We start from the raw sequence: 144179 nt of genomic DNA, 5'->3' as shown, positions 1-144179 counted from the left end.
ACTTAACTGGCTCTCCAAGGTCAGCCTGGTTAGTATTTAGATGAGAGACCCCCAAGGAAGTCCAGGGCTGATACACAGAGGAAGGCAATGGCAACCCACCTCTGTCCATTTCTTGCCTTGAAAACTGAACATCATCACGAGTTGTCTGCAACCCAACACCACTTTCCACCTATCAGCATCTCTGCTCTGCAGGAAGGACTCGATTCCACAGCCTCCTCTTCCGGAAACATTTTTCTTCTGTAATAGCAAATTTAAAACAGCACTCAGGCTTTACATGTTCCGTGACCTTATTGACCTGCAGGAAGAACAACCCTTTGACAAGGTTTAGGTGGAGTGCGGTTTAATCAGTTCAGCTATACAAAGGCCCCCGGTCCATCTGGGAGGGAAGCTGGGTTCAGCATGAACAACACTACCATTAGAATAAAACAAGCGTTCTCTGGCTCTCGCTCTCGCTGTCTCCTGCCTGCCTCTTTCCATATAAATATTGTCTGCCTTTTGAAGATTGTTGACCCTGGAGAGTGAGCTTTACTTGGGAGGCTTTACTCAAAGACGGTATTTTAAAAGGGGTATCAATCAATCTTCATATAATAGAAAGAGGAAGGAAACTCAAGGTAAGTTTATTTATTTATTTAGGGGAGTATCCTGGGTTTTAACTATTGCATTTGTTATGAATTCGTTTGGGGGAGGGATTTAATTTTCCATTATAACAACCCCTTGGTCCAGGGCCTTAATTTCTCAAATGAAATGTTCTGGATTTCAAGCCAGGATCCTACATCAAAATATTTGATTGGTCCATGTTTCTGCAACTGTCTTGAATGCTGATTTATCTCTCTTTGTGGAGGTCGTATTGCTAGTTTTCTTGCTTGCTTTGTTACTGCTGATTTCCTGACATTAGTTTTATGAAATTTCTTCTTTATTTTCCTAGTCCCAGAACTTGGGTGTCTGGAGAGGCACCCTATAAATGTCCAAAAACAAATTAAAATTAAATGCCTTTGTTCCACTTTACCATGGAATAATTTAGCGCTTCTGTTATCACGAATGTTTAAGGAACAAATAATTCCAGGCTATTAGAAACTATTAAGTATTGGAAGTCAACAATGTTAATAATCCGTTTTGGATATAAGAGGTGCATTTTCTCTCGGCTTTTGCTTAGCGTCGTAGTAACAGTCCTTTTTCATAGGCAGTCAGACTGATGCCTAGAAGATATTTGTTTTTAGCGATTCTCAACAGAAGCCGCTAGAAGCATCCCAGCTGCTTATGTGGAGACAGTGGAAAGGGCCATTAAGTCCCAGCCAACATGGTGCCCCCCTGGGGTTTTCAAGGCAAAAGGCAAATAGAGGCAGTCTGCCTGTAAAGTACTGGGGTCGGCGCAGTAAGAGACCAGAGTCGGAGAGTGATTTCAGCAAGCTTTACTTCAGGAACACCAACACAAACTGAACTCTATTCAAACCTCCTGCTCCTTTATACAATTCTTGCCCCCTTCTGATTGGACCTTAACTATGTACATGGATTGGCTATTTACAGAGGCCTAAGGGCCTATCAGGGTACAGTATGAGCCTAGATGTTGATTGGCTACTTATGTTTCAATCCTTCCCCTGATTGGGCATGCTTAGGCCTTCTCTGGAACCCTGGTGTGGAGTACAAGCTTGGCTTGTTCAGCTTCCCTCCAAAAGTAACAGTTCCCTCCAAAAGTAACAGTTCTCCATTTGAACCTAGGACACAACACTGCCGTTGCCTGCCTCTGTGTAGCGACGGTAGACTTCTTGTTGGTCTCCTTTACAGGTATGAACAATAGACAACCTTGCTTCCTTTCCAAGATCAGGCTAGCTAGGCCATCCTGGTTATGGCAAGAGACAAATGGAGGTGGTGTGAAGTTGCCTTATACTGAATCAGACCCTCGGTCCATCAAAGTCAGTATTGTCTTCTCAGACTGGCAGCGGCTCTCCAGGGTCTCAAGCTGAGGTTTTTCACATCTATTTGTCTGGACCCTTTTTTGGAGATGCCAGGGATTGAACCAGGGACCTTCTGCTTCCCATGCAGACGCTCTACCACTGAGCCACCGTCCCTCATTCTCTGCCTCTGCATATCAGCCCTGGACCACACACTGTGGACCATACACTGAACGTGAGTCAGCAGTGTGATGCAGTAGCAAATGCAATTTTGGGCTGTATCAACAGAAGTAAAGTGTCCAGATCACGTGATGTGACGGTATCGCTTTACTCAGCTCTGGTTAGACCTCACATGGAGTCTTGTGTTCAGTTTTGGGCACCACAATGTAAGAAGAATATAGACAAGCTGGAACATGTCCAGAGGAGGGCAATGAAGATGGTGAGGGGTCTGGAGACCAGGTCCTACAAGGAATGGTTGAAGGCAGGGCCGCGCAAGGGAGAAGGTGAACTAGGCAACCGCCTAGGGTGCCAGCTCGCAGCAGGGGTGGTGGCAGGTGCCCCCTCCCTGTCCCTGCTCGTGCTGCCCCTGAGCCTTTCTTGGTGTTGGAGGAGATCCCATGATCCCTTGCAGCTGAGAAAGAACAGTGCATCCCCTGCCCAGCATGCTCTGAACTTGGAGCACCATGGGCAGGGGACATGCTGAGTGTTCTTTCTTGGGTTTAAGGGATCGGAGGAGCAACCCCAATGCCTCAAACCCAAGAAAAAACGGGGCTTCCCCTGCCCAGCGTGCTCCGAACTCGGGGTGCACTGGGCAAGGGACTCACCTAATGTTCTTTCTCGGCTTTAAGGGATGCGAGGAGCTCTCCCGATCCGTCAAAGCCGAGAAAGAACCAGGCTTCCCCTGCCCAGTGTGTTCTGAACGTGGATTGCACTGGGCAGGGGACTCGCTGAGTGCCCGGTGCAATGGCATCACTTCTGGGTGAAGTCATCACGCTGTTTTTTTTTGGGGGGGGGATGCATCAGGGTTCTGCCTCAGGCACCAAAATGCCACGCGCCGGGGCTGGTTGAAGGAGCTGGGCATGTTTAGTCTGGAGGGGAGATGACTGAGAGGTGATACAATCATCATCTTCAAGTACTTGAAGGGCTGTCATCTGGAGGATGGTGCAAAGCTGTTTTCTGTCAGTCAGACCAGAACCAGCAGGTTGAAATTAAATCAAAAGAGTTTCCGGCTCAACGTCAGGAAGAACTTCCTAACAGTTGGAGTGGTTCCACAGTGGAACAGGCTTCCTCAGGAGGTGGTGGGCTCTCCTTCTCTGGAGGTTTTCAAACAGAGGCCGGATGGCCATCTGAAAGCAGTGCTGATTCTGTGAACTTAGGCAGATCATGAGGCACAGGGCAGGAAGGGTTGCATCTGTGTTTAGCTCTTGTGGCCCCTTCTTACACACCTAGGGAAATGCTGAATGCCACTTTGGGGTTACGCAGCAATTTTTCTCCAGGCCAGTTTAGCCAGGGATTCTGGGGATTTCTTCTCTTTTTTTGCCATCTTCTGCGATTGGAGCAGGGCCACTGGGTGTGTGTGTAGGGGTGAATGTCCTGCATTGTGCAGGGGGTTGGACTAGATAGCCCTGGAGTTTCCTTCCAACTCTATGATTCTATGAGTTCCTTGATGGTCTCTCATCCAAGTACTAACCAGGGCTAATCCATCTTGGCTTCTCTTACAAGATTAGGCAGGCCTAGGACATCCGGGTCAGAGCATCGGTGGAGGCTGGAGGAAAAACTGGGCAGCTTTGAATTTAGCTGGCATAAGAAACTAAAGTTACAGATAACAGAAGATCACAGAATCACGGAGTTGGAAGGGGCCATATAAACCAAGCTCCTGTTCTATGCAGAATCAGCCTTGAGCATCCCTGACAAGCGTTTGTCCAGCTGTTGCTTGAAGACAGCCAGTGAAGGGGAGTCCATCACCTCCCTAGGGAGCTGATCCCACTGCTGAACTACTCAAAGATCCCCCACCCAATATCCAGCCAGTACCTTTCTGCCCATAATTGAACCCAATTATTGTGAGTCCTCTCCTCTGCTGTCAAGAGGAACAGCTGCCTCCCTCCCTCAAAGTGAACTCAAGAACCAAGAGCAGCTAAAGAGATGAGAAATTAGGGTGCATCATCCTTCATTTTGGGGTGATGCAAAAAAGAATGGCAGAGAAGGCCTAAGAGGATCTAGTGGTTCCTTCTGATGGACCACAGAAAGTCCAACGTTTGGAGCTGTCTGAAAGAGGATTTCCATGGGCAGTATGTGTGCCTTGGGAGGAACTGATGCTCTGCCTTTCAGAGTCCTTGAATCTCCATGTTCGATTTGTAAATAAATAGATGGCTTAAGACTCTGCTATATTCTCATCATAAGAGCCCCGTGGAGCAGAGTGGTAAAGCTGCAGTAATGCAGTCCAAGCTCTTTGCTCACGACCTGAGTTCGATCCCAGCGGAAGCTGGGTTCAGGTAGCCGGCTCAAGGTTGACTCAGCCTTCCATCCTTCCGAGGTCGGTCAAATGGGTACCCAGCTTGCTGAGGGGAAAGTGTAGATGACTGGGGAAGGCAATGGCAAACCACCCCGTAAAAAGCCTGCCATGAAAAAAGTCTGCCACAATACAAGAACTCGTGGGCGTTCGATGAAATTGCTGAGCAGACAGGTTAAAATGGATAAAAAGAAGTACTTCTTCACCCAAAGGGTGATTAACATGTGGAATTCACTGCCACAGGAGGTGGTGGCGGCCACAAGCATGGCCACCTTCAAAAGGGGGTTAGATAAAAATGTGGAGCAGAGGTCCATCAGTGGCTATTAGCCACAGTGTGTATATGTGTGTGTGTGTGTGTGTGTGTGTGTGTATGTATATATATATATATATATATATATATATATATATATATATATATATATATATATATTGGCCACTGTGTGACCCAGAGTGTTGGACTGGATGGGCCATTGGCCTGATCTAACATGGCTTCTCTTATATTCTTATGAAAATGTCGTGATGTGACGTCACCCTAGAGTTGGAAACGACCAGTGCTTGCACGGGGGACTACTACCTTTACCTTTATATTCTCATCACAGGGATAGTGAAGGTGGCCCTTGGAACTTCCTACCTCTCAGGAGGAGGGGGAGGAAGGTGGGGCAATATTTATGACCCATGACTGAAATTTACATCTGATAACAATTGCCCTGATCTGGCTAGCCTGGTCTCATATCTCAGAAGCTAAGCTGGGTCAGCCCTGGTTAGTACTTGTATGAAAGACCACCAAGGAAGTCCAGGGTTGTTATGCAGAGGCCTCTCTTCATCTCTTGCCTTGAAAACCCTACAAGGTCACCATAAGTCAGCTGCAACTAGAAGAAGAAGAAGAAGAAGAAGAAGATATTGGATTTATATCCCGCCCTCCGAAGAATCTCAGAACAGCCTGCAATCTCCTTTCCCTTCCTCCCCCACAACAGACGCCCTGTGAGGTGGGTGGGGCTGGAGAGGGCTCTCACAGCAGCTACCCTTTCAAGGACAGAGTCTCAGAGCGGCCACAATCTCCTTTACCTTCCTCCCCCACAACAGACGCCCTGTGAGGTGGGTGGGGCTGGAGAGGGCTCTCACGGCAGCTGCTCTTTCAAGGACAGTGTCTCAGAGCGGCTCACAATCTCCTTTCCCTTCCTCCCCCACAACAGACACCCTGTGAGGTGGGTGGGGCTGGAGAGGCTCTCACAGCAGCTGCCCTTTCAAGGACAGAGTCTCAGAGCAGCTCACAATCTCCTTTACCTTCCTCCCCCACAACAGACACCCTGTGAGGTGGGTGGGGCTGAGAGGGCTCTCACAGCAGCTGCCCTTTCAAGGACAACCTCTGCCAGAGCTATGGCTGACCCAAGGCCATTCCAGCAGGCGCAAATGGAGGAGTGGGGAATCAAACCCGGTTCTCCCAGATAAGAGTCCGCACACTTAACCACTACACCAAACTGACTCTCCCAAACTTGATGGCATTTTCCACCAACAACAATTGCCAACTGCAACAAAAAAAATAAGCTTTTGTGTACTTCTAGCTCTCCGGGGAGAAGCAACTGGCAAATTCTTGCTTGCTGGTTTACAGAGCAGACACCTCCGTGAATTATGGATCCATTCTTTTTGTTCCTTGCCTGTCATGTCAGCCCCATTCCAGCACATTCTGGAATATATTGCCTCATTTTAAGTCAGCGCCAACATGAAGAGAGAAGTGAAATTATTCCACATGCTCATCAATTTAGCTTTTAAAATTTTATTTCTGGATTGCTGTTTATCTCACATCGAGCTGGCCAGCTACAGAAGCAGAAGGGGTGGCTCCCTGAACTTTGTATTTGTGCAAAAATATATCTAGCTCAGCACAGTGGAGAAACCGTGGCTCAGTGGAAGAGCCTCTGTTTCGAATGCTGAAGGTCTCAGGTTCAATCCCCGACATCTCCAATTAAAAGGATCAGGTCATATGTGATTCGAAAGACTTCCGCCTGAGACCCGGGAGAGCTGCTGCCAGTCTGAATAGACTGTCCTAATCTTGATGGCCCAAGGATCTGGTTCAGTATGAAGCAGAGCTTCTTGTGTGTCTGTTAAGACTGGCTGCAACACATCACATTCATTCATGCATAGAAGTTGGAGCTGAAGTTATACTAGACCAGGCGTGGCCAAACTGTGGCTCGGGAGTCACATGTGGCTCTTTCATGAACATTGTGTGGCTCTTGGAGCCCTCACTGCCCCCATCGGCTGGCTTGGAAGAAGGCATTTGTCTCTTTAAATCACTCCTCCAAGTCAAGCCAGCTAGTGGCTTGGAGAATGCATTTAAAGTTAAAGTTGCTTTCTTTCCCTCATTTATTTGCTTGCCTTCCTTCCTTCCTTCCTTCCTTCCTTCCTTCCTTCCTTCCTTCCTTCCTTCCTCCCTCCCCCTTCCTTCCTTCCTGCCTTCCTTCTTTCCTTCCTTCCTTTCTTCCTTCCTGCCTTCTTTCTTGCCTTCCTTCCTGCCTTCTTGCCTTCCTTCCTGCTTGCCTTCCTTCCTGCCTTCCTGCCTTCTTTCTTGCCTTCCTTCCTTCCTGCCTGCCTGCCTTCCTGCCTTCTTTCTTGCCTTCCTTCCTTCCTGCCTGCCTTCCTTCCTTCCTTCCTGTTTGGGATTGTGTCAGTAATTTGATTTGAGGGTGTACAGTGCGGAAAGTACTATAGAATTGTCTGCAACACAGTCAACTACTATTCCCTGAGGCATGGCATAAATTCACTACCTGGAGGAACTCTAGCATCTTTTTCCATCTCCGTGAATTTCCATTACCTGAGAAGGAATTAATATTAATGCAAGCTACTGACAGCCAGACAGAGAAGTCCATTAAGCCCCAGCATCTAAGCACCTGAAATGACTACATCTCAGTGTAAATGGAAACCATTTTTTTTCCTTCCAAGAGATGAATAATGTACTCCCAGTTGTAGAAGTTCAGTCCTCACTGTCAGCAAAGAAGGAGGCATTGGTAGGATTGCTTAGATGCTGTGATTGGACCCAAAGGGTGATTGCAGATGGGTGTTTGAAGCTGCCCTGGGGATGGGAGGCAGGCAGACCAAAAAAGCGCATCCACACATGCACATCTCTCTCCCATCCCACCCTCGAGTCGCCCCCGGTTTGCCAGGAGCCAGCTCAAAAAGGCACTGCTTTGAGAGTGGTGCCTTTTTGCTGGGGTGCCTCTGAGGCACCTCTCCAGCCATCTGGAAGGCTGGGAAGCGCCTGGAGAGCACCCAGGGAGCTGCGGATGTATTCCAGATGCTCCTTGGGTACCCATGGCCTGCCCCTGGAAATAAAGCATCTGGAAGCTCCAGGACACTCTATTTCCAGCCAGCTCTCTTTGGGGATGCTTCAAGCCACCCTGAACCGTCTGTCTGTTGTTGGCCAAAATGTTCAAGTTTTCCTTATTTATCAAACAGTTGATCCAGCAACAGACTCTAATCTGGAGAACTGAGTTTGATTTCCCACCCCTCCTCCACAGGAAGTCTACTGGGTGACCTTGGGCCAGTCCCGGTTCTCTCGGGAGTCTCTCATCCCCACTTACCTCTATTGTCTATTGTACGAAAAAAAGGGAAGGCAACTACAAGCTACTCTGAGACTCCTTTGGGTAGAAAAAAGTGGAGTATACAAACCTACTCTTCTTCTTCTTTACTAATATTCTTTCCCAAAGGAACCCAGGAAGATTGCATATTAAAATTTAATCTACAAAGGTAGCTTGAAACGTAGCCGTTCAGTTTTCTTCACTTTAATCTCATAACCTGCAAGTGGGGGGTGGGTTTAAGTTTTTCTAAAATTGAGTTTCTTGGGTCTATAGCATCATTTCAGATTCAAAGGAGCCAAATTTAGTTTCTGATTAATTCTTGATATATACAAACACTCTCGTATTGCAGTGACTAAATAAAAAGTAAAACAAAAAGGTGGACATTAGAAGAGAAGCCTTGATAGGTTCCTCATGTATTATTTATACCTGGTCTTTATCCTCAATGAAGACACGGAGCAGCTTTCTTTCACTCCTTTCCCCCTCGTCTATTTTAGCCTTACAACCAGGAACTCATTTGCATATTAGACCACACCCCTTGACACCAAGCCAGCCAGAACTGTGTTCCTGTGCATTCCTGCCAAAAAAAAAAAAAAGCCCTGCTTACAACATAGCTGAGGCCAAGAGAGAGCAACCAACTCAAGTCAACCAGTGAGCTCCCAAAGAAATGTGAGGATTAGAACCTGTGGTCTCCCAGATCCTGGGAAGAGCCCATTGCTCAAGGGCAGAGCCTCTGCTTGACATGCAGAAGGTCCCAGGTTAAAAGGACTAGAGCTTAGATTATGTGAAAGACCTCTGCCTGAGACCGTGGAGAACCACTGCCTGCCTGAATGGACAATATTGATCTTGATGGACCAGTGGTCTGATTTGGGCAGGTTTGTGTGTTCGTGTGTATCCATCCTAGCCCAGCACTCAACCCACAATGCCACAATGATACTGATTCCTCACTAGCAGTTGCTCTGCCTCCGGATTTCTGCTTTTTGCAGCCCAAGCAATCAGTCCCCCCCCCCCCCAGTTGCTGCATGCGTGCATTTTGACCCACCACTCCCTCCAGTTTCCCCCGAGGCTTCTTGATCTTGTTATTTTGGAGTTGTAGAATATTGGAGGGAACCATAGGTCAAAATGCACCTGTGCAACAACTGGTGGGGAAATCGATCACTTGAGCCGTGGAAAGCAGAAGCTCAAGGGTGGAGCAACTGTTAGGGAGGAATAGATACGGCTCTGCACAACATTAGCTGAGAGGACTATTAGAACCTAAGCTTATGATAGTTATTAACAAAACCCACCATTTGAAGCGTGAAGCAGGAGCACTGTGGCGCAGAGTTGTAAAGCTGCAGTACTGCAGTCTGAATTATGCTCACAATCTGAGTTCGATCCCGGCGGAAGCAGGTAGCCGGCTCAAGGTTGACTCAGCCTTCCGTTCTTCTGAAGTCGGTAAAATGAGCACCCAGTTTGCTGGGGGGAAAGTGTAGATGACTGGAGAAGGCAATGGCAAGCCACCCTGTTAAAAAGCTGCCATGGAAATGTTGTGATGCAACATCACCCCAGAGTCGAAAAGACTGTACAGGGGACTATCTTAATCTTTTACCATTTGAAGTGTCCTTCTTTCTTAGTCTTGTCTACAACTTCCCTTAAGCCAGGCCATTCCATATGGTTCAGAAATCACAAAATGTGTCAAGCGTCTCTTCGGTCCACAACGTCTTTCCTTGCCCTTTGTGAGATTTTAGTTTAGTTTAGTTTAGTTATGATTTATATCCCGCCCTTCCCACCAAGGTGGCTCAGGGTGGCTCACAACACATAAGATCTAACATTAAAATATTAAATTAAGCATTTTACAGAGTTAAAATTAAGCATTTTACACAGTTAAAAATATTAAAACATAGCAGAAATCTAATAGAACTACGCTCAATTTCCTATGCCGGTTAGTTATAGGCCAGCCGGAAGAGGGTTGTCTTACAGGCCCTGCGGAACTGAGCAAGGTCCCGCAGGGCCCTCACCTCTTCCGGCAGCTGGTTCCACCAGGAAGGGGCCATTACAGAGAAAGCCCTATCCCTAGTAGATTTCAGGCGGGCTTCCTTTGGCCCGGGGACAACGAGAAGATTTTGGGTTCCCGATCTCAGTACTCTCTGGGGAACATGTGGGGAAAGACGGTCCCTCAGGTAGGCAGGTCCTAGGCCATATAGGGCTTTAAAGATTGTTGGATTATACACCTTTCCAGTGCTTTTTTTGTAGCAGGAACTCCTTTGCATATTAGGCCACACACCCCTGATGTAGCCAATCCTCCAAGAACTTACGGGGTTCTTCGTACTGGGCCTACTGGAAGCTCCAGGAGGATTGGCTACATCAGGAGGTGCGTGGCCTAATATGCAAAGGAGTTCCTGCTACAAAAAAAGCCCTGCATCTTTCAGATTGGCAGGAAACCACCGAAAAGACATTTTTGGTCACTGCCTGGATCCCCACTGTTTGTCTGGAAAAATGTCTGCATCACAGTCGATGAATTATCCATGCTTTCCACAGAAACATCACTCATTGCCTGCATCACAGTAATGGACTGTTCGGAGACTGTCTCCTGCCATGATGGTGTGATTTACACACACACAGAGCACTGGACTTATGATATGAATAAGCAATCTCCAATGGGAAGAGCCAAGAACAGGCAGCGGCCGCTCTGTCACTGTGAGATCAAGCGCCAAAATCAACACCTCTGTTAAGCCAGGGACTTATGAAAGCAACTCTTTCAAAGCTCTCCGACAGAGAGCTTCGTCCCTATCTCCGCATACAGTGTGTGTCAGAACAGATGTTTGTTCTGCAATATTAAGTTATTCTCAGCCAGACATCTTTTAGATTTCTGGGAGGAGTCGCTTGGGAATTTTCTTGGGTCATCAGACAATCCTGATGTTGGGCTCTTTTAATTGAAAACGGGTTTGTTGGAATATAAGATCTCGTTCTCAGCCTCGGGAGTACGCGGAGAACAATCTCTGCTTCAATTTTTTTCTGCCCGGTACAAACTTAACCTTTGATTTATTTATTTTTTTATGTACCATTTTTTTTTTTGTTTCCTCACCATGACCCTTCCTACGGAGATGCAGTTTATTCCAGATTATTTCCACATCAATAATATCAGAACTATATCTCTATGCATACCATGAAGTTGGTTGTATGTATAAACACCGCATAAACTGTGAATTAAAAGCATGTTATGTTGAAATAGTGAAATATATGCCATAATAACAGATAAAATGTGATGGCCCAAGACTACATATGTTTTGAAATAAATCAACCAAATGATGATATGTTTAACAGCAACTAACAAGATAGTACGTATTTGTTGATTCTGGCATGATGTGAATTCTGGTAGTGTGGTATAACGAGTGACCCTTCACAACTTTGAAGATGGTTGTGCATTTGTGCATAGATATTCTGCCAGGTATCTGGTTGAGGACAGAAATGGCGTCTATCTGGCTGGTGCTCTGACCCCTTCCCCCCTGCAAGGCAGTAGTATAATTGGAAGTCTGACCACCATCTGATTAAATTGATACTGAAATTTTATTGTAATTTTAATGGTTTAACTAGTACGATATAGTTGTTTTTATCTATTGGGCTACACCACCCTGAGCCCTGTTTACAGAGGACTGGGCAACAGAAGAATTTAATGTAATAAATAAATAACAGGTATATTTATAATCTCTTATATCTTACTGGAATACCAGTGTGTAGACATAAGGATACTTCCATCTGAACAGAACTGTAATATAAAAGTTTGCTAACTCTTTCTGCCATAATAAATTAGGCAGGGCTTTCTTGGTGCTGGCCCCAAAAGTATGAGACTTACCTTCACAGGGATATTCATCTATCCCTTTATGTTACTGTTTTCCACAGAAGGGTGAAGAATCCTTTGTTTTTTTCTAGCACCCATAATAATAGAATCATAAAATCACAATTGGAAGGATCCATACATGCCATCTAGTCCAACCTCGCACTCAGCTCCCTAGGGAGGTGGTGAGCTCCCCCTCACTGACAGTCTTTAACCAGCAGCTGGACAAACACTTGTCAAGGCAGTATTGTATCTCCCTCCTTTCTGCCCTATGTTCTTAATATATATATATATTTTTGGGGGGGGGGCGGTTATACCCCATCATTCTTCCCAATGGGGACCAAGGTGACTCAGTTAATTCTGTCCTCCATTTCACCCTCGCCAGGGGTGGAATTCTAGCAGGAGCTCCTTTGCATATTAGGCCACACATCCCTGATGTAGCCAATCCTCCAAGAGTTTACAAGGCTCTTTTTTGTAAACTCTTGGAGGATTGGCTACATCAGGGGGGCGTGGCCTAATATACAAAGGAACTCCTGCTAGAATTCCACCCCTGGCCCTCACATAGACTTGCCAATCCCCAGGTCCCAGCGGGGGTTCTCCCGCTTTCCCTGGCTTCTTCTCTCTCCCAGTCAGCTGGCCGGGGGGGGGGGGGGAAGTCTTGCCCCCATGTGCCTTTCCATCTCTGGAGGCTTCAGACTCCACTTGGAAAGGCTTCTTCTTGGGATGGTGTGTCTATGTCTTTAAGGCTGAATGGGGCCGGAAGTGGGAGCAGGGAGAACAACATGGCTGCTACCCCCCTCTCTTTTCAGCTTCATATCTGCAGCCCGTCTGCTCTCTTTTCCAAAGCTGGAAAAGGAGAAGCATTCAATATATATGAGTGACAAGAAGTGTTTTTTGTATCATATCATGGAGGCCAATATGTTTCCTATGCAGACAGCCGGAGCCATTGAGAATAGAGAAGAAGTTTTCTCACTGCAAAACCTGGATTCTCATCTCTCCCTTCCTCACCCCCTTCTGTGCATGAATCTAATTTGGATTTCTGCGAGGCATTATGAGTCCTATCACAGGGAAGCTCTCTGCCTGTCTGATAGATCACTGTGGTTCATTTAAAGCACATCTGAAACCTTTCCATTCTCCTGGCAATGTGTTGACTTGGAAGAAACTTAGAGGAGCCAGACAAAGAGTGAGTGGTCATCTCGAAAGCATGTCAGCAGCTGGATCTCAAGAATGGTATCAGCTCCACGTCCCCCTGTCTTATATCAATTGACTGTAACCCACACATTGCCTCCTAAAGCCTAGAGTAAGGGGTGGCCAAACTGTGGCTCTTTCACTCATATTGTGTGGCTCTTGAAGCCTCCATCGCCCCACCAGCTGGCTTGGAGAAGGCATCTGTCTCTTGAAATCACTTCTTAAAGCCAAGCCAGCTGATAGCTTGGAGAATGCATTTAAAGTTGCTTTCTTTCCCCCTCTCCTCCCCATCTATCTATCTATCTATCTATCTATCTATCTATCTATCTATCTATCTATCTATCTATCATCTATCTATCTATCTATCTATCTATCTATCTATCTATCTATCATCTATCTATCATCCATCCATCCATCCATCCATCTATCCATCTATCTATCTATCCATCCATCATCCATCCATCCACCTATCCATCCATCCACCCATCCATCCACCCACCCACCCACCCATCCATCCATCCATCCATCCATCCATCCATCCATCCATCCACCCACCCACCCACCCACCCACCCATTCATCCATCCATCCATCCATCCATCCATCCATCCATCCATCCACCCACCCACCCATCCATCCATCCATCCATCATCTATCTATCTATCTATCTATCTATCTATCTATCTATCTATCTATCTATCTTCCATCCATCCACCTATCCATCCACCTATCCACCCACCTATCCATCCATCCATCTATCCATCCATCCATCCATCCACCCACCCATCCATCATCTATCTATCTATCTATCTATCTATCTATCTATCTATCTATCTATCTGTCTGTCTGTCTGTCTGTCTGTCTGTCTGTCTGTCTGTCTGTCTGTCTGCCTGTCATCTTCCTTCCTTCCTTCCTTCCTTCCTTCCTTCCTTCCTTCCTTCCTTCCTTCCTTCCTTCCTTCCTTCCTTCCTTCCTTCCTTCCTTCCTTCCTTCCTTCCTTCCTTCCTGTCTTGTGGCTCTCAAACATCTGACATTTATTCTGTGTGGCTCTTATGCAGGGCTATGGCCAGGATTTCATGTTTGGTGGGGCCCATAGTAGGATTTGTTGTTTGGGGAGGCCGGGGGGCCACCAGGTTTGGCAGCCCAGGGCTCTCGACACTGTCAGCTGCCTTGCGTTCCACAAGCTAACCCCCCTTCGCCTGGGCAGTCACAGCAGCTCTGCTCCCCCCACCCCTTTCTTATGTGCCCCTCTCTCAGAGAGACAGAGATCTCTTGACTCTCCTCCCCCCCCCCCCGCCCCAGTGCTCTGCAAGGTGTGTTAGGGAAGGGGAGAGGAAAAAGCGAAAAGACCATCAGCAATGCTACTCCTTGTTCAGAGTGGCGGTGAGCAAAGAGGACAGATCTGGGGCTGTCCAATGGAGGGGCCATATAGTTGGAGGGGAGGGGGTTGAGAGGATGGGCCTGGCCCCTCCCAGGCCGCACTGCAGCTACGGGCCTGCTCTTATGTTAAGGAAGTTTGACCATCCCTGGTCTAGACTGTCCCATTATGGAAGGACAGTGAACAGAATTTGCAGTATTGTGAAAACAGCCTTATAAACAAGACCACAAACCGTTTAAAATGGCCTTGGTGCATGGTTTTATAGCAGCCCTAGTAGCCCAGACTAGCATAATCTCATCAGAGCTTGCAAGTTACTCAGAGTCACAACTTGGATAGGAGACCACCAAGGAAGGGAGGACCTGCTATGCCGAGGAAGAAGAAGATATGGATTTATATCCTGCCCTATACTCTGAATCTCAGAGCGGTCACAATCTCCTCTACCTTCCCCCCACCCCACAACAAACACCCTGTGAGGTAGGTGGGGCTGAGAGTGCTTTTACAGCAGCTGCCCTTTCAAGGACAGCTTCTATGAAAGTTATGGCTGACCCAAGGCCATCTCAGCAGGTGCAAGTGGAGGAGTGGGGAATCAAACCCGGTTCTCCCAGATAAGAGTCCCTGCACCTAACCACTACACCAAACTGGCTCTCTGCAAACTGATTTGCAATGGCAAACCTCCTCCGCTCGTCTCTGGACTTGAGAGCCCCATAGGGTGGAACTACATGGAGTCACTGTGAGTCAAAGGTAACTCAAGAACAGCTCTCGTGCGTTGTTTTTTAATAATGGACACAGAAACACAAGATGGTGGCATTCATTGATGGGACTCTGTCTCTTCTCTTCCATGTCTGAGGCTTGGGGGTTTGAATTCTGTCTCCATGCCGCATGGATAGTAAGAAGACTAAATGACAACTTTCATACTTCCTTATTCACGCATACTTTTTTGTAGAAAAAGCCCAGCAGGAACTCATTTGCATATTAGGCCATACCCCCTGATGGCGCCATTGTTCACACAGGGCTCTTTTTGTAGTAAAAACCTAGCAGGAACTCATTTGCGTATCCAGCCACACACCCCAACACCAAGCCAACAGGAATTGTGTTCCTGTGCGTTCCTTCTAAAAAAAAAAACCCTGCCCCTAAGTGGACGATTGTACCCCAGAAAGCCAATCACCACACACAATTTGAAATCACCTGTCAGTTGTGGGAACAAAAGTCTCCATTGGTTACCTCTAAGGAAGAGGAGTGGACAAAAAGAAAAAAAAAATCCATGTTCACTTGAATCGCATTTTTTACAACAGTTCCCTTCGGACTCCCAAATAAAACTTAAAGTTGTGGGGCTGTGGGGCGAGGGGGGCAGCAGGAAGAGTCAGGACTTGCCTTTCTTGGAGAAACAACTAAATTCTTGTTCAGTTTATACTTGTTCCGGGGAAGGGGGTGGGTCATGTAAAGCCAGTGATTATTATTCTGAAGTGGTGTGGGGGTAGAAAGCAGCTAACTCATGGTGACCCCCTCAAGGGGTTTTCAAAGCAAGAGACAAACAGTGGTGGTTTGGCATTGCCATAGCGACCCTGGACTTCCTTGGGAGCCATCCAAGGATTGCCCAGGGAGGGCCAACCCTGTTCAGCTTCCAGTTGGGCTCAGTCTGGCCCGGGCCATCCAGCTCAGGGCTGTTCTGAACTAGGGACATGCTAATAGTCTTGACTGAAGGCAAGGTGATGGAAGACGAGAATGGGGATTTGAGCTGCAAGGACTCTTCAGGGACTGGGCCAGGATCTGAGGAGAGCTAAGGAGTCTTGCCGCCCCCCCCGCCCCCCAGTGTCACACTCTGGGGACTCCAGGTTGTAAGGTCATCAAGTCCAATTCAAGAAATATCTGGGGACTTTGGCGGTGGAATCAGGAGACACTGGGGGTGGAACTAGGAGCAAGGTTATGAGAAGCATCATTGAACTCCAAACAAGCAGACCCCAGCTTCTCTGCTTGTAGGATCAGGTAGCAGATGATATAAAAGACCTCAACCTGAGATGCTGGTAAGTCACTGCCAGAGTAGACAAATTGACGGACGGAGAGAGTCTGACTTAGCATAAAGCAGAGGGCTTTTTTTTGTAGCAGGACCTCCTTTGCATATTAGGCCACACTCCCCTGATGTAGCCAATCCTCTAAGAGCTTCCAGTATGCCCTGTAATAAGAGCCCTGTAAGCTCTTGGAGGATTGGCTACATAAGAGGGGAGTGGCCTAATATGCAAAGGATTCCGGCTACAAAATAAAAGCCCAGCATAGCAGGAACTGTCACACCGCTGCTATGCTCCATCCTATCTGTAAGCCATTGCTTGAGGAAAAATTAACTTGGGGGGGGAGGATAAATCTGTTTTAACAGGAAGAATTTAACATCTACGCAGAGAATGGTGCAGCTATCAAGAGGCAGGGTTGTTTCTTGCAACGGTGACGGTCAACATGGAAATATTCTTCAGCAATGAACTTTTGAGGTTGGATCTGATGGTTCAGGTATCCTGATCTCATGAGATCTCAGAAGCTAACCAGGGCTGCCCTTGATTACTTCTCAGATGAGAGACCTCCAGGGAAGTCCAGGGCTGCCACGCAGGGGAAGGCAATGGCAAACCACCTCTGTCCATTTCTTGTCTTGAAAACCCACTGGGGGTCTCCATAAGTTGGCTGTGACTTCATGGCTCTTTTCACCACCACCGCATATCCTCTTCTCACAAGCAACCTCACCAGCATCTCATCAGGGTTGAGGGGAGGGACGGTGGCTCAGTGGTAGAGCATCTGCTTGGTAAGCAGAATGTCCCAGGCTCAATCCCTGGCATCTCCAAAAAAGGGTCCAGGCAAGTAGGAGTGAAAAGCCTCAGCTTGAGACCCTGGAGAGCCGCTGCAAGTCTGAGTAGACAAGACTGACTTTGATGGACCAAGGGTCTGATTCAGTATAAGGCAGCTTCATATGTCCATCAGGCCTTCTGTGAACATCAAAAAGATGGGTCCATTTAGGAAGGCCTTTGAAATTAAAATTGACAGCACAATCCAAAGCGGGGTAAATTATACCCAGGGCTTTTTTTTTTTTAGCAGGAACCTACAGGAATGCAGTTCCAGCTGGCTTGGCACCAGGGGGTGTGGCCTAATATGCAAATGAGTTCCTGCTGAGCTTTTTCTACCCCCAAAAAAACCCTAGTTACACCCTTGTAAACTGACTGATGTCATTGCACTGAAACGACATTCTGGGTTCCCTTTGCCTCAGCAATTGCTCCTCAGCAATTTCTGCTTGATGAAAGCAGTGAGAAGCTGAGAGTGACACGAAGGTCACTCCATAAGGGAGTTCAGGTGCTCTTCATGTAAAAAAAGGGCCCTTAGAGGCGTGAGGATGGGACCTTCCACGGTGCCCACATGTCTGCCCCATTGCTTGCCATGACTGAAACATAAGCAACTGGATCAAAGGCATCTTGTGTGCTCCACCACATTAAAAGAAATGAACAGCCCAAGGAAAGATGATGGCCAATTTATCCATCGCTTATAGATGAGTTTTTTAAAAAAGCAATAGCTATTAATAACACATCATCTCAGCAACGTAAATACAACCCCCTAAATAAAATCATTGATGTCTCTCAGCTGCAAGGCACAGAGTTATGTTTACCTGGGGCGGTCCTTGTGTTCTCCAACCGATCTAAAGGCAGCTCTGGGGCCAAGCTAGGAAAAGAAATGGGAGCGTACCCCCACATCAAATGGATCTCTCCACGCTTCTCATCTGTGCTGCATTTCCTCATGCTTGGTGTGTGTGTTGGTGGGGTGCTCCTCTGCACCCTCCATGACTCTTGGCTGATCCTGAGTGCTGATTCTCAGTGCCCCAGAACTGCTGGGAGGAGCTCTCAGCCCCACCCACCTCACAGGGTGTCTGTTGTGGGGGGTGGAGAAGGTAAAGGAGATTGCAACCACTCTGAGATTCAGAGTACAGGGCAGGATATAAATCCAATATCATCCTCGTCTTCTGACTCTGTAAGCGCTCTGAGTCTCTGATTCAGAGAGAAGGGCGGGGTATAAATCTGTAATTCTTCTTCTTCTTCATTGTTAAGTGTACGGACTCTTATATGAGTTTGATTCCCCACTCCTCCACTTGCAGCTGCTGGAATGGCCTTGGGTCAGTCATAGTTTCGTAGGAGTTGTCTTTGAAAGGGCAGCTTCTGGGAGAGCCCTCTCAGCCCCACCCACCTCACAGGGTGTCCGTTGTGTGGGGGGGGGGAGGTAAAGGAGACTGTGACCACTCTGAGATTCAGTGTATAGGGCGGGATATAAATTCAATATCTTCTTCTTCCACTTTCCTTTTGCAAAGCCCTCTTTGAGAGCAGTCCTAACAGTTCAGAGCAGCTTGACCTCATCAGAGCTTGGAAGCTAAGCAGGGTAGACCAGAGTCAATACTTGGATGGGAAAGCAGGGCTGCTTTAGTGTAGTGCTTAAGTGCGCAGACTGTTATCTGGGAGAACCAGGTTTGATTCCCAACTCCTCCATTTGCCCCTGCTGGAATGGACTTGGGTCAGCTGTAGCTCTCACAGAAAGGGCAGCTTCCGTGAGAGCTCTCTCAGCCCCACCTACCTCACAGGGTGTCTGTTGTGTGTGTGTGTGTGGGGGGGGAAGGTAAAGAAGATTGTGACCGTTCTGAGATTCAGAGTATAGGGGGGGGGGGATCCAATATCTTCTTCGCAGAAGAAAGCAGTGGAGAAAAGCCTCTTGCTGTCCCTTTGCCATGAAAACTCCACGAGGTAGAACGTCATACGGCCACCATGAGTCAGCTGTGACATGACCCAATGCTTTAGCTTTATCTTCAGGTTGATGACAAGCCTAATTTTTTTTTTTAAAGGAGGGATTCTTGTCACAGGTACAATTTGTCACAAGTACATCCCAGATACAATTTGAATGACAGGTACATGTATCAACAAATGTAGCCTGGGTGCTGACCTTTCCCCTCCTGTTTTGCTTCAGGTGGGCTGTCCTCATATTAAAAGTGGCACATCAATATCTGCCCGTTGATCATCACCTCATTATTAATAATTTTAACTTTTACAAGATTGCTCTGGGGATTGCTGGGAGACTCCATTGGGGACATCACAGGCACCAGCCAATCAGTGCTCCTCTTTGCTGACTTCTGTCAAAAACTGGAAGCACCTTTTTTTTTGCTCATGAGACCTGCGGAAGTTGCATCCACCATCATCCATTGCCTTTTCTTCTGCAACTCAATTCCACGTTGTGACAAGAGGGCCCGATGCACAGCACCTGCGCAAGACGTCTGTCCCCACTGGAACAGACCCAGATGTGGGACCTTTTACTACAAGCTCCTTTAGCATCTGTTGTGGTCCCTCAGTGCATTCATCCACACTGATCTATACATCCATGACAAACCATGTTCAAGTGACCTATTTTTTTCCCCCTGTCAAGCTGGAAGAAAACTCTGCAAGCCCCACCAAGAGCTCAGGGATGGTCTACTGCCTCTAAAGCAGTTCATAGGAGAGACTCCCCATCCCTTTTTGCCTGCTGTGGGACTCCCCATCCCAGGTCTTTTTGTCTGCTGTGTAGTAGTACATGAACTGGAAAACACCACATAGAACTGTAACATTTGAGTTATTTGAACAGATGTTCCAATTCTCCAGACCTACTGGGGTCACCCTTGTGGAAAGACTGATTAAAAATGGAAAATTACCCAAAAGAGAAAGAGTCCACTGCTGGTATAGGGAGTCCATCTTCTCCCCCCCAAAAATCCTTTATTCAATTCTTTATTCTGTCTTTTTTAAGCATTCCTTGGGAATGCTACCCGCCAAAACAGCAGAGAGGAAAGCATTTATCCTAGCTAAAAGAAAAGGCCTTTAATATTTGGGGACTGACAATTGATAAAATAAAAGCAGGCCTCAGATTCAGCGCAAGCTCACAGGAGCACAGCTCCTGAACCTTTCTGATGGTTCCCCCTCTTCTTTCCCACCTACCTTGTCCATTGAATAGTAGGTGCAGCTGCATAACAATCCCTGCATTAGGAGAGCGAGCAGCCAGCCAGCCACCAGGGTCTTTGCCACGCCCCCAGCAGCCCTCATTAACTCCTGGAGAAGCCCATGCCACCCTTTCTGCACTTCTTATGGAATTTTGGATGGTGGGTGGCTTGCTGGCCTCACTCAAGCCAGCCCAAGCAGGCCTCTCTCGCCCAGGGCCCTCCTTTCTAGCATCAGTTTGTTTTTGGCTGGGGGGATATGCTAATGAGTTATGCTAATGAGCTTCACCACCTCTTTTTCTACAAAATGACCCCCCGATTATAAAAGAGGGCAGGATACCAGCAAACACCGTAGAGAATACTCTACAAGCCCCACCAAGAGCCAAGGGATGGTCTACTGCGGGGGGGTCAAGCTCATTTATGAGGGCCGGATCTGACATAAATGAGACCTTGTTGGGCCAAGCCATGTCAGGTTGGGCTGGGCCATGTTGAGCAGGGCCATGTGTGTACCTATTTATGATTAGGTAGCAGAGATATAAACTTTATAAAAGACACAGAAAACCACAGTTTTTTAAAAAAAAACCCTTAGAACATTAGCACTGGTTAGTCTTAAGGGTGCTTTCTTTGTATTTCTCCCATGGGATCCAGGGAACTGGACAAAGGAAGCTCTGGCTCTTTCCTTCCTTCCCCAGGGGACCAAGAGGGAAAGGAGCCTCAGCCAATAGAAAAAACAGAGGCTTTGCTCTGTAGCTCCTGTGCAGTTAAGCAAGCCTGGGAAAGCAAGCTGTTATGCAGACGGAAGCAAGAAAGAGGGAGAAGGAAGCAGATGACAGTCAGTTGTCCAGGGGCCTGATAGGAGCCCTCCGGGGGGCTGATTCAGCCCTCGGGCCACATGTTTGACACCCCTATTCTACTGCCTCTATTCCTGTGTGAGGATAGGCTAGCAGGAAGCTGCCTATCACATTCATTAGAAGGTTTCGTTTTCTGAAGATCTTAGTAGTTTTCTTTGTCTTTTACAATCAAAAAATGCTCTCAAGTTGCATCTCTGAAACCCTTCCTTTATTTTTTGCTCATCTGTTCCTAAGTATTTCTATGCTGCTCTGTGCTTTGAAAGATCTGTGCATACCTCCTGGAACAGCCTTGGCTTAAAAATGATAGCAATGGCGGAGGGGGAAAGAATTCCACTGCAGCCTTGAATTCTAACCAAGTAACTTCTAAGGTTCTTGGAAATGTTGTTCTGACACTGTAGTTTCTTTGTTGTGGCCTTTGTATACACTTGTACAAAAGAAAGATGAAAGAAAGAGAGAGTGGTTGATACAGCTTGAAAGAAATTGGGGTGGGGGGGGTGGGGAGGGAGGATTAGATGGCAAAGGCAAGCAGGTCAGATTGCAGACAATGTAAGCCAAAGTGGATCAAAGGATGCAAAGCGAAAGGCTAGATCAAAGTCTTACCAAGCCATATCAGAGAATAAAGAGTCTGATAATTGCACACAGCAAGAAAAGTGGTGGGAGAAGAAACGTGAGAATGCTATGACCTCATGGCTCAGAGTTCCTCTTTGCACATGTCATTGGCTGCCTTACATCCATGCGCCACCCACATATGGCAAGCCTGAGTTATGAAATTCCCTCCCCCTTTGATGCAAGATAAAAAAAAATGGCTAAATTAAAACCTGGATCTCTGGGCCGTGGCCCAGAATATTGTCGAAAGGATGCTAAGGCACACCCTCTGCAAACATGCCAGTGGGTGCATAATGAATACTTATGGAGGAAGCCTTCCCCTGATGCTGCAGTGTACAGCACTCCATTCAGTGAGCGCACAGGAGCTGTTGGGCCTGGTGACTTTTATCTGCCTGCCTGTCTGTCTATCTGTCTGCCTATTTACCTACCTACTTGTCTGTCTATTTATCTATCTAGAACATTTTTATGCTTCCTCTCCAGGAACCTGCCCAAGATAGCTTGCAAAATAAACCGTAGTTATCAGTTTATGACTGCTGAATTCATGTGACTGTATTTATCATCCGAACGGCGTGCATTCCGTGTAAACAGTGCCAATGGTGTGTTGTGCACAAGCAAAGATGTGATTTCAGGTTTCCCCGAGTGATGAAACACATAAGACGTCAGCGAGCAGGTTGCAAAGGTTTCACTGTGAAGGCTGGAGGCTTTGCGAAAAGCACAGCACATTATACAAGCGCTTTGGGATGAAGAAGAGGGGTTTGGTGGAGGTTGGGGGCAGTGTTCCCTCTAAGCTGAGTTAATGTGAGCTTTTTGTTGTTGTTCAGTCGCACAGTCGAGTCCGACTCTTTGCAACCCCATGGACAAAGTCACGCCAAGCCCTCCTGTCTTCCACCATCCTCCGAAGTCTGCTCAAATTCGTGTTTGTTACATCAGTAACGCTGTCCAGCCATCTCATCTTTTGCCGTCCCCTTCTTCTTTTGCCTTCTGTGAGCTAGCTCACCATTCTTTAACCTCCAGCTCACACATTTTTGTCTCGGCTCAGGAAAAATGGCCCTCGAGCAAACGAATTTGTGCAGTAGCTCACAACTTTAATGTCAATAGCTCACAACTGTAATGCCAGTAGCTCACAAAGTAGAATTTTTGCTCACAAGACTTCACAGCTAGGAGGGAACATTGGTTGGGGGTATTCCTGTTGTTTGTTTTAAAAGCGTGATTGTTGCAGCAGGATTTGAATACAATTTCTGGTTTGGTTTTAATAGCAGTTAACTGCAGGTGACAGTTCGGCTGTGATCACACACACTAAATAATGCATTTTCAATCCACTTTCAATGCATTTTACAACTGGATTTTGCAAGTTCACGCAGTAAAATCCAGTTGTAAAGTGCACTGAAAGTGGATTGAAAGTGCATTATTTGTGTGTGTGTGATCACAGCATTTGGGTATTTTAAAAAACACAAGGATTGTTTGGCTTGGATTCTCTGTTTTGGCATTGGCGCTGTTGGATTTGCAACGGTGTCCTTTCCTTAAATTGGATTAACTGGTTAGACATTTGTTGTATAGGGATCTGTGGTTCTGCTGGGGTTCTCTGGTTTGGCACTGGTTCTGTTGGGCTTGTTGATTCTCAGTACATTTGGAGGATTTTGGCCAGTGGTTGCTGTTCTGTGTTTGGCTATTGTCTTCCTTGATTTTTTTTTTCCCCTACAGGAAACAATGAGAACAAGTAGGATGTCTGGGGCATCTTGTCCAGAGGTTTGTTGCATTGGACCCCTTGATCTAATCCACTTGAACCTATTCATACTAATGTCCTATATTTTATTTTCACATTTATTTTTTAAATATCTTACGTTTGGTGTAGTAGTTAAGTGTGCGGACTCTTATCTGGGAGAACCGGGTTTGATTCCCCACTCCTCCACTTGCACCTGCTAGCATGGCCTTGGGTTAGCCATAGCTCTGGCAGAGGTTGTCCTTGAAAGGGCAGCTGCTGTGAGAGTCCTCTCAGCTCCACCCACCTCACAGGGTATCTGTTGTGGGGGAGGAAGGGAAAGGAGATTGTGAGCCGCTCTGAGACTCTTCGGAGTGGAGGGCGGGATATATATCCAATATCTTCTTCATCTTCTTCTTCTTATTTAGGTCCATCTTGATTTTTACAATTTTTATGTGCTTGTTGTTGGCCTGCATTGTGCTGTGTATTTGGTCATGGACCGTAATAAAGCAAACTGAACTGAACTGAACCTTGGTGGTTCTTTATTGTATGGGCAGCACTAGGTATCTTGTAAGTTTGGTATTCTTTGGTTGAAAAAAAAACATCTGCTCTGTCCCCCTGAAAACAGTGCCCCAGAGGAAATAAATCAAATCAAGTCTGATCAAAGAACACCAGCTTTTTCAAAGCTGGGATACTACTGCGCCAAATTCCCAGTGTGATCCCACTCATAATCTCCGTGCTCCATATGGCAGATGGATGGGTCCTGTCGGCAGGAAGGCTGGATGGTTGTGTGTCCACTGCCTCAACCGAAAGCTTGGTGGAACAGCTCCATTTTGCAGAACCTGTGGAGTAGACTATGCTGACTGCTGTAGACCAAGGTTAAAGCTCCCTCATGGGCTCATGCGTGTTCATGTGTCTCACTACCATTTGGCATTGGGTGTGTCTGGGCATTCCCCTCGTGTTTTGTTTTATTTAACCAACAAGCCACATCCACATCCGTTTCATATCCTGCTGTCCCAAAAGGGTTGGTGACCAAGGCTATTCAAGGCGAAAGTTTGGTCGTGTGCCTGTGTTCTTTGCTAATCTCAACACACAAAAAAGGCCAGTCAACAGCAGACGGATGGCTTTCCAAATGGCTGCAGCGGAGACACCCCTGCCAAGGCCCTGAGTCATGCTTCCGGAAGCATCAGGAAAAGCAAACAGTGGCCACCGGTGAGTGAAAAAAGGAGCCTCTCTCTTGTCTCTGGCACCACAGACGCAATGTTATGTTGTGTCTGGAAGGGACAAACAATGCCTCTGGCTGTTCATCTTTCTCCTCAGTCATTCTCTGTTTTCCTCATTGCTGACCACTTCCTCAGCAGGAACGTAATGGGATAAACACAAGGATTAAAGGCCGGTTGTGTCCTTTGACTCAGGATTCCAGCACCCAGTCGATATTTTTGAAAATGAGGGGTGAGCAGATGCGGTTCCCTGGAGGTATTCCAGGTTCCCTTGAGATTAGAGTTACCAAATGTCCTCTCTTTAGAGGACATGTCCTCTTTGTGTGTGTGTCTGTCCTCTTTTGGACTCTTTTAAAGAAAAACTGATGAAAATGTCCTCTTTTGGGGTTTGGAAGCTGAACCTGTTTTGCCCTCTAGACCCCCAGTGGGGACTTCAATTTCAACAGGAGGGGCATTTAAAATAAAATTTGTCATCATGATCAGTTGTTGGGAGTAGTCAGTCAGGACATATGTCCTCTTTTTTACTCTTCAAAACAGGGTAGCCATGTTGTTCTGCAGAAGAAGAGCTGCCAGTAGAGCCAGCAAAATTTTGAGGGTATAAACTTTTGAGAATCAAAGCTCCCTTTCAACAGAATGTCCCTGGAGAGGCCACAGAACAGTTCCCAAAATGAAAAAAAAATCCCCTGGAGAATTTCTACTCATGGAAGGGGTGGAAAGATAGTGAATTCCTCCCTCTCGGTGCATACCAACAACTCCCTTACACTTCTGGTGATTCTGTGTCTCCCCAGAGCAGAATTTCAGGGACCGTTTTGGACTTCAGTGGGAAATGAGGAAGATGCATTCTTCTCTTTGTCTTACTGCAGATCTGAAGCCATAATATCAGAGTTCCATCCCATCCTACTTTGACAGAGCTCAGGAGTCAAGCCAAGAAAAAAATTGTCCACCATATGAGCTCCTTTGATGGAAGATGCAAGGACCCATTTGGTGTGACACGCTGTCCTTTACTTTATTTGCCACAAAGTGGGGCAGAATGTGTCGCCCTGCACAAGACCCCATGTTTTGTATCTGACTGAGGGAGATTGGATTGTCAAAAACTCATGCCCCCAAAATATTGCAGTTCTCTATTGGACCTGGATGTATCTCTTCTATGGCAAACCAGCTTGGCTACTCTCTGAAAGTATCTGAGATCATGAGAAATAAAATGCCACACAGTCGTTTAACCCTGAGAGTATCAAACTATCTGTTGAAATGTACAGATGAGGCCAAAAAGATTCCACCGCCTCAGATGTGGGACCAATTCAGACATTTTGCAGAAAACGTCCCCATAGATTTCTGTAAAGATTTTAAAAACTGCAACACCCACCACCATCCCTCAGGAGAGAAATCTAAGTGGATGGTACTGTCCCAATCTATCGAAGATGTCAACCTTTTGTTCTTACTGAGCTCCACAGAATTTGCCTGAGGCATGATTTAAAAAAAAACAAAACACACACACCAAAAAAGCAGCCTGCAATTTAAGATTGATGATGAGATGCAGAGAGTAGCTTGGGGAGAGATTGTTCACTGTCACCAGCCTCTGAAAGACTTGGTCCCTTTCCTCTTCGTATCATTCATCAATTGGCTACTCAGAAGACCATAGAGTTTTTATTCTGTGAAACTATGATAAGAAGGGTGTTTTCATCAAAACTGCACTACTTCATTGATATAACTGGTGCCATTAATTAGTTGAAAACCTTCATAATTGATTTAAAAATACAGGCAAGCCCAACTGGGAATCAGATTTGATGAGGAGAGGGTTAAAATGGTTAATTATTTTTATCAGGTTGTCAAGTGACGTTTGGGAATAAGATCAAATCTTAAGAACATAAGAGAAGCCATGTTGGATCAGTCCAACACTCTGTGTCACACAGTGGCAATATATGTGTGTGTGTGTGTATACACAAACACACACATATATATACTGTGGCTAATAGCCACTGATGGACTTCTGCTCCATATTTTTATCCAATCCCCTCTTAAAGCTGGCTATGCTTGTAGCCGCCCCCACCTCCTGTGGCAGTGAATTCCACATGTTAATCACCCTTTGGGTGAAGAAGTACTTCCTTTTATCCGTTTTAACCTGACTGCTCAGCAATTTCATTGAATGCCCACGAGTTCTTGTATTGTGAGAAAGGGAGAAAAGGACTTCTTTCTCTACTTTCTCCATCCCATGCATAATCTTGTAAACCTCTATCATGTCACCCCGCAGTCGACGTTTCTCCAAGCTAAAGAGCCCCAAGCGTTTTAACCTTTCTTCATAGGGAAAGTTTTCCAACCCTTTAATCATTCTAGTTGCCCTTTTCTTGATTTTTTCCAATGCTATAATATCCTTTTTGAGGTGCGGTGACCAGAATTGCACACAGTATTCCAAATGAGACCGCACCATCGATTTATACAGGGGCATTATGATACTGGCTGATTTGTTTTCAATTCCCTTCCTAATAATTCCCAGCATGGTGTTGGCCTTTTTTATTGCAATCGCACACTGTCTTGACATTTTCTTAATATTAATGTTGCTCAATATCCTTCCTGGGAATAAGCTTTTTCTGCCTGCTGTGAAAATGTGTAGATATGATGTGTAGATAGAAGGGAGGCATTCCCCCTTCTCTCACACCCAAAAGAGAATACCTCTTCTAAGATTGCGTCTGCAGTGAGATGTGTAGACAATTCAGGGCTTTTTTTTTTTTTTTTGTAGCAGAAGCTTCTTTGCTAGGGTTGCCAATCCCCAGGTGGGGGCAGGGGATCTCCCGGATTGGAGGCCCTCCCCCCGCTTCAGGGTCATCAGAAAGCGGGGGGAGGGGAGGGAAATGTCTGCTGGGAACTTTGTTATTCCCTATGGAGACTTATTCCCATAGGGAATAATGGAGAATTGATCTGCAGGTATATGGGGCTCTGGAGGGGCTGTATTTTGAGGTAGAGGCACCAAAATTGCAGCATAGCATCCAGTGCCTCTCCCCAAAATACCCCCCAAGTTTCAAAAATATTGAACCAGGGGGTCCAATTCTATGAGCCCCAAAAGAAGGTGCCCCTATCCTTCATTATTTCCAATGGAAGGAAGGCATTTAAAAGGTGTGCAGTCCCTTTTATATGTGATGGCCAGAACTCCCTTCTGAGTTCAATTATGCTCGTCGCACCCTTGCTCCTGGCTCCACCCCCAAAGTCTCCTGGCTCCACCCCCAAAGTCCCCAGATATTTCTTGAATTGGACTTGGCAACCCTATTCTTTGCCTATTAGGCCACACCCTGCTGATGTAGCCAATTCTCCAAGAGCTTACAGGACTCTTAGTACAGGGCCTACTGTAAGCTCCAGGAGGAATGGCTACATCAGGGATGTGTGGCCTAATATGCAAAGGAGTTCCTGCAAGAAAAGCAGCCCTGGTAGACATCATCTAAGAAGCGGCATCCCCCTTCTCTCACACACTTTTTAAAAAAACAGTCACTAAAAGATTGATATATTGCTGGAGCATTGTAACAATAGGTTAGCAGGTTCTCTGAATTCCCAGCTTTCATTTTTTTTAAAGAAAGTAAGTCTCTATCTCTTTCCTTCACAGAAATATACTGTTTACACCAGTGGCCCTCAACCTTTTTGGCACCAGGGACCGATTTTTATGGAAGTCAGTTTTTCCACAGACTGGTGGGGGTGGGAATGCTACAGTTTTTGCTGCTCTAGGCTGCCCTCACGGCTGCCCTTTGGGGGTCTTTAAATGAGGAGCAGGCAAAGGTCTCTGCCTCCCTTCATGGCCCGGTTGCTAACAGGCCACAGACCAGGACTGGTCTGCAGCCCGGGGATGAGCCCCCTGGTTTACACTATATCTTCACAAGGAAAGAAGCTAGAGATTTACTCCTTTTTAAAATTCAGGTGGGTAGCCATATTGGTCTGAGTCCACTTGCAGAGAGGGCGGGATATAAATCCAAAGTAAAACAAAAAAACAAACAAATTAATTAATTAATTCCAATATGATGAGAAGGGAAGCACTGTTGAAGTGAGAGTTTGGATCTTAAGAAATTCCTCACTTCTGGCTCTGGTTTCTGAACCAGACCTTTGGATTACTTAATTATTAGAACCCAATGAAGATTTGGGTCCTACCCTGGATGACCCATGCTAGCCCAAACTCATCTTGGATGCTAAGTAGGGTCAGCCCTGTCTAGTAGTTGGATGGGAGACCACCAAGGAAGTCCAGGATCTCTATGTAGAAGCAAGCAATGTTTGTCTCTTGCCTTGAAATCCTACAGGACTGCTGTAAGGCTGCTCTGACTTGATGGCACTTTAGACCACCAACCAAGACTTGGGGATTTCATGTCAACCCAGATTAGGGTTGCCAAGTCCAATTCAAGAAATACCTGGGGACTTTGGGGGTGGAGCCAGCAGACATTCGGGGCGGAGCCAGGAGCAGGGGTGTGACAAGCATAACTGAACTCCAAAGGGAGTTCTGGCCATCACATTTAAAGGGACAGCACACCTTTTAAAACGCCTTCCTTCCATAGAAAATAATGACGGATAGGGGCACCTTCTTTTGGGGCTCATAGAATTGGACCCCCTGGTCCAATCCTTTTGAAACTTGGGGGGTATTTTGGGGAGAGGCACTAGATGCTATACTGAAAATTTGGTGCCTCTACTTCAAAAAAGAGCCGCCCCAGAGCCCCAATACCCACAGATCAATTCCCCATCATTTCCTATGGGAATCGTTGGTGGAGGTGCATAATGGCTGTGGGGGCGGGGCTTCCCTCACCAGCCAGCTGGCTGGGGAAGGGGGGAAGCCTGTAAAATCAGGGGATCCCCTGCTGGGACCTGGGGATTGGGAAGCCTAACCCAAATTCAGTGCAACAAAGACACCTGTGCGAAAACCTTCACTACCGATTCTTCCACAGTAGAGAAGATGGTTCCAAGAAGAAGGAAAGGCATCAGCTACAATCTCTGTTTCCTCTTAAATGCAATTCAAGTCACCAGCCAAGATCTTGTTAACTTTCCACACAATTTCTCCCCTAGAAACTTAGTCTTTAAAAAAATCTAATTGAAGACTTATTTTTTTTCCTTCTCCGTAATAACTTCCTTTTGCTTTGAGGGGTCTGACTCAGTGTGCTTCACAGTGCGGCTTCTCAAGTAAAACACAGGACTAGGAAAGACCAACCAGACTCACAGAGCTGCCTATTTAGAGGACAACGTCTGTCTCCCCCCCCCCCCCATCCCAACTACGTGGAAATTCTTGCTGTCCTGCAGTCGCAAAGAACATTGTCAATGTGTCTGTGGTGAATGGGTTTCATTAACAAGGTGGATGCACATAAGCTTGTATGTGCATCTGTGCCTGTTCACATGGGGCTTTCCCGCATGCTCACCTTACTCTTGATTTTCTTGGGAGTTGATCCACAAGCATTAAATTCGGTTTGGGCATGGTTGTTCCACAAGTCTGTGCATTTTCACAGTATTTACTTCAGTTATACCTCACCATTCTCCCCAATGGGGACCCAAAGTGGCTTCTGTCATTATCTTCTCCTCCATTCTATCCTCACAACAACCCTGTGGGGTGGGTTAGGCTGAGAGTGTGTGCCTGGCCTAAGGTCACCCAGCAAGTTGCCTTGGCAGATTTGAACGGGATCTCTCAGATCCTAGTCCAACACTTTAACTGCTATGCCGCACTGGCTCTTCATATATGCCTTAAATAGCACGGGTTTTCAAAGGAGGGTTCTGTCATCACCACGGGTGTCATCCATAGCATCACAGCGCACACACACTTTTAAAAAAATCATTAAAATATTGATATATTGGCTGGAGCATTGTAGCGATAGGTGAAGAAGTTCTCTGAATCCTAGCATTCTTTTTTTTTTAGAAAGTAAGTCTCTAGCTGTTTCCTTCACTGAAATATACCTTTTATATCTCCAAAAGGCAAAGGATAGAGATTTACACCTTTTAAAATTCAGTTGGGTAGCCATGTTGGTCTGAAGCAACAGAACAAAGTTTGAGTACAATGGCACCTTTAGGATTAACAAAGTTTCATTTTGAGTGTAAGGTTTCATGCGCATGCAGATCCGGAGAGCCAGTTTGCTGTAGTGGTTAAGTGTGCGGACTCTTATCTGGGAGAACCGGGTTTAATTCCCCACTCCTCCACTTGCACCTGCTAGCATGGCCTTGGGTCAGCCATAGCTCTGGCAGAGGTTGTCCTTGAAAGGGCAGCTGCTGTGAGAGCCCTCTCAGCCCCACCCACCTCACAGGGTGTCTGTTGTGGGGGAGGAAGGGAAAGGAGATTGTAGGCCGCTCTGAGACTCTGTCCTTGAAAGGGCAGCTGCTGTGAGAGCCCTCTCCAGCCCCACCCACCTCACAGGGTGCCTGTTGTGGGGGAGGAAGATAAAGGAGATTGTGAGCCGCTCTGAGACTCTTCGGAGTGGAGGGTGGGATATAAATGCAATATCTTCATCTACCTCACAGGGTGCCTATTGTGGGGGAGGAAGGGAAAGGAGATTGTAGGCCATTCTGAGACTCTGTCCTTGAAAGGGCAGCTGCTGTGAGAGCCCTCTCCAGCCCCACCCACCTCACAGGGTGTCTGTTGTAGGGGAGGAAGATAAAGGAGATTGTGAGCCGCTCTGAGACTCTTCGGAGTGGAGAGCGGGATATAAATCCAATATCTTCATCTACCTCACAGGGTGTCTATTGTGGGGGAGGAAGGGAAAGGAGATTGTAGGCCATTCTGAGACTCTGTCCTTGAAAGGGCAGCTGCTGGGAGAGCCCTCTCCAGCCCCACCCACCTCACAGGGTGTGTGTTGTGGGGGAGGAAGGGAAAGGAGATTGTAGGCCATTCTGAGACTCTGTCCTTGAAAGGGCAGCTGCTGGGAGAGCCCTCTCCAGCCCCACCCACCTCACAGGGTGTGTGTTGTGGGGGAGGAAGGGAAAGGAGATTGTAGGCCATTCTGAGACTCTGTCCTTGAAAGGGCAGCTGCTGGGAGAGCCCTCTCCAGCCCCACCCACCTCACAGGGTGTCTGTTGTGGGGGAGGAAGGTAAAGGAGATTGTGAGCCGCTCTGAGACTCTGTCCTTGAAAGGGCAGCTGCTGTGAGAGCCCTCTCCAGCCCCACCCACCTCACAGGGTGTCTGTTGTGGGGGAGGAAGGTAAAGGAGATTGTAGGGCAGCTGCTGGGAGAGCCCTCTCCAGCCCCACCCACCTCACAGGGTGTCTATTGTGGGGGAGGAAGGGAAAGGAGATTGTAGGCCATTCTGAGATGCTGTCCTTGAAAGGGCAGCTGCTGTAAGAGCCCTCTCAGCCCCACCCACCTCACAGGGTGTCTGTTGTGGGGGAGGAAGATAAAGGAGATTGTGAGCCGCTCTGAGACTCTTCGGAGTGGAGGGTGGGATATAAATCCAATATCATCATCTGAAGAAATGTCCATGTACATGAAAGCTTATATACAGAATAAAACTTTGTTGGTTTAAAGGGGCCACAGGATCCAAACTTTCATCTTTTTTTAATGAAACCTGAGAATTCAGAGAACCTCCTAAGCCTATTGTTACAACACTCCCATGATATATCGATATCTTAATGCCATTAAAAAAAGAAATCACTCGTCTTCAGGGTGGGGTGAGGAGAAGGAGTGGTTTGATCACAACAGTCCAACCATCCAACAGTGAACTGGAGATCAGAGTGATGATTGGGTCAAAGAAACAGGAGAATTGGGGTTTGTAGAATCTTTCGGGATCAAGTGCCGTGTTCTACTGGAGAAAGTTTTCCTTCCAGATGTTTCATTCTCAGCTGCGGAGAACATCCTCAGTGGCGTTGCAGCCGGAGCAGGCACTCAGACCTTCTTGACTGCTGTGCATTGAGTGGGGCCAGGGCTGCTTCATCACACCCTCTCCAGCCTAGAAATAGCAGCTCTCCAGCAGCCCTGGCCTCCCTCAATGCACAGCAGCCAAGAAGGTCAGAGCGCCTGCTCCGGCTGCAACGCCACTGAGGATGTTCTCCGCAGCTGAGAACGAAACGTCTGGAAGGAAAACTTTCTCCAGTAGAACACGGCACTTGATCCCGAAAGATTCTACAAACCCTAATGATGTTACCAGCCGTGAAAACCTGAAATCTTTGAAAACAGGAGAATGATGCACAAGGGGGGAAAAGCCAACTCAGAATTAGCTTTCAGAAAATCATCAGGTTGAAAGTGGTCTCAGCTGCTGAAAAAAATAGGAAGGGGGGAACCAAAGTGAAAACTAAATGCACAAATATAAGGGGATAAACCAAAGCAGTCTGGGATTCTAATTGATAAAAGTCTCGTACTGAAATCCCACTTTCTGAGAAACACTCCCATGTTCCTGAACATGTAAAAACTATGCTCCCTGTACCAGCTAGTACAACTTAAACAAAAAGGGAGGGAGGGAGGGAGGGAGGAAGGAAGGAAGGAAGGAAGGAAGGAAGGAAGGAAGGAAGGAAGGAAGGAAGGAAGGAAGGAAGGAAGGAAGGAAGGAAGGAAGGAAGGAAGGAAGGAAGGAAGGAAGGAGGATTAAGACCGCCAACAGAATAAAGGGAGCTTTGACTCTCAAAAGCTTTTACCCCAAAAATCTTGTTGGTCTTTAAGATGTTACTGGATTCTAATCTAGCTGCTCTACTGCAAACAGGCCACTTCACAAATAATACAAATAATCGTGAGTTATATCTAACAGAACGATAGGCATGCCACCTATATATTATTTTAAAATATACAATTGCCACTGGATTTCAAAAAGTAAAAATGTGTAATCCACATGGCAGAAAACTATGCAAAAAGTCCAAATGTGAAATACACAGGAGCTGAAAGTTGAATCACATTTCCGTTAAAACATTCCCATGGGATCTTCCCACCCAGGACAAAGCTGAAGTCATAAGAACTTAAGAACACAAGAAGAACCCTGCTGGATCAGACCAGTGGTCCATCTAGTCCAGCATCCTGTCTCACACAGCGGACAACCAGTTCCTGTGGATGGCCAACAACAGGCCATAGAGGCCGAGGCCTTCCCCCGATGTTGCCTCCTGGCTCTGGGATTCAGAGGTTTAGTGCCCCTGAATGTGGAGGCTCCCCTCAGCTACCATGGCTAGTAACCACTGATAGACTTATCCTCCATGAATCTATCTAATCCCCTTTTAAAGCTGTCTACTCTCGTGACCATCACGGTCTGTGTGAAGAAGTATTTTCTTCTGTCTGTCCTGAATCTACAGGGCATCAGCTTCATTGGATGCCCTTGGATACTTGGGAAGAGGGAGAAAAAATTCTCTTTGTCAACTTTACTATCCCATGCATAACTGTGTAAACTTCTATCATATTCCCCTCATCCGTCTCTTTTTCTTAACTGAAAAGTGCCAGAAAACTCTCCAGCCTTTCCTCATAAGGAAGGTGCTCCAACTCACTAATCATCTTGGTTGCCCTCCTCTGTATTCTTCCAGCTCTGTGATGTCCTTTTGGAGACATCTTCTCTTTTCCCACCCACACTAATGAAATTTAGTTGTGTTCTATTGTATCGTGTCACTCAGCTAAGAAAAGATTATTCCTGCAATACAAGAAACTTTCCTCTGAAGGAAAAGAGCTTTTTCCACCACAGAAGTGTCTTTGAGACAACAGAAAGCTCCATGCTTATTTCCATTCATTCATTCATTCATTCATTTCAATTTTTAGCCCACCCTTCCCATAGAACAGGCTCAGGGTAGATTACATAATAAAAGGACAATCAACAGTTAAAATGAATTACAATATATAAGATCTAAAATTACAGAGTAAACAATGGAGACGAAAATGGCAAATTCTGCCTCACAAACATGGCCTATTGTCCCGGTCTAGCAGATCCTACAGCACTGGGATGGAATGAAAGGGGGGAGGCCAATAACAAGTAATGTCTGCTGCCTCAGCTGAAAGCCTAGCAAAAGAGCTGTTTTACAGGCCCTGCGGAATTGAAGTAGTAGAAGAAGATATTGGATTTATATCCCACCCTCCACTCCAAATCTCAGAGTCTCAGAGCGGCTCACAATCTCCTTTATCTTCCTCCTCCACATCAGACATCCACAGGGTCTGGATCTCCAGGGGGAGCTCATTCCCCAGGCAGGGGCCATGGCCGAAAAGGCCCTGGCCCTCATCGAGGCCAGTCGGACATCTCTGGGGTTGGGTATCACCAAAAGGTGTTGGGGCACTGATTGTAAAAACCTACGGGGCTCATACAGGGAGAGGCGGTCCCAAAGGTATGCTTCTTAGCCGAGCAGAGGAGTGGGATGAAACCCAGTACCATTAAATTTGACAGTTTTGCAATTGCTAATTTTCTTATTGATCGTTCTTCACAGTGTTTCTTTTCATTTTCTAAACTGCCTCAAGAGCATCTCTGGAGAGGCACGATATACATTTCCCCAATAAATCACTGCTATGCAGTTTATATGGCAATTATATGTATACTGCATGCCATTTATGCATAAAACGCACTATCATTAATAAAGATGATGTATATATGTTGTTGCAGGAGTAATGTCAAAAATAATGCTTGGAGGGGGAGTTTGTTTGAGAGCAACAGAAAACTGCGCGAAAAATATCGTCGGTTCGCTTTGCAGAAGGGGAAAACGAAAAACGGGGATGTGGAATCCGAAATCATCTGTCTGCCCGACTCGGTCACAAGCTTTGCGTTATTTATTGCTGGCTCTACCCCCCTCCCCCAGTTCTGAAACAACCCTTGTTTAGAATTCAACAGAGCTGGCAGTTCTTGCTAGGCAGAGCTTAGCGGAGATCTGACCTCACTCAAAGAATGAATCACTTCTCCCCTAAGGGAAAGAATGCTTCTTGCAGGATTTGGAGTTATCAGCAGAGAACAAGGCGGGTGGGGGGTGGGATCTGCCCAGGCAACACACCTGGCTTGTAGCTAAGTTTCGATGCCCGCTGGCCATTTTTACCATCCAGTGACTCCCGATTTGATCTGACACTTGCCAGGGTGTTGGAGGAGTGGGGAGAAGGGAGGGGTGAAGCTTAGAGGCGAATCTCGAAGCAAAGTTCTAATATTCAGTTTTCTTATTTCTGCCCAAGGACCTGGATTCTGGGAACTGAAATCCACCGAGTTCGAATCTCTCACACCTTCTGGGATGGAGGGTTTGGATGGAGGGACAAGGTGGGGGTTTCCAGGGGTCTTGGGCTCCGGCAGAATTTATAAAGGAATTTATAAAGGAGTTAGCAACTTTTCTGTCAGCAAATATATGCCTTGACTGTGTGCGCGCATGGGAAGAGGGGGATAAAATGCAGACATAGGTGTCCTTTGGTGTTCTAGTTATACTTTGACCGTTTTCGCACACAGCTTACCTCGCAGTCACAATCCTGTTCCCTCCGCAGCGTCTGTCGGATTTCCCACCATCTGTGCTGGAGTTACAGGAAGTGCCGCAGCTTTTGCGTAGCAAATGTAAACTGGGTTTTAGCGGTTTACGTTTGCTACACAAAAGCCGCGGCACTTCCTGTAACTTCGGTGCAGATGGTGGGAAATCCGACCAGACGCTGCGGAGGGAACAGGATTGTGACTGCGAGGTAAGCTGTGCGCGAAAACGGTCTTTGTTTCATGGCTAATGCCAAGCCAAAACTTGGGGGAGTACTTTTAAGTCCACAAAACCCATTTAGTCTTTTGACAGTTTTTCAGCTGTCATTGAAAAAAGTCTGCCTATATTATTTTCATTGCTCTTTCCGGGGCTTTTTATGTAACGGGAACTCATTTACATATTAGGCCACACACCCCTAATGTAGCCAATCCTTCAAGAGTTTACAGTAGACCCTGTAAGAAGAGCCCTGTAAGTTCTTGGAGGATTGGCTATATCAGGGGGTGTGGCCTAATATGTAAATGAGTTCCTGCTACATAAAAAGCTCTGGCTCTTTCCCTCTCTCCCTCTCCTTCTCTCTCATTCGTTCACTGGCCCTGATTGGCTATGAAGCACTGTAGCAGCATCCCAGTCACAAGTGGAGAGCAAGTTTGGTGTTGGAGAGCCAGTTTGGTGTAGTGGTTAAGTGTGCGGACTCTTATCTGGGAGAACCGGGTTTGATTCCCCACTCCTCCTCTTGCACCTGCTAGCATGGCCTTGGGGCAGCCATAGCTCTGGCAGAGGTTGTCCTTGAAAGGGCAGCTGCTGTGAGAGCCCTCTCAGCTTTACCCACCTCACAGGGTGTCTGTTGTGGGGGAGGAAGGGAAAGGAGATTGTGAGCCGCTCTGAGACTCTTCAGAGTGGAGGGCGGGATATAAATCCAATATCTTCTTCATCTTATTATTATTATTATTCCTTGTTAGCAGGGTTCAAACATGTTGACTCGTCCATCTTAGACACATTTCTCTCATTGGCCTCCAAGTGGCACTATCCTACAGCCTAGGGCTGCTGGTCCCAGGTCCCAGGGGGGTTCCCCCAGTTTTCAGGGCTTCTCTCTGAACCCAAACAACAACATTGCTGTGCGATGTCCCTGACACAGTGGCACCACCTGCATCACCACATTGGGGATGTCACTCAGTAATGCTCTGATTTGACGGCAAAACTCTATGGTTCGAAGCTGTTTTTACCATAGAGTTTTGTCCTCAAACCAGAGTGTCACCATGTGATGTCCTCGATGTGATGATGTCACTTCTGGGTGACATCGTATTAGGGGGATGTCCTGGAACACCCCCAAATCCCCCCACTGGAGCAACGAGGGGACTCTAGTATAACCGAATCTGATTGGCTGTGTAGCTTCAGGATCTCCTCCTGTTCACAGCCTTGTCCCTGATTGGCTGGGTTTGTCCGTAGAACTGATACGAGAATGAAATAAACATCGGCCAAGAACAAAGCAAGAGAACGTGGTTTTTAAAGCGAATGTTGGCATAAGACATTTCCCAGGAAATATTGTTTCAGCACTGACTCAACATTTAAAGCTATTCATCATAACCCTATTTATTTCGTAAGCCTACCGCCTTGTCCTGCTCTAAAGAACTGAGTAGCTCACATCCCATGCAGTTTTCATTCAGAGAACTTCTGGTGTTCTGCCAGCACTAGACATTAAGTTCCTTATAACTGAATCAGACCATCAGTCCGTCAAGGCCCACACTGTCTAAGACTGTAAGCGGCTCTCTGGGGTCTTTTCTGTCACCATCTGGTCCTTTCAATTGGAGATGCCAAAGACTGAACCTAGGACCTTCTGCAGAACCTAGAACCTTCTGAGAGCCAGTTTGGCGTAGTGGTTAAATGCACAGATTCTTGTCTGGGAGAACTGGGTTTGATTCCCCACTCCTCCACTGCACCTGCAGAAATGACCTTGGGTCAGCCGCAAGCTCTGTTCTTGGGGGAGGTCTGGTGGCTCAGTGGTAGGTCTGGTGGCTCAGCAGGGAAGAAGAGAATTTACTACCCTTTGCTACCTGAAGGGGTCTCAGAGCAGTTTACAACCTCCTTTTTCTTCTCACCACCATAACCGACACCCTGTGAGGTGGGTGGGGCTGAGAGAGATTTCCCATAACTGCTTTTGAGCAGAATGCACTGCTGTGATGCCCGCCGAAGCAGGTAAGGCCTAGACCAGCGTCGTTCCTCTGAGTGTGCCGGGGAGGGGGAGAAGATGAAACCCGCTTTGGCAGACATTGTAGTAGACCATTCGCTTAATCGGAGCAGGAAGAGGCTTCACTCCCTTCCGGAACAGGAAAGGAGAGAGGAGCAAAGCCTTGTTCTGCTCTCTATTAAGAGAGAGAAGTCTCCTATGATGTCCGTCGAAGCAGGTAAGCACGAGACTGGCGTCACTCCTCTGAGTATGCCAGGGGGGAGGTGGCCTGGCCACTGCCACCACCTAATTGCCATTGTGAGCTGGCGACTGCAGCAATTAAGCATTTGTCTTGGGTGCCAGGAGAGGGGGGGAGAGAGCACAATTCAGGGGGGGGGGGTCCTCCTGGCGCCCTAGGCAAATTCCTAATTTGCCTAGTGGGCGAGCCGGCTCTGTCAGCCATAAATCTCACAGAGCTGTCCTTGAAAGGGTAGCTTCTGGGAGAGTTTTCCCAGCCCCACCCACCTCACAAGGTGTCTGTTGGGGGGGAGGGGAGGAAGATAAAGGCGATTGCGAGCCACTCTTGAATGGCCCCAGAGCTGCCATTAAGATGTCTGAAAGAGAAAGCTTGTCCTGACCTGGAAAGGGGTTAGAGACTGGGGTAAACGTTTCCTGTTCGTATGATGGAAAAAAAATATCGTTCATTGCTTGCCGGAGAACCATATCGGTCCAATGGAAAGTTGCGCGACCGCCGAGCGCCACTGTTCTCCATACGCTGTGAAATTAAACAAGCTGTATGTATTAAAGACGGAAGTTCAAACAGGAAGATCACAGTGACAGATGGATGGAACGTCTCTGTGGGCTTTCAAGAACTTCTGGTGGTTGGAAGCTGTGGGGTGGGGGTTCCCCATAAAAAGGTAATTTGTGTTTTGGTCGAGGCGAGGGCACTGATCTTTTTACTGCCTAGACAAAACAGTGATGTCAACTTTGGCAGGCGACTACAGGACATCTTTCATACCAGGGAACTAATTCAGTATTCATCACATTTCAATGCGCTTTTTTTAAAAAAAGGAAATATTGTTCAGCGTTCTTCCCTCTGCTGCTAAGGGAGATGCTGACCTCAAGGGGTATTAACAGCAGCCAAATTAGCAGCCCGAAGTTGTTCTGGGGAGGACTTTTTGCCAAAGCAAGCGGCTGAGCGCTGCAGAAATGGCAATGAGGGTAGGGCACCATGAGACCTGGATTCAAATCCTCCCTTCCACCACTGAGACACTGAATGGCTGGGGGTGGGAACTGCCCTCTCTGAGCTTCAGTGCTTTGATTTCCAGCTGATTCAACAGTATATTCAGCAGCTGGCTGGTTTTATGACTTCCGCTCCTAATCTCAGCTGCTTTTCTACGTTTTCTGGCTGTTTGCTGATTTTTTACTGCTGGATGCTGTTTCTAGAGTTTTTAAATGTGGCTGGTCTGAGACCCTACAGTTTTATGATGCTTCAATGTCATGTCAGCCTTGCCCTGGATAGCCCAGTCTCATCAGATCTCAGATGCTAAGCAGGGGAGACTCTGAGGAGTACTTGGATGGGAGACCACCAAGGAAGCCCAGGGTTACTACACAGAGGCAGACAATGGCAAGCCACCTCTGGGCCTCACTTGCCCTGACCTAGATGGCCTAGGCTAGCCTAGTCTCATTAGATCTCATGAGCCAAGCAGAGCAGGCCCTGGATAGCACTTGAACAGAAGACCATCAGGGAAGTCCAGAGTTGCTCTGTAGAGGCAGGCAATGGCAAACCATCTGCTTTGAGAGCTGCTGTGAGAGCCCTCTCAGCCCCACCCACCTCACAGGGTGTCTGTTGTGGGGGAGGAAGGGAAAGGAGATTGTAAGCTGCTCTGAGACTCTGTTCTTGAAAGGGCAGCTGCTGTGAGAGCCCTCTCCAGCCCCACCCACCTCACAGGGTGTCTGTTGTGGGGAAGGAAGGTAAAGGGGATTGTAGGCCGCTCTGAGATTCTGTCCTTGAAAGGGCAACTGCTGTGAGAGCCCTCTCCAGCCCCACCCACCTCACAGGGTGTCTGTTGTGGGGGAGGGAGGGAAAGGAGATTGTAGGCTGCTCTGAGTCTCTGTCCTTAAAAGGGCAGCTGCTGTGAGAGCCCTCTCAGCCCCACCCACCTCACAGGGTGTCTGTTGTGGGGGAGGAAGGGAAAGGAGATTGTAGGCTGCTCTGTCCTTGAAAGGGCAGCTGCTGTGAGAGCCCTCTCCAGCCCCACCCACCTCTCACGGTGTCTGTTGTGGGGGAGGAAGGGAAAGGAGATTGTAGGCTGCTCTGAGTCTCTGTCCTTAAAAGGGCAGCTGCTGTGAGAGCCCTCTCAGCCCCACCCACCTCACAGGGTGTCTGTTGTGGGGGAGGAAGGGAAAGGAGATTGTAGGCTGCTCTGAGACTCTGTCCTTGAAAGGGCAGCTGCTGTGAGAGCCCTCTCAGCCCCACCCACCTCACGGGGTGTCTATTGTGGGGGGGGGGGAGGTAAAGGAGATTGTGAGCCGCTCTGAGACTTTTCGGAGTGGAGAGCGGGATATAAATCCAATATCTTCTTCTTCCTAAAGAGGAGTGAGAGGGCATAAAACCAACACTGCAGGGGGAAGTGGCCTCTGAAACCATGTTATTTTAATCTTCACAACTAATCAGATCTCCAGTAGCCCATCGGAAGGCTTGCTGGGGAGCAGCCCACTTTCTAAAGAGAATTGTTAGATGCCAGAAAAGGCACCATGGTGCTAGAGATGCCAAGCTCCAGGTAGGACCTGAGAATTCCCTGGAATCACAGCTCATCTTTAGACTACACAGATCAGTTTCCCCAGGAGGAAATGGATGCTTTGGAGGGGGCATTCTATGGCATTGTGCCCCTCCCCTCGCCAGGTCCCACCCCAAAATCTCCAGGAGCTCCCCAACCTGGAGCTGGCAACCCCACCCAGCAGCCAGAAGGGACCTGGCAACTCTGTAGGATGCTCATGTGCACAGCGTTGGGGACTCTTGTTTTAAGCTGCGTCGGGGGTCCATTGGTGAGAAAAGAAACAGATGCTTGTAATCACAATGCGTGAGAACCAATTACAGTGCTCAGAGCTTCTTAAAAAAAGGCAGCTGTTGTTGTTTTTAATATGCAATCGATAAGTCTCGGGGACAGCACTGCATCCTGCCAACAGTGCTGCTCACAGTGGGACTGAGAGTCTTCTGGGCACCCTCGAAAGAAAAGTTCTGGTGGAAAAATCTGCCCGGGCTTTCAGCAACCAGGAGCCTCTGCCTTGTCTGCAGGCCAAGACAAGAATGGCTCTTTTATACCGAGGTTAATGCTTGTGGCCTGTGGAGGAAAGTCGGGTAATAAAACTTCTCTGCTCTTTGAATGCTCAGTGGCTAAGTATCAAAGTGTTAATTATACAGCCTCAAAGGACGGCATGTGCTCTCTGCTCTCCAGGAAGATGAATAGGTCACTCCATGAAACAGGGAGGGGCGGGGGATGAACCTCAAAGTCTGGAGATCCCGGTGCAAAAACGGAGAACAGGAGGATGCCTTTCGGAGCACCAGCCTTTAGAGGCACCGTGTTGGAATGGAAGAGGCAAATGCAGACGCCAATCCACTTTCTCATTTAGTTTCCAGAGGCAGCATTTATTATTGGTCTTCCATTTCAGGCTTAGCAAGCTGAATAACCCAGAGAAACCCATTCTCATTGGAAGCTCAGCAGGGCTGACCACGTTTGGTATTTGGATGGGAGACCAGCAAGGAAGTCTGGGGTTTCTCCACAGAGGCACGCAAAGTAGGGTTGCCAAGTCCAATTTGAGAAATATCTTGGGGGGGGGGGGGTGGAGCCCGGAGACATTGAGGGTGGAGGGTAGCCGCCCTGAGCCTGCTCCGGCGGGGAGGGCGGGACACAAATAAAATTTTGTTTGTTGTTTGTTTGTTTGGAGCCAGAAGCAAGGTTGTGACAAGTACAACTGAACTCCAAAGGGAGTGCTGGCCATCATGTTTAAAGGAACTGTGTGCCTTCCCTCCCAAAGGGTGATTAACATGTGGAATTCACTGCCACAGGAGGTGGTGGCGGCCACAAGTATAGCCACCTTCAAGAGGGGTTTAGATAAAAATATGGAGCACAGGTCCATCAGTGGCTATTAGCCACAGTGTATGTGTGTATATAACATTTTTTGCCACTGTGTGACACAGAGTGTTGGACTTGATGGGCCGTTGGCCTGATCCAACATGGCTTCTCTTATGTTCTTCTGTGACACAGAGTGTTGGACTGGAGAGGCCATTGGCCTGATCCAACATGGCTTCTCTTATGTTCTTATGTGACACAGAGTGTTGGACTGGATAGGCCATTGGCCTGATCCAACAGGGCTTCTCTTATGTTCTTATGTGACACAGAGTGTAGGACTGGAGGGGCCACTGGCCTGATCCAACATGGCTTCTCTTATGTTCTTATGTGACACAGAGTGTTGGACTGGATGGGCCGTTGCCTTGATCCAACATGGCTTCTCTTATGTTCTTACGTGACACAGAGTGTTGGACTGGATGGGCCGTTGGCCTGATCCAACATGGCTTCTCTTATGTTCTTATGTTCCATTGGAAATAAAGGATAGGAGCACCTTCTTTGGGGGCTCATAGAATAGGACCCCTAGTTCCAGTCTTTTTGAAACTTGGAGGGTCTTTTGAGGAGAGGTACCTCTACCTCAAAAAACAGCTCCCCCAGAGCCCCAGATACTAGCAGATCAATTTTCGATTTTACCCTATGGGAATCGGTCTCCATAGGGAATAATGGAGAGCCCAGCAGACAGTTCCCCCCCCTCCCTGCTTTCTGATGAACCTGAAGGGGGGGGGGAGAGCCTCCAAACTGGGGATCCCCTGCCCCCACCTGGGGATTGGCAACCCTAACACAAAGGAAAACCACCTCTGCTCATCTCTTGCCTTGAAAACCCCTTGAGGTGTCACCATAAGTCAATTTGATATGCCAACTCTGGGTTGGAAAATACCTGGGGATTTTGAGGGGGGAGCCTGGGAAGGCTGGTTTAGGGAAGAGAAGGATCTCAGCAGAGACTAGCTTTCAAAGCAGCCATTTCAAAAGGAAGTCCTTGTTCACCCAAAGGGTGATTAACATGTGGAATTCACTGCCACAGGAGGTGGTGGCGGCTACAAGTATAGCCAGCTTCAAGAGGGGATTGGATAAAAATATGGAGCAAAGGTCCATCAATGGCTATTAGCCACAGTATATATATGTGTGTGGAATGCTCCCTCCCACCTCCCACCTTTGAGTTGCAGGGACCTGATAACTCTACACCACCTGGAGGCTGGCAATCCTATGATGGCACTTTCTGAGATCAGGCCTGACAGAGGATGGTATTGATGGGTGGCTGCTGACCCCAGGGAAGGCTGGAAGTCGCAGAAGCAGCTCTAGATGAAGGGGACACAGTCAGAACCAGACTGAAGCATGCTGGGGCCATGAATGATGTCCAAGTGCCCCCATAGCATTATGGGAAGCCAATGAGCACAGAGTCTCTGAACAGCCCACCCTTTCATCTGCACATGACGCTGCCTTGTTGCAAGGTTCTACTTCATCGAACCCAGTGTTGTCCACTCAGACTGGCAGCTGCAGCTCTTGTCAGGAGGATCCTTTTACAGTAAGCCCCTGGGACGAAGTCCTCAGCTGAGGAAGAATGGGAGGAGATTGTCTGGTCTCCTGCATTGAGCCTCAGTGATTTAAGCTTTGCCAATGTGGTGAAGTGGTTAAGAATGTTGGACTAGTATGTCCCCCATGGAAGCCTATCATAAGAAATAAAGATGATTGTCTATCATAAGAAATAAAGATGATTTCCTGACATAAATCAAGAGAAATAAAGACAATTTCTTAACATATGAGAATATGATAAATGTTCAGGGGGGACCTCCTGAGCCCCACTGATGGACCTCCTGATGGCATCTGGTTTGCTGTTGTTGTTTTTGGCCATTGTGTGACACAGAGTGTTGGACTGGATGGGCCATTGGCCTGATCCAACATGGCTTCTCTTATGTGAAACAGAGTGTTGGACTGGATGGGCCATTGGCCTGATCCAACATGGCTTCTCTTATGTTCTTATGTGAAACAGAGTGTTGGACTGGATGGGTCACTGGCCTGATCCAAAATAGTTTCTCTTATGTTCTTATGTGAAACAGAGTGTTGGACTGGATGGGCCATTGGCCTGATCCAACATGGCTTCTCTTGTGTTCCTATGTGAGACAAAGCGTTGGACTGGATGGGCCATTGGCCTGATCCAACATGGCTTCTCTTATGTTCTTATGTGACACAGTGTGTTGGACTGGATGGGCCATTGGCCTGATCCAACATGGCTTCTCTTATGTTCTTACGTGACACAGAGTGTTGGACTGGATGGGCCATTGGCCTGATCCAACATGGCTTCTCTTATGTTCTTATGTGACACAGAATGTTGGACTGGATGGGCCATTGGCCTTATCCAACATGGCTTCTCTTATGTGACACAGAGTGTTGGACTGGAGGGGCCATTGGCCTGATCCAACATGGCTTCTCTTATGTTCTTATGTGACACAGTGTTCAACTGGATGGTCCACTGGCCTGATCCAACATGCCTTCTCTTAGGTTCTTATGTGACTCAGAGTGTTGAACTGGATGGGCTACTGGCCTGATCCAACATGGCTTCTCTTATGTTCTTATGTGACACAGAGTGTTGGACTGGATGGACCATTGGCCTGATCCAATGGCTTCTCTCAGGTTCTTATGTAACTCAGAGTGTTGAACTGGATGGGCCACTAGTCTGATGCAACATGGCTTCTCTTATGTTCTTATGTGACTCAGAGTGTTGAACTGGAAGGGCCATTGGCCTGATCCAACATGGCTTCTCTTAAGTTCTTATGTGACTCAGAGTGTTGAACTGGATGGGCCACTGGCCTGATCCAACATGGCTTCTTTTATGTTCTTATGTGACACAGAGTGTTGGACTGGATGGGCCATTGGCCTGATCCAACATGGCTTCTCTTATGTTCTTATGTGACACAGAGTGTTTGACTGGATGGGCCACTGGCCTGATCCAACAGGGCTTCTCTTATGTGACACAGAGTGTTGGACTGGATGGGCCATTGGCCTGATCCAACATGGCTTCTCTTATGTTCTTATGTGATTCAGAGTGTTGGACTGGATGGGCCATTGGCTTGATCCAACATGGCTTCTCCTATGCTTAATGTTCTTTAATCAAGTCTTGGCAAGATATTAGAGATGAAGGAATAAACATTCAATGGTTGCTATATTATCTATCAGCTACAAGACTAAAGAAGATCATTAACGTGGATGGTAGAGCTTTAAGAGGTGCGACTGAGTTCAAGCAGCTGATTATAAAACAAAATTAGCCTTTGCTATGATGGATCTATAAGTTATTACTCCAGCTAGAATCTGAAGAACAAGTGACAATATGTATGATTAAACAGATGCAGAATTTTAGAGCAGTGGTCCCCAACCTTTGTGGCACCGGGTGGGGGCACTGAATTTGGCCCCCCACAGCCATGCAACCTCACCGCCCCACCCCCCACTGTGTAACCTCGTCCCCCACCCCCGCGCAGCCTCGCCACCCCTCCCACAGCCTCGCTCCACCCCCCGTGGTGCCTTCAGCACCCTCTTCTTTTACTATTTTAAGGCCAGGGAACGGGTGAAGTGCCACCTTTCCTGGCTCTTGAAAGGTAAACAACATGCCCCCCCCCCCCCGTCGATCAGCAGCGAAAACCTCTGTAGCGGCAGCAGGCGACCCGCTGAAGAAGCGGCGCTGCCCTTGTCTCCTCCCCCCCACAACCAGTAAGGAAGTGGAGAGGAGACAAGGGCAGCAGCCACTAGGGGGTGCAGGGCGGCAAGGCTGCCAGGACTGAGGTTGGTGCGGGGCAGGGGGAGGAGGCTGTGGCCTGGTTGCCAACAGGCCGCGGACCGGTAGTGGTCCGTGGCCAGGGGTTGGGGACCCCTGTTTTAGAGAACAGATATCTATGCATCAATGGGAACAATAATGGAGGAAAAGATAACAAGTTTACAGCTAGCCAGGCATTAAGACTGGAATAAAATGTTTTTAAGAAGGTATAACCTCAAAGGATATTGAGAAAGCAGACGAAAAAAAACTATAAAGGAAAATGCTGGAAATGTGAAGACATTGATTTTTCATCTGTAGCGGACTTGTAAAAAAGCAAAACGTTACTGGAAGGAAATACACAGAAAAATGCAGACTGTATTAAAAATTTAGATTCCCCATGGAAGCTAAAAATATGCTATTAGGTATTCTGCCTAATAAATTACCAAATATTTTGGGATTCAGATATATGGTGACCGTGGCTAGAACTGTCTATGCAGCAAAATGGAAACTAGACGTCTGTCCAGGCTTAGAAGGATGGAAAATAAACTTGCCAAAGATGTAGTAAATGGTGAAAATAGCAACTTTATTTAAGAAACGGATCATTTAAGAAATCTGAGGAGAGATAGTGTGTACTATGCAAGTAGGATACAGAGTTAGAATGATAAACACTTTTAAACCAGCTGCCTAGGAAGTTGATGAGCACCCCTTCATTCATCCAGTCTTCAAAAAGAGGCTGGATTATTATTTGTTGGGGATGCTAGTTTAGGCTGATCCTGCCTGGAGCAGGGGGGTTGGACTAGAAGGGTGTGACCCCTTCCAACTCTACGATTCTATGATTCCAAAAATTGTACGTAAATGTCTTGCAATGCAGAAGCAGAATGTGAATAAGCTTCAAAAGTAATACCTTGAATATAAATGTGTAAGGGAGTGGATTTTGAGCAGAAACGTATTTTATTTTCATATTATAAAATATATAATAGACTTTGATATATTACCTGTCAAAGGTTATAGTGAGTATGTAGAGGTGGCAAAATGTGTAGTGCTGGATATGTAGTAAGGATGAAACCAATAACTTTGTGGCAAAACAGATTAGATATGAAATTTGAAACCTAAAACGTTGACTATAAATGTACCCCAACAGAAGTAAGGCTTGCTGTATTTTATAGACAGTGTTTTAAAACTATAACGAAGGGCATGCTGAGGAGAGATATGTTTGTTTTCTGCATTCTGTTATATATAATTGTCTTCAATACACACAATTCCCCGCTCCTCCACTTGCACCTGCCGGAATGGCCTTGGGTCAGCCATAGCTTTCACAAGCGTTGTCCTAGAAAGGGCAGCTGCTGTAAAAAGCTCTCTCAACCCCACCTACCTCACAGGGTATCTGTTGTGGGGGGAGGTAAAGGAGATTGTGACCACTCTGAGACTCAAAGTGTAGGCGGGATATAAATCCAATATCTTCTATAAACCCTATTTTCCTTTTCGTATCCTTTCTATACTATTATTCTGTTTTCTAAGAGTGTTGGGGCGAGGTCAGACGCACATAAACTGACGAGATGGGCATGGATGAAAGCCAGATGCATGTCAGATTTTATGCGGTTGTCCAAACATCAGCATCTGGCAATGGTCATTGGCTTGTTCGTGTCCCGAACTGCCACGACTGAGACACAGACTCTTTTGATAGTACATTAAATCTGGAATAAGAATGCTTCCGATGACTCCCGCTCGTACTTTCTATGTTTGAACTCTCCATTGCAGCCGACTCGTCGCAAGCGCACATCCTTTCCCTGCGAGAGCCCACTCCAAATGATATCATTGTGCCAGCAATTGTTGACTCAGCCTTCCAACCTTCCGAGGTCGGTAAAATATGTACCCAGCTTGCTGGGGGGGGGGGGGAGTATAGATGACTGGGAGAAGGCAATGGCAAACCACCCCGTAAAAGGTCTGCCATGAAAACTTTGTGAAAGCGGCGTCACCCCAGAGTCGAAAACAACTGATGCTTACACAGGGGACCTTTCCTAAATGGGGGGGGGGGGAGGCAGATGGCCCACCTTTGCTGTCTCCCTGCCAGGGGAGGAAGATGACCCACCTTTGCCGTCTCCCCACCTGGTGGAGAGACAGCAAAGAGAGTTGCTGTGCTCCCTCCCTATTTAAACACCACGTCAGGGTGTTTAAATGGGGGGAGAGGAAGATCCCCCACCTTTGCTGTCTCCCCGCCAGGCGGAGAGACAGCAAAGAGAGTTGCCGTGCTCCCCCCCCCCTTTAAACACCACATCGGGGTGTTTAAATGGGGGGGGGGGAAGATCACCCACCTTTGCTGTCTCCCTGCCAGGCGGAGAGACAGCAAAGAGAGTTGCCGTGCTCCCCCCCCCCCATTTAAACACCATGGTGGGGTGTTTAAATGGGGGGGGGAGATCCGCCAGGCGGAGAGACAGCAAAGAGGGTTCCTGGGCTTCCCCTTCCTTTCTGGGTGTTTAAATGGGGGGGGGGGCAGATCGCCCACCTTTTCTGGCACCTTTAATAATAAAAAAAAAAGCGAAGCACAATATCCCAAGTGTGCAAGTGTGGAATGCCATCTCAAAAAATGAGGTCCGGTTGAGACCTCTGATCAACCAGCGACGGGACCAACGCTGCTTAGAAATGAAGGATGGAGGGATGTCTGATCAGGAAATCCGTTGTAAAAAAGCTGTGGGGTATAATAGCGATGGGTTAGGGATAGATTTAATGTTGAGTGTGACTGCGGCCTTGGTTAGTATACTGGAGACCCAGGTTCAAATCCCCACATGCCATGAAAGCATGTGACCTTGGGCCAGTCACAAACTCTCAGCCTCATCTACCTCACAGGGTTATTGTCAAGATAAAATGGCAGAGAGGAAAATAATGTGAGCTACTTCGAGTCACTACCGGGGGGTGGGGAGTAGGGGTACAAATGAATGAATGAATGAAAGTGGTTGTAGAGTTTTCATGCCAGACTTAAAAGGTTGAGGTATATTGACTGATTTTTGAGGGCTGCTGCTTTGTATTTGGGGGGGGGGAACTCTCTGTTTTGGAATTGGTGGTGGTGGGAAGTGCGGTCAAGTAACAGCCAACTTATGGTGACCCCTCGTGGGGTTTTCAAGCGAAGAGACATTCAGAGGCGGCTTAATGTTGCCTGCCACTGTGTAGTCACCTTGGACTTCAGAACATGAGAACATCAGAAGAGCCCTGCTGGATCAGACCAGTGGTCCTTCCAGTCCAGCATCCTGTCTCACACAGCGGCCAACCAGTTCCTCTGGAGGGCAAACAACAGGGCAGAGAGGCCAAGACTTTCCCCTGATGTTTCCTCCTGGCTTCGGGATTCAGAGATTTAGCGCCTCTGAATGTGGAGGTTCCCCTCAGTCATCACTGCTAACAGCCACTGGCCACTTCTTCAGAGGTCTCCCATCCAAGTACCAGGGCTTTTTTTGTAGCAGGAACTTTTTTGCGTATTAGGCCATGCCCCCCTGATGTAGCCAATCCTCCAAGAGCTTACAGGGTTCTTAGTACAGGGCCTACTGTAAGCTCCAGGAGGATTGGCTGTAAGCTCCAGGAGGTGTGGCCTGATATACAAAGGAGTTCTTGCTACAAAAAAAAAAAAGCCCTGCCAAGTGCTAACCAGGGGTGACCGTACTTAGCTTCTGACATCTGATGAAACTGAACTAGCCTGAGCCACCCGAGACAGGGCAATTCAGTTTCAATAATTGGCATAATAAGTCAGGGCAAGAGACAAACAAGTGTCGTTTGCCATTGCTTTCCTCTGCATAGCAACCCTGGACTTCTTCACTAACGAGGGCTGACCCTGCTTAGCTTTCAAGAGCTGACAAAATCAGGCTGGCTTGGGCCATCCGGGTTAGGGCATTCTGAGTTTAGAATGATGGGAAATCCCCACAAAGCACATGGTCTCCAGATGTCCTCTTTCAACTGCTCTGCCCTCTATTGGTCATCTTTTCCTCCTGCCCTTCCAGACCACAGGCATGGTTCTCCCTTCCACCCCCCGCCCGATCCTTACAACAACCCTGCAAGGTCAGTCAGGCCAAGCGAGAGTGGACCGACCCGAGGTCAGCCAATGAGCTTTGTGTCCAAGACTGAAACCTTTTGTCTGTGCAAACCCCACTCGTGGGCTGCAATGATCAATACAGGCGTGTTCGGTCCCCACAATCTGTTTGACTTTTTAAAGCTTTAGTGCGGCTTCTCTTAGCTTGCTCAAGGGCGTATGCATCTCCAGTTCCCTTGACAGCTTTATGGATGTTTGCTCTAAGCACCTTTTAGTGGCCCGCTGTTGAAAGCCGCCATCGTGTTTGCCTTCCCCAAGGCCTTTGGTCCTAATACCTACAAAGAGTAATCCATTTGTGGCTTGCCTAATCCAGTCCCAGCGCACTTAAAAGGATGTCCCAACAAGTAAAACATCTCACCTCGCCAGAGAGGGGCAAACCAGTTCAGGGAGGGGCCGCTCGCCTTCCAATTGACTAATCGATTTAGCAAAATTAATGGGAAGGAGAAGGGGGGGACGTGGATTGAATTTCATGGGCCAGCTCTTGAAAAGAAAGAAAATTATCGTTGGATCTTTGATGATCTCCGGGAGAAGAGAGGCATCGCCAAGGCAAAACAAAGAAGCTTTAAGGTTTCTTTTGCCAGCCGGCCCCTACCCCACCCCAAGTGGGCAATTATATAGGATTACCAGTATCCCATGGACTATGGACTGCTATTTCATTCATCCCTCTTATGTATTTTACACAAACAACAAAGGACGCCTTCAGGCTATTCAGTGGTCCATATGAATTTAGGCCAAGGGGAGAGGGAGACGGACCTTTTTTCTCTGTGTGTGAGAGTATGTGTTTGTGTTTTTAAGACGGGTGACAGAGGATCGCCCTGCCAAGATATCAGCACGAAAGAATGAATGGAGATGTTTCGGATCGTGTTCGGTCTTCGCCCAATCAAGTCGAATCTCAAATTAATGAGCACTTGTGGGGGGGAGACAGCAATCTCACCGCTTTGGGGCAACTGGAAGCTATGCGGCCTTATTTCGCAAAAATGTAAAGCAATATCCTTCTTGGCTGCAGATAAAACGCGGAGAAGAGTGTTTTTCATCTCGTACCATTTGATTTAATGCCCCCGCTGACTAGCCCCGTTTCGTGCATGTAAGAGAAGGGAAAGAGATCCATTGGAGGGGGGGAAGAGAGCCGAACAAATTGCAAATAGTTCTGAGGGTTAGCGTTTTAGCCTGCTTTGAGCAGGGACAAATGAAATATCTAGGATGAGAAAGGGTAATCCATTCGTTTGGTTTCCTACAGTCCATATGCTGTATTGCGTTGGGACATGAGATTCAGGTATAGCTGGACTGGTCTGAAGCAACAGGACAAAGCTAGGATCCAGTGACACCTTTAAGACCAACCAAGTTTCATTCTGGGTATAAGCTTTCATGCGAACCAACTCTATTGGTTTTAAAGGTGCCGCTGGCCTCAAACTTTGTTCTCTTGCACAGGTATTCTCAAGCATCACTGCTAATGAAACGTTCAGTTGCTATCCGAGGTGTACTGTCTACCAATGGAATTTTCCAGCCCTTTGTTAAATTTGCATGCCCTCCACCCTCCACTATACCCCATGCTCCACACATTTTTCTACTTCCTCAAGCTGCCAGGCCTCCTGTTATGATGTAGGGTTGCCAGCCTCCAGGTGGGGCCTGGAGACCTCCCAGAATTACTGCTAGTGTCCAAGCTACAGATATCAGCTTCTTGGAAGGAAATGGCTGTTTTGGAGGGTAGGCTGTATACAATATAACTTGCTGAGGGCCTTCCCAGCCACAAACCCCAAAATCTCCAGGTATTTCCCAACCCAGAGCCCTCATTATCCACCACCATTTCAAGCAGAACAGGGGTGGGGGGCCCTTTCTTATACTCTCAGAAAAATGCTGCTTGGAAATAATTTTTCTCCAGGCCGGCTTGGCCAGCGTTTGCGGGGGGGGGGGGGGGGGAGGTTTGCAATGTTTTGGGATATGGCACAAGTGCTGCTGGGTTGGGGGGGGGGGTGTATATGTGAATTTCCTGTATTGTGTAGGTGGTTGGACTAGATGACCCTGGAGGTCCCTTCCAACGCTATGATTCTAAATGTTAGTGTTGTGTATGCTGTGAATTGACTTTTGGGAAAGCCCATAGAATTTCCAGCAATTCCTAGAGCTATTCAACATCACTTCCAAGCCTGGTAGGTATGTCCTGGCAACCCAAATACTCCCTTCACCCCCAATGAATCTCAGGATGGCACACACAGCTCTCCTCCATGTTATTCTTATCTCCTCCCTGAGAAGTAGGTAAAGCTTAGAAGGAGAGACTGGCCCAAAGTGAGCTTCACTCACACCTTAGTCGAGACTATAAAGTTGAGTCTCCCAGGTCATACCTCGCTGCTGGCAGGAGCGTTCTCCTCAATCCGAGAGCCTTCTGCCATGCGTGCTTTGCACACGAGGTGCAATGACATCACTCAGAAGTGAAGTCATTGCGTTGCCGATGTCACGCATAATGGACTAAGTTTGAGGCAAAACCTCTGGTTTTTTGCTCAACCATAGAGTTTGCCCAAACCATAGAGTTTGCCCAAACCCAGAGTGTCGTGGCAGAAGTGATATCGTCACATCAGGGAAATCGCACAATGTTTGGGGGTTGGGTTTTCCCTGCTGGCTAGCTGGGGGCAGTGGATTGAAGCCCCCCAGACCAGGGGATCCCCTGGATGTACATACACCCTACACTGTTCCTAGCCTAACTGCCGCCCACTGCCTTTAACCATTCCCTTGGCTTGACCCCCTGAGCTCTTGAGAAGAAGAGAATCAAGATAGGGTAAGATTCAATGGGTCCATGTTTTCCTCTGGTGGAAAAGGGAAGATCAACCATTGATGGGAGGCCATGGGAAATGGGTGGGGGGCGAGTGTTTGGACAAGGCACTGGCTCTGTGGCATAACCAGAAGCAGGCAAACTTCCAAGATTTCTTCCTCTCTCTGCCACTACCTTCCAATCATCCCAGAACTTTTTGAATGCACTCACGTTTCCATGAGTTTGACATCCTAAATGGCAAAGAAACGTTGTTGTTTTTTCTCTTTCCACAAGCCCACAACAACTTCTGGCCTCCTTTGTGCCCAAGGCTGAGCTTTTTCATCATTCATTCCATATCACCCTCTTTTCATACCTCCTCTAAGTTCAACAGCTTCCCTTGCAGAAGACGTCAAGACCTTAACTTCATACTTGGCTCTTTTCTCTTGGCTGTCAACTGATACGTGGCTTCCCCTTTCACAGCAATGGAAACCTACGGCCCTTCTTCTGTGCATCCACCTCTCGCCAAACATTCTGCCTCAGTCTTCACTAGGGTTGAGGACAATGTTTCCCTCTAAGCTGCAGAGTCTTGTGAGCAAAAATTCTACTTTGTGAGCTACTGGCATTAAAGATGTGAGCTACTGCATAAATTAGTGTGCTTTGAGGTTATCCTTCCTGAGCGAAGACAAAAATATGTTAGCTGGAATTTAAAAACTTGTGAGCTAGCTCACGCTAACTCAGCTTAGAGGGAACACTGGTTGTGGATAGCCAGTAGGGTCGCCATCCTCCAGGTAGCATCTGGAAATCTCCTCGAAATACAACTGATCTACAGGTTTACAGGGAGTAGGTTTCTGCTTTCCTGCTTTTCCACACACCGTGCAAAACTGGATTATTCAAGATCGTTTTTCTACACAGGCTACAGAGGTTCTGCACAGGCTATAGAGTTTCTCAACATTACTTAGATAAATTATTAGGGGCTGTGGTCTACACTTCTGTGTGTAGTTTGCTAAAATGAGGGGTCCTGCGATGAAATTTTGCATTATTTAATGTATCATGTCAATGAGGGGTCCTGCGATGAAATTTTGCATTATTTAACGTATCATGTCAATGCTTATGTTCCCCCTCACTGGCTGGACGGACACTTGTCAGGGGTGTTCTGGGCTGATCCTGCATTGAGCAGGGGGTTGGACTAGAGGGCCTCTACGGTCACTTCCAGCTCTGTGGTTCTATCATTCTGTGATTCTTCAGTTCTGCATTTAGACTTCTGGTTGGTTCTACCACCCTATTTCCTATTTCATTGCCCACTGAATGCATCATCCTCTTGGTTGTAATCTGCCTTGAATCCAAGTGAGAAAGGTGAGATATAAATGAGACATGAATAAAGAGACAAATAGTTTCCCAGGGCAGAGAAAGTGGCTGCTTTGGAGGGTGGACTCTGTGGCATTTATACCTCGCTGAGGTCCCTCCCCTCTCCAAGCTCTGCCTTCACCAGGCTCCGCCCCCAAATCTCCAGGAATGCCCCAGCCCAGAGCTGGCAACCCTAAGAGTGAGAACAAGTAATTAAACAATGTGAGGGGAAGACTGGCATCGCATAAGCCAGTAAAAAAAAAAAAAGCATACATGAAATAACATCAGCAATGCATACTTAAAGGCACACCAAACTGTAAAACTTTTTTTTTAAGTGTTCATTGATCACTGCTGGCTGGCTGATTGGTTTGTGCACCATTTTGGCACTCGGCTGTTGACCTCCAAGCAGCAATAGCAGATTTAGGGGGTGGGCTGGAAAGCAGGACTCCCAGAAGGCTGTGTGAGAATTCACACGTGTGAAGCATTGCCGACTGGACCAGCCAGCCTGTTTGAATAAATGAAAAGCAGGTGACAAACTGGCTGAAACTACTTGTCTACAGCCAAAGTAATCGACAAAAAAAAATTGTCCTATTCAAGTTTGGCAAATGTTACTGTTCATGCCTGGTGAATGTTCAGATACCTAGGGTTGCCAAGTCCAATTTAAGAAATATCTGGGGACTTTGGGGGTGGAGCCAGGAGACATTAGGGGTGGAGCCAAGATTAAGGCTGTGACAAGCATAGTTGAACTCCAAAGGGAGTTCTGGCCATCACATTTAAAGGGACGGCACACCTTTTCAATGCCTTCCTTCCATAGGAAATAATGAAGGATAGGGGCACCTTCTTTTGGGATTCATAGAATTGGACCCCCTGGTCCAATTGTTTTGAAACTTGGGGATATTTTGGGGAGAGGCACTAGATGCTGTACTGAAAATTTGGTGCCTCTACCTCAAAATACAGCCCCCCCCCAGAGCCCCAGATACCCGCGGATCAATTCTCCATGTTTTTCTATGGGAATAAATCTCCATAGGGAATAATAGAGTTCCCAGCAGACATTTCCCTCCCCTCCCCCCGCTTTCTGATGACCCTGAAGCAGGGGGAGGGCCTCCAAACCGGGGGGTCCCCTGCCCCCACCTGGGGATTGGCAACCCTACAGATACCCCTGGTTTGTACTGTATCCTCGAGGCATCTGTGTCTTTTATATGTGCTGTCATGTCAATGCAGACACATGGTGATCCCATGAAACGGGACTTCGTTCGCCATTGCCTTCATCTTCGTAGCAGCCCCAGTTTTCCTTGGTGGTCACCCATTCAAGTATCGTCCCTGCTTAGCTCCTTAGCTCTAACGAGACCAGTCTATTAAGCACTTCTACTTCAGTATCAAATCATTCCCAAATCGTTTGCACTGTGTATTTTGTTTTCTAATACTTTCAGGTACAGCGGTATCTGAAATTGTGATTATTGTGGGGATTCTAAATTGGGGAAAGGGAGGCAGATACATTTGAAAGGAACAGCTAATGCAAATGAGAAAGAATTCAAAAATGCTGCCCTTATTTTGTTGAACTTTTATCCATTTCCAGTTACAGGGCACATGAAAGACTCCGATCTCTTTATCTGCATGGAAAGAACAAACTGACTAAAATTGTACCAGGGAAGTGTCTATTTTGAGACTCGTGTGACCAACGTGTAGATCAACATATAGGGGGCAAAATTGCTTAGGATGTGGTGAATCAAAACCCCTTTAATCTAAAAAAAAAAAAAAAGCCAAGTACATCTGGCCACCTCTTTAGCATTTTAGCAAATAGCCTCCTCTTTCCTGTTTATTTACCTTGCCCTCCTAAGCTTTTCATTAGGCCTGAGGCAGAACCTCACACACAAAACCCACCTTGGAAAAGTCCAGATTTGCTTTGCATAATGATCCCCCAGCTCAAATTGCCCTCAGTTCCAGCAAGAACCTGAGCCATGGAGCTGAAGCGAGTCAAGAGTTCAACGTCGCATTTCGCTCCTGAATGTCAACACACCAGAAAAGGCTTAGTGGTTTCCTCCATCCAGTAGGTCAGCTCAAAAAGACTTCCAGCAAACTATTTTCAGTGAATTCTGACACCATGGTATATCTGTTTTCATTGTACTGGTGTGCTTTTTAACAATGAAAAGGAGAGATTTTGCAATGCCCTCTACTTGGGGCTGCCCTTGGAGATTGTTCAGAACTGTTGACTAGTGCAGAATGATGCAGTTAGACGGCTGGTTGAAGCCAGCCTCTGGGAACGTGACCCCTGTTGGAAAGAGCATGCCTGGACACCGGGGGGGGGGGGAGTGTGCTTCATCACTCTAAGTGTGTCTTAACCTGGGGGTTGCCCTCTGACCCCTCCTCTCTCATACACACATACACTCTGTCCTCTCCCTCTCTCTACATGGCCTTCCATGAAGAAGGTCTCTCCTGTAGATATAATGCCCTCATACTCCTCACACATGTGATGCTGGATTAGCTGGCTATTTGTGATAGGGAAACTGCTCTTTTGATTAGGCTTCTTTCCTCTTTCATAGAGGATAACTCTATCAATGGCTACTAGCCATGATGACAGAGGAACTTCCACATTCAGAGGCACAGAGCCAGTTTGGTGTAGTGGTTAAGTGTGTGGACTCTTATCTGGGAGAACCGGGTTTGATTCCCCACTCCTCCACTTGCAGCTGCTGGAATGGCCTTGGGTCAGCCATAGCCCTGGCAGAGGTTGTCCTTGAAAGGGCAGCTGCTGTAAGAGCTCTCTTAGCCCCACCCACCTCACAGGGTGCCTGTTGTGGGGGAGGAAGGTAAAGGAGATTGTAGGCCACTCTGAGACTCTGTCCTTGAAAGGGCAGCTGCTGTGAGAGCCCTCTCAGCCCCACCCACCTCACAGGGTGTCTGTTGTGGGGGAGGAAGGTAAAGGAGATTGTGAGCCACTCTGAGACTCTTCGGAGTGGAGGGCGGGATATAAATCCAATATCTTCTTCTTCAAATCCCAGAGGCAGGAGGCAACATCTGGGGGAAGGTCTCAGCCTTTCTATAGGCCCTGTTGCTGGCTGTCCAGAGGAATGAGTTGGCCTCTGTGTGAGACAGGATGCTGAACTAGATGGACCACTGGTCCAATCCAGCAGGGCTCTTCTGATGTTCTTTTTACTGCAACCTAAATGTGAACTGGATCTCTTTGAATAAATGTAAATGTAACTTTTTTGCAATATATTTCTTGGGAGATATATTTACTGCACTCAGTATCATGCTTCTGTGATTGGGCAATGCTCTATAATCTTTACCAAAGATCTCAATTACAGTGGCTACCAGTCCACACCTGGGCCCAAATCAAGTTATTCCTTTTGTTTTTTAAAGCCTTACATGGCTTGAGACCAGGGTATCTGAAGGACTGTCTTCTCCCTTACATTCCTGCCTGGGAATTCAGATCATAGGGAGAGCCCCTCTCTGACTGTTCCACCAATCAGAGGCTTGTCTGGTGGATGCATGAAAGAGGGCCTTTTTGGTGGCAGCCCCCAAATTATGGAACAACGTTCCCCAGAAGGTGCACATGGCCCCCTCACTTTTGATTTCCAGGAGGAATCAATACTCAGAGAGAATAATAAAAGGAAGTCATGTATGTTAATGATTTCTTAGACTGTAGTATAGGGTTGGGTTTGGGTCAAGAAATATCTGGGGACGTTTGGGATGCAGCCAGGAGACTTTGGGGTGGAGCCAATAAATATAATAAAATAAATAAGGGTGTGACAAGCATAACTGAACTCCAAAGGGAGTTCTGGCCATCACATCTAAAGCGACCGCATGCCTTTTTAGTGCCTTCCCTCCATTTGGAAATAATGAACAATAGAGCACGTTCCCTATTTTGCTAAGGACTAATTGTATGGTCGACCATGAACTAATATATGCTTTTGTAATTGTTGAATTGTTTGGTGAGTTTGTGGGCTGTACGGAGGCTGGTTTTCATGGAAAGCCTCGTGCTTTGGATTTCTCTGTCCAGCTGGGGATCGGCAACCCTAATGTAGTAGTTCTCCATCTGAACATGATGCAGACATTTCAGGAGGACACTGGAAAAACATTATTTAAACCATCATTTAAGAAATACACACCCACATCTTTTCAGAACAAGTATATATAAACCATAAGGGTTTCACATGTTTATACTGGCTTCTGCGTCTTTCATGTTATTTTTAAAAATGGCGTTGAGCTTACATTGCGGATGGAATTTTATAAATCCGTGACCAGAGGTATCCACAAGGCTCTGATTCCAATAAAACTTTACAGCCCTGAAAGGGCCAAGAAAAATCACCGCACAGCTTGGCTGTCTCTAAAAAAGGGACATCCATCATTCAGTCGCGTTATTAAATGATGCCAAGAGGTTGTCAGTTTATTAAGCCCTAGCAGGCGTTCTTTGTGGAGTCACAAGGGTTAAAGAGACAGCTGAAAAAATAACTATTCATAGCGTAAGTTTAATTACTCCCATTTTTATTTTTAGGAAGAGTGTACATATTTTTAAGAATGCCAACTTTCTGAAAAGTCATCCTGGTCAAAAGTGGTGGTAAGGAGGTTATTCCAATAACGTCACTCTCAGTATTAACTCAGTGTGCATAAAGTACATATTTATAAGATGCAAGGAAACTAGGGGGTCCAATCCCCAGTTGAAGGCAGGGGGTCCCCCCAGTTTGGAGGCCCTCCCCCCACTTCAGGGTTATCAGAAAGCGGGGAGAGAAGAGGAGTCATTTAATAGAAAAAGAGGTGCCGGGGCTCATTAGCACAACTCCTTTGCATATGCCACTCACCTCTAACATCACCGGAAGGTGTACTAAATTATATCAGCTCAGCATCTACCTTCAAATGCTTCTTGAATTAGAATTGTCTTAATAAAACTTTACTCCCATCATACTTTTTAAATTACTTTCTCCTATATGGCCACAGTGGCATGATGAAGATTCCAATCTGTCTGCTTTATATGTTTTGGTTATTTTTCCTTTTTTTGTGTGGAGAAAAATATTAGAAAGTTTGTCAGATCTTAAGCAAAACCATCATAGGGGGCTTGAACAATGGAGCCCAGAAACAAGTATTTTTTTTGGGGGGGGGCTTAAGAAAAAAAGAGCACAATAAAATTTAGAGATCCCAGAGCACTGCCCCTGTGAACTTCTGCCCAAAATGAAGCCGGGGGGGGGCACTCCATTATACCCTATGGAGACTGATTTCCATAGGGTATAATGGAGAATTGATCCATGGGCATCTGGGGCTTGGAGGGAGGCTGTTTTGGGGGGGCAGAGGCACCAAATTTTCCACATAGCATCTAGTGCCTCTCCTCAAAATGCCCCCCCCCAAGTTTCAAAAAGATTGGACAGGGGGTCCAATCGTATGAACCCCAAAAGAAGGTGCCGCTATCCTTCATTATTTCCAAATGGAGGGAAAGCATTTAAAAGGAGCATGGTCTCTTTAAATCTGATGGCCAAAACTGCCTTCAGAGTTCAGTGGTGCTTGTCACACTTTTACTTCTGGCTGCACCCCTAAAGTCTCCTGGCTCCACCCCAAAGTCCCCAGATTAGAGTTCCTGAGTCCCCTAGAGTTTTCCTCCCAAATTGCTAGCGAATTTGGGAAAACCATAGAGTTTTCCAGGAAGGTCCTAGATCGGCTGGTGCACTAGGTCACCAGCGCGATGACATCACTTACAAATGACATCATCATGCTGGCGATATCAGGAGGGGATCCCCCCACCGGCCCACTGCGGGCTGGCGGGTTGGGGACTCTCAGAGGGGGAGAACCCCCACCCCAACTGGAAGCTGGGCAGCCCTGCCCCAAACATTTCTTTAGTCAGACCTGGCAACGCCCTGCTTCTAAACCCTAAAAGAAACAAACCAGAGAGAGAGAGGGAGGCTAAATGAGATTCCAGGGAGTCAGTTATTTTTAATAATATGAAAATAATGTCAAGCCATTTTCTTTGTTTCCCTTTCGTCAAATAAAGCTGACCTAGGGTTGCCAATCCCCAGGTGGGGGCAGGGGATCCCCCGGTTTGGAGACCCTCCCCCCGCTTCAGGGTCGTCAGAAAGCCGGGGGAGGGGAGGGAAATGTCTGCTGGGAACTCTGTTATTCCCTATAGAGATTTATTCCCATAGAAAATCATGGAGAATTGATCCGCAGGTATCTGGGGCTCTGGGGGGGGGTGCTGTTTTTCAGGGTAGAGGCACCAAATTTTCAGTATAGCATCTAGTGCCTCTCCCCAAGATACCCCCCAAGTTTCAAAAAGATTGGACTAGGGGGTCCAATTCTATGAGCCCCAAAAGAAGGTGCCCCTATCCTTCATGATTTCCTATGGAAGAAAGGAAATGAAAAGGTGTGCCGTCCCTTTAAATGTGAGGGCCAGAACTCCCTTTGGAGTTCAATTATGTTTGTCACAGCCTTGATCTTGGCTCCACCACTAATGTCTCCTGGCTCCACCCCCAAAGTCCCCAGATATTTCTTGAATTGGACTTGGCAACCCTAAGCTGACCTATGGTGACCCCTCGAGGGGTTTTCAAGGCAAGACATGTTCAGAGGTGGTTGGCTGTTGCTTGCCTCCAGGTCACAACTCTGGCATTCCTTGGAGGTCGCCCATCCAAATACCAGCCAGGGCTGACCCTGCATAGCTTCTGAGATCGAACAAGATGGAGCGGCCTGGGCTATCCCAGGCAGGGCCAGGCATCATCTGTGGATCTGCTCATTCTGCATTGTACGTGCAACTGCTTTCCCAACTTTCATTTCTTTATTTGGTTTGTGCCCTGCCCTTCCACGCTGTCTTGGGGCTCAGAGCAGGTCACAACATGCAACGAGCAAAGTTATAATGGGTTTGTAGAATCTTTCGGGCTCAAGGGCCGTGTTCTACTGGAGAAAGTTTTTCTCCCAGACGTTTCGTTCTCAGCTGCGGAGAACATCCTCAGTGGCGTTGCAGCCGGAGCAGCCAAGAAGGTCAGAGCGCCTGCTCCGGCTGCAACGCTACTGAGGATGTTCTCCGCAGCTGAGAACGAAACGTCTGGGAGAAAAACTTTCTCCAGTAGAACACGGCACTTGAGCCCGAAAGCCTGAAAGATTCTACAAACCCTAATGATGTTACCAGCCGTGAAAACCTGAAATCTTTGATAAAGTTATAATGTAGTTAAAAACATGCCAGTTTGAAACAGTTCCAAACATTTGGGTGAGGTCAGGAGAATTCCCACTTAAACAGATTCTCCTGCATCTTCCTTCCCCTTTTCTGCCCCAGACAGAGAGTTCCATCTACAGCCTGTGACTGATGGACCTCTGCTTCAGATGTTTCTCCAATCCCCTCTTGAAGTTACCTATGCTTGGAGCTGCCACTACTTCCTGAAGCACTGAATTCCATGTGTTAATTATTCTTTGGGTGAAGAAGGACTTCAGTTTGGTGTAGTGGTTAAGTTTGCGGACTCTTATCTGGGAGAACCAGGTTTGATTCCCCACTCCTCCACTTGCAGCTGCTGGAATGGCCTTGGGTCAGCCATAGCTCTGGCAGAGGTTGTCCCTGAAAGGGCAGCTGCTGTGAGAGTCCTCTCAGCCCCACCCACCTCACAGGGTGTCTGTTGTGGGGGGAGAAGATATAGGAGATTGTAAGCCACTCTAAGTCTCTGATTCAGAGAGAAAGGTGGGGTATAAATCTGCAGTCTTCTTTTTCTTCTTAGAATCATAGAGTTGGAAGGGACCTCCAGGGTCATCTAGTCCAACCCCCTGCACAATGCAGGAAATTCACAAACACCTCCCCCTAAATTCACAGGATCTTCATTGCTGTCAGATGGCCATCTGTTTAAAAACCTCCAAGGAAGGAGAGTCCACCACCTCCCGAGGAAACCTGTTCCACTGAGGAATTGCTCTAATGGTCAGGAAGTTTCTTCCTAATGTTGAGCTGGAAACTCTTTTGATTGAATTTCAACCCATTGGTTCTGGTCCTACCTTCTGGAGCCACAGAAAACAATTCCACACCATCCTCTATATGACAGCCCTTCAAGTACTTGAAGATGGTGATCCTATCACCTCTCAGCCGCCTCCTCTCCAGGCTAAACATCCCCAACTCCTTCAACCTTTCCTCATAGGACTTGGTCTCCAGACCCCTCACAATCTTCGTTGCTCTCCTCTGGACCCATTCCAGCTTGTCTATATCATTCTTAAAATATGGTGGCCAAAACTGAACTCAATACTCCAGGTGAAGTCTTACCAGAGCAGAGTAAAGCGATACCATCACTTCACGTGTTGGTATTATGTTCTAATAAAGTTCTGTTCTGCTTTGGTACCAAATGATCCACTTCAGAGGACCTTGTCCCAGTTGAAATTATAACAGAGTGTCTGCCTGGAATAAAATCTGATCAGATCTGTTCTTTGAGAAAGCACGTGGGAAACATGTTTGGAATAAGCTAGCATTCACATCAGAGAAAGAAGTAAGAATCTGTAATTCTGTAAGGAAGATCTGTAAAACTGCAAACTAAAATTGAACATTTATGATTCTATTCCATGATTTGAGGAGTTGTTCCTGATAGTGTGACTTGGAACTACTATAGTCCTTTACGTCCTTTGAATAAGACAATTTGTATATTTAGCTGTGTGGTACAGTCTTTTTGAACTTACAGACTTGTAGTGTACATTAAGTTGTTTGTAATAATATAATAATTTGGATTTTATGTACAGTGTTAGAATCATAGAACTATTGGAAGGGACCTCCAGGGTCATTTAGTCCAACCCCTGGGACAATGCAGGAAAATCACAAGTACTTCCCCCTAAATTCACAGGATCAACATTGCTGTCTCAAAGAAGGAGAGCCCACCACCACCAAAGGAAGCCCGTTCCACTGAGGAACAGCTCTGTCAGGAAGTCCTTCCTAATGGAAACTCTTCTGATTTAATTTCAACCCATTGGTTCCGGTCCAACCTTCTGGGGCCATAGAAAACAACTCTGCACAACTCCATGTGACAGCCCTTCAAGTACTTGAAAATGATGAACACATCACCTCTCAGCTACCTCCTCTCCAGACGAAACATACCCAGCTCCTTCAACCTTTCCTCATAGTACTTGGTCTCCAGACCCCTCACCATCTTCGTTGCCCTCCTCTGGACCCATTTCAGCTTGTCTATATCCTTCTTAAAATGTGGTGGTGCCCAAAACTGAACACAATACTCCAGGTGAGGTCTTACCAGAGCAGAGTAAAGCAATACCATAACTTAATGTGATCTGGACGCTATACTTCTGTTGATACAGCCCAAAACTGCATTTGCCTTTTTAGCCACTACATCTCGCTGTTGACACACATACAGCTGCCAAGACAAGACTCCCCCATCCTATAATTATGCATTTGATTTGTCCTACCTAAATGCAAATCTTTACATTTATCCCTGTTAAAATTCATTTTATTTTTAGCCCAGTTTTCCAACCTGTCAGGATCAGTGTATCCTGACTCTGTCTTCTACTGTATTAGCAACCCCTCCCCATTTAGTATCATCTGCAGATTCAATAAGCATTCCCTCTATTCCTTCATCCAAATCGTTTATAAATATATTGAGCAAACAGGTCCCAAGACAGATCCTTGAGGCACTCCACTTGTCACTCTTTAAGAGGATGAGGAACCACGAACAAGAACTCTTTGGGTGTGACCTGTCAACCAATTACAGATCCACCTAACAGTAATAGGATCCAAACTACATTTTGCTAATTTCATAGAATCAGAGAGTTGGAAGGTACCTCCAGGGTCATCTAGTCCAACCCCCTGCACAATGGAGGAAACCCACAAATACCTACCCCAAATTCACAGGATCTTCATTGCTGTCAGATGGCCATCTAGCCTCTGCTTAAAAACCTCCAAGGAAGGAGAGCCCACCACCTCCCAAGAAAGCCTGTTCCACTGAGGAATCGCTCTAACAGTCAGGAAGTTCTTCCTAATGTTGAGCCAGAAAGTCTTCTGATTTAATTTCAACCCATTGGTTCTGGCCCTACCTTTCAGGGCCACAGAAAACAATTCCACACCATCCTCTATATGACAGCCCTTCAAGTACTTGAAGATGGTGATCATATCACCTCTCAGCCGCCTCCTCTCCATGCTAAATATCCCCAGCTCCTTCAATCTTTCCTCATAGGACTTGGTCTCCAAACTAGGGGTGTGCATTTGGTTCGGCCGAATCAAGGAAGCCGCCGAATCATCCCTGATTCGGAAGTATATGGCACCGTATACCTCCGAATCCAATTGCAGAGCAGACCTTGAGCAGATTGTGTTTTGTGTGGCAGTGACGTTGGCAACTGGGTTTATATTGGTTCCAGGCCAGCAGGGTTCATAGAGTAAATAGATGGATGTAGTGCATTTGGGTCCTATAGGGATTCTGTGGTGTGAAGTTAGGTTTGGCTTTGGGTGCCCCAGGAATTGGACCCCCTGGCCCAATCTTTTTGGGACTTGGGGGTTTTGTAGGGGACAGTCCCCTGCGAGTTCCCTGCAGTTTTGGGGGCTCTCCCTCAAACCCCCTGCCCCGCAGTAGCCTCTAATTATGCCCTATGTTGCCATTGATGAAAATGGCCTATAGGGTATAATGGTGGAATAAGGGCACCCTTTTTGGGTGCCCCTGGAATGGGACCCCCTGGCCCAATCTTTTTGGGACTTGGGGGGTTTGTAGGGGAGAGTCCCCTGCAGGTCCCCTGCAAATTTGGGGGCTCACCCTCAAACTCCCTCCCCTCCAGGCGGCTTCCAATATACCCTATTTTGCCATTGATTTCAATGGCCATAGGGTATAATGAGGCCGTATATTCAGAAATAGCCGCGCATCTACCGTATATGCGGCTATTCCGAGTACCCGTATTTGGAAATATAAGGTATTCCTAATTTTTTTGCCCAGTAGACACCCAGTAGACACCCCTCCAAACCCTTCATTGCTTTTTGGCATTACTTTTCCTTTGTTTCAATCCAGATTCACTCCTTTCAACTGCTGCAAAATGACTTTTTTTATAAAAAAAAAAAAAAGGAGGAAGAGGAGGAGGAGGAGGAGAAGAAGAAGAAGACGACAAAGGATCTTCTACTTTCCAGCTTTCCAGCTTCATCATCCAACCAGTCAGGGATCATGATAACCGAGCAGAAAGCATGAAAATGACACAAATCCTGGGGGGGAAGCAGATATGTCTCCTTTGAACTGCTGGCGTAGTGACACTTTTAAAAAGAAGTGCCTTCTATTTTCTAGTGTAATTGTCCAACCAGTCAGGGATCCTGGTAACCAATCAGTGAACCGGACAACAGTACAGTGTTCTTGGTTGGGGGGGGGAGGTTGGGTTGCCAGGTCTGTGTTGGAAAATACCTGGAGACTTTGGGGGTAGAGCCATAAGAGCATGGGGCTTGGGGAGATGAGGGGGCCTCAGCATGGTACAATGCTGTAGAGTCCACCCTTCGAAACAGCCATTTTCTCCAAGGGACTTGATCTCTGCCAGCTGGAGAGCAGTTGTAAAGGCGGGAGATCTCCAGCAATCGGGGGGGGGGGGGGAATCAGACATGGCTGATTGATAAGCTTCCCTCAGCCTAATGAAAATGAGCCAGCAAATGCTGCTCCCTCAAATTATTGCTAAGAGAGAAGCCATGTTTTTGCAGGAAGTGAGACAGTTCACAAAGTGCCAACCCCAGTTTTGACTTAAAGCTCTAGCTTCTCATACAGTTGTGCTTCTTTAAAGTAAAGTAACATGATACAATTAAGGTCTCCAGTGCTCTGCGGCTAATTAGGGTGATTAGTCTCAACATGTTCTTTCGGTTGTCGTAATTTCATTCCATTTCCTGCCATTACATAGACTTGAGCATATCTCTGCAAATAGCTACTTTTTTTTATTTAATGTCATTGGGTTTGTAACAGATTGGCCGCTGATTGCACTTGAGATGTACTAGAACATTATCCTCAGAGCTATATTTAAATGCTACTGTCCCCAACACACCTGGAAGGCTAATATTTTAGTAAAAGAGCGGAGTCAGTAGTTGGCAGCGACAGTGTTTTCTTTCGAAGTTCCTGTTTTTGAACTCAGGCCCCTATGAGGTTACCATGAGCATGAAGAAAGCCAGCGCTGGAAAAGAAATCAGTGGTGGGACCAGGGCTTTTTTTTGTAGCAGGAACTCCTTTGCATGTTAGGCCACACAACCACACAACTCCTTCAGGAGCTTACAGTAGGGCTTGTACTAAGAACCCTGTAAGCTCTTGGAGGATTGGCTACATCAGGGGTGTGTGGCCTAAGATGCAAAGGAGCTCCTGCTAGAATTCCAAGCTCTTTGAGGGTTGGCTACATCAGGGGTGTGTGGCCTAATCTGCAAAGGAGCTCCTGGTAGAATTCCAAGCTCTTGGAGGGTTGGCTACATCAGGGGTGTGTGGCCTAATATGCAAAGGAGCCCCTGCTAGAATTCCAAGCTCTTGGAGGGTTGGCTACATCAGGGGTGTGTGGCCTAAGATGCAAAGGAGCTCCTGCTAGAATTCCAAGCTCTTGGAGGGTTGGCTACATCAGGGGTGTGTGGCCTAATATGCAAAGGAGCCCCTGCTAGAATTCCAAGCTCTTTGAGGGTTGGCTACATCAGGGGTGTGTGGCCTAATCTGCAAAGGAGCTCCTGGTAGAATTCCAAGCTCTTGGAGGGTTGGCTACATCAGGGGTGTGTGGCCTAATATGCAAAGGAGCCCCTGCTAGAATTCCAAGCTCTTGGAGGGTTGGCTACATCAGGGGTGTGTGGCCTAATATGCAAAGGAGCCCCTGCTAGAATTCCAAGCTCTTGGAGGGTTGGCTACATCAGGGGTGTGTGGCCTAATATGCAAAGGAGCCCCTGCTAGAATTCCAAGCTCTTGGAGGGTTGGCTACATCAGGGGTGTGTGGCCTAAGATGCAAAGGAGCTCCTGCTAGAATTCCAAGCTCTTGGAGGGTTGGCTACATCAGGGGTGTGTGGCCTAATATGCAAAGGAGCCCCTGCTAGAATTCCAAGCTCTTGGAGGATTGGCTACATCAGGGGTGTGTGGCCTAATCTGCAAAGGAGCTCCTGGTAGAATTCCAAGCTCTTGGAGGGTTGGCTACATCAGGGGTGTGTGGCCTAATATGCAAAGGAGCCCCTGCTAGAATTCCAAGCTCTTGGAGGGTTGGCTACATCAGGGGTGTGTGGCCTAAGATGCAAAGGAGCTCCTGCTAGAATTCCAAGCTCTTGGAGGGTTGGCTACATCAGGGGTGTGTGGCCTAATATGCAAAGGAGCCCCTGCTAGAATTCCAAGCTCTTGGAGGATTGGCTACATCAGGGGTGTGTGGCCTAAGATGCAAAGGAGCTCCTGCTAGAATTCTAAGCTCTTGGAGGGTTGGCTACATCAGGGGTGTGTGGCCTAATATGCAAAGGAGCCCCTGCTAGAATTCCAAGCTCTTTGAGGGTTGGCTACATCAGGGGTGTGTGGCCTAATCTGCAAAGGAGCTCCTGGTAGAATTCCAAGCTCTTGGAGGGTTGGCTACATCAGGGGTGTGTGGCCTAATATGCAAAGGAGCCCCTGCTAGAATTCCAAGCTCTTGGAGGGTTGGCTACATCAGGGGTGTGTGGCCTAATATGCAAAGGAGCCCCTGCTAGAATTCCAAGCTCTTGGAGGGTTGGCTACATCAGGGGTGTGTGGCCTAAGATGCAAAGGAGCTCCTGCTAGAATTCCAAGCTCTTGGAGGGTTGGCTACATCAGGGGTGTGTGGCCTAATATGCAAAGGAGCCCCTGCTAGAATTCCAAGCTCTTGGAGGATTGGCTACATCAGGGGTGTGTGGCCTAATCTGCAAAGGAGCTCCTGGTAGAATTCCAAGCTCTTGGAGGGTTGGCTACATCAGGGGTGTGTGGCCTAATATGCAAAGGAGCCCCTGCTAGAATTCCAAGCTCTTGGAGGGTTGGCTACATCAGGGGTGTGTGGCCTAAGATGCAAAGGAGCTCCTGCTAGAATTCCAAGCTCTTGGAGGGTTGGCTACATCAGGGGTGTGTGGCCTAATATGCAAAGGAGCCCCTGCTAGAATTCCAAGCTCTTGGAGGATTGGCTACATCAGGGGTGTGTGGCCTAAGATGCAAAGGAGCTCCTGCTAGAATTCTAAGCTCTTGGAGGGTTGGCTACATCAGGGGTGTGTGGCCTAATATGCAAAGGAGCCCCTGCTAGAATTCCAAGCTCTTTGAGGGTTGGCTACATCAGGGGTGTGTGGCCTAATCTGCAAAGGAGCTCCTGGTAGAATTCCAAGCTCTTGGAGGGTTGGCTACATCAGGGGTGTGTGGCCTAATATGCAAAGGAGCCCCTGCTAGAATTCCAAGCTCTTGGAGGGTTGGCTACATCAGGGGTGTGTGGCCTAATATGCAAAGGAGCCCCTGCTAGAATTCCAAGCTCTTGGAGGGTTGGCTACATCAGGGGTGTGTCGCCTAACATGCGAAGGAGCTCCTGCTACAAAAAAAGCCCTGGGTGGCACTGGGACAGGTGTCCCTTGGAGTTCTGTTAGCAGTCTCCTATCCCAGTACTAACTATGGCTGGCCCTGTTTAGCTTCCCAGATCCAATGAGATCGGGCCAGCCAGTAGTCTCAGAAACAGGCACCAAGGGCAAAGAACCAGAGGTTTAGTGTGCATGAGGGGGGAAGCAAGTTTGAAAGAGGGTTGAAAAATCATCCCCAGCTTCCTACACAGATGTGGTAAAGGGCTCAATTTCAGGAAGAAAGAACAGGTGGAAGGATTATGTGATAGTCTGGCAACCATGCTGTGGAAATTGCTATGGGAACAGCAGGGGTTGTTGTTTCTTTCTTTGCGGGGGGGGGGGGGGGGAGGTTGTGCTGTGCCTGTATTCCTGCCACCTACATAAAAGCCAGTGGCTGAAGACGAAGATAGCCTTCCAGTGGAGTTTTGTTCCTGTAGCGTCAGGCGGTGTTTAAATGAACTCATGAAGGAAAGTGTTGAGTCGAGAAAGACAAATGACCTTTCCATCTGGGAAAGGGCTTTACGGCCATCTTAAAGGTATGCTCGACTGCCTCAGGAGGAAAGGGACCCGAAAAGGAGGCTGGGGTTTTTGCAAGTGTGAAGCAACAGACAACCACAAAGGAGCCAGTGACCTTGGAAGGAGTCAGAAAATGGATCGCTGAATTCCGCGCCCCCCCCCTCCCCAATTAAAAATGCTTACCTAATTATTCCCAAAGTTGCATCACCCTAGGGAAATGGGGAGGGCAGAAATTATATCCTTGATATATACTTTTAACCTGTGTGCTCCAGGCTAGACCGATCTCATTAGAGCTTGGAAGCGAAGCAGAGTCAGCCGCGGTTAGTACTTAGATGGCAGAAAGTCCCAGGTTGTCATTCAGAGGCAAACAATGGCAAACCACTTTGGATTGTCTCTTGCCTTGAAAACCCTTTGGGGTCACCATTCGTTCACTGAGACTGAAGGGCACTTTCTGTGTAAAACAAATTTTTATTAATACGCAACATATTGTTACTATGCTCTAAAAAAACCATAAAGACATTATGTTATAAGAACAATACATCGCACTTTTCACCTCTCCCCCTTTTCTTGACCCCCGCCGGTGTTACTTAAAATTATAAACAAAAAAAAAATACAAGGTAATTTTATCAAATCAAGAATCTTCGTTTTAAAGTTCTGTAACTATAGATAAAAAAGACAAAGAGAAATATTTAAAAAAGGGATAGAAGTAAAGTCTTAGTTTCTTTTTCTAGAGACACCACTATCTCTGTTTTCTGTAGCAGATCTTCATTTAATCTCCATCCCCTAATCTTTTTCACACGTTTTGCTGACCACCTCAATGGATTGTGATCAGCCCCAACTTTAGGAAGAATCTCTATTTTTCTCGTCATAAGTCCAAGATCCTTTGTAGTCCATAACATATCAGTTCTTGAGAAAGAGTTATGCCTTGCTGAGAAAAAAGTATGGTCACGTACTTTAGGATTAAATTTCCTCCATATATCTTCCAAACTTTATTGTTTCACTAGATCAAAAAATGACTTTGGTAATTTCCCCTCCTTATTTCTTTTTCCTGATCTGTCCAAATCATTTACAATTGTTCCATTAAAGTCTCCCTTTAGCCAAGGAGAAAACTTCTTTGCCCAATTGTTTATTCCATAAAAATTTGTAATCCAATTGTTTGATATGTACTTCTTGTAAACAAATTATGTTACATTTTTGTTTCTTGATCCATTGAAATGTAGCCTTTCTTTTTTGCGGTGAATTTAGTCCATTTACGTTCCAAGATATTAATTTGTAATCCATAACAGTTCTTCTCTTTATTCTGTATCTTCAAATCCCCTATTTTCTTCAAAAAACTTCCTCAGTTCCAGTACATTTGTAATTGTAATCCTTTTCCCTCCATGCTCAAAACTTAGTCCTTCTGGCAGTATCCATTTGTATCTCACTTCCATATCCCACAACTTGTCAGTTAACTTTTTGTATAGTCTTCTGTCACTTATGACTTTTCTTGGCAACTCTTTCATAATTCTTACTCTAATTCCCTCAATTTCCAATGTTTTTTCAAACTACTTTTTTAAGATCTTTCCCACTATGTCTCTTGTAACGAATTTAACTACCACATCTCTTGGTAATTTGTTTTTCTTGGTATACAGGGAATTAACCCTATATATATAATCATACAGGTAACTAGATTCATCAGCATCTATCTCCACAAACTCAGCAATGGTTCTTATTATATATGTCCTTAAATCAGATCCATCATCTTCAGGTACTCCTCTCAAACGAATCTGGTTTTCCATTAACTTGCAATCTTGCAGAGCTGCTTTCTCCTGCAATTTATTAATCATGGAATCTTGATCTTTCACCTTATTTTCAACCACATGTACTTTATTTAACATTGTTTGTGAGTCCTTTCTGAGTCCTTTCTTCAATTTCTTTTTTTATTTCTGACTTCACCACCTCTAGTTCTTTGACTACTTGCTTTTTATTCTCTGTTATTAACTCCTTCATCACTTTGATCAGTCTTGCCTCCAAGGCATCTAGTTGTTCTTGTATTTTAGGCATTTTCCCCTCCTCAAGTGAAGCGGTCCTTAAACGTGTCTGTTTTGGCAGCCTCTGCTCAGACATTCCTCTCCCCTCACTGCCAAAATAAGTTTTTGGGTTGACCTCTTCAAATTAAAAATAAACCACTGGATCTTATAGTTTGGGAGATGCCCTTTCCAATGCCCCCAAAATCGCCGTTCTCAGGGCTTCCTAGCCAAGATATTAATTTTTAAAGTCTTTAAAAAAGACAAAATGACATCCGCGATTTTTCTAATCTTTTTAAAATTCTCTTCTCCTCCAAAAGTCCACCCAAATTAACACCACTTATATATTCCAATATGTTTCACTCTGAAGTGATGATATCTGCCGGCTCCAATAACTTTTAAAGTCCCGGTTTTTTTCTTTTAATTTGTAAAATTATTTTCACCTTCCTTTAATGACCACCGCAATTTTTCTATGATTTTCCAGTCCTAGAGAAGGCCAGGAGGTCTTTGGATTCCCTTCTTCCAATGGCCTCTTCCTGCTCTTCTTGCCACGAAATCCCGTTCTCAATGGTAGAAAGATCTCACGTTACAATTTCTGCGTCACTTCCTGTGAAGTCTTCCAGCTCAGCAACTCAGTGACGATGGGGTTTTTTTACAGAAACCGCAAGTATTCCAAACATAAGTTGTTTTTCAGCCTTTAACTTTGCTTCTAAATCTCCAAAAGTCTCAAAATTACCCCCTTCTCTTGTTTGTAACTTTGGAATTTTGTAACTAAGTCCAAATTTTAATCTTTATTTTAGTCCTGGAGTGAAAGATAAAGATCTCCTTACCTTGCAGCCAAATTTAGCCTCCTCAACACCGTTCTCTCCAAAGATGATTATATAGAAATTAAAATAGTCCAAAGAAGGCTTGAATCTTGATGAGTTTGTCAAATTAATGACCACGGAGACCCTTTGTAGACGCTGGAATGCGATTCTTCGATGGGGACTCTTCAAAGCCTAAAAGGAACCCTGTTGGGACTTCTCGTCAGCCAAAGTAAATTCTCTCAGAATTCTCCCATGCATGTCTTGGCCTTTTCCCTCACTGAGAAAAATGGGCAGCAGGCGTTGGGTTCGCCTTCTCTGCCCAGAACAAAGGCTCCGGTCCGCTCCCCTTTTGAGAAGCAGCTCAACTCTCCATGATCCAACCCCAGAAGAGACTGAATGGCACTTTCCACCATCCCCCTGACCTGAATGGCCCAGGCTAGCCCAATCTCATTAGATCGCAGAACCTAAGCAGGGTGTTAAGAGTCTACCCCCACTGTATCCTCTTGCCATATAACAACATGTAATTGTTCTTTGAGACTGACCCTGAATCAATGTGTAACAGCTGAGTGAGACAGCCTGCATTCCTGCTTTGAGACAGCTTGGCTTGGCTTGCTTCGCTCATCCCTTAGTAGTTATCTCAGCAGCTTGTTATTGTGGCAACCAAGGCTGAGAACTGGAGGAAAGAGGAGGAAGAATAAATAGTGCACCTGGGATGTAGTAGTAAAGGGAGGGGGTCTAGAAACGACTGCCAAAATAGCCCGCCACTTTATGCCGTGCTTTGCTTGAATTGATAACAGTTGACTGAGGGTATATATGAAGTGCCTCTGAGCTGTGATGTTAGTTTCAGCAAACCATTGTATTGCCTTATGATGCTTGGAATAAACATCTGAGTTAACCACCTGCGTGTTCCTTGACTCTGGGGTCTGACACAGGGTTGACCCAGGCTAGTACTTAAGGAAGACAACCAAGGGAGTCCAGGATTGCTATGCAGAGGTAGGCAATGGCAAACCACCTCTGTTTGTCTCTTGCATTGAAAACCCTACAGGGGTTCCATAAATTGGTTGCAACTTAACAGCACTTTCTTGAGGGAATTGCTCCATGTTCTGGACCTTCTCTGAAGTTAAACAGAGAAAGGCGGTAGCCATAGGTGTAAAGTACGTGGGGGCTGGGGGGCTTCAGCCCCCCCCCCCGGGGATTTTCCCACCCGGTTTAGTGCAGTAGTTAAGTGCGCGGACTCTTATCTGGGAGAACCGGGTTTGATTCCCCACTCCTCTACTTGCAGCTGCTAGAATGACCTTGGGTCAATCATCACTTTTGTAGGAGTTGTCCTTGAAAGGGCAGCTGCTGTATGAGCTCTCTTAGTCCAACCTACCTCACAGGGTGTCTGTTGGGGGAGGGGGGGAAGGTAAAGGAGATTGTGCTTCAGGGTCATCAGAAAACAGTGGGGGGGAGGGAAATGTTCCCCTAAAGCTTTTCTGTATTGCCTTTTACTGTCAAATTTGTGACCATTAGTTTGTCCTATGCACATGACATGTATATTTGCAGGTCTTAAAGTGACTATTCTAAAAGTTAATTTCAAAAACAAGACACAGCAAGAGACCTCTGAGATACTACTATAACCACTGGCCAACTCCCACCTTTTTCTGGGTTTGGCCTGGTCCATGGGCATTGTTGGGGGGCGGGGTGCTCCCTAAATTTATGGGGAGGAAGCTTCTCCATAAATTCATAGGTAGTGATAATGGAGGCCCCTCCCTGTGATGTCACTGGCTCCTCCCTATGATGTCACTGGATCAAATGTCTCTGGCTTGGCCCCTGGGAAATTGAAAAGTCTACGCTCCTAGCGGTAGCTCCATCTTACCATGTGCTTACCTGCTTTTCAATGCATGTGCATGCACATGAAGTCTTCGTATATTACATTGGCTGCCTTTTTGCAACTTGGAGGGTCTTCTTTTGAGCATGTTGATAACCTGTTGCTCTGACCCGAATAGCCCATACTAGACTGAGCTCATCAAATCTCAGAAACTAAGCAGGGTTTACCTGGGTACTATGTGAATGGGAGACCACCAAGGAAGGATGGGAGACCACCATCTGACAGCAATGAAGATCCTGTGAATTTAGGGGAAGGGATCTGTGAGTTTCCTGCATTGTGCAGGGGGTTGGGCTAGATGACCCTGGAGGTCCCTTCCAACTCTGTGACTCCTGAGTTGCTACATTCTCTACAAGTAGAAAACTAGCCTGCTAAGACAAAGACCACACTGGAGCTTTTTCTCCTTGACATACAGCTTTCTAGGTGCAGGCAGTTTTCTTAACATGAGGAAGAATCCTTGTGCAGACAAAAAGAAAAAAGAAACTTCAGAATTAACTGCCTGTCTCAAACTGCACACTGCTTGGCGTCCATTTTTTAAAACAAATCTCCCAAATCAAAGGGATTTTTTTTTTCTTACAGCAACAACGGCCGAGTACAGAGCAGTGATTAACATCCTAAGTGCAGGATCGTGCTTGGCGGTAATGCATTTGACCCTTCCCCAAGAAGATCACAAACCAATTATCTTCCTAACAGCTCGGGAGATTAGCACCACTCTTTTCGCAGGCCTCGGTATGTTTAGGCCTGGCATTTAGCTCCGCAATCGGACCACCTACTGCTTGCCCCAGGAGACCCCTCGCATATTTTGCTCGGGTGGCTGGTATGCAAGAGCTTGGGAAAAGAAGCGGATGTTTTTCAGGCCAAAAAAATAAAAAATAAAAATCCAAGCCACTAATGTGACCGGGAGATTCCAGAGCTGCTTTGCAAACTGCCAACTCTCTTGAATTCCACTGCTGTGTTTTGATGGAGACTGATACCTTGGGTTGCCAACTTTGGGTTAGGAAATCTCTGGAGATTTGGGTGGTGGAGCCTGGGGAGGGTGGGATTTGGGAAGAGGAGGGACTGCAGTAGGGTACGGTGCCATAGAGACCACCCTCCAAAGCAGCCATTTTTTCCCAGGGAAACTGATCTCTGTTGTCCAGAGATCAGCTGTGATTCCAGAAGATCTCCAGGCCCCACGTGGGGGTGGGCAGTCCTGCGCGCAACTCTTTTCTGACATGGGTGGCCTCAGTGGTTTTGTTCCATGAAATAAATGAACATATGAACATATGAAGCTGCCTTATACTGAATCAGACCCTTGGTCCATCCAAGTCAGTATTGTCTTCTCAGACTGGCAGCGGCTCTCCAGGGTCTCAGCTGAGGTTTTTCACACCTATTTGCCTGGACCCTTTTTAGTTGGAGATGCCGGGGATTGAACCTGGGACCTTCTGCTTCCCAAGCAGATGCTCTACCACTGAGCCACTGTCCCTCCCATGTATATATGGATGGGTGGGTGGGAGAGAATACCAAGTATCCACTGACAGTTCTGGACTTAGACTAAAGGCTGCCAAGCCCCAGGAGCAACCTGGGGATCTCCCAGGATTAGAACTGGTCTCCAGGCTACAGCAGTCTGAAGAAAACGGCTGCTTTGGAGGGCAGGCTGTATGGCATTGCAACACACTGAGGTCCTTCCTGTCCCTCTCAGCTCCAGCTAAAAAAATCTCCCGGACTTTCTCAACCCAGGGTGGCAACCCCTTCAGCCTTGATATCCCATGCAATCCTGTCATCTATAAAGAATACTGCCAAATGATATTTAGGTCCTGCTCATTCAGCCTGTCTCCTCGTGGCTTCAGTTGCCTGCCGTGATTGTTCCTATCCCGTCAGTGAGATTTGGGAAGCTTCTGATTCCCTGATGCTTCACTTCCATCTCTTCAGCAGCTTCACAAATCTCTTCACCACCAAGAGCCAGTTTGGTGTAGTGGTTAAGTGCGCAGACTCTTATCTGGGAGAACCGGGGTTTGATTCCCTGCTGCTCCGCTTGCAGCTGCTGGAATGGCCTTGGGTCACCCATAGCTCTCGTAGGAGTTGTCCTTGAAAGGGCAGCTGCTGTGAGAGCCCTCTCAGCCCCACCCACCTCACAGGGTGTCTGTCGTGGGGGAGGAAGGTAAAGGAGATTGTAGGCCGCTGAGACTCTGTCCTTGAAAGGGTAGCTGCTGTGAGAGCCCTCTCAGCCCCACCCACCTCACAGGGTGTCTGTTGTGGGGGAGGAAGGTAAAGGAGATTGTAGGCCGCCGCCGCTCTGAGACTCTGTCTTTGAAAGGGCAGCTGCTGTGAGAGCCCTCTCCAGCCCTACCCACCTCACAGGGAGCCTGTTGTGGGGGAGGAAGGGAAAGGAGATTGTAGGCCGCTCTGAGACTCTGTCCTTGAAAGGGCAGCTGCTGTGGGAGCTCTCTCAGCCCCACCCACCTCACAGGGTGTCTGTTGTGGGGGAGGAAGGGAGAGGAGATTGTAAGCCACTCTGAGATTCAGAGTTTAGGGTGGGGTATAAATCTACGGTCATCTTCTTCTGAAGAATACCATTGACCTGGCTTGCATAAGCTATTTTGATAGGCCAGAGTCTGGACTCTGGGGGAAATGAAAGCACAGGCTGCTTATAGGACACACTGTAATTAATGACCAGGAGCTAATGTGCATGTCTGCATGCATAAATGCATCAGTGCAACATCTGCAACGCCCTGACCTGGATGTCCCAGGCTAGCCCAGTCTCATAAGATATTGGAAACTAAGCAAGGTTAACCCTGGTTAGTATATGGATGAAAGACCACCAAGGAAGTCCAGGGTTGCTATGCAGAGGCAGGCGATCGCCAACCACCCCTGTTTGTTTCTTGCTTTGCAAACCCCATGAGTCAGTTGCAAACCCCATGAGTCAACTACACTTCCCATCATCAAACTCTTGTCACTATGGCCTAGGCTAGCTCAGTGTCAGAAGATCTCAGAAACTAAGCAGAGTTGGCCCTGGTTAGGACTTGGATGAGAGACCACCAAGGAAGTCCAGGGTCGTTACATAAAGGCAGGCAATAGCAAAACCACCTCTGTTCCTCTCTTGCCCTGAAAACCTTATGAGATCACCATATCTCAGTTGCAACTTGGCACTCTCCACCAACGCTTCTACGGCTAGGCACCGTCCCCCTGTTTAGATTTGATTTCGTGAAAGAAATTGCTCAAAAGGCATTGCAGAATTCTGGGGGGGTTTTTGGTTCCAGAATTTGGAATCGTATTCTGGGGGCCGTTTCTCCACCAGCTGCCTCCCTGTCTGTAGCACGTGTGCTGAATGCAATGTCACCCTTGCGTAAAAAGATGCTCTCTGAAGTCTCCATTTCCCCCGCTGTCATAACTGATCAGGATCCGGTGCCAGCTGCTTCGGAGGGCCTCTCCCAAGAGCAAGGCTCGTTCTCTCCCATCTCTGTCCTGAACCGAAACAACCGGAGCTGCCCACCTGCTCCTGGGCCACTTCTGTCAAGTGCAGTCCTTTAGAGGGGGGCGATGTTTGCCTGGCATCATGATTTCTGGATGTGGATACAGCAGGCAGAACAAACATCTGTCCCCCACTAATCCGCTGTGAGCTCATTAGGATACTTGGGGAGGGGTGAGCAACAGATGAAAAGACACTGCAGGGGCCCCAAAGAAGAAGTTGGTTCTCTTGGACAACTTAGGAAACGAGAAAAACAACAAGTCTGCCACATTACTCTCTTCCGTTTGCTCCTCTTCCTCTTCTCCCTCCCCTGAGAACTGCAAACAATGCTTGTAAGATCTTAGGGTTGCCAACCCCTCAGTAACGCCTGGAGATCTCCCTGAATTATAGGGACCAGTTTCCCCTAGAGCTGGGATGTCAAGCATGTGGCCCAGGGGCCGAATAAGGCCTCTGGAGGGCTCCTATCAAGTCCCTGAGCAACTGGCTGTCATCAGGTATGCACATGGCCTGGCCTGACACAGCCCAGCGTGGCCCAGCAAGGTCTCATTTGTATGTCAAATTCGGCCTTCATAACAAATGACTTTGACGTTCCAGCCCTAGAGAAAACGGCTGCTTTGGAGGATGGACATGAAGGCATCATATCCAACTAGGCTTGCTAATCCCCAGGTCCAAACGGGGGTTCTTCTGCTTTCCCAGGCTCCTTCCCACCCCCAGTCAGCTGGCCATCGGGGGGGAAGCCCCGGCCCCCGAGGACCATGTGCCTTTCCCCCTCCGGAGGCTCCAGTCTCCGATTGGAAAGGCTTCCTCTTGGGATGGTGTGTCTGTGTTACTTTGAAGAAGTTGGCAGCAACTCGTGAGTAGAGAGGCCAATCCCTCGCTTCAGAGTCACCAGAAACGGGGAGGGGGCCGTGGGAGGAAAGGGGAACGTCTGCTGAGCACTTCATTATTCCCTATGTGGAGATCAATTCTCATAGGGTATAATGGGGAATTGATCTGTAGGTTTTGGGGGCTCTGGGGGGCTGTTTTTGAGGTAGAGGCACCAAATTTTCAGTATAGTATCCAGTGCTTCTCCCCAAAGTACCCCCCAAGCATCTGGATCAAGGCGGCTCGGCGGTGCTGATGCTGTTAGACCTATCGGCAGCGTTCGATACGGTTGACCATCGGCTCCTGGCGTGCCGCCTTGCCGACGCAGGGATTCAGGGGCTGGCCTTGCAATGGCTTTCCTCTTTCCTTGACGGTCGGGGACAAAGGGTGGCGATTGGGGAGGAACTGTCCCGGAGACACACGCTTGATTGCGGGGTGCCTCAAGGGGCGGTACTTTCCCCGATGTTATTTAACATCTATATGCGCCCCCTTGCCCAGATTGCCCGAAGGTACGGGCTGGGTTGTCATCAATATGCTGATGACACCCAGCTCTATCTGCTTATGGACGGCCGGCCCGCCTGCGCCCCAGAAAATTTGGACCGGGCGTTACAGGCAGTGGCTAGGTGGCTTAGGCTGAGCGGGCTGAAGCTGAATCCGGCAAAGACAGAGGTCCTTTGCTTGGGTCGCTGCGGCCCGGGAGGGGAAATCCCCCTGCCAGTTTTTGATGGCGCGCCGTTGACAGCGGCAAGCAGGGTCAAGAGCTTGGGGGTACTATTGGAGCCTTCACTGACGATGGAGGCTCAGATAGCAGCCACTGCCAAGTCCGCATTCTTTCATCTTAGGCGGGCGAGGCAACTGGCCCCCTTCCTGGAACGCGACAACCTAGCAACAGTGATCCATGCTACGGTCACCTCGAGGTTGGACTACTGTAATGCCCTCTACATGGGGCTACCCTTGTGCCGGGATCTGCACTGGCTGCCGGTAACATTCCGAATCCAGTACAAGGTGTTAGTCATTACCTTTAAAGCCCTATATGGCCTAGGACCTGCCTACCTTAGGGACCGTCTCTCCCCACACGTTCCCCAGAGAGTACTACGATCGGGCTCACAAAACCTGTTGGTAATCCCCGGGCCAAAGGAGGCCCGCCTAAAATCCACCAGGGATCGGGCCTTCTCAATAATGGCACCTTACTGGTGGAACCAACTGCCGGAGGAGGTGCGGGCCCTGCGGGACCTAGGGCAGCTCCGCAGGGCCTGTAAGACAGCCCTCTTCCGGCAGGCCTATAACACCTAACTGACAATGAGAAAACCTTCTGGATGGAACAAAAATGTACTTGCAGACCGCTGTTTTTATTTTATTTCTGTTTTATTAATTATGGTTTTAACGGTATTATGTAAATGTTTTTAAACTGAATCTATGTAAATTACAATGTTGTAAGCCGCCCTGAGACACTTCGGTGAGAAGGGCGGGATATAAGTTCAAATATAAATAAATATAAATAAATAAATAAATAAAACGATTGGACCAGGGGGTCCAATTCTATGAGCACCAAAAGAAGGTGCCCCTATCCTTCATTAATTTCTATGGAAGGAAGGCATTACGGTCCCTTTAAATGTAATGACCAGAACTCTCTTTGGAGTTCAATTATGCTTGTCACAACGTTGCTCCGGCTCCACCCCCAATGTCTCCTGGCTCCACCCCCAAAGTCCCCAGATATTTTTTGAATTGGATTTAGCAACCCTAGCAGGAGAAGAGGAGATGGACGGAGTCCGTCAAAGAAGTCACAAGGGCCCTCTATTGGCAAGAAGACCCTGAACGAGGCTGTGAACGTGAGGGAATTAATTTGGCGATCATTCATTCATGGGGTTGCCATGAGTCAAAAGCCACTTGACAGCACACACATCTGCGAAGTGCTCCCCTCTGTCCTGTGAAAGGTTAGCAACTTCAATATGTGCCTGAACCCTGTTTGTCTCTTGCTGTAGTCTGGAAAGTGACTTCCCCGGTGATTCATTCACAGCAGGACATTTTTTTTGCGGGGGGGGGAAGGGGGGAGTGAGGCGGGTGTCAAGTCAGCTCAGCCAAACGGAGGGGTTCAATTTTTTAAAATATACATTGCGGGAACGGCGTCACATTTTCTGTTTCTTCACTGAAAACATCCCCCCACCTGGCTTAAAAATATGTCTATTTTGGGTCTCGAATACAAGTCAGTGATTCATCGTTCCTACAGGAAATTAAAAGGGTTCACACCTGGGCCTGGCGATATCATCAGCAAATCGGGGGGAACGGAAGGAATGTTGATTCATCCGCGGCTTGACTCCAGCTTGCAGCCCCGGATTTAGCCAGTAATTTTGGGCCCAGTGAGGGCTCAGCTGACTTAAAATGGCCTGAAAACAGACCCCTCATTTAACTTCAACCTCGACATCCACCAGCAGCGAATAGTTTTCCGTTGGTTCACTGAAAGGTTCGATGCAGGCATATTGCAATTTGCAATAATGTAAAATACGTGCTTGTGATTTATTTACTTATTTTCTTCCGTTAGAAAACCCGATGCTGTAGTTTTATGAGGCTGCCAAAGCTCTCCCCGCCAGGTAATGATTATAGCTGCATCCATACTTCATTGGCTATTGCACTTTATTGCACAGTAATAACCCACAGCTGGATTGTCCTGTGCAGACAAGACGGTCCAGTTGTGAATCAGTGCTAGTCCACAGGGAGAGTGCAATAGCCAATGATGTGTAAATACAGCTTAGGAGGTCTATGCAGGGCCAGGCATAGGGTTGCATAGGATTGCCAACCTCCAGGTGGGGCCTGGAGAACTTCCAGAATTACAACTGATCTAAAGAATACCTAGAACAGTTTGCCTAAAGATATTGGCAACTTTGGGAAGTGGATTCTACAGTGTTGTACCCCACTGAGGTCCTTCCACTCCCCAAACCTTGCCCTCTTGAGGTTCCATCCCCAAATCTCCAGGAATTTCTACACCTGGAGTTCACAATGCAACCCCAGGCATGAAGGGGAGGAAGGAAAACCATGTACTATTGGGGGGCTCCAGGATCCAAGCAGGTTCAATACTCATACTATCTCATAGTATCACCCAGCAATTTTGACATGATTCTCACCAACATGTTTCCTGCGCATCTCTCCTCCAAAGCAAAGAGGTAGTCCTGGCATTCCTCCACTTGACCAGAGTAGGAGATGCTTCAGATGACCTCAGGAGATGCTTCAGATAACCTCAGGAGATGCTTCAGATGACCTCAGGAGATGCTTCAGATGACCTTTGTGTCTGCCGGCAGAACTTGTTTGGAACCAGCTGCTTCCATTTTTAGAGGGATGCTTGGCTTGGAAGCTCCCAATGTTTTGAGGAATCTACCAATGCTTTGTGATTGGACCCAGCCCCTGATTCACAACTGGACCCAGCCATTTTGTGATTGGTTTCACTCCCCATGGCAGCCATTTTGTTGTGGCACCCACTTCCTTTCTCAGAATTCCCAAAAGTGGTCACAGGTTGGTGACTTGGACAACAGTCATAAGAAAAGTCCTTCTGGGTCAGCCCAGTGGTCCATCTAGTCCAGTATCTGGTGGCCAACCAGTTACTCCAGAGGGCCAACAACAGGGCATGGAGGCCAAGGACTTCTCCTGATGCTACCTTCTGACATTTTTATTCAGAAGCTGTTTGCCTCTGAATATGGAGGCTCCCTTAAGTCACATGGCTAGTAGCCACTAATACACCTATTCTCCATGAATCTGTCTCATTCCCTTTTAATAAGAACATAAGAAGAGCTCTGCTGGTTTAGACCAGTGGTCTAAGTGATCCTGAGATATAGGATAAGGTAAGTGACCAAAGTGTAGGGTTTAAAACCAAGACTCCTCAGTTAGTCCAACCCAGTAACCCCATGATGAAACTGTGGGCTGATCTAACTGGGATTTTCTTGTGTTTTCCAGGGTTTTTTGTAGCAGGAACTCCTTTGCATGTTAGGCCACACACCCTAATGCAGCCAATCCTCCAAGAGAGCCAGTTTGGTGTAGTGGTTAAGTGCATGGACTCTTATATGGGAGAATTGGGTTTGATTCCCCCTCCTCCACTTGCAGCTGCTGGAATGGCCTTGGGTCAGCCATAGCTCTCGTAGGAGTTGTCCTTGAAAAGGCAGTTGCTGCAAGAGCTCTCTCAGCCCTACCCACCTCACAAGGTGTCTGTTGTGTGGGGGGGGGGGGAGGTAAAGGAGGTTGTGACCGTTCTGAGATTCAGAGTATAGGGTGGAATATAAATCCAATTTCTTCTTCTTCTTACAAGGCTCGTAGTACAGAACCTACTGTAAGCTCTAGGAGGATTGGCTACATCAGGGGTGTGTGGCCTAATTTGCAAAGGCCGTTCCTGCTACAAAAAAAGCCCTGGTTTCTAATTCATATCGGTCTGAGCTTTCAGATGGAGGTGAAAAAGGCAGGAAATGTAGAAAAGGCTGGCTTTTATTTCTTGAAAGCACACCAAACATGAACGGAAACATTTCCCAGAATGCCACACGGTTCAATCTTAAAGGGGCACGAGCATATTCACAATCAAATATCCAACTCTTATCAACTATTGCTCCCCGTAGGTTTTCCCTCTCCCTCTTACCCCTCCATTTCAGCTACTCTGCTGCCAACAGGATCTCTCCTCCGTGCTCCCTTTCCAGACTGATCCCATGGAGTGACGTGTTCTTGTGCAGCCCCCTTGACTTCAAAGGTGATTGCAGGGCAGAACTTGGCAAAGAATTCCACCCTGGATACTGAAAAAGCATTTCAGCGCTTCTTGATCTGCAGAAGGTAATTTGGTTCAAATCAAACGCTGTCAGCGGAAAGGCAAAGCCAGGGGCAGGGTGGGGGAGAAGAGACCCTGAGTGAAAGATAAAACTCTGAACTCACTTTGCCCCGCACATACATACACAAAACGTCCACGTTTTCTTTTTTTCTTCCACCTGCGCAATCCTCCAGAATTATCAGATCTTCTCTGCTGGGTTGAATGAAAATTGATCTGTGCACCTGGCACTCTCCATGCTTTTGGGGGCCACCAAACAAAATTCTTGTTGTATTGAAAGATGTCTCTGGTGCTGAGTCAAAGGAATTAATCCAAAGGTTTTTTTTTTTAATAATTCTCCAAGTGGGGCCACCTGGATATAATGCTAAAAATGGACTGTTCAATGAGTATCTGAGATACAGGAAAACAGGTTACACTCTAGACATAGTCAGACTGTCATTTCAGCTCTCAGCAGATTTCCAAACACAGCTCCACCTTTCTTAAACCCATTGACTTCAATGGGGTGAAAAAGGTTTAACTCTGCTTAGGACTGCACTGTCAGGTAGTGTAACTGCAGATGTACTTCTGGCTCGCAGCATTCCAGATGGGCACACGCCTGTCAGTAGCAGTGATGCTCTTAGGTCAGATCTTCCTTACTGCCTCTACGTCTGTCACTCATGACAGGCTGGATTCCAAACAGGTTGCCCACTGGCAAGGAGTCGGCCACACCTGTGCCCTTCACACAGGTTTGATGTGCCGAAGTTGGCAGGTGAGGCTGTTCCATGGCTTGGTGCTGAGCAGGACATCTTGCTCATTGCTGCAGAGACATTGGCTGGCAAAGGGAAGGGGCTGTGGCTCAGGGAAAGTGCTTTTGCTTGGCAGGCAGGAGGTCTCAGGTTCAATTCCCAGCATCTCCACTTAAAAGGACCAGGAAGTAGGTGATGCAAAAGACCTCCACTACTGACCCTGGATAGCTGCTGCCAGTCTGTGCTGGCAATACTTTGATGTTGATGGCCCAATGGTCTGATTCAGTAGAAGGCAGCTTTGTGTGTGTGACAGTTCTAAGGGATGCTTCCACACTGGTTGAACTCAGTCTCGAGGAGCTCAGGGTCACAGTACAGTGCAATCCTAAACAGGGCTTCACTCGTTTAAGCCCATTTACTCTGACTGCTTGGGATTGCGCTAATAGCCACGTTTTCTTATAAGATCCACTTAATTCAATTCAATAGGGCTCCCCCCACCACATAAGAGGAATGCAAATGCACAAAACAAAAATCTTGGTGCAGCCGTGCCTGCAATCACATCGAGCACATCCATTTTAGGATTTATTGCAAATGGATTGTAAAGGCCTATGGCCACATACAATAAATTCATATTCTCTCTCTCTCTCTTTCATAAAAACTCCTTTTACTGCAATAGCTACTAATCTATGTGCACCGTTGATACGGTTGTGGGAAGTGCTATAAAGTCTCAGCCAACTCATGGCAACCCATCATGGGGTTTTCAGGCCACGAGACAAACAGAGGTGGCTCGCCATTGCCTGCCCCTGCATAGCAACCCTGGACTTCCTTGGGGGTCTCTCTTCCAAATACTAAGCCGAGCAAAGAATGTGCCCTCAACCAACTCATGTGACCCCTTGGAGTTCCACCTCATGGAGTTTTCAAGGCAAGAGACGAGCAGAGGTCGTTGGCCATTGCCTGCCTCTGCGTGGCAGCCCTGGAATTTCTCAGTGGTCTCCCATCAAAAGACTAACCAGGGCTGGCTTTTTTTGGTAGAAAAAGCCCAGCAGGAACTCATTTGCATATTAGGCCACACGCCTTGATACCAAGCCAGCCAGAATAGCGGTCCTGTGTGCTCCTGATCAAAAAAATAGTTGTAACAAGGCTCTAGAGTTTTGAGAACCTGGAAATCTTACAGACATGTTCTGAACCTTGTCGGTCTTCTGCGAATCTATTGTAAAGATTGGGGTGAGTGTTCTGTTCATGATGTTTTGACAATTGTTTGACTGTTGTATAACAATTTAATATGACATGTATGCATATATTTCTAGTTCCAGCGATAAATAAGCCTCCAAACTGAAGAAAGACGGACGAAACGTCTTGATATCTAGAACAGACATCTTTGGAAGGGCTTCCTTTAATTCTATGAACTAAATACTGAAATATTGTTACTCCTTTGTGATTGAAGAGATTGCTTTTGAACTGTCTTGTGCGAATGTCTTTTTGCTACATGCTCTTGTCTATTTGAAGTTCTGTGTGCAAGCTTGGTCAGAACACCACTGACCTCTACATTACACCACCTTGTTGTTTAAAATTTATAGTGTCTCTTAGTGGTTTTTTTTAATTTACACACAAAAAAGTCCTGGCTGACCCCATTTAGCTTCTGAGACCTGAAGTGATTGGGCTGGCCTTGGCCATCCATATTACAGCACCATTCATCCAGCAGAGGGGAAAGACATGGAAGAATGGAAGCGTATGCTGATCTATGGGTTTAATTTTTTTTTTGAAAAAATTCTGTACAAGCATTTAAAGAGCAGGGCAACAGAAGAGTCCATAGCCTCTGTTTCCAACTCAGAAAGTAGACCAGCTAACCAAAATCTAATTCTGAGAAACCGGGCGGGGGGAGGGGGGAATGCAGTTTTGAAGGATCTCTAAATCGGGCATTCCTGTGGATATTTCAGGATCTACTTTCTAAAGAGAGGAGGAATGTTCCAGGACTTGGGCACAATGATTCCTCTACTTCCAAGTCAGTGCTTCACAGGCCTCTGGTCCCCCATCGTCTGGGCATGGAGCACGTGTCACTAGGTGTGTGGCGGGGAGGGAGGTATTTCTGAGCTTCCTGCATTGTGCAGGGGATTGAATGAGATGACCCTGGGGGGGGGGTCCTTCCCAACTCTATGATTCTAATATTTTATGTAACTATTGTAAATCATATTGTTTCAACCGTAAATCCTTTCAAGAAAGAAATGCACTGGCAAAAACTCTTGCTCTGAGCCTGCAAGGGGTATAAATAATAAAGATAAATAAATCTTGATCTTCAGCTTTAAAAAAAAAAAACAGCTTGAAAGAAAAAGACCTCTGTGTTCTAGTTTCCAGACACACTTAGCAGAAGACAAGGGCATTTTCTGCATGCACAGTTTACTGCAGATAACCTCAGCAGTCAAACCTTTAGGCCTGACTTCAGATTTGTGTTCCTGCCGTATGCACCGTTCTTTTTTCTCTGGTGTATTTATTCTGTACTTTTTGGATGTATTCTGCAGCTACAACCGAAACCTGCACTTTTTACTTAATAGGGCTGGGAACGTTGCTTATCCAAAGGGTTTGTTTTTTTTTTAATTATGCAATTGCCCTATTGCAGCTGTGCAGCATCGTCCAGTGAGTGCCTCGCACTGAAATCCTCCTCATTCAGTTCCATGAATGAAACTGACTAGAGCAGCTGCGGAGCTCCTTTTTCTTATTGCCGAGCTCTACTGCAGGGATTAGGCTCCCCCGGAGGGCTCCTATCAGGCCTCTGAGCAACTGGCTGTCATCTGCTTCCTTATCCCTCTCTCTTGCTTCCTTCTGCATCACAGCTTGCTTTGCCAGGCTCTCTCAATCATACAGCAGAGTGCTCCTGAGCCAAGCCTCTCTTCCTTCTATTGGTTGAGGCTCCTCCCCTTCCTGGTCCCCTGGGGAAGGAAGAAAAGAACCAGAACTTCCTTTGCCCAGTTCCCTGGATCCCATGGGATAAATACAAAGAAAGCACTTGCTTTAGTGGATTCTGTTTTGTTATCAGCCAATGGGAAAAATGAGAACGAGCTGACCGTTAGAGCGATTCCTCAGTGGAACAGGCTTCCTCGGGAGGTGGTGGTGGGCTCTCCTTCCTTGGAGGTTTTTCAACAGAGGCTAGATAGCCATCTGACAGCAATGAAGATCCTGTGAATTTAGGGGGAGGTGTCTGTGAGATTCCTGCATTGTGCTGGGGGTTGGACTACATGACCCTGGAAGTCCCTTCCAACTCTATGATTCTATGATCCCATGTCAATCCCCCCTCCCTTCCTCCACCTCCCTCAGTTTCATTCTGCACTGATGATACCCCCCTTTTGTTTGCAGTCAGTACTGAAATAGTCCTCCAATGGGGGGGATAGTGGCTGAGTTGCTGCCAGGCATTCCCAGCTCAGAGTGATGGGAGGGAAGGGAAGGGAAGAGAATACAAGGTAAGCTGGGGAGCAGCTGACACAGGTAAACCACCACCGACTTTGCAAAGTGCACAAGCAAGTGAGGGGGCACACCACAGCCTCACCTTTGATTCCTCTCTTCTTCTCTCCCTCACCCACTTTGGCTCACCACTGCTGGGCTTCTCCAGGCATGGTCAACCCATAGAGGGATGCAAGCTCGGCAGTTGGCTGGCTAGTCTGTTGGTCAGCTTGTGTTGTGGCAGGAGCGACCTCAGTGGGGGCAGTGGAGTGGTCTCTATGCACAGTCAGGCATGGTGGGTGAGGGGCGATCCATCATGCAAGCCTCTGCACATTCACGAGACCTGCTCCAGGGAGAAGCCCAGCAGTGGCTCCAGGGAAAAGGGCTTGCCTCGCTTAAGAACATAAGAGAAGCCATGTTGGATCAGACCAATGGCCCATCCAGTCCAACACTCTGTGTCACATAAGAACATAAGAGAAGCCATGATGGATCAGGCCAGTGGCCCATCCAGTCCAACACTCTGTGTCACATAAGAACATAAGAGAAGCCATGTTGGATCAGGCCAATAGCCCATCCAGTCCAACGCTCTGTGTCACATAAGAACGTAAGAGAAGCCATGTTGGATCCGGCCAATGGCCCATCCAGTCCAACGCTCTGTGTCACATAAGAACAGAAGAGAAGCCATGATGGATCAGGCCAATGGCCCATCCAGTCCAACACTTTGTGTCACATAAGAACATAAGAGAAGCTATGATAGATCAGGCCAATGGCTCATCCAGTCCAACACTCTGTGTTACATAAGAACAGAAGAGAAGCCATGTTGGATCAGACCAATGGCCCATCGAGTCCCACACTCTGTGTCACACAGTGGCCTATATATGTGGCTTCCCTGCCTGTTTCCCCCCAGCTTTCCAAATTTAGTTTTAAGCTCACAGCGAAGATGCAGTGTGGTGGAACAACCTCAATATGGGTGGGGAGCAGTGTTCCCCCTAAGCTGTGGAGTCTTGTGAGCAAAAATTCTACTTTGTGAGCTATTGCAATTAAAGTTGTGAGCGAGTGATTTGGCCATTGCATACATTCGTTTGCTCTGGGGCCCTCCTTCCTGAGCTAAGAGAGAAAATGTGTGAGCTGGAGGCTAAAAAATTGTGAGCTAGCTCACGCTAACTCAGCTCAGAGGGAACACTGGTGGGGAAATGGACTCCAGGGGGCAGGAAAAGGAATGGGGGAAATCCAAGGGAGTCTGTCTGCTTTTGAATTTAACCTTCAGCTTTGAAGCAAAGCAAGGGGAAAGACCACCGCAAAAGAACTCTGAGAAACACCGAGGGAACTGCAAGCGGATAGTGAACTGAGCATTGAAGGGGGCAGGGCAGTGCAGAATGAAAAAGAAAACCCAACAGGGGAGGGATGGTGGCTCAGTGGCAGAGCATCTGCTTGGTAAGCAGAAGGTCCCAGGTTCAATCCCCGGCATCTCCAACTAAAAAGGGTTCAGGCAAAAAGGCATGAAAACTCAACTTGAGACCCTTTAGACCCGCTGCCCATCTGAGTAGACAAGACTTGACTTTGATGGACCAAGAGTCTGATTCAGTATAAGGCAGCTTCATGGGGAGTTGGCGGGACTTTGTATTAATAAAGAAAAGAAAATTTTATTTATTTAAAATTTATATCCCGCCCTTCCCACAAGTGGCTCAGGGTGGCTTCCAACAATAGATCCGACTTAAAATTAAACAATATTTAAACATGTAGACAATTAAACATTTAAAACAGATAAAACCTTAAAAATTAATAAATATTCCAAGTATATATAAGAAGAAAACTGGCAAGCTGCATTGAGTTCTCAAGCTAGGTGTAAGCTAGCTGGAAGAGGGTCGTCTTACAGGCCCTGCGGAACTGAACAAGGTCCCACAGGGCCCTCACCTCCTCCGGCAGCTGATTCCACCATGTAGGGGCCATAACAGAGAAGGCCCTTTCTCTGGTGGATTTCAAGCGGGCTTCTTTTGGCCCAGGGATAGTAAGGAGATTTTGTGTTCCCGACCTCAGTACTCTCTGGGGAACATGTGGGGAAAGACGGTCCTTCAGGTAGACAGGTCCCAAGCCATATAGGGCTTTAAAGGTAATAACCAGCACCTTGTACCGGACTCGGTATATCACTGGAAGCCAGTGCAGGGTCCGAAGACCCGGCCGAATGTGTCCCCACTTTGGGAGACCCAGTAACAGCTGGGCCGCGGCATTCTGCACCAGCTGCAATTTCCGAGTTCGGGACAGGGGCAGCCCCATGTAGAGGGCATTACAGTAGTCCAACCTCGAGGTGACCGTAGCATGGATCACTGTTGCTAGGTCGTCGCGCTCCAGGAAGGGGGCCAACTGCCTTGCCCGCCTAAGGTGAAAAAACGCGGACTTGGCAGCGGCTGCTGTCTGAGCCTCCATCTTTAAGGAAGGCTCCAATAGCACCCCCAAGCTCCTGACCCTGTCCGTCGCTGTCAGCGGCGCACCGTCAAAAACTAGTAAGGGGATTCCCCCTCCCGGGCCGCGGCGACCCAGGCAAAGGACCTCTGTCTTCGCAGGATTAAGCTTCAGCCCGCTCAGTCTGAGCCACTCAGCCATGGCATATAGTGCCCGATCTACATTTTCCGGGGTGCAGACCGGCTGGCCGTCCATCAGTAGATAGAGCTGGGTGTCATCAGCGTACTGGTGACACCCTAGCCCGTACCTTCAGGCAATCTGGGCAAGAGGCCGCATATAGATGTTAAATAACATCGGGGAGAGAACCGCCCCTTGGGGCACACAACAATCGAGTGTGCACCTCCGGGATAGTTCCCCCCCAACTGCGACCCTTTGTCCCCGACCTTCCAGGAAAGAGGAAAGCCACATATGTAAAAATATGCAAATAAATAAGCAACAAGAATTGCAGAGACCAACGGGCTGTGAATTACCTCCAAGGTAAAATATTTGGGTGTGGAGATAACAATGAAGAATATTGATTTGTTCAAAAATAATTATGAGAAGCTATGGCGTAAAATGGATGAAGATACGTTGAAGTGGAATAAACTTAATTTGTCACTGTTGGGTAGAATAGCCGCAATTAAAATGAATATTCTACCAAGAATAATGTATTTGTTTCAAACTATTCCGATTGTGAAAGACAGTAAACAATTTAATAGATGGCAAAGAAAAATTTCAGAGTTTGTGTGGGCGGGGAAGAAACCAAGAATTAAAATGAAAATTTTAACAGATGCAAAAGAGAGAGGCGGATTTCAATTACCAGACTTAAAATTATATCATGAAGCAGTTTGCTTAGTATGGATAAAAGAATGGATAATGTTGTTAAACAAAAAACTCTTAGCGTTGGAAGGTCATGGAAATAAATTTGGCTGGCACGCTTATATGTATTATGGGGGGGGGGGAAGATAGACGGCTTTTTCTCTCACCATTATATAAGAAACAGCTTGCTAAATACATGGATGAAATATAAGAAATATGGAGATGAGAGAAAACCATTATGGATAGTGCCAGCTGAAGTGATAAAAATAACAGCTGAGACAGGTGAAGAAAAGGGGTTGTCATATAATCAACTATTAAAAATACAAAGTGGCAAAATAGAATTGAAAACTGCTGAAGAGCTGGATAATAAATATGATTGGTTTCAAATGCAATAAATAAAGAGCTTAGTGGAGAATGACATTAAAACTGGAGGAATAAGCAAAGAGCAAACAGAAATGGAAAAAGTTCTGCTTGGAGACAACGAAAAATCAATTTCAAAATTATATAAATTACTTTTAAAATGGTCTACGAAAGATGAAGTAGTGAAATCTCAAATGATTAAGTGGGCAATTAATGTAAATAAAGAAATACAGATGGAAACTTGGGAATATTTGTGGAAGAACTCTATGAAGCTTTCGACGTGTCATAGTATTAAAGAGAACTGCTTTAAAATGATGTATAGATGGTATATGACTCCTAAGAAATTGGCAAAGATGAATAATAAGATGCCAGACAGATGTTGGAAATGTAAAAAACATTAAGGTTCTTTCTACCATATGTGGTGGACTTGTGAAAGAGCAAAAAAGTATTGGCAGATGATTCAGCAAGAAATTTCTAGGATCTTGGGATATGAATTTAAGAAAGTTGCGGAGACTTTTCTGTTGCGATTACAAATGGAAAAATTTCCAAAAGAAGATAGAACTATAATTTGGTACTTGCTTTCAGCTGCTAGGACATTATATGTGCAGTTGTGGAAGCAAGAAAAAATACCAGAGAAATGGGATTGGATTGTAAAAGTTATGACATGGAGTGAAATGGACAAATTAACAAGAATTTTAAGAGACTATGATTTAGAAGTTTTTAAGATGGAGTGGAAAAAGTTCAGAAGATATGTAGAAAAAGAGTGAAAATAAAAGGACATTGGACAATTTTTGATAATGATTAAGTCTTAGAAAGAAAAAGAATATTAATTTTTGTTTTTATTAGTTAAGGGTACCTTTAAACATTAGTACTTTAAGTAAATAACACTGGCGGGGGTCAAGTAACGGGGGGAGGGGTGGGTAGAAAGTAATATATGGGATAGATAAAAGAAGTTATTAATGATGCAAGAAATATAATTTGTTACATAAGAACATAAGAGAAGCCATGCTGGATCAGGCCAACGGCCCATCAAGTCCAACACTCTGTGTCACACAGTGGCAAAAAATGTTATATACACACATACACTGTGGCTAATAGCCACTGATGGACCTCTGCTCCATATTTTTATCTAAACCCCTCTTGAAGGTGGCTATACTTGTGGCCGCCACCACCTCCTGTGGCAGTGAATTCCACATGTTAATCACCCTTTGGGTGAAGAAGTACTTCCTTTTATCCGTTTTAACCTGTCTGCTCAGCAATTTCATCGAATGCCCACGAGTTCTTGTATTGTGAGAAAGGGAGAAAAGTACTTCTTTCTCTACTTTCTCCATTCCATGCATTATCTTGTAAACCTCTATCATGTCACCCCGCAGTCGACGTTTCTCCAAGCTAAAGAGTCCCAAGCGTTTCAACCTTTCTTCATAGGGAAAGTGCTCCAGCCCTTTAATCATTCTAGTTGCCCTTCTCTGCACCTTCTCTAAAGCTATAATATCCTTTTTGAGGTGCGGCGACCAGAACTGCACACAGTACTCCAAATGAGACCGCACCATCGATTTATACAGGGGCATTATGATACTGGCTGATTTGTTTTCAATTCCCTTCCTAATAATTCCCAGCATGGCATTGGCCTTTTTTATTGCAAACGCACACTGTCTTGATACTTTCAGTGAGTTATCTATCATGACCCCAAGATCTCTCTCTTGATCAGTCTTGTTACCATATGTTACCAAATAAAATTGTTTTAACCAGTATAAGGCAGCTTCATATGTTCATATGTTCAGAAATGTATGGTGACAGTGGGGGGGGGGGGGGGCGGGAATGCAGAATGACCCCAAAAAAACCCAATGGTGATGCACGCTGAAAGCAAGGGAAAAGACCAGTGCATAATAGACCAGGGTCTTAGAAGTAGAGATGGTCAAGGAATGTGCAGCAATGAGGGATGGTCCCTGTCCATGGTGCTGACCTTGACACCAGTGAGATCATAACCGTGTCTCCCCCTCTTCCTGTAATGCAAGACTGATCTCACATGATCAGGACTGGCTCTGGCTTAGTGGTAGAGCATCTGGTTGGCACACAGAAGGTCCCAGGTTCAGTCTCCAGTTAAACGAACTGGCAGGAGGTGATGTGAAAGACCTCTGCCTGATTCCCCGGAGAGCAGCTGCCAGTCTGAGTAGACAATACTGCCTTTGATGGGCCAAGGGTCTGATTCAGTATAAGACAGTTTCATATGTTCATGTTGCTTCCTGCCCCGCCCTTGCAGCTCCATCAGTCCCATTCTCAGCATGGTCCCAAATCTGGAAAGGCTGAAGAAGACTCCTGCTCTCCAAAAGCAACACCCACATGGAACTTCCCCAGGTGAAAGTTTAGCTGTAATTTCTGCTCTGAAATTGAGGGGTGTTAACTGTTTTACTGTTGTTTTATTGATTTTTAATTGTTTGTTCTGGTTGTACTGTGCCCAGAGCCCTTTCGCAGGGTAGGGCAGAATAACAATCAACTAAATAAAATAAAATAATGTGAAGGTAGATGGCCTTAAGGCAAGGTTAAGTTGTTTGCCAGATTTCCCTAGCAGCCCTAAGGGCAATGGAATATTTTTCTTGATGTTCCATTGCAACTCTGTTTAAAAATATATATACATGGATTTATTATACTGATCTGCTCCATCTCTGACAGCTTAGTTTCAGAATATTTTGTTTATTGGACCTGCGGCAGACTGTGGTGTTATATTCTACTTTAGAGAACTTTCGCTAGATGTTTAAGCTTTCTACTTTAATATAGATAATTCTGTTGCTGAATTTTGGGGAGTGTTTTTTGTCCTTTTGTGCTCTTAACTTCCCTGCCTTGGTTGTCTCCATCTCTGACCTGGGCTGGGTCACCCCTCCTTGGACAACCTGGTGAGCTTCAGCCCCACCCCCAACACACCATATCGGTGATGCCTGAATGCAGAGCAGACACCTGATCAGCATAGCCCAGTGCAGCCCAGAACTCAAGAGCTCCAGAGATCTGCCAACCTCGGCACACCTCCCCCCCCCTCCCATAGCTGGGGCAACAGGCTCGTGCCACTTGGAGAGGGGCCGTGGCTTTGTGGCAGAGCCTCTGCTTGGTGTGCAGAAGGTCTCATATTCGATCCCTGGCAACACCAGTTAAAAGGATCAAGTAGTAGATGATGTGAAAGACGTGTCTTAGACCATGGAGAGATGCTGCCTGTCTCAATGGGCAGTACTGACTTTGATGGACCACTGGTCTGATTCAGTAGAAGACAGCTTCACGTAAGTTCATGTGTTCACCATGCTCAGCTTGAGGAAGTGGGGGTGAGGGAAAATAACACATCTTCGCTGCTTTTAATTTGCCCCAAAAAGGTTTAATTTAATCAAGTCATCTAACAGCAATGTAGATCCTGTGAATTTAGGAGGGGGGGGGGGCGATATTTGTGAATTTCCTGCATTGTGCAGGGGGTTGGACTCGATGACCCTGGAGGTCCCTTCCAACTCTACAATTCTAAAACAGCAATTCCCTCCCCCACATCAGGATCCTAGCTCTTTTTGGAGTCTCAAACCAAAAATACAAGTTTTGATTATTTATTAAAATAAAACGGTGACATCTGAGCTCTCCAGCCCACCTGTAGGCCAAATGGTTTCTTTTCCAAACAAATCAAAAACAGGAAACTACCAGACCAGAGGAAAAGTGCTGGAAGTCTGATCTCTTTGCTACACACCAAGCAGCTGGTATTCCGGGAAAGATGCCAAAAAAGTTTCAGGCTATTCCTGAATTAAACTTTGACATGTAGCAACTTCTATCATCCCAACAGCTTGGCACCAGCAGTTACAATCTGATCCTGCTCCTATCCAGCAAAGTGTGATGTCCACAGACTGTTCGCTGTAGGTCTGTCAAAAATTCCCCAGTTTATCAGGAACTCTTACTTGGATTCCTAATTCTTTCTTCAACTCACAGAAAGTGAAATGAGATTAGAAGAGCTCGTGCAAAGGCGTGACTGGTTGTTGAACATTGCTACACGCCAGGGTCTTCTTCCCAAACACTTCCATTCCCTCAAATCCAGGTAGAGCAAAATATGAGGCCTGTCTGACACATTTCCCAGCTGATCTAACCTATGTGGACTCCTGGTTCTGGCCACAAAAAGTGAAACAACAGGGGAAATGCTGAGGTCAAGAAATGGCTACCTGTCAGGATCCTGGTGTCAGATCTCTGGCTTTCTCTCCAATCCAGGTGCCACATAATATGTGGTCCAACTGACACATTTCCAAATTGATCAGGATCTCCTTCTTGGACTCCCTTTTTTCTGGCCACAGAAAGTGAAACAACAGAGAAGGCTCTGGGGCCTGTCAGGATCTTGGTCCCAGAACTCCACCTTTCTCTCCTATCCAAGTGCAAGGAACCTTAAGGCCTGGCTATCAATAACCTTGACAAGTAAGGAAATCAGGGCCTCATTCTGGGCATACGAAGCTTACTCTGCTGGCTTTGGAAAGTACAAGGCCACACACGGAGAGAACCCATGCCTGGCATGCCTACATGCTTCCTAAAGGTACAACAGTGAAGGATCACAACCAGTAAAAAGGAACCTTTTCATCCCTTTTGGCTGAGAGAAGGGGAAAAAGTGGGGGTCTGGAGGGAGCTTCAGTTCATCAGAGGACAGGCTAGGGTAGCCAACCTCCAGGGATAGCCTGTAAATTTGGAATTACAATTGATCTCCAGGTTACAGAGATCCGTTCCCCTGGAGAAAACAGTTTCAGAGGCTAGCCATGCAGTAGAAAAGCAAGATTTGTGTCCAGGAACACCTTAGCAACACGATTTTTCAAGGTATAAGCTTTAGATCTAATGAAGGGAGCTTTGACTATCAAAAAGCTCACAACCCAAATTCTTGCTGGTCTCAGAGGTTCTACTGGACTTGTATGTACCTCATCTACTGCAGACCAAAATTGGCTACCCTTTGAAAGTATCTGAGATCATGAGAGATAAAATACCACGTGGTCATTTAACCTCAGGAGTATCAAACTGTCTGTTGAAACATACAGACGAGGCCAAAACGATTCAAATCTACCTGGAGAAAATGGCTACTTTGGAGGGTAGACTCTACAGCATAATACCCTGCTGAAGTCCTGCCTCATCCCAAATCCTACCCTTGGCTCCACCCCCAAATCTCCAGGAATTGCCTAACCCAGAGTTGGCAACCCTAGGCTAGGCAAACACAACATCCATCACTGCCACAAGGAGTGACCCCTCATTTTGGCCTCCAAGAACATAAGAGAAGCCATGTTGGATCAGGCCAGTGACCCATCCAGTCCAACACTCTGTGTCACACAGTGGTAAAAAAAAAAAAAAGTGCCATCAGGAGGTCTATCAGTGGGGCCAGGACACTAGAAGCCCTCCCACTGTTGCCCTCCCCCCCAAGCACCAAGAATACAGAGAATCACTGTCCCAGATGGAGAGTTCCATCTGTGCATGTGGCTAATAGCCACTGATGGACCTCTGCTCCAGATGTTTCTCCAATCCCCTCTTGAAGCCATCTATGCATGTAGCCGCCGCCACCTCCTGTGGCAGTGAATTCCATGCATTAATTACCCTTTGGGTGAAGAAGTACTTCCTTTTATTCGTTCTAACCTGACTGCTCAGCAATTTCACTGAGTGAAAGAGGACTCTAGGCCCCGTTGCGTAGAAAGGTGCTACCAGAGAGAGGTGATATCCAAATCTGCAGAGTTTTGTTTCTAACTTTTTCATCTGTAATGAAGAAGAGAAGCTGGCATGCCTTGCAGAAACAATGGAAAGTCTTGAGGCATATCCCTTTCTAATTAGATATTTCCCAAGTGCAGGCCCACACAGGTGAAGGGAAGATGCCTGCAAGTACACCTTGGTCTGGCACCTGATGTCTTTTCCCTCCAGGTACAATAATGAAGGATGGTTATATTTACATCTTCTGGGGAGAACAGATCCAAGGGAAGATTAAAAAGGGCAATCAGAGGCTCTCAGAGAAGGCGGCTTACCGCCTCAGTTGTTTCTTTAAAATAAACTTCTGCGAAAGATGAAAGAGAAGGTGTGGCGATGCCGAATTTGCATCGTGCACATCACTGTTCCGCAGGAGCCGCAGCATTTTCGCAGATGACTTGTGATGAATGTATGAGCCTTACTCATATCACAGTAAGAACTAGCAAGAGCACAGTAAGAAGATCAGAGGGGGTTACGTGGCGGTCATCTTTCTGTCCACAGAATAACCCTGCAGTGTAGGCAAGGCTGAGAAATGGTGAGTGGCATCGGGCTAGCCAACTGCACCAGGAGAGCTGAAACCTGTTCTCCTTATCCCAAACTCATCTTTGTTATTAAGCTGCGGTCTCCATTCAGGCACCTGCTGATGTGTTTCCTGATACTAGGGGTTTTTTTCTTTCCCTAAGCAAAAGTCCAGTTCTGATTTTCCTCCAGCTCCCTGAGGCAGAAGGAGGCAGGAGATGTTTCTTTCTTGACTTCATTCGGAAACAGCATTTTCCATCCTAGGATGTCACTTGGCTTGGAATCTCCTGACTCTTTGTGACTGGCCCAGGCATATCATGGCAGCCATTTTGTGAGTGGCTGCATTCTCACGGCAGCCATTTTATAGCTGGCTGCTAGGGCTGCCAACTCTGGGTTGGGAAATACCAAGAGATTTTGGGGGTGGAGACTGAGAAGGGTGGTGTTTGGGGAGGGGAGGGACTTCAATGGGGTGCAATGCAGGGGTGACCAACGGTAGCTCTCCAAACGTTTTTTGCCTACAACTCCCATCAGCCCCAGCCAGCATGGCCAATGGCTGGGGTTGATGGGAGTTGTGGGCAAAAAACATCTGGAGAGCTACTGTTGGCCACTCCTGCCATAGAGTCCATCTTCCAAAGCAGCCATTTTATCTAGGTGAACAGATCTCTGTTGCCTGGAGATAAGTTGAAATCCCAGGAGATCTCTAGCCATCAGGTGGAGGTTGGCAACCTCTGCCTCACCTTGGCAGCCATTGGAGGAGGAGGAGGAGGAGGGGGGAGAGATGACAAAATACCAAGACCTACAAATGGAATCAGAGTGCCACTGGGAGAAGAAGGTGGCCATTGTGGCAGTTGTCAGTGGAGCTCCTGGAGCAGTGCCTAGACGTTTCAAGAAACACCTGGACATTCTGGGCAAATAACGCCAGTTCAGCTTGAGAAGACCATGTTACTTGGAACAGCAAGAATCCTGTGAAGATACATCTCCAAGTTCCCAAGAACTTGGCTCAATCTTGAATTGCCTAACACCAGCTACCGGTCAAATATGTGACTGTGACAATTCCGCAGCAGCAGTAGCTTCAGAAGACAGTGTTGCTTGGAACAGCAAAAATCCTGAGAAGACACTTCTGCAATTCCCAAGACCTTGGCTAGAACTCAAATTGCAGAGCACCATCTACCAGTCAAATAGACAATTCATCATCATCAGTCTACGGTTGAGGACACTTAGGATGCCATTGTTATTCACATAGCCCTTTTGGTGTTTTGCACACTTAATTGTGGAGGAGGATCCATGCTTGATACTGGAAACCGTGTGTGTTTTTGTGCTGTCCAGTTGCTTCCAACTTATGGCAACCCTATGAATTAATGACTTCCAAAACATCCTGTGGTTAACAGACTTGCGAACAGAGAGCCGTGACTTCCGCGATTGAGTCAATCCACCTCATGTTAGGACTTCCTCTTTCCCTGCTGCTTTCAACTTCCCCTAGCATTACAGTCTTAGAGTTGGAAGGGACCTCCAGGGTCATCTAGTCCAACCCCCTGCACAACGCAGGAAACTCACAAACCCCTCCCCCTAAAGTCACAAGATCCTCATTGCTGTCAGATGGCCATCTAGCCTCTGTTTAAAGACCTCCAAGGAAGGAGAGTCCAGTGAGTCTGTTTCACATGAAGAAGGTTCAGTCCCTGGCATCCTCAGTTAAAAGTTTCAGGTAGTAAGTCATGTGGTCATGGCCTGGCTGGCCCAGGCTAGCCTAATCTTGACAGATCTCAGAAGCTAAGCAGAGTTGGCCCTGGTTGGTATTTGGATGGGAGAAAACCAAAGAAGTCCAGGGTCACTATACAGAGGAAAGCAATGACAAGCCACCTCTGTTTGTCTCTTGCCTTGAATAGTCTACTAGGCTGGCTGTGACCTGATGGCTCTCTCTCGGCTTGGCTTCGCGAACGAAGATTTAAGAAGGGTGCAATAGTCCACGTCTGCTGCAGGCTCGCGGGTGGCTGACAAGACCAATGCAGGACAGGCAGGTCTGGCCACAGTGGCTGCAGGGAAAAGTCTGATTTAGGGTTGGTGCTGTAGCAGTGCGATTCTTCCTCAATCTCCTTTTGTCCTCAAGACCAGCTATGCGTGCGTTCTCAAAGGAAGAGACAGCCTGGTGGATGGTGTGCCTCCATGCTTTGCGATCTGAGGCTAGGTCAGACCACTGGTGATGGTTGATGCGACAGGTGCCAAGGGATTGCTTCAAGGAGTCCTTGTACCTCTTCTTTGGTGCCCCTCTATTTCGATGGCCGGTGGAGAGTTCGCCATACAGGGCAATCTTGGGAAGGCGGTGGTTTTCCATCCTAGAAATATGCCCTGCCCAGCGCAGCTGCACCTTCAACAGCAGTGCCTCGATGCTGGTAACCTCCGCCCGCTTGAGGACTTCAGTGTTGGTCACAAAGTCACTCCAGTGGATGTTGAGGATGGTGCGAAGGCAGCGCTGATGAAAGCGCTCAAGGAGTCGCAGGTGATGACGGTATAAAACCCAAGAAAACCAAAGAAGTCCAAGGTCACTATACAGAGGAAAGCAATGACAAGCCACCTCTGTTTGTCTCTTGCCTTGAATAGTCTACTAGGCTGGCTGTGACATGATGGCACTCTACGTACAAAATAATGAGGGCGTGCTTTCACACATGCCGAATAATGCACTTTAGGTTGCAGCTGGATTTTACTGTGTGAAATGGCAGAATCCACTTGCAACACATCGCTAAAGTACATTACAAGTGGACGGAAAGTGCATTATTTGTGAAAAGCATCCACTTTGGTTCATGTTTTCTTGTTTGCTTTTGCTTACTCAGGGCTCTTTTTGAGCAGGAACGCAGTGCCGGCTGGCTGTCGGGGTGTGTGTGGCCTAATATGCAAATGAATTCCTGCTGGGACAACGGTGATGTCGGGGTTTGTGGTCTAATATATAAATAAGTTCTGCTGGACTTTTTTTCTACCAAAAAAGCCCTGGGCACTACACAAGTATTGATAAAAGACCAATGGTTGTTGTACAATGCCAAGGAACTGAAGGAACTTAAAACTATGGAAATCTGTGCCTATGCAACCCCCTTAATAATTCAGAAATACTTAATAATTCAGAAACAACACTGTGCATTTCAGAATTCCACAAGTCAGAGAGAAACCGATGAGGAGAATTCCAAATCACCTACTCTTGATAGGGACATTGCAAGCAAACCCCAATAATTCTGATGCTCTGGGACTCCCCATCAATGATCCAGAATAGTACCTTCCTTTGGCCAGCACATTGCAGGGGAAGCACAGAGGCAAAATTGCTCCATGATTAGGGTTGCCAAGTCCAATTCAAGCTATATCTAGGGTCTTCGGGGGTGGAGCCAAGAGACATTGGGGAGGAGCCAGGAGCAAGGTTGTGACAAGCATAGCTAAAATCCAAAGGGAGTTCTGGCCATCACATTTAAAGGGACCGCACACCTTTTAAATACCTTCCCTCCATTGGAAATAATGGATAGGGGCGCCTTCTTTGGGGGTTCATAGAATTGGACCCCCTGGCTCAATCTTTTTGAAACTTGGAAGGTATTTTGGGGAGATACACATGATGCTATGCTGCAAATTTGCTGCCTCTACCTCAATACCACCCCCCAAAAGCAGATCAATTCTCCATTATACCCTATGGAAATTGGTCTCCATAGGGAATAATGAAGTGCTCATCAGACATTTCCTTCCCCCCACACACACACTTTCTGACGACCCTGAAGCGGGGGGAGGGCCTCCAAACTGGGGGATCCCCTGTCCCCACCTGGGGATTGGCAACCCTACATGGCACCCCTGTGCCCCCCATTTCACAAGTGACGGTCGTCTTCTCTTGACTCTGGTTGTTTTTCAGTGTTTTTCTCTCTCTCCCGCTAATCCGGTATATTTGAGTTTACCTTTCACTCACTCAGAAGGGAGGAAATATGCCAGCTTCTCTCGTCCATGAACAATATATATGCTTTCGCCTCAGGCTAGGGATGTGTTCAGGAGCAAAGGAAGGAGGGGGCTGCTAAACCAAGCTATTAAAGAAAGGGGGGGGGGAAGTATAGAAAGGCCTTCATCTTAACAATAAAAAGGATCTCAGAGGTCTTTAAAAGCATACGTCCGAAGAAGGTCTTAAAATACACCTTCTGCTTTGATACGAGAGAATTTAAAAGCTTTACACAGCCTGGCAAATGCCTTTAAGTAGCTACGCGTGACACACACTGGTGTATTATTTATGTAACCTGCAGTTTTCTTCTGGCATGGTAATTTCCACCTCTTACCCTGTCAGCCCAAAGAAATGTTTTCACCTTAAATCTCCGACAAGCGATAAAGCCAAACAGTAGGGGAGAAGGTAGAAAGGAAAGTAATTTCAAGGAAGTGATTTTTGACTGATGTGAAAAGACAACGGAAAGTTATGATAATGCTAGGGGTATCCAAGGGGGAAACCAGGTGGGCAGACAGGAACAGGCAGGTTTTCAAATAAATCTGATACTTCGAAAAATAAAACACTTCAGCATGAGTGAAATTCCTGCTTTTTATACTCTAGCCTATGACTGAATGGATAAAAACGGTAAATACTCCATTTTTAACATTAAAAACAGCCCTTTTAAAGATCCGTATTCTGTGCCAAAAAAGGTGTCTCGAGATTTTTAAATTTAAAAAAAAAAAAATCCCATCAAATATTTTCATTCAAATGTTTGGAAACACCTTTTTATAACGCGGAAGAGCAACTGGGTGTTTATTTTAAGGAAAATAGGAATCCTTAGACTCAGATTTCCCTCCTGGATTATTTTTTAAGGAACGCTGTGGGGTATTTTTAATATGCCTTTTATGTAACTTTTTATGCACTCCCGTTTCTCCAGGGAACTCAGCAAAGCACACAAGGTCCCCTCCTCCGGTTGCATCAATACATCAACTTCTCAGCATGGCCCAATCTGTGGATATTTAAAACCAGAGACTGGGGTCTTGGGCAGACAAGTCACAAGTAACTCCCGAGCAGCTTGACTCTGCCTCTTAGACAGTCCCTCAGCAATGGCTGTCTTGGGTCTGAGCTTTTGGTCTGGACTCTTGACTTGGTTTTCCTCACTCAGTCTGCCCTTCAGGAACCCACCTGACCTATGATACTCGGCCTTGAATCCTCACTCATGGAAGCTCACTGGGTGACCTTAAGCCAGTCACGCACTCTTAGTCTAACCTACCTTACAGGGTTGTTGTGGAAAAGAGAATGATGGAAGCTGCTTTGGATCTCATGGGCGGAAAAGATGAGGTATAAATGAAGTTAATAATAAATACATAAGAACATAAGAGAAGCCATGTTGAATCAGGCCAGTGGCCCATCCAGTCCAACACTCTGTGTCACATAAGAACATCAGAGAAGCCATGTTGGATCAGGCCAATGGCCCATCCATTCCAACACTCTGTGTCACAGAAGAACATAAGAGAAGCCATGTTGGATCAGGCCAGTGGCCCATCCAGTCCAACACTCTGTGTCACAGAAGAACATAAGAGAAGCCATGTTGGATCAGGCCAGTGGCCCATCCAGTCCAACACTCGGTTTCACACAGTAGCCAAAAAAACCAGGTGCCATCAGGAGGTCCATCAGTGGGGCCAGGACACTGGAAACTGTCACACTGTTGCCCCTCTCAAGAACCAAGAATACAGAGCATCACTGCCCCAGACAGAGAGGTCCAACAATACGCTGTGGCTAATAGCCACTGATGGGCCTTTGCACCATATGTTTATCCAATCTCCTCTTGAAGCTGGCTATGCTGGCTATACAGCAGAAGATTGGGTAGTAGATGAAAAATAGGTTGCTTGATGGGTGGGAAGGAGATAAAGAAGCAAGGAAATGGTGGCTGCTAGGAGAGAAATAGTATGAGGAGGGGATACAGGTGGAAGAAAGGTGCTCCCTACAAGTCTTTGAAGGTTTCCCACACTGCAACTTTGTCCATCCCAGCAGCTAGGCTGGCCCTGTACAAATAGACTAGGCTTTTCCTGGAGAGAAGCTGCTGGGGGAAGGGAAGGAGAGAAAGGTGAAGCCAGGGAAGCGGTTGGAGGCAGGTTGGGAAGAAGAGAAGGACACAGGAAAAGGGGAGAGACTATGGAGGTTCGGGAGGAAGGGAAAGATGAAATAGTGGGAGAAAGGAAAATGAAATCTTCCCTACAAGTTCTTGCAGTTCCCCTGTTTGTAGCATTTCTAATCTAGCAATATCCCACCCGTTCTTTGAAATAGCTCAGTGCAAGTACAAGCTCCTCCCCGCACCTTATTTCATCTTCACAACTGGCCTGTGAGGAAGGCTAGACTGGGAGAGAGCGACTGGTCAAAGGTCATCAAAGGAGCTCCATGGCTTGATGGAGATTTATTTGAGCCCAGGTCCCCCCACCTCTACACAGTAGAGTGACACCCTAACCACTACGCCACATTGCCTGCAGCTGATGTTGAGGGCGCCAGAAACAATCTCCTTTGGTTTCTTAGGGGAACTGGGTGCGGGACTGCACATGGGGGAAAGGATTTCATGAAGATTTCATGAAGGTCATGTAACATTCAGGTTTGCTCTGCACATGGAATGTGTTAGGTCTGATTGTTGGCATCTCAAAAGATGCTCCAGCACCAGGTGTTAGGAAAAACCTTTTGAATGGCAAGAAATCCCAACTCAGCACACCAGTGGTATAAGGTAAATAACCAACTGTCCATCATGCCCAAAATCCACTTATATTCACACCCAGCCAAAACACTATTTCCCCATTCTTGGACCATTCCTACATGAAGATAAGATCAGACCGGGTGCTGTTTCCCCCCCCCCCCACCCTCTCTTACTAAGAAACACTTTACCTGTTAAATTTCCTTCTAACACATTAAAAACACAGCATGGCTCTTAGAAAAATAACAAGGTGGCACATTGCTCTATGCTGTAATGGGTTCAAAATCCAAATGCAGGTGTGTCAGGTGTATGCAGAACATTGCCAAAAGGCTCTAGTGCTGCCCCTTCCTCCGTAATGTCACACCCTCCAGAAAGATGTAAAAAAACCCAAAACCCAGACAAGGTAATGAAGAACTGTTCAATAGCCCTATTCCTGTCCTCCACCAGGCATGGGACATAAATACCAAACTTCCCTACTGGGAAACTGGAGAAATCCAGCAACGCTGACATTTAGCACATCTCTTTGGGGAACATGCAATCAGAGAAATGAGTCAAAACACCTCATTCTCCAGCTGAGAATCTAAAAAGAAGAAGAAGAAGAAATTGAATTTATATCTCGCCCTATACTCTGAATCTCAGAGTCTCAGAGCGGTCACAATCTCCTTTACCCTCCCTCCCCCCCACAACAGACACCCTGTAAGGTAGGTGGGGCTGAGAGACCTCTTACAGCAGCTGCCCTTTCAAGGACAACTCCTGTGAAAGCTATGGCTGACCCACAGCCATTCCAACAGCTGCAAGTGGAGGAGCGGGGAATCAAACCCAGTTCTGCCAGATAAGAGTCCACGCACTTAGGCACTACACCAAACAGACAGCGACAACAGTGTCGTGGTATCACAGGGAGAGGGTTGTATTAGGTTGAGCTGGGTTCTGCTCTTCCCACAGCCAGCAAGTTCTTGAGGGATAGGGGACTTGGATCACTTGTTCTCTCTCAGCCTAGCCAGCCTGACGGAGCTGTGTGAGGGTAAAACGGAAGGGGGATACAGGCCGCCCTGAGCTCTTTGGCAGAAAGGTGGGATGTTTTTCAAGAGCTAGATAAAGGTAATAATTCTACTTTTTTCTTAATCTTTTTCTGAACCCCAGGGGCCTTTGCTTCCTTTACACCAAACCAGGACTTAAAAATGGTTGCAAGCCTAATCTTTGAGCCACAATGCCCCTGATTCAACTGCCACTGCAGCCGTCTTCTGAGCATGGAGCAGGTGTCTCTAGAAGTATGGGGGTGGAGGAATTTGTGAGATTCCTGCATTGTACAGGGGGTTGGACTAGATGACCTTAGAGGTCCCTTCCAACTCTGATTCTATGAATAGGAAGGACCGTTTTAAGAAAACCACTGCTTCCTCTGCTGGTAATATGGCCACACCCATAGCAGCCTACTTTATAGATAGGCTTGTTATGAGTTTTAATAAGGCAGCCTCTTGGGTATGCTTCACGCACTTAGGAAAACTAGTGTTCCATTTGGAAAATGAATGTTCCAGGAAGGGCAAGAGAGAAATCCCATCTTTTGTGCCACTTTATTTCCATTCTCTGTTTATATAAATATGTGCATTATGTAAACCATTTCGAGTTTGCCTTTCTCCCAGAGAGGATAATCAGAAAGTAAGGGACGAATAATCTGATCCGGTATAAGGCAGCTTTATTGGTTCATACGGTCAAGAGCAGAAACTGTCAGAAGGTACCTGACCCAAAACCTGATCCGTATTGACTGTGTCCCAGGGCTGTAGTCAGCAGAAGGGGGGGCACAGGGCTGGTACCCCCTATAGAATCCGCATCACCCCCACCCAATCTTATCTCATCTTTCCCTTTCAGTGAGAGATATTAATTCTTGGAATAATATCATACAAACCCCTGTGTTCTCCCTAGGACAGGTGGATGGGAAGATTGCGGGAAATTGGGTGAGAGTGCTGCAGATTCTATAGGGGGCCTTGGCCCTGTGCCCCCTCTACTGGCTACAGCCCTGCTGTGTCCCAGACAGTGTCCCCAGTCCTTGCTTGTCAGTTGGGTGAACAATGGCTGCTCTGGGTTGACCCTTCACATCAGGATTCTCCTGTGATGTATTGCTCTAGAAGTGATCCTCTGAAGCCCTGCCACAGAAAACACAGGCCTAATTATAGGAAGGAAGGAAGGAAGGAAAGAGGAAGGTATTTAGGCATTCGGAGATTAATCATGTTGTAATAGAGCCGGGTGTCACTGAGAACTGCAGAGTGGAAGGCTTAGTGAAGAACCAAGTTGAATAAAAAAACATGCAGTCATAGATTCCCCAACATGGTGGTTGTGGGGGCCATGGCACCAACTAGCACCTTTTCTGCTACCATCCAGATATGTTTAGGTGGTGGGCAGAGGCTAGGCAGGGATCCTGATTGGCTGCTGGAGATTGGATTGGCTGCGCAGATTTTTAAAACATCGCTCGGCAGCAACAGCCCCCACAGCACAAAGTGTGCTGAAAGGGAAGCTGCGGAGCAAAAGAGAGGAAGCTGTGTGCAGAACTAGAAAAGCAAAAAAAAAACAAAACACAGCAATATTGCTGGCAAATTAAACAAAGATAATCACAACTTTATAAATGTACCGTTATCACCCCTCAAGGCATACGAATTCATATATTCGAAATTTCCAAAAATACTTTCGTAACTTTATAAAACTAGACCCGTCGAGTAAACCGCTCAAGGCGGAAATCAAATTCCATTTTAAATGTTCAAAAGTCCATTGTGTTCTTGAGGATTTCTAAAGGACATCAATTCCTTCTTTTTGCACCAGTGGAACAGAAGTAAGAACCCCATTAATTAAAACTCCAGTGACGGGGCCGCAAGCTGGAACTGGCCATTTCACTGTCGAGTTTCATCGGACGTATGAGATGGGGCATAAACTATTTTGTACATTACTCAGTACCACTCTAAACCCGACAAGTCATGAAGCGGGCTTCTCCCAGGACGTGGCAGCCATTTTGTTGCTGAATTCCAAAGGTACAGGTGCAAAAAGGTTGGGGACCACTGGTTTACATGCAAAATATCCGCAAATATATTGTATGCGACAATTCTAGATATGGGAAGGATCTGAAATTGTGTTGGTTAGAAATCTGGTATTGTGTGGTGGCCATCCCTGATTCAAAGCCTTCAACTGATGAGTTGGACTCCACCGAAGTCACTTTCTCTCGAGTGCCTCTCCCCTCTTAAGCTCCCCCATCTGCAAAATGAAAATGATTATACTCAGGGCTTTTTTGTAGAAAAAAACCAGCAGGAACTTATTTGCATATTAGGCCACAACCCTGATGTCACCATTGGATTTTTTTTTTGTAGAAACTGCATATTAGGCCACATTCCCTGACACTAAGCCAGCCAGAACTGTGTTCCTGTGCGTTCCTGCTCAAAAACAGCCCTGATTATACTGCTATACTCCTCACAAAGATGTCGAATCTCCATGCAGGTAACACTCATTCTAAGCATTGGGTTGCTATCTCTGGGTTGGGAAATTCCTGGAGACTTAGGGAGGGAGCTGTGGAGGGGGAGTTGAGTATGGGAGGGACCTCAGAGAAGGAGGGACGGTGGCTCAGTGGCAGAGCATCTGCTTGGTAAGCAGAAGGTCCCAGGTTCAATCCCTGGCATCTCCAACTAAAAGGGTCCAGGCAAATAGATGTGAAAAACCTTAGCTTGAGATCCTGGAGAGCCGCTGCCAGTCTGAGTAGACAATACTGACTTTGATGGACCGAGGGTCTGATTCAGTATAAGGCAGCTTCATATGTTCATAATGGTATAGAGTCCAAAATAGCCATTTCCTCCAGGGGAACTGATCTCTGTTGCCTGGAGACCTGTTATAATTCTGAGAGGTCTCCAGGCTCCAGCTGGATGTTGGCAACCCTGTTTACACTTGTGGCAGAATGAGGTGTTGAAGATCCCTTGTGGGAGATCCCAATCTGGAGGTCAAAATTTCTTGGGAGGGAGAAAAAGCAGGACAGTTGAAGACAGGATGAAGCTAGTGACTCAAGTCCATGATTCATTGACCTGAGCACAGGACCCAACAGGAGATGGACTGACTCTATCAAGGAAGCCACAGAGATGGATGAGCCACAGTCCTCCATCTGCAGGACCTGGGCAAGAGGCCCAACAGGAGACAGATTGACTCCTTCAAGGAAGCTACGGCCCTCAGATCTTTTTTTATTTATTTATTTATTTAGAATTTATATCCCGCCCTTCCCACAGGTGGCTCAGGGTGGCTTCCAACAATAAATCCGACACAAAAATTAAACAATATTTAAACATGTAAGGAATTAAACATTTAAAAACAGATAAAACCTTAAAAATTAATAAATATTCCAAATATATAAAAGAAATCTGGCAAGTTGCATTAAATTCTCAAGCTAGGTGTAAGCTAGCCAGAAGAGGGTCGTCTTACAGGCCCTGCGGAACTGAACAAGGTCCCGCAGGGCCCTCACCTCCTCCGGCAGCTGATTCCACCATGTAGGGGCCATAACAGAGAAGGCCCTTTCTCTGGTGGATTTCAAGCGGGCTTCTTTTGGCCCAGGGATAGTAAGGAGATTTTGGGCAATGGTGTCAAGATTGACTCTTGCCGTGATGTATCCCGTAACTTTACACTTTGAACCGTTTTACTTTGAACCTCTACCTTGCCCGGTAGTAACCGCTCAGCTTCAGCTATGCGTGCTATCTTTGCATTCTGTATTGTAACCATCATGCATCCACCATTGCCCTGTGCTAGACACTTCAAGGTCAGGGAGTCTGGTTCACAGAGGTCGGCTTGCACTTGCATTCAAAGGGACCGCTGGGACTGAATATTGGGGGGGAGGGAATGCTTTTTGGCACCTAATGCTTGAATGGTCTAATGGTCCTACTCAAGGTATATGTAGAGGGGCTTTGCCTGCCAAAGCCAGTTTTAGCAAAGCCCATCTAACCTGTCATGTCCTTATCCTAATAAACTCATTATTGAACCCCTTTGAGTTGTTTAATGGAGAGGAACTTACAGGAGTCGACAAAGGGACCAAACGGGAGGTTCCATCAAGGAAGCCACGGCCCTCAGTTCCAAGATCTGGGCAAGGGACCCAACGGGAGATGGATGGACTCCATCAAGGAAGCTGCAGCCCCTCCGTTCGCAAGACCTAAGCTAGGCTGTTAACAGTAAGAAGTTTTGGCAGTCATTAACTCGTAGGGTGACCAAAAGTCAGAAGTGACTTGATGGGACTTAACACACACTGAATCTACTTGCATATATAAACTGCCTGATCGTTGCCTGCAAACTGAAAAAAAGAAATGGGTTTGTTTCTTTTTCTTGATGGCCATTGAAATGTCCCTGACTGATGGGGACCTGTGTTGGCAAGAAGCTCTTAAGTGGTGTTGTGGACCAGCAGCTTCAAAAGCCCTGTATTTGCACAGACAGTGCAAATTGTCTTGTCGCCATTTCCATCAGCATCCTGTGATCGCTAACGGTAACTGCAAGCAATTGTCAGCCAATTCTCCTCTATTTCAGAGGCTCACAGTTTACATTCCAGAGTCCTCCGATACCCAGGAAGACTGATCAGATGCTATTTATGTGCAAGAATGTCTTGTTAGAGACGTTTCAAATCAGGCAGCTTGGGGCGAGCCTGTTCTCTTAATGCACCTACATTCAAATGGCAAGATACCACAAAATCTGCCAAGCCAGCAGGCAATTTAAGACGCGGTGGGTGGGGGAGCAATAACGTCATCACCCCAGAGAACAGCTGAACGAAAAGGGTCACATTCAGGATGGAATTCCTGAGTCATGATTTCAGTGCAAAGCTGAGATGGGACCTAGCTATTTGCAAGGACCACTGGCAATAAGCAGAGGAGAGATCTCATAGCAAAACAGGGAAGACGACAAAGAGATTAAGATGGACAGCGACATGGTGTTGATTTTCTCCCTGGGAAGACAAATTTGTTTTCTTTGGCTCATGAATAAATGCAGATTTACCAATTGCTGGTGTATTGCCTTACATAACAAAGGTAAACCATGCGCCAAATTTAGGAAATGGGCTGCACATACATTCACGATATCACATGAACACAGGAATCCATCAAATACTTAATCGGTCCATCTAGGTCAGCCTTGTCTACACAGACTAGCAGCAGCTCTCCAGGGTCTCAGGCAGAGGTCTTTCACATGGCTTACTGCCTGGTGTTCTGACCAGACTCCCCAGGCTAGCCCAGTCTCATAAGATTTTGGAAGCTAAGCAGCACTGGCTGATTGATAATTGGGTGGGAGACCAGTAAGGAAATCCATGGTTGCTATGCAGAGATAGGGAATGGCATACCACCGCCTCTGAATGTCTCCTGCCTTGAAAACCCTACAGGGTCTCCATAAGTTGGACTTCAATTTGACGGCACTTTCCACCACCACTACCTGGAGATGGCGGGGATCGAATCTGGGGCTTTCTGCCTGCCAAGCAGATGTTCTTCCACCGAGCCATGGCCTGTCCTTTGGTCTACAGGTGGTCCTGCTCCCCTCATGTCCTAATTATTTCAACAGCATCCTTATTTTCAACTACTTAACGAGCACAGTAAATATATTTGCATCAATAGAGGATGGGAAATCTAAAGCCTGTTTTGAGGTTGCCAATTAACTTCCCATCCCAGGTAAAGGCTCTGGTTCTTGTTTTCAAAGACCCTTGCAACTGGTTACCTCAAAGACCTGATGCCCAGGTGCTGCTAATTTCCCGTTCCATTTTTTTGTTGTTTTTCTAAATTTTATGTAATGTTGAGGGATGGCAATGACATGAACCACACGTTTGGCTGAACCACATACCAAACCACAACCCCATATGAACCGGGATGTTGGTTTGCGAACTGATCCAGTTCGTATCGGTTCATGAGCCACTTTAAAGTTCAAACCCCTGCTTTTTGCTCCCTGCAGCTTTTTGTGGGGAGCAGAAAGCAGGAGTTTCCAAACAGCTGAGCGGCAGGACTGCCTTTCAGCTATGGGGCTGAAATGGCCTGGAGACATTTAAACCCTGCTTTCTGCAGCTTTTTTTGAAGAGCGCCTGTTTTTTGTGAAGGGCATTCTGGGCATTCTGCTCTTCATGAATTGCCATGAGCTGCACCATAATCCATGGAAGTTCATGGCAGTTCTTCAGTTTGGAACCATGAACTGGCCAAAATCCATGGAAGTTCATGGCAGTTCTTCAGTTTGGAACCATGAACTGGCCAAAATCCATGATGATCTTCAGTTTATCAGCCAGTTTGTGCCCATCCCTAATAACGTTCTGAACATGCATAGCTGTGGTTCTGCCCTTCCCCACATACTTCTGCACATGTCTGGTGCACAGATGAAGTTATGCAAAAAAGAAAAAGAAAGTAATTCAGATGCAGCTGTGTATGAATCTAAAGTGCTGTAACGTTGCAACCAACTTAGGGCAACCCCATAAGGTTTCCAAGACATGAGGTTCAGAAGTGGTTTGCCATTGTGTAGCAACCCTGGGCTTCCTTTGTAGCCTCCCATCCAAATACTATCCAAGGCCAGCACTTTTTAGCATTCAAGATCTGATGAGATTGAGCTGGACTGGACCATCCAGGTCAGAGCTAATGCAGATCGGGAACTCAAAATCTCCTTGTTGTCCCCGGGGCCAAAGGAAGGCCGTTTGAAATCGACTAGGGATAGGGCCTTCTCCATAATGGCCCCTTCCTGGTGGAACCAGCTGCCGGAAGAGGTAAGGGCCCTGCGGGATCTCGCTCAATTCCGCAGGGCCTGTAAGACAGTCCTCTTCCGGCTGGCTTACAACTAACCGGCACTTGAAATCTTGATACTGAGTGTAGTTTTTATAGGATCGCTGTATGTTTTTTAATGTTTTAACTATGTAAATTATGTGAAATGTTTAATTTTAACTATGTAAACTGTGTGGAATGTTTAAATTTTTATATTCTTATGCTAGATTTTATATGCTGTAAGCTGCCCTGAGCCACCTGGTGGGAAGGGCGGAAACAAATTACAAATAAACTAAACTAAAAACTAAACTATATTATCTTTTGTGTGTGTGTGTGTCGTTTCACCAATATCTGCCTCTGTGCAGCACCATGCAACTACGGCTATTGCAAAAGAAAAAATCTTAAAACAGTCAGTCACCTGACAGGGCCAGATCTAGGGGGGGTGGAGGGGGGTGCCTGCCCTGGGTGCCGATGGAGATGAGGTGCCAAATTGGGTTTGGAGTCCATTGTATTCTATGGGACCATAAGATAGAATGGCCCATAAGGGGGCGCCATTTTTTAATTTTGCTCCCGCCCACCAAAAAAACATGTAGATCCGGTCCTGTCATCTGATCACATCAAGAGTGCTTTTTTGCAGTACTGAGGCAGTGGGGAGAAAGACGCATGTGAACGAAAGGGACCAAGAGCTGCAACAAATTGCACACGTCCCAATTCCAGAAGTAATTTTAGACATTCTGATAGTCCAACTGGAATGAAGAAAGAATGAAATGCAGCACAGTGCAAAATTCCAGACCAATGAAAAGACAGAAGAAGAAGAAATTGGATTTATATCCCGCCCTCCACTCTGAAGAGTCTCAAAGTGGCTAACAATCTCCTTTACCTTCCTCCTCCACAACAGACACCCTGTGAGGTGGGTGGGGCTGGAGAGGGCTCTCACAGCAGCTGCCCTTTCAAGGACAGAGTCTCAGAGCGGCTCACAATCTCCTTTACCTTCCTCCCCCACAACAGACACCCTGTGAGGTGAGTAGGGATGGAGAGGGCTCTCACAGCAGCTGCCCTTTCAAGGACAGAGTCTCAGAGCAGCTCACAATTTCCTTTACCTTCCTCCCCCACAACAGACACCCTGTGAGGTGCGTAGGGCTGGAGAGGGCTCTCACAGCAGCTGCCCTTTAAAGGACAGAGGCTCAGAGTGGCTCACAATCTCCTTTACCTTCCTCCTCCACAACAGACACCCTGTGAGGTGGGTGGGGCTGAAAGGACTCTCACAGCAGCTGCCCTTTCAAGGACAGAGTCTCAGAGCGGCTCACAATCTCCTTTACCTTCCTCCCCCACAACAGACTCCCTGTGAGGTGGGTGGGGCTGGAGAGGGCTCTCACAGCAGCTGCCCTTTCAAGGACAACTCCTGCGATAGCTATGGCTAACCCAAGGCCATGCTAGCAGGTGCAAGTGGAGGAGTGGGGAATCAAACCCGGTTCTCCCAGATAAGAGTCCTCACACTTAACCACTACAGCAAACTGGCTCTCCTGGGGGAAATCTGCTCATGCCTAACCTCAAATCATAACTGCAGGAAAGTACCAACCATAAAGCACCAGAGGCTAGAAAGGAGAGTGTTTGCATTTGTGCTCTACTGCCCCCTGGTGGTGATCCTTTCAGACTAAAGTTCCCCAGTCACCGTGTCTACTCAAGCTCCAGAGCAGCTCCACCAACCCAGGCATCCCCTTGGTCTCAAACATTTCTTAGCAGAAGAGGGAATTCAACAGGTGAAGCATTTCTTACAGCTTCAGTGTATGGCGAGGGATACAGTCAGCATCAGGACCCCTCCAAGGCAGGACCTGGATCAAGCTGAGGGGTGTGGCATCACCTGACATGATGACATCACTTTCAGGTAGCCCAGAAGCAGCGCTGATCTCCACCTCCCCCTTCTGCTATGGAATTTCCTCCAGCCAACAAAGCTGGGGGGATGTTGGACAACAACAGAAGGTGGACAAGAGGTCTCCTGCTGTACCAGTAGACATGGGAGAAAACCATGTTACAAATGAAAAATTACCAACATTAAATCACTGTTACTCACGAGAAGTACTGATTACACATTGCTTATTATTAACAGTAGCTACAGGATTGGAAAAGGTCAGTTTATATTCCAATCCCAAAGAAGGGTAACGCCAAGGAATGTTCAAACTATCGCACCATTGCACTCATTTCACATGCCAGCAAGGTCATGTTAAAGATCCTACAAGCTAGGCTTCAGTAGTTTGTAGATCGGGAATTACCAGAAGTTCAAGCTGGGTTTCGGAGAGGTAGAGGAACTAGAGATCAAATTGCCAACATTCGCTGGATTATGGAGAAAGCACGGGAGTATCAGAAAAATGTCTATTTCTGTTTCATTGACTACCCATTGTGTGGGTCACAACAAACTGTGGCAAGTCCTTAAAGAGATGGGAGTATCAGACCACCTCACATGTCTCCTGAGAAACCTGTATAAGGGTCAAGAAGCAACGGTCAGAACGGGATATAGAATAACTGATTGGTTTAGAATAGGAAAAGGAGTTCGACAAGGATGTATATTGTCACCTTGCTTATTCAATTTATACGCAGAGTACATCATGCAGAATGCTGGCCTGGATGAAGCAGAAGCCGGAATTAAGATTGCCGGGGAAAACATCAACAACCTCAGATATGCAGTTGATACCACTCTAATGGCAGAAAGTGAGGAGGACCTAAAGAACCTCTTGTTGAGGGTGAAAGAGGAGAGCACAAAAGTAGGCTTGAAACTCAACATCAAAAAAACTAAGATCATGGCATCTGGCCCTATCACACCATGGCAAATAGAAGGGGAAGACATGGAAGTAGTGACAGACTTCACATTTCTGGGATCCAAGAACACTGCAGATGGTGACTGTAGCCATGAAATTAAAAGATGTTTGTTCCTTAGGTGGACAGCTATGGTGAACCTGGGCAGTATAATAAAAAGTAGAGACATCAGCCTGCCAACAAAAGTCCGTATTGTCAAAGCTATAGTATTCCCAGTAGTAATGTATGGCTGTGACAGCTGGACCATAAGGAAGGCTGAGCGTAGAAGAATAGATGCTTTTGAGCTGTGGTGCTGGAGAAGACTCTTGAGAGTCCCTTGGACTGCAAGATCAAATCAGTCAGTCCTAAGGGAAATCAACCCAGACTGTTCCCTGGAAGGTCAGATGCTGAAGCTGAAGCTCAAATACTTTGGCCACCAAATGAGAAGGGAGCTGTCAAGCATATGTATTCTTGTTAGTATAGAACTGTATTGTTTATCCTTGCTTTTTGCTGGTGCATATCAAAGCCATGTAACCCATTCTCTAGTTTACACTTCTTGTAACAAATGCAGGAATGCCAGCTTTGAAGATAACGCCTCTAGGGACAGATTCAGGATGTTATTAACCACAAAAGATAACTGAACCTGTGAATGTAGCACTTCACATGCCTATGTTAGAATTCCTAGCAATCTTTAGTATTCTTTTGATGTACTGCTTAAATCCAGCTGCTATACAATACAATGTATCACTCTCAATATGGTCCGTGGATAAGTAACATGGATTATCAATAAACCAATACTTTGTTTCTAAACATTGGGTCTTTTGAAACTCCTATGCTTGACAGAAGCACTCCCTGGAGAAGACCCTGATGCTGGGAAAGGCAGAAGGCAAAAGAAGAAGGGGTGGCAAAAGATGATATGGCTGGACAGCGTTTCTGATGTAACAAACACGAATTTGAGCAGACTTCAGAGGATGGTGGAAGACAGGAGGGCCTGGCGTGACTTTGCCCATCGGGTCGCAAAGAGTCGGACTCGACTGTGCAACTGAACAACAAAAATTATTGATAATGTCTAGAAAAATCACTTAACACTCATACATTGGAGAAAGCATACACTGAAAATATGAAATACATATATATCAGTCTACAATAATTCCATGTACCAATAGACATGGCAGCCCAGATAGAATCCTCATCCGAGGGAGAGTATGAACGTCTGGGAACCAACTCCTGCTCTGCTGAAATTACAGTTGTTCTCCAGACTACAGAGATCAGTTCCCCTAGAGGAAATGGCTGCTTTGGAAGGTGGACTCTAGGACATTATAATTGGCTGAGGCCTCTCCCCTCTCCAAACCCAAACCTCCTTAGGCTTCAACCACCCCCCCCCACACACACACACACACAATTCTCCAAGAATCTCCCAACCTGCAACCCTAACTTCTGTTATCAGTCTCTACCTCGTCAGTAACTCAGGTGGCTCTTGTTTATATTTGCCAGCTCTGGATTGGGAAATACCTGGAGATTTTGGGGTGGAGCTGAGGTGGGAAGAATTTAGGAGGGGAGGGGCTTCAATGGAGTACAGTGCCCTAGAGTCCGCCTCTCAAATCAGCCATTTTCTCCCGGTGAACCGATCTCTGTCGCCTGGAGAAGTTACAACAGAAGATCTCCAACCATTACCTCAAGGTTATAGAAAAGCCTAGAGTTCCACAGGACAAAGTGACTTATACAACAACAACAAAAACTGTGGAAAATAACGAATGAATAATGAAAATTACTTCAAAATTGTAATTAATTAATTTTTAAAACACTACAACATCGCATATTATTGCATATTATCAAAAATTCATGAATACGAGGTATAAAGCGCAGAGAATAAATTTTCAAAAGTGCTCGAAGTTAATCATGTCCATTGCCGACTTACGATGCTTGAAGACTATTCACTCGACTCCGCAGGACAAATAAAGTGCCAGTGTCAACCATGTTGCAATTGCAGATAGTTCTTGTTTTTGAGAAAAGAATTTATGATTTTAGACTTTCAGACTGTTTTCGCACACAGCTTACCACGCGGTCACGTTCCTGTTCTCTCCGCAGCGTCCGTTGGATTTCCCATTATCTGCGCTGAAGTTACAGGAAGTGCCGCGGCTTTTGCGTAGCAAACGTAAACTGGGTTTTAGCGGTTTACGTTTGCTACGCAAAAGCCGCGGCACTTCCTGTAACTTCAGCGCAGATAATGGGAAATCCGACCGACGCTGCGGAAAGAACAGGAACGTGACCGCGTGGTAAGCTGTGTGCGAAAACAGTCTCATTCTTTAAAGGAGTTTGATATAAAGTGGATAGTCATTAGCCTCTAACAGTAAAGCCTGTAATACTGTTTCAAGTGTCTTCATCTGAGAGACGTATTCCACTTATCTGTAACCAACACAATGCATCATTCTAACATATATTTCAACACGTCATACAATTCATCTGAATCATCCAGGGTGTTTAAAAATTAATCAATTACAATTTTGAAGCAATTTTCATTATTCATTCGTTATTTTCCACAGGTTTTTTGTTGTTGTATAAATTACCTCAAGGTTGGCAGCCTACTCTTGCTCCCAAGGAGCCCTGCTCTGTTGTTTGGCCACTGGAGGGCAAATCCAGGCCAGCAACTCCCTGAATCTCATCTCTGTCAAGGCAGTATGGATGGTTTGTCCGCTGACTCGGAATTGTGCCAGGTCTGCATGCCTACCAACTCGATGCTACAGAAACATTTAAAAACAGGGAAGGGGGCAGCAGAATAGGCAGCTTCACGGCCCCTTCTTTCCACTTCTGTTTCTTCCCGGCTTCTATCTATTTGTGTTCATCTTTATTTGTTTCCAAGCCTAGCAACTGAGAACGTGCACCCTTCCCCATTTCCTCTGGTTTCCTTCATGTAGGCCGCAGGCCTGAGAGGAAGGACTTGTCTCTGAATTTCGTCTTTCTGTGCTGCCTGGTAGATTGGAGGTGCGATCGTTCTTCCCTGCCCTGAGGGAGCAGCAAGGAGCAACCTGAATTCCGTTCAGTTCAGATTTGAGCAGCAGACCAAAGCAAGAGGCCACAAAGACCTTTCAAACGAAATGAAGCAAAATGAAAAACCAAAACAAAGCAAAAAAAAAACCTGAGCTACAATGAACACATGGAGCTGCCTTCTACTGAATCAGACCCTTGGTCCATCGAAGTCAGTCTTGTCTACTCAGACTGGCAGCAGCTCTCCAGGGTCTCAGGCAAAGGTCTTTCGCATCACCTGCTACCTGGTCCTTTTAACTGGAGATGCCAGTGGGGTTGCCAGATCTGAACGACCAGCTGGCAGCAGACTACCCAGGATGCTCTGGGAGAGGGGAGAGAAGAAGCATGTTGTGCCTTTGTCACCTCCAGGTGATGTAAGCATGTTAGGGACATCAGGGGCAACGTGCTTCAGGATCGTCAGAAAGCGGGGGGAGGGAAGGGAAATGTCTTCTGGGAATTCTATTATTCCCTATGGAGAGTTATTCCCATAGAAAATTATGGAGAATTGATCCATGGGTATCTGGGGTTCTGGGGGGGCTGTGTTTTTGGGTAGAGGCACCAATTTTTCAGTATAACATCTAGTGCCTCTCCCCAAAATACCCCCCAAGTTTCAAAAAGATTGGACCAGGGGGTCCAATTCTGTGAGCCCCAAAAGAAGGTGCCCCTATCCTTCATTATTTCCTATGGAAGGAAGGAACTGAAAAGGTGTGCCGTCCCTTTAAATGTGATGGCCAGAACTCCCTTTGGAGTTCAATCATGCTTGTCACAGCCTTGATCTTGGCTTCACCCCTAATGTTTCCTGGCTCCACCCCCAAAGTCCCCAGATATTTCTTGAATTGGACTTGGCAACCCTACCCAGAAGTAGGCCTGTAGCTACAGGGGAGCTGGGGAACCAGGCTGCTCTATGTAAATCCCCTTACCTCTGTAGGGCCCCTCCATTCCCAGGCTATTTCTCTCTCTCTCACACACACACACCCTGCATGCGAGAGAGAGTACAAGAGAGAGCGGCAGAGAGAGAGAGACAGCGAGTGAGAGAACATGAGACAGAGTGACAGCAAGAGCAACAGGGAGAGAGAGAGCACAAGAGAGAGAGCGACAGCAAGTGACAGAGAGCATGAGAAAGTGACAATGACAGTGAGAGAAAGTGTGAGAGGAGAGCGACAGCAAAAGCAACAGCGACAGATAGCGAGTGAGAGAGAGTGACAATGAGTGAGAGACAGCTTGGGAAAGAGCAACAGCAAGAGCGACAGAGAGCACAAGACAGAGAGACAACAAATGAGAGAGAGAGCACAAGAGAGTGACAACGATAGTGAGAGAGAAAGTGTGAGAGTGACAGCAAAAGTGAGTGAAGAGAGCATGTGTGAGAGAGAGAGAGAGAGAGAGAGAGATAGCAGGAGAGAGAGAGCTGGACCTGGATGGCTGGCCACTGGAAGAAGCAGCCAAGCCCCATGGGCCCCCCCACCCATGGGCCCCCCCACCCAAAATTTTATCCCCTGAGCCCCCCACCCCAAAATTTCTGGCTATGGGGCTGCCCAGAAGTGACATAGGCAGATGTTGGGGCAAAACATCTGGTTTGGGGGCAAAAGTGCATGGTTTGAAGCTAATTCAACCATAAAGTTTTGCCCTAAAACAAAGTGTCATACACTCCCAATGCCACTTCTAGGTGATGCAGGCACACTGTATTTGGAGAGTTAATTTACCTCCACCAGACGTGGAACCAGCAACCAGGGGCTCCCTATGTGCCTGGAGGACCTTGCAACCCTAGATGCCAGGGATTGAACCTGGGACCTTCTGCACGCTTAGCAAATGCTCTGCCAGTAAGCCACAGCCCCTCCCCGAATACTTTCTTTCCCCCAAGAATTATCAGTAAGCCTGTGCTGGATCAGACTCAAAGGCTACCTAATCTAGGGTTGCCAGCAGTGAGTGGGTTGAGAAATACCTGGAGATTTGGTGGGTGGAGCATGGGAAGGGGGAGGATCTGAGGATGGGAGGGACCTCAGAGGAGTATAATGGTATAGAGCAGGGGTGGCCAACGGTAGCTCTCCAGATGTTTTTTGCCTACAACTCCCATCAGCCCCAGCCGTTGGCCATGCTGGCTGGGGCTGATGGGAGTTGTAGGCAAAAAACATCTGGAGAGCTACCGTTGGCCATCCCTGGTATAGAGTTCACCCTCCAAAGCAGCCCTTTTCTCCAGAGAACCTGAGGTCTATTATAATTTTGAGAGCTCTCCAGCCACCACTTGAAGATTGTCATCTAATTTCTAATCCCACATCCTCTTTCTAGAGCTGCAACATCCAACTGGGGCCTGGAGATCTCTCAGAACTGTAGACTACAGAGATCAGTTCCTTGGAGAAAGTGGCTGCTTTTGCAGGTTGACTCTATAGCATTGTACTCCACTAAGGTCATGCCCTCCCAAGCTCCACCCCCCATAGGCTCCACCCCAAATATCCAGGAATGTTCCAACTCTATCTTTCCCATAGTAGCCAACAAAATGACTTTTGAAGCTCAGAAGATGTTTCCTCATGCTTAGGCTCCTTCAAACTGAAGACCACCCAATATTCTTCCTCACCCTTGCCTCGGCTTTGTTGCATCAATTCCCTTCCTCATATTTGAGTCTTTTTTTCCTTTTGAGCAGCTATTTGAGCAGATATTTTCCTTTTGAGCAGCTATTTTTCATCAATTGAGTTAGGTCTAGTGTGTTTTGCCAGAGAAACGCCTATGAAACTCCCACGGACAGGCAGACATAGCAGTGATAGAAAACACAAAGAGATCTTGAGAGCCAGTTTGGTGTAGTGGTTAAGTGCACTGGGTTTGATTTCCCACTCCTCCATATGAAACTGCTGGAGTGACCTTGGGTTGGTCGCAGTTCTCTCTGAGCTGTTCTCTTAAGAGCAGTTCTCTCAGAGTTCTCTCAGCCCCACCTACCTCACAGGGTATGTGTTGTGGGGAGAGGAAAGGAAGGAGATTGTAAACTCCTCTGAGACTCCTTCGGGCAGTGGAGGGCAGGATATAAATCCAGTCTCCTCCTCCTTCTAGAAGAAAGCCTGTCTAGACTAGCAGCCTGTTTCCCATGGTGGCTGAAGAGAAAGCATAGTTAAGAGAACTCCCCCACCCCAGACTCATAGGGTTACCAACTCCAGGTTAGGAAATTCTTGGATATTTGGGGGTAAACCCTGAGGGATGCTGGGATTTAGGGAGGGAGGGACTTCAGCACAGTGTAATGACATAGAGTCCACCCTCCAAAGCAGCCATTTTCTTCTGGAGAACTGATCTCTGTAGCCTGGAGATCTGTTTCTAATTCCATGAGCTCTTCAGGTGTAAGAAAGCTAACCCACAGTCATTCAAATGTATCTTATTTTTGAATATGGAGCTTCAGTTTAACTATCATGCTAACAGCGGTTGATAGACTTCAGCTTGTCTCTCCCCAAGTGAGAGCCATCTATGTTGATGTCCATCTTGGGTCAATGGAAAAGAGAGCTTTGACCCTTGAAAGTTCACATCCTGAATTTTTTGTCGGTCTCTAAGATGTCACGGGACTCAAATCTAGCTATCCTGTGGCAGACCAACATGGATACCCTCTGAAACCAAATTCTCTAAATTGCGTACCTGTTGTATGAAGCAGTATTTCCTTTCTACTGGTCTCAAATCTACAGCCAACTGGTTTCATTGGGTGTCAGTTTTCTAGTGTTCAGAAAGAGGATTTGCAAAAGATTTCTCTCACACGACTTTCTCCATAACCTTCTTGAATTTTAGTTGCCTATATGCAGTTTTCCCCCGCTCAAATTGTCATTTTTCTAAATAACCTCCCCAAATTTTTTACCTTTTCCTCATGTACCGCTGCCACTGATCCCTTGGTATGGAAAGCTAAACAAAGGTGTTCGCCAGGTTCTTAGGATGTTGTTATTTGGAATTCTTCTGGTGCATGGGCACACCTTGAAGCTCAAATACAGGAAGCTGCCTAAAACTGAGTCAATCAATTGCTATCTCAAGGTCAATTCTTCTGCCAAAAAGTAATTAACATGTGGAATTCACTACTGCAGGAAGTGGTGGCAGCTGCAAGCAAAGGGGGGGGGGGGATGTTGTTAGATAAACATATGGAACAAAAGTCTATGAATGGCTATTAGCCACAAGGTATAGACAAAAAGAGCCCCATGGCGCAGAGCGGTAAGTTGTAGTACTGCTGTCCAAGCTCTATTCACAACCTGAGTTCAATCCCAGCAGAAGCTGGGCTCAGATAGCTGGCTCAAGGTTGACCCAGCCACCTATCCTTCCAAGGTAGGTAAAATGAGTACCCAGCTTGCTGGGGGGAAAGTGTTGATGACTGGGGAAGGCAATGGCAAACCACCCTGTAAAAGTCTGCCAAGAAAATGTTGTGATGTAATGTCACTCGATGGGTCGGTAACAACTCAGTGCTTGCACAGAGGACTACCTTTACCTTTTACGTTTGGAGCAGTGATGCTCTGTATTCGTAGTGCTTGGGGGGCCATAGTGGAAGGGCTTCTGGAGTTCTAGCCCTACTGGTGGACCCCCAGTAGTACCTGGGTTTTGGCCACAGTGTGACACAGAGTGTTGGACTAGATAGACCATTGGCATCCAACATGGCTTCTCTTATGTTCTAAGAATCATAGAGTTGGAAGGGACCGCTGGGGTGAGGCAGGTTCTTAAGGTCAGTCTTGTCTACTCTGATGTGTAGCCATTCTCCTGGGTCTCAGGTCAAGGTCTTTCACATCTGCTACTACTTGATCCCCAGTTTCAAAGGACTGCTATGTTGCTCTGAAGTGTTCAAGACTAGTAGCACCATGGAGATGACAAATTTTCAGGGCACAAACTTTTTCAGAGCCTGACTAAGAGAATTTGACTCTCAAAAGCTTATACCCCACCCCACAAAAAACTTAGTTGGTCTCTAAGGTGCTCCTGGACTCAAATCTGATTGGTTCTTCTAACTTGGAGATAGCAGGCATTGAACCTGGGATCTTCTGCATGCCGAGTAGGGGCCCTGCCACTGAGTCCAGGGTACCTCCCTGAGAGGACAGGATGAGAAGCCCCCCTCCCCTCCAGCTTTCCTTAAGCCATAAATCTGAGGTGGAATTCCAGCTAAGAGGGTGTGTTTATCACCATGTGGGGAAAAGAGGGCACTAATAGCCTGAGGTTGCATCACGGACAAAATAGTTACTCATTGCCAAAAGCCCACGGCTTTAACCTGCCCGAGGAATTCCTGGCTCCTTTGCTCTATCATTTACAGATAACGAAACCCCACACCATTCAACCTGCCATGCTAATTGCTGCCCATCGTCCTCTCATTTATCAAATACAAACATCCATCCCTTTAACGAGCTAACGAAGGCATCCGGGGAATTCCTAAATGCCCAGTCTCCTAAGCCTCTCGGTTACAACCACCAGAGCCAGTGGCTAAGCAAATAAAACCCAGTCATCTTTCACTGCGCAACTGGGTTTCCATCACCTTTTTAAAAAGATGAGCCTATAAACTGAACAGAAGAATCATTAACTAGGGCATATTACTATGACTATGTTAATCACAGATTCAGGTTGAGTAGCCGTGTTGGTCCGAAGCAACAGAGCAAAGTTTGAGTCCAGTGACACCTTTAAAACCAACAAAATTTATTTCTGGGTATCAGCTTTCACGTGCGTGCAGACTTATTCAGATATATTGAAAGAGAATTCCTCAAGCCTTACACACGGGCCTGTTTCAATATATCTGAAGAAGTGTGCATGCACATGAAAGCTTATACCCAGAATTAAACTTCGTTGGTCTTAAAAGTGCCACTGGAGTCAAACTTGGTTCTGTTAATCACAATCAGTTAGGTAAATGTTACATGATAGGTCCAAATGATGGCTGCGTAATGAAGGTTGTAGCTTGTACAATACTTTTTAAAAGTGCATGGTGGGCTCCCAAACTCCAGATGGGGCATGGAGATTTACCAGACTTACAACTGGTCTGCAGAAGAGAGAGATCAATTCCCCTGGAGAAAATGGTTGCTTTGGAGAAGTTCAGGCACTCAGGTAAGCAAAAGAGAACCTATCTATGGTGTTTTATTTTTTTTTTAAATAACTTTTGGTGGTGTTTATAGCAAGTCCTCCTCTTCTTAACTCCCTTTGCATCATACCTAAAACAAATAAACAGTTGCCCTGATCAGCTTCACATTGTCTTGAACTGAATGAGCCATTAGAGGGGAGATCAGGAATGAAAAGAAAATGGGGGGAAAGGTATGGAAGAAAAGCTATGGGGGAGGATGTGAAGAACTGGGTATTTGAAAGGGAGCAGTGAATGGTTACAATGAATGGGCAACTTCCTGGTTACAGTGAATGGGAAACTTCATTAGGTGACCATCTTCATCTAGCAGAAATTCAGAAGAGAGAGATCATATCTGTTTATCACAATCTGTTTATCTTCTGATGGTAGTCCTGCCCCTCCACCTTTTGATTGAAGATTATTTTGAACCAGATTCTGAAATAGTCTCCTAGCTTTGTGTATCTGTTAACTGTTACATGTAGACAGAAATCCACTTTTCAGAATTTGAATAAGTCATGGAAATTGCTCCACTTGCTAAGAAAGTGGACTCCCACTTTAGTTCAGAGACTAGGAGTACTCAAGGTAAAATTCAATCATTCCATGTTCAAAATCAACCTGTCTGCCAAGTCATCAGATAACTTTTTCACGCCAGGATTTCAAACCAACTCTTTTTTCCATTCCAGAAAAAGAGAGAGAGATTCAATCTTTCATTTTTGTAACCCAAAAAGTGATTCAGAGTTGGATGACTATGGAATTGAACCAAATAAGAACACCAGAAGAGCCCTGCTGGATCAAAACAGTGGTCCATCTAGTCCAGCATCCTGTCTCACACAATGGCCAACCAAGTACGATAGAGAGCCAAGAGCAGGGCATAGAGGCTGAGGCCTTCTTCTGATGTTATCTCCTGGCCAGGGCTTTTTTTGTAGCAGGAACTCCTTTACACATTAGGCCACACCCCTGTAATAAGAGCCCTGTAAGGTCTTGGAGCCCCGTAGCACGGAGTGGGAAGCTGCAGTATTGCAGTTTGAACTCTACTCATGACCTGAGTTCAATCCCAGCAGAAGCTGGGTTCAGGTAGCCGGCTCAAGGTTGATTCAGTCATCTATCCTTCCAAGGTAAGTAAAATGAGTACCCAGCTTGCTGGGGGGAAAGTGTAGATGACTGGGGAAGGCAATGGCAAACCACCCCATAAAAAATCTGCTGTGAAACGTCATGATGCGACGTCACCCCAGAGTTGGAAATGACTGGTGTTTGCACAGGGGACCTCTTTTACCTTTACCTTTAAGCTCTTGGAGGACTGGCTACATCGGGGTGTGTGGCCTAATATGCAAAGGCGTTCCTGCTACAAAAATAAAACCCTGTTCCTGGCACTGGTATTCAGAGGTTTATTTTTATTTATTTATTTATCTATTACCTTTAATTTCTACCCCGCCCTCTCCGCAAGGGGACTCAGGGCGGCTAACAGTCCAAACTTCAGACAATAAATACAAATTAAACAATCAAACTTCAAACAATAAACACTACTAAAACATTTTTAAAACATTTTAAAACCATTTTATTGTGCCGTTAAATAACTACCTAGGCGGGATTGTCCTTTACTAAACAGTTAAACCTGGTAGTAGTTCCAACATCTCAGTAGTGTAGGAAGCAGTTTATTCCCAGTTTAAGTGCCAAAAGCCTGTCAGAATAACTTGGTTTTGCAGGCTCTGCAGAATTGAGAGAGGTCTTGCAGGACCCTTATGGCCTCCAGGAGTGCATTCCATATTTCAGGTGCTGCCACTGAGAAGGTCCTGGACCATATAGAACACAGCCTGGTCTCCCTTGGTCTGGGGATGGACACTAGATGTTGTGTCCCTGAACGCAGTGCTCTCTGGGGAACAAGTGAAGAAAAGCAGTCCCAAAGATAGATAGGCCCCCAATCATATAGGGCTTTAAAGGTCATACCAACACCTTGGAACAGACTTGGAACACAATAGGTAGCACGTGCAATTCTTTCAGCATCGGCTGAATGTGCTCCCATCGAGGGAGCCTCATTAACAGCTGCGCTGCTGCGTTCTGCACTAGCTGCAGTTTCCGAGTCAGGGTCAAGGGTAGCCCCATGTAGAGAGCATTACAGTGATCTATTCTTGAGGTGACCATGGCATGGAACACCATTGCTAGGTCGTTGTGTTCCAGGAAAGGGGCCAACTGCCAAGCCCACCAGAGATGGAAAAAGGCAGATTTGGCAGTGGCTGCAACTTGGGCCTCCATTGTCAAAGAGGACTCAAGAAGCACTCCCAAACTCTTGACCTTAGGGGCCGGTATCAACAGGATCTCCATTCCTCGGCCACCCCGACCTAGATATAGAAACTCCGTCTTCATCAGATTCAGCTTTAACTGACTCTGCCTGAGCCAAGAGGCTACAGCTTGAAGAGCCAGGTCTAGATTATCCGGGGTACAGACGGACTGGCCACCCATCGTTAGATAGAGCTGGGTGTCATCTGCATATTGATGACATCCCAGCCCATACCTCCTGACAATCTGGGCAAGGGGGTGCATATAGATGTTAAATAACATCGGGGATAGAATCGCATCCTGTGGCACATCACATATAAGCGGGTGCCTCTGGGATGATTCTTTCCCTATGACCACCCTTTGTCTCTGACCTTGGAGAAAAGAGACCGTCCATTGTAAGGCTGACCCCTGGATCCCCGTGTCGGCGAGGCGGCTAGACAGTAGCTAATGGACAACCATATCAAATGTGGCTGACAGATCTAGATGTCGCATGAGGTCATCCATGAAGGTAACCAGAATCGTCTCCGTCCCTTGACCTGGCCAAAAGCCGGACTGGAATGGATCCAGTGGGGAACTGTCCTCCAGGAATCCGTGTAGCTGAGTCGCCACCGCCCGCTCTATGACCTTGCCCAAAAAGGGCAGATTTGACACCAGCTGATAATTTGCCAATATGGCCAGTTTTGCAGATGGTTTTTTCAAGAGGAGGCGGACCACATTCTCTTTAAGAGGCGTGGGAAAGATCCCTTCTGTGAGGGATCGGTTGACAATGACCCATAGTGGTTCCCGTAAGACCGCATGGCTAGCTTTTATAAGCCAGGACGGGCATGAATCTAACCCACAGGTTGTAGGACGTACAGTCAAAAGGATCCTGTCAACCTCCTCCAGGCTGAGTGGGGCGAAGGAATCCAGAAATGGACCAGAAGACATGCTTGGTGCCTCGAGTTCTTTCACTGTATCAGCTGTGGCAGGGAGGTCATGTCAGAGTGATGAGACCTTATCTGCAAAAAAACTCGCAAAAGCCTCACAGCTGATTTCCAATTCTCTAACATTTGGTTGTCAATGACAATATCAATGTCTAACATAAGGTTGTCAATGACAGAATTATACTAAATAATTGTGCTGGGCGCGAAGTTGCAGATGCAATCCGGGTTGCAAAGTAAGTTTTCTTTGTGGCTCGGACTGCGATCTCATAGGTCTGCATAAATGACCTATAAGATGTTCTCGTAGCTTTGTCATGAGTACGCTGCCACTGTCTCTCTAGTTGTCTGAGTCACCATTTCATTGATTGCAGCTCTGGGCTATACCACGGCGCGGATCGTGACCGGGTACGAAGAAGACATTGAGGAGTGATTTCGTCAATGCCTGCCGAGAGCTGTTTATTCCAGATCTCTGCCAGCTCATCCAACGAGTCACCAGAGGGCCAGGGATCCCGCAAAGCCATTTGAAAGCACAGAGTCCATCTGGCTTTGTGGGCAAGCCAACACCTGCTCACTGCCTAAATGGGGTAGAGGTGAAGTATTCACACAATTCTTTAGGGCATAGTGATCAGACCATGGCACTGCATCAGCAGAAATCTGATCCACTACAACTCCCGCCGCAAAGACCAGGTCTAATGTGTGTCCGGCTTGATGCGTGGATGTTGCTACATATTGGGAGAGTCCTAGTGCTGCCATGGAAGACACCAGGTCCGTCGCCCAAGTGGAGGCTGCGTCCTCAGCATGGACATTGAAGTCACCCAGGACAATAAGCCGCGGGTGCTCCAGTGCCCAGCCTGCCACAGCCTCCATAAGGGATGATAAGGCACTGGCCGGTGCATTAGGCGGATGGTACACCAGCCAGATTGCCAAGCTCTCCCCAACATCCCACATCAATGCAGCCCACTCTATACCCCTGATCTTTGGAGTGCCCAAAAGGAGCAAGCCTCCCGTATGAAAAATGCCTACCCTCCCCCCCTGCCCACTAGTCCGTGCCTGGTGAAGGATGAAGAACCCAGGTGGAGCCCCCTGGGAGAGAGCTACAGTCTCCCCGCCTCTCACCCAGGTCTCCATCACGCAAGCCAGGTCCATGTCCTGCCTGATTAAAAAATCCTGCAGGGCTGAGGTCTTATTGTTTATGGACCTGGCATTTTACAACACCAAGGATGGAGGCGAGTGTTTCCACTTGGACCCCAAACCTGCTATCCTTGGGATGGGACACAGGCTGGAAGGTGAGCGAGCCCTCCTATGTCTCAGTCTCCTTCCGTTCCAACCCCGCCTGCTCCCACCGCTGTACTTTCGCCTCCCCAAAAGCACTGGAATCCCCTGACCAGACATCTCTCTCTAATCTTACTGAGCCTCAGATCGTTGTTAGTATATACCTCAATATTTATCCTGCTCCAAGCCCACTTGCTCAACCTTATACTCTATCTACTAATATCTCCCAAGGTCTACAAAAACTATTTCCCACTACCAAAGGTTCTATCCTACTAATTAATTTAAAAGCCCTCTCCCTCCCAAATCTATTCAATTAACTAGTCAAAAATTTATACATTCGATCCTTTGGTAGAGAACATATTTCCATTAGATCCAAAAACAGTTAATTTCTAAATCCAAAAGTTGAGCAATATTAAATAGGGAGCAGGGTCAATTGGTTGGAAGACAAAACTCAAAGTGCAGGTGCAATTTCTGTAGATGTTTCAAAATACTGGAGGCTTCAAGTGCTGGCGCGAAGTGCAGGTAGCAGTTCTTGGAATACTGATGTAAAGTGCAAAGGCACGAGGTGTAGGGTAGCAGATATTTAAAGTGCTACTGCGAAGCGCAGAGACTGCAGTCTCAGAGTTCTCAAAGTGCAGAGTACAAGCAGCAGTTTTTCAGTAGCCTACGGCTCTCCTTAGCCAACGGGTCCCTTCTTTTCCCTTGCTCAGTCGCTGCAGTTCGTCAGGCGTCACAGCAGCCAAGGGGGTTGAGACCTTCCTTTGGGCTCCTGGGTGCCTCAACAGGCGCTTCAGTCCGCGCGCCGGTATCTGCCACTGGGTTGGCTGGCCCCAGCCCCCCCACTAGGGGATTGAGACGCCTCACCCTGCTGGCTCTCGTCACGCGCTGCCACGCACACCCTCCGCCGACTCTCTGTCTGCTCCTCTCTCCCTCCAAGTTCCAGCCAACAGACTAGTCGCCCTCCACCGCCGTCCGTGTCACCACACATTGCCGATGCCCCAGCAGCTCCGCTAGCTTTCTTCCCCGCCGCCCTGGTTTCTCTAACTCCAGGCTGCAGTGGTAGCGGCCTCTTGCCGTGGCGTAGGCCGGTGCCACCCTGCGCTCCACAGACATTCCCACCGCTACTTTCTCTCACCGCCCAGGTGTATCTCCAACTTCAGGCTGGGGCGGCAGCAGCCTTTCGCCGCGGCGTGGGTCGACACTGCAGCAGCGAACACTCCTCGGTCATTCTCACCGCTGCTTTCCAGGGGCTCCCCTCCAGTCCCCTCAACATGCCCCCTAGCCCACGCTCACCAGATGGTCCCTCGGTCCTCCAGGGACCTGGGCAGGTAAATCAATAATACTTTAGCGTGTATTTTGATGGAGCCTCATCTTGATCTCAGGTTTAGTCAAGTGTCTACTGCTTCTGAACATGGAAGTTTACTGCTTCTGAACATGGAAGTTACCTTTAGCCACCAGGGCTAATAGCCATGGATAGATCTCTCCTTCATGAATATGTCTAATCCCCTTTTAAAGCTTTCTATGCCTGTGTGAATGATTTAAACTGGGAATAACCTGAGCACTTGATCCCACTGCCGTCAATAGGACTACGTCTGCTGAAATCCAAGTACATGGGGGTTGTGGGTCAGCCCATAAAACGCTGAAAAGGCTTAGTCTGAGGGGAGTACAAAGATCTGCGGTTTTCTCTTTTATCCAATGAAATTTGCATATTATATACGAAAGAATTCCAAGAGTATTAGGATCGGATTAGCCTTTGTGAGACTGACAAATCCATGTTCATATTTCATGGTAAGGAAACCTTATCGGCAGACCAGCAATCCATTGTATCTCGTAAAAAAAATCCAGAAAATTCACGATTGGTCTTCCAGGAACCTGTAATTTAAGAGGGGTAAATATGAAGCAAACTTGGGTGTTGTTCTGTAGGAGGACTTTCTGAGGAATTGTGAAAGGAGCCCAAGTGGATTTCGATAATAATCTAGAAATTACTCAATGGTGTTCCGTGCAACCCAGCTGCCGCTGAATTTCTAGGAAAGCAAAATATAAATAATATTTGCGGGGTTGGGGGGAGGCATCTTCCCCAGAACATACTTTTGAGAAATTGTAAAGGAAGCTAGAAGACTTGATAAGTGTCCAGTAGGACATGGCATACAGCAATGTTGAAGCGTGGCATGAACATAGTTGCCATGAAAACAGAAGCCCCAGAATGCAGAGAGCATGTGTTTTCCAGTTTCTTCTATTATACTTCATCCTAATGTCCATTAAAATCCCTTGTATGATCAAGTTCCCATTCTAATTAAGCAACACTTTGACTAGTGTGGGCATGGACAGGGATGTATAGTCTACATATATCCGGTCTAAATATATATCTGAAAAATACCTTATTGATTTGGATGTCCACATAGTACCCTGGATGGATCCTGAAAAATCCAAGAAATATTTGGGAGTAACTGGGAATATCAGGAGCCAGCAGTTTGCTGTGTGTCTGTTTTCCTGGGGGCATGGTATCCACTTGCCATATCGGTTTGGCTTTGATTCTGTCCTTTGAAATGCATTTTGTTGGTCTTGCAACATTGTTCTTTGATCAAGTAGGGTTTGCCATTCATAGTGGATTCTTGGGTTTGACATTGCCTGGATTCTTGGGGTGTTTATTGGCATGGATTCTCTGACTTTATATCTGTTCACCTTGCAACAGAGTTCCTATTTGTTTTGGCTTGGCAAATTCTCTGGTTTGGCATTGGCTCGGATTCCTGGGTTGTCCACTTGTTGTGTTAGTCTCGCAACCTGCCCTGTACTTTTGCTAGACTTCCATGATTCTGCACTGCTTCTTTGGGATTGTAGGTCATGTCTCCTTTGAGAGACTTGCCCAGTGTTTGTTTTGCTTGATCTTGTGTCTTTGGCTGTTCTTTGCCCTGAACAAAGAATTGATTTTTTTTTCCTCATAGGAAATTATAGTGGGTGGCTGGGCGCACCTTTTTCAGGGACCCACAGAAGTGGAGCTCTTGGTCCATTGGTTGAAACTTGGGGGTTATTTAATGGACGGACACCAGCAGCTCTGCTATAATTTTGGTACCATTTTCTCAAAAAACAGTCCCTCCAGACCCTCCAGACCTCCAGAAAGGTTACGCATGGGGAATAATGGAGCTAAATCAGAATCCTGGAAAACCCCAAATCCGAATATCAAAACAGTATTTGGAACCCAAAAAACAGAGACTACCAATATGTTCCAGCTATTTCCCATTTTTTTATTAGGACAGTGACAGTTGGCACCTTCCTTCTTCCTTTACCTCTCTGCCCTCCGCCCCCACCCACCCCCGGTTTGAACACTTGCTTCAGCAGTAGTGTCTAGAGATCTGAAACAAAGGCAATTCTTAGGACACCACCAGCTTTCTCTCTAAACTTAGTTAGTGTGAGATAGTTCACAGTTTTTTAGCCTCCGGCTCACGCATTTCTTTCTTAGCTCAGGAAAGATGGCCCCAGAACAAAATGATTTATGCAGTAGCCAAATTACTCACTCAAAAAACTTTAATGCCAATAACTCACAAAGTATAATTTTTGCTCACAAGACTCCTCGGCTTAGAGGGAACATTGAATGCCACTGAGGGAATTATAATTTATTTTTGTGAACTATTTAATTGGGTTTTATATAATTGCATTTTATTTACAGTCGTAAATTGCCCAGAGCCCAATGCTAGCCTGACACAATTCATTAAATTGAAGTAGTAGTAGTAGTAACAACAGCAACAAACAACAACAACAGTAATAATGTATCTGGATCTGGAAAAAAAATTAGGTGCATATCCCTAGTCATAGATACCATGGGTATATGGGGGAGTCAGACTTTGCTTGGAAAACCCATGCAAGGAAGAGTGTTGGAGAGATACATGTCTGTAAGGGACATGCCATATAAGAAGGGAGGGACGGTGGCTCAGTGGTAGAGCATCTGCTTGGGAAGCAGAAGGTCCCAGGTTCAATCCCTGGCATCTCCAAAAAAGGGTCCAGGCAAATAGGTGTGAAAAACCTCCGCTTGAGACCCTGGAGAGCCGCTGCCAGTCTGAGAAGACAATACGGACTTTGATGGACCAAAGGTCTGATTCAGTATAAGGCAACTTCATATGTTCATATGTAAGAAAGATAGATAAATACCACATTTCCAAAACTGTCCCCCAGCTATCTGTACATTATTTACCATTCTCCATTTTCCTGTGACTGACAGAACTTTCTTTTGTAAGGGCAACCTGTAGCCATGAAAAAGGGAGAAGGCAGAAGGAAAGGTCTGGCGGTCTAGACACCTAGCATTATTACAGGTCTGTCCTCCTCCTCTGGCCCTTGTCTATCAGCCTCAGGCCCATAAGAGGAACCTGATATCAGCAGGGCAGGGCGTTGTGTTGCTCTTCCTGAGAATCCAACATCTCGGGCCCAGTCCAGTGCCATAAAACTAGGGATGCACAGCCTGGATCTCTCCCAGGATTACAACTGAACTTCTGACTACAGAGATCAGTTCCCCTGGAGAGAATGGCTGCTTTGGAAGGTGGGCTCTGTGGCATCGTACTCCACTGAAGCCCCTCCCCTCCCAAAACACTGCTCTACCCCCAAAATCTCCAGGTATTTCCCAGCCCAGAGCTGGCAGCCGTACATAGAGCTGGTATTGCAAACCAGAGACAGCAGCTATTGAGACTAGGCACTGTTTGGAATGCCCTGCCAAATTTGTGATTCAATGTAATTCTTTTTTGTAATTCGCCTTACTCTAGGCATGTAACTGCCAACCATGTTATTCTCGGGAGATTAGATCTGAGGATAAAAGGCCGAGGATATTAATTGCAGAAGCTGACACAGAGAAGTGGGGAAGGTGGATAAATCTTTATTTCACATCTTCTACATCTCCATTCTTGGCATGTCCCTTAACCTTAATGGAGTCAATTGCCCTATGGTATTTCCTTCTCCCGCCCGCCCCCTTTGTAATTTTTGATAAATTGCACTATGTACTCTGTAGTCTTTTTTTAACCCTGGGAGAATTGAAATCAGAACACGAAATGGAACTGACGCCTTGTTTCTTTAATTTTCTTATGTTCCTGGTTATTTATTTATTTATTTATTTTGCGGCTGCTGCGGCTGCTCTATTCTGTTACCAAACCCCAGAACTCCTGCTACTCATAAAAGAGAATCAAAACTAATTTCAAAAAACCACAGGGATTCCATGGCAGGGGACAAAGCTATCACCACCATCAGAATTCGCTAGGTGCCAATTAAGACTTCTCGTACCTGATCTCATCAGAGCTCAGAAGCCAAGTGGAGTCAGCCCTGCCTAGTATTTGGATGGGAGACCTTCAAGGAATACCAGGGCTGTGATGCAGAGGCAGGCAACAGCAGAGGAACAGGTTGGCTACTGTGTGAGACAGGATGCTGGACCAGAAGGACCACTGGTTTGATCCAGCAGGACCAGAGAGCCAGTTTGGTGTAGTGGTTAAGTGCGCGGACTCTTATCTGGGAGAACCGGGTTTGATTCCCCACTCCTCCACTTGCACCTGCCGGAATAGCCTTGGGTCAGCCATAGCTCTCGCAAGAGTTGTCCTTGAAAGGGCAGTTTCTCTAAGGGGGTATCTCCTTGTATGGGATGCCTCTCTTTGTCTTAACCTGTGGGAGTGCCCTCTGACCCCTCCTCTTTCTTGCTCTGACCTCTCACTTTCTGTACATGGCCTTCCATGGAGACATGTCACTGTAGATTCAGTGCCCTCATACTCCCACACATGTGATACTGGACAAGCTGGCCTTTTTTATTTTTTTAGGGAAAGCACTCTTTAGATTAGGCTTCTTTCTCTCCTTTCAGCTGCAACCTGAATGTGAACTGCTTGAATAAATTTAAGTTTACCTCTCTCTCTCTCTCTCTCTCTGCAGTATAATTATTGGGAGGCTTATTTACTGCACTCAGCATCACGTTTTTATGACTGGGCAAAACTCTGCTGTATTAACCAAATCTGCCATGATAGAGGTTTACAAGATAACGACATGATAGAGGTTTACAAGATAATGCAAGGGATGGAGAAAGTAGAGAAAGAAGTACTTTTCTCCCTTTCTCACAATACAAGAACTCGTGGGCATTCGATGAAATTGCTGAGCAGACAGGTTAAAACGGATAAAAGGAAGTACTTCTTCACCCAAAGGGTGATTAACATGTGGAATTCACTGCCACAGGAGGTGGTGGCGGCCACAAGTATAGCCACCTTCAAGAGGGGTTTAGATAAAAATATGGAGCACAGGTCCATCAGTGGCTATTAGCCACAGTGTATGTGTGTATATAAAATTTTTTGCCACTGTGTGACACAGAGTGTTGGATTTGATGGGCCGTTGGCCTGATCCAACATGGCTTCTCTTATGTTCTTATGCCAATAGTGCCAGCCCTACTTAGCTTCCAAGATTATGTATTTATTTATTTGATTTAATGAATCACCCCATCCTGGCCAAAGTAGGGTTCTGAGCGATGTACGACGACGAAAGCGCATTGATTTAAAAACATGAAAACATTCCGAATCAAATATCACATCTTATGTGCACCCCCGATGGATTCTTCTCCATTCTGTTGTTCCGTCATGGTGGGGAGAGGGTAGCCTGAAGAGATGGCAGAATAAGGTGCCAGCTTGGCGACCATCGCTGTCCTTACTTGAAAGCATGGTGGAACATCTCTGCCTTACAAGCCCTGCAAAATTGCAGCAGATTCTGCAGGGCCCTGGTGTCAGCTGGCAGAGACTTCCACCAGGTTGGAGCCAGGAGGGACGGTGGCTCAGTGGCAGAGCATCTGCTTGGTAAGCAGAAGGTCCCAGGTTCAATCCCCGGCATCTCCAACTAAAAAGGGTCCAGACAAATAGGTGTGAAAAACCACAGCTTGAGACCCTGGAGAGCCGCTGCCAGTCTGAGAAGACAATACTGACTTTGATGGACCCAGGGTCTGATTCAGTATAAGGCAGCTTCATATGTTCATATATTCATGAAGAGGAATGGTGGCTCAGTGGTAGAGCATCTGCTTGGTAAGCAGAAGGTCCTAGGTTCAATCCCCAGCATCTCCAACTAAAATGGGTCCAGGCAAAGAGGTATGAAAAACCTCAGCTTGAGACCCTGGAGAACCAAGGGATGGTGGCTGAGTGGTAGAGCATCTGCTTGGGAAGCAGAAGGTCCCAGGTTCAATCCCCGGCATCTCCAACTAAAAGGGTCCAGGCAAAGAGGTGTGAAAAACCTCAGCTGGAGACCCTGGAGAGCCGCTGCCAGTCTGAGAAGACAATACTGACTTTGATGGACCCAGGGTCTGATTCAGTATAAGGCAGCTTCATATGTTCATATATTCATGAAGAGGAATGGTGGCTCAGTGGTAGAGCATCTGCTTGGTAAGCAGAAGGTCCTAGGTTCAATCCCCAGCATCTCCAACTAAAATGGGTCCAGGCAAAGAGGCATGAAAAACCTCAGCTTGAGACCCTGGAGAACCAAGGGATGGTGGCTCAGTGGTAGAGCATCTGCTTGGGAAGCAGAAGGTCCCAGGTTCAATCCCCGGCATCTCCAACTAAAAAGGGTCCAGGCAAAGAGGTGTGAAAAACCTCAGCTTGAGACCCTGGAGAGCCGCTGCCAGTCTGAGAAGACAATACTGACTTTGACGGACCAAGGGTCTGATTCAGTAGAAGGCAGCTTCATATGTTCATATGTTCAGGACTGAAAAAGCTCTGACTCTCACCGAGGACAGCCAGACCTCTTTAGATCCAGGGATCACCAATACGTTGTTACCCACAGAGCGTAACACTCTTCGGGGGATATAGCAGAGGAGGCGGTCCTGTAGATATGCCGGTCCCAGATCTGACAAGACTGGGCTATACCAGATCTTCCCAGTAAGGGCCTTGGTTCATGGCAATTCCCATTCAGTCAAGTTCTCGGAATGATTTGAAGACACAGGGAGGCACACGCGCACAAAAGTCTCACCTTTTCACCTTTTTGTCAAAGGGAGGAGTAGAATGGCTGGTGTAGCCATCCATACACTTTATCCTACCAAGATCCTATGCCACGCCCCCCCCCCCCCGCCCCAAGTCATCATCAGTGGGATTCTTGCTTTCGTTCCAAGAGTTCATTGGAGGAAAAGACATTCTTTCTACCAACTTCAGTCTTCCTGTTGTCTCCAGTTGGGTTTGGATCTTTCACACTTTGCCACGTTGATGGAGAAAGTACAAAGGAAAAGTTCCTTGGCAAAGAGTTATCACACAAGTCATCCAACTCAACTTGACGGCGGTCTCTTTCAATGAATCACTTCTTTTTTCTCAGGCAGATCTCTCCATTGACAAAGAAGTTGGAGCGCAGCTCAGAAATTGCCACACCACACTTGCAATTACTGCGATAATTACCATTGCAATTACCTGCTGCAAAGGAACAAGACAGTCTAATTCGTCCTCCTAAAAGTCCCAGAATCAAAGGGTTTGACAGTATTTTTGGAGAGCTGGGATTGTCATGCTGAAACAGCTGTATCAGGAGGGTTTGCTGTCTGATTGTTCCCAGAAGTGAGAAAAATAGTAAGCCAGGGACCTTTATTTTCTATTGCATTTTCCCTACCATGGAAATGTACATGAAGAAGGGTCCGTCTCAAGATGCCAAACCACATTACCAAACACTTGGATCACTTCAATAGGCCAAGTTTCCCTTTTATTTCTTCTAGCAGATGCAAAATGAACTCAATTCCCTATAATTAGTGGCTTAAAAATGCCAAATGACTGTGTTTCATACCTCCCCCCCCAAAAAAGGTACAGTTTCAAGAGTGCCTGTTGCCACGGGTACATGAATATCTGAAAAGCAAATGAAGTTCAAGTTCAAGAGCCAGTCTGGTGTAGTGGTTGGCGGGGAGGGCGGGGTATAAATAAAAATTTATTATTATTATTAAGTGCATGAACTCGTATCTGGGAGAACCAGGTTTGATTCCCCACTCCTCCATTCCTGCTGGAATGGCCTTGGGTCACCCATAGCTCTCGTAGGAGTTGTCCTTTAAAGGGCAGCTTGTGGGAGCGCTCTCTCAGCCCCAACCACCTCACAGGGTGTCTGTTGTGGGGGGAGAAGATAAAGGAGATTGTAAGCCACTTGGAGATTCTGATTCAGAGAGAAGGGTGGGGTATAAATCTATGGTCTTATTCTTAAACATCTTATTGAAATCTGCCTCCGTTCCTGAGGACTGGAAGGTAGCAAATGTCACCCCCATCTTTAAAAAGGGTTCCAGAGGAGATCCGGGAAATTACAGGCCAGTCAGTCTGACTTCAATACTGGGAAAGTTGGTAGAAACCATTATCAAGGACAGAATGAGTAGGCACATTGATGAACACGGGTTATTGAGGAAGACTCAGCATGGGTTCTGCAAGGGAAGATCTTGCCTCACTAACCTGTTACATTTCTTTGAGGGGGTGAACAAACATGTGGACAAAGGCGACCCGATAGATGTTGTTTACCTTGACTTCCAGAAAGCTTTTGATAAAGTTCCTCATCAAAGGCTCCTTAGAAAACTTGAGAGTCATGGAGTAAAAGGACAGGTCCTCTTGTGGATCAAAAACTGGCTTAGTAATAGGAAGCAGAGAGTCAGTATAAATGGGCAGTCTTCGCAGTGGAGGACGGTAAGCAGTGGGGTGCCGCAGGGCTCGGTACTGGGTCCCATGCTCTTTAACTTGTTCATAAATGATTTAGAGTTGGGAGTGAGCAGTGAAGTGGCCAAGTTTGCGGATGACACTAAATTGTTCAGGGTGGTGAGAACCAGAGAGGATTGTGAGGAACTCCAAAGGGATCTGTTGAGGCTGGGTGAGTGGGCGTCAATGTGGCAGATGCGGTTCAATGTGGCCAAGTGCAAAGTAATGCAAATTGGGGCCAAGAATCCCAGCTACAAATACAAGTTGATGGGGTGTGAACTGGCAGAGACTGACCAAGAGAGCGATCTTGGGGTCGTGGTAGATAACTCACTGAAAATGTCAAGACAGTGTGCGTCTGCAATAAAAAAGGCCAACGCCATGCTGGGAATTATTAGGAAGGGAATTGAAAACAAATCAGCCAGTATCATAATGCCCCTGTATAAATCGATGGTGCGGTCTCATTTGGAGTACTGTGTGCAGTTCTGGTCGCCGCACCTCAAAAAGGATATTATAGCATTGGAGAAAGTCCAGAGAAGGGCAACTAGAATGATTAAAGGGCTGGAGCACTTTCCCTATGAAGAAAGGTTGAAACGCTTGGGACTCTTTAGCTTGGAGAAACGTCGACTGCGGGGTGACATGATAGAGGTTTACAAGATAATGCATGGGATGGAGAAAGTAGAGAAAGAAGTACTTTTCTCCCTTTCTCACAATACAAGAACTCGTGGGCATTCGATGAAATTGCTGAGCAGAAAGGTTAAAACGGATAAAAGGAAGTACTTCTTCACCCAAAGGGTGATTAACATGTGGAATTCACTGCCACAGGAGGTGGTGGCGGCCACAAGTATAGCCACCTTCAAGAGGGGTTTAGATAAAAATATGGAGCACAGGTCCATTAGTGGCTATTAGCCACAGTGTATGTGTGTATATAAAATTTTTTGCCACTGTGTGACACAGAGTGTTGGACTTGATGGGCCGTTGGCCTGATCCAACATGGCTTCTCTTATGTTCTTATGTTCTTAAATGAAATGTTCATGTCTCTTTGTTGTTGTTCCAGAAACACCCAGAGAAGCTGAGAGGACCTCCCCACACACACCGAGAAAAGGGCAACTGAAATAATAAACAGGCCTGAACAGAGTGACCTGAGGAATGACTGAGGGAGTTTATCATGGAGGAGAGTCCAAACATCCAAATGCTTAGATCAGAGTTTATCGACATGTTTTTAGAAAGTGGGTGGGGCTAGGCGGGGCTTTTCTCCAGCAGGGCTTCTGATTAGCCACTGGAAATCTGATTGACTATGAAGATGTTTAAAATCTTATTTTGGCAGCAGCTGCTACCACAGTACAAGGATCGTCAATGTATGGCTGAAGATAAATTGTGTGCGTGTAAGATGTTTTTTTAAAAAAAAAATACGTTGATTTTGAAAGATATCCTGTTAAGCAGAGCTTCTGCCTAAAATGTTGAAGACTTACTATTAGAATGATGCATGATCTTACTCCTTGCGGTTTTGTTGCTGGCTCCACCCCCTGTGGCAGCCATTCTGTGATTGCATCAACCATACGGTGTCAAAATTCCAAAGGTGACCCCAGGGGTACAGAAAGGGTGAGGACCCTGACTTAGACAGTTGCTGAAAGGAAGATGGCACAAAGTCGTTCTCCTGGTCTACAGCAGTAAGGAAAAGAAAGTAAGAGTTCAAAACCATTTGGGTTTAGTGGGAAGGAAGAACTTTCTACTGATATTTGCAGGCATCAGGGTAAATGTCAGAATGCCGCAGTGACAACTGTTTCTTCAGATCAGATGAACCTGCAGCTGATGGAAGAAATGATGGCTTGTTGGTGCAGGGTGCCTGATCCAATACTTTCTCCGGTACTTTGAATGTTAGGAGTGAAGGAGCACTGAAAGAGATTGACAAGATGGAAGGGCTGTTTGAAAGGGGGTGGGAAAAATGCATTTTTTTTTCCCCTTTGGAGATTTGAAATGTGCAAAACCTCCACTTAGTTTTAAAAGTTTTTTTTTTCTCTGTCAGGGCAGAGAACAGGCAGGAAAAGGGGGGCAGTCCAATTACTTTCCAGCTTACCTTCATAAAAGGTAAAGGTAAATATAGTCCCCTGTGCAAGCACCAGGTCGTTATCAGTGCTGAAAATCCGGTGCATCTACCTCAAAAAGCAACCCCCAGAGCTCCAGATGCCCACAGTTTGATTCTCCATTATACCCTTCTAGCTGGAAACCTGTGTTTTGGTACAGTATTTAACTACCTTTAATCCAGTTATAATACTGAAGTCTGAGTGATCTCCAGCTCTCACCTGGAGATTGGCAACAGTGGTTCCCTGGGAGGAAATGCCTGGTCTGGAGGGACAGTCTTCCTCCGCAATGAGGACCAAAGCAGCTTACATCATTCTTCTCCCCCCGCCTTTTGATCTGCACAACAACCCTGTGAGGTAGGTTAGGATGAAATTCTGTGACTGGTCTGAAATCACAGTGTGGAGCAAAGCAGGCAGGAAGTGACCTCAGCAGGATATAATGACAGAGTCCAGTCTGCAAGCAGCCATTTTCTCCAGGGGAGATGATCTCTGCCATCTGGAGAGCAGCTGTAATTCTGTTGTAATACATTTTACACCTTTTCAACCTCTTAGGGGTCTAATTTCTAAATATCCCTTTAGAGCAGGGGTGGCCAACGGTAGCTATCCAGATGTTTTTTTGCCTTCAACTCCCATCAGCCCCAGCCATTGGCCATGCTGGCTGGGGCTGATGGGAGTTGTCGGCAAAAAAACATCTGGAGAGCTACTGCTGGCCATCCCTGCTTTAGAGTGTGCATTTACATCATGGAAGGAATGGACTCCCTGAATTTTGGGTTTCTGGGTCCAGGGGTTTGGGCTTGGCATTGATGAATCAGTCAGGACACTTGCTTTTATATAGAGAGAGAGATGGGAACCAGTCTTACAGCGTTCTTAGTAGAAGAAGAAGAAGATATTGGATTTATATCCCGCCCTCCACTCTGAAGAGTCTCAGAGTGGCTCACAATCTCCTTTCCCTTCCTCCCCCACAACAGACACCCTGTGAGGTGGGTGGGGCTGAGAGGTCATTCACAGCAGCTGCCCTTTCAAGGACAACCTCTGCCAGAGCTATGGCTGACCCAAGGCCATGCCAGCAGGTGCAAGTGGAGGAGTGGGGAATCAAACCCGGTTCTCCCAGATAAGAGTCCGCACACTTAACCATACCCCAAACTCGCTCTCTCTCCAGGGCCTACTGGAAGCTTCAGGAGAACTGGCTGCATCAGGGGTGTGTGACCTAATATGCAAAGAACTTCCTGCTACAAGAAAAGCTCTGCTGGAAAGAGGGGGGGGGGGGAAACCCTCTCCAGGCGTTCCAAGGAACACCTTGGAAGGCAGGGTGGAATAAGGCCTGCAGACCACATCAGGACTGTTCCACCATGGGGGCAATTGCCCTTAGCCTCACACATCCTGACCAACAGCGCTCTGTTTTATATTATTGCCCTCAACTCTGAGTGCTAGCCTGAAGCAGGTCTCCAGGCTAGCCATCACTGGAGCTAGCCTTAACTTTGGCAGATCTCGGAAGCTAAGCAGGGTCAGCCCTGGCTAGTTTCTGGATGGGGGACCACCAAAGAAGTCCAGGATTGTGCCCATTTCTGATACTGACTGGCCCAGTCTCATCAGATCTCAGAAGTTAAGCAAGGTTGGCCCTGGTTAGGATTGGGATGGGAGACCACTAAAGATGTCCAGGGTCTCTATGCAGAGGAAGGCAATGACAAGCCACCTCTGTTTGCCACGAATGTTGTCATTTTTATGGTTTTAATTAGCAAATTATATATATCGTACTGAGATAATGTTCTTATGTTGTAATTTGAAATTCTTATATGTCGTGAGCCGCCCTGAGCCTGCTTCGGCGGGGAGGGTGGGATATAAATAAAATATATTATTGGTCGGATAGATGTTGGAAATGTAGAAAACACGAAGGTTCTTTCTTTCATATGTGGTGGAAAAGCAAAAAGCAAAAGAGTTTTGGAAGATGGTACAACAAGAAATCTCCAAAATGTTGGGTTATGATTTTAAGAAAACTGCAGAGACTTTTTTGCTTGGATTACAATTAGAAAAATTTCCAAAGGAAGACAGGACGTTAATTTGGTATTTGCTCTCAGCTGCTAGGACATTGTATGCGCAGCTGTGGAAACAGGGAAAAATACCAGAGAAATGGGATTGGATTGTGAAAGTTTTATCGTGGAGTGAGATGGACAAATTAACTAAAACTTTAAGAGACTATGATTTAGATATATTCAAAAAGGAGTGGAAGAAATTTAAAGGATATATGGAGAAAGAGTGGAATGTAAAAAGACATTGGACAATTTTTTAGCATTAATGAGAAAAGAAAAGTATTGAACTTTGATTGGTTAGTGGTACCTTATAATTGAATTTAAATTTATAACTTCAGGGAAGTCAAATATTGGAGGGAAGGGGGGTTGAAATATCATATGGGTTAGTATAGAAAAGAGACAATTAAATATTGTAACCATATGTTATTAATAAATTGTTAAAACACAATAAATAAAATATATTATTATTATTATGAAAACCCTACAGAGTCTTCATAAGTCAACTGCAACTTGTCAACTGCACGTTCCACCTCTTGTCACCTTGACCTGGATGGCCCAGTCTAGCTTGATCTTGTCAGTTCTTGGAAGCTAAGAGGAGTCAGCCCTCATTAGTACTTGGATGGGAGACCACCAATGAAGCCAAGGGTCACTACACTAAGGTAGGAAATGGCAAACTACTTCTGTTAACCTCTTGCCTTGAAAACCCTATGAGGTCCCCATAGGTTGGCTGCGACTTGATAGTTCATTCCACCACCACCACTAAATCCTGAGTCCCAATGGGTCTCATGGACATCCTTGACCCTATACACGAAGCACCAACCACACTGGCAGAAGACCCTCCCAAATTGTTTGGCCTAGGTAGCTTCAGCAAACCTACTTCAAGTTGATCGCATTCGTTTTTGAACCTTTTTGATAAGGTTCTACATACTATCCTTGTTGACAAGTTGGTAAAATGTGGTTTGGATCCTGTTACCGTTAGGTGGATCTGTAACTGGTTGACAGATCGCAACCAAAGAGTGCTTGTGAATGGTTCCTCATCCTCTTGGAGTGCCTCAAGGATCTGTCCTGGGACCTGTTTTGTTCAACATCTTTATAAACAATTTGGATGAAGGAATAGAGGGAATGCTTATTAAATTTGCCAATGATACTAAATTGGGAGGGGTTGCAAATACAGTAGAAGACAGAAACAGGATACAGGATGACCTTGACAGACTGGAAAACTGGGCCAAAATCAATAAAATGAATTTTAACAGGGATAAATGTAAAGTTCTGCATTTAGGTAGGAAAAATCCAATGCAAGGTTATAGGATGGGGGAGACTTGTCTTAGCAGTAGTATGTGCGAAAAGGACCTAGGAGTCTTAGTGGATCATACACTGAACATGAGTCAACAGTGTGATGCGGTGGCTAAAAAGGCAAATGCAATTTTGGGCTGTATCAACAGAAGTATAGTGTCCAGATCACGTGATGTGATGGTATCGCTTTACTCTGCTCTGGTAAGACCTCACCTGGAGTATTGTGTTCAATTTTGGGTGCCACATTTTAAGAAGAATATAGACAAGCTGGAACGGGTTCAGAGGAGGGCAACGAAGATGATGAGGGGTCTGGAGACCAAATCCTATGTGGAAAGGTTGAAGGAGCTGGGGATGTTTAGCCTGGAGAGGAGGCGGCTGAGAGGTGATATGATTACCATCTTCAAATACTTGAAGGGCTGTCATCTAGAGGATGGTGTGGAATTGTTTTCTGTGGCCCCCGAAGGTAGGACCAGAACTAATGGGTTGAAATTAAATCAAAAGAGTTTCTGGCTCAACATTAGGAAGAACTTCCTGACAGAGCGATTCCTCAGTGGAACAGGCTTCCTCGGGAGGTGGTGGACTCTCCTTCTTGGAGGTTTCTAAACAGAGGCTAGATGGCCATCTGACAGCAGTGAAGATCCTGTGAAGTTAGTGGGAGGTATTTGTGAGTTTCCTGCATTGTGCAAGGGGTTGGACTAGATGACCCTGGAGGTCTCTTCCAACTCTATGATTCTATGATACTATGATTGTTTATTTCTTTGAGATCAAGAGCTATTTGCTCCAGCCACCTTGTTTAATGGAATTCAGAAGAGTGCAGAATGGGGGGGAGGGGAAACTACAGGATTAAAATGTATAAAATGATTACCCCAAAAGGGACAAAGATACAGGAAGGGGGGAAAGGTGGGGGAGTCCAACCACAGTCAAAAGCCTGAGTCAGTCAGGCATCAGTTGGGCAGAGCATTCCAAAAGAGAAGGACAAGATGATACAGTTGTTATAATGAGGACTGGGGAGACCTGGGTTTTAATCCCCAAACAGTGCAATGCTCCCTTGCGTGGCTTCTGGCCAGTTGCTCTCTTTCATCCTGTTGTGTATGAGGACCTACGTGAAGACTACAATGGGTGTTCCTGCCTGGCTTATTGGGGACTCAGGAACAATGGGCAGTAGGATCCAAATCCCTGCTGCCCTGCTCCAGTCACGGGACCCCTGCTGGTTTGAATGATCCAATAACGTGCTTGCGTGGGAACCCTGAGCTGTATATAAGTTGGCCCAGTTCTCCAGTCTGAGAGTGCAGCCCTATACTATGCTGTACCTAATAAAGAGCTACGATCACTACCACCTCGCTTCTTCATTGCGTTGAACCCACTATATTATACATCCTAACGTTCTTCACAGGCTAATGTGTGTGAACTTGGAAGGGTGAGAACCATATGCATGTGTGGAGGATAGATGAAACAAAAACATCAACAGATAAAAAACAAGGAGCACCTAGAGAAGAAGCTCCATTTCTGGTAGCCACCAAGCCCCCGCTCAAGG

The sequence above is a fragment of the Heteronotia binoei genome, chromosome 20 (assembly GCF_032191835.1).
Source record: "Heteronotia binoei isolate CCM8104 ecotype False Entrance Well chromosome 20, APGP_CSIRO_Hbin_v1, whole genome shotgun sequence".
Classification (NCBI taxonomy): Eukaryota; Metazoa; Chordata; class Lepidosauria; order Squamata; family Gekkonidae; genus Heteronotia; species Heteronotia binoei.
This window is presented reverse-complemented; position numbering follows the sequence as displayed.